The 144179-nt window shown below is 40.4% G+C and overlaps 1 protein-coding gene across 6 annotated transcripts; it reads right to left on the bottom strand.

Moving 5' to 3' along the window:
* Positions 1 to 32857: 32857 nt before the first annotated feature.
* htr1d (5-hydroxytryptamine (serotonin) receptor 1D, G protein-coupled) lies at positions 32858 to 96695 on the bottom strand. 6 transcript variants are annotated; one of them, XM_037541757.1, is made up of 4 exons: positions 96314 to 96695; positions 77427 to 77539; positions 35096 to 35188; positions 32858 to 34664 (listed from the first exon to the last, which is right to left on the bottom strand). In XM_037541757.1, the coding sequence occupies exon 4, from the start codon at positions 34507 to 34509 to the stop codon at positions 33370 to 33372; it is 1140 nt and encodes a 379-aa protein (XP_037397654.1). In that variant the 5' UTR covers positions 34510 to 34664; positions 35096 to 35188; positions 77427 to 77539; positions 96314 to 96695; the 3' UTR covers positions 32858 to 33369. The 6 variants fall into 6 exon arrangements, with proteins under 6 accessions (XP_037397654.1, XP_037397656.1, XP_017560411.1 ...); XM_037541759.1 differs by lacking the exon at positions 77427 to 77539 and adding an exon at positions 53093 to 53416; XM_017704922.2 differs by having other exon boundaries at positions 32858 to 35188.
* Positions 96696 to 144179: the final 47484 nt, after the last annotated feature.

Below are 144179 nucleotides of genomic sequence, written 5' to 3'. Positions count from 1 at the left end.
CAACCAAAAGGTACAACAAATATGGAAACCGTAAGCCTGTTTACAAGTACAATGTTAACTTCTACACCAAATCATCAACGGTTCATGAAAGTTCATTGTAACAAAACCTAGATACAGACTTCACTTGAGTTCCATTATTACCTCTTTCTGTTGGAACAGTGCAGGCCATCCTTCCTTGAAGTCTTTCGGTTCTTGGTTCACCACCTCCTGTCGTCTGTAGGCAAATTTGCGAGCCATTTTGTCTGTGATGGCCCATTCATTGTTCCTTATTCTGATCCATGTGAGAAGTCTCTCTTTCTCAAGGCTTTCCAGAGTCTCACCAGCAGGGAAGGATGGATAAAAGTTAACTTCAGCTCATACCCCATTTTTCACACTGAAATGGATTTTAAAGCTGATATGTTTGTGGCCAGTATGTTCTCGAGAAACAATTGCAAGGAACATGGATTTCAACATACATATGAAAAAATAGGAATATATCCTTCAAGAATAGAAAGCAGACAAACCATACAAGGACTGAACAGAACCAAGAGATTAGTAAAAAAGCTTCTAAAAAGAATTTGGATTTCAGGCCTCTGATGAGCTTTTCAAAACAGATTTGTCTGATTTACAGGCAGTTCATGCTGGCTTGGGTTACTTATTTGTGTGATTTGCATAAATTTGATTAATTTATGAATTAATACTACATTAACAAAACCTGTTAAAACTGAAGTTAAAGCAGCCATGCCATCACCTGCACTTCACCTTTACAACAACTGTTGAAAATACTTTTAGTTCTGTTAGTAAATCCAACCATTTTGTACATTTGATAACACATCGTCTTGTACATACAGCCATATTACAGCCTTGTAGCAGTGTAGTACTCTATTAAAAGTTAAGTGATACTTTTTTAATCCCACAAACGGGGAAATTCCACTTCCGCATTTAACCCATCCGTGAAGTGAAACAGCACATGGTTTTTCTGGGTGTAGAAGACAAGTTGTGACATAACTGCCCTGGTGGCAAGCTAACGTTAGCCTTAACCAGCTCAGTCATGCTATCAATGTGCTGATAAACAGTTACACTACTACAAAACACCAACACAACTTTCAGTTACGGCAATAAACGTACCTGCTTATCACCAACCTACCGTTAGCGAGCTAAATTACCAACTGGTCGTGATATAACTCACTAGCTAGTTCGTTCATGGGCCAATCTTCCTAGAAAAGAAACCCAGCTACGTTAGCATTGCCGCAGGACACTACAGCGATTTAAAAGCTACGTACCAGATAAAAAGTTACTTGGCTACTACTTTTACTAGGTCATACATCAGTAGACGGAAGATAAGATATGAGAAATAGTTTTCCACAAAACCAGCAAAATGGGTCAAAAAAGACTCGCTAGCTATGCTAATATAAAACTGGCTAACGCTAGTGTAACGATAGCTGGTTTAGTTGAGTTAGTTTTCAAAAACGTAAACAATACAATGTAAAAAAATCGGGTGTATCATTTTACATCTAATCTTATACATTATTAATGAAAAAAAAATTGCATTAAAATGACCTTCTTTCCAAGTCGCAGTACAAAAAATGGCACCTGAAAAAAACAGTGGGGGGGGGGGGGGGGGGGGGGGTCTGGAAATGACGTGGACGTCATGGCATTAACGTTATGATGTCAGACGCCCAAAAGAAACTTAATTGACGCGCTTTTACTGAAAAAAGAATCGCAGGCTGGGGTAACATGGTGTCATTTTTAAGTTGATACAATCCACAGAAGTAGACTACCATCACTAAAGCAGGAAGCTGAATAAGACTAACTCAAAAAATGACATTACTTCAACTACTGCAACTACACTTTTTACAGTGTAGCACAAGAAAAAGCAAAGGAGGGTGAATCCTCGTTGTCAAATACATGAAATCAGGACAAACACTGTAGGTTCTACTGCACGCTTGGAAAGGGAGGGGTGAGGGAGAAGGATTCAGTTGGTTACAACGTGCAACATCGCTGCTAGATGGCTAAATGACACTAAATCTTTAATACAGATTCAGCTTTCAGCTTTGTCTACACCTTTGTGTTCACATAGTCTTGACAATTTTTGACATTAAAAAGCTCAAATATGTCTATAATAGAATGTAAATTGGTGGTAAATGAAATGAGTTCTGTATTTAATCATGTAATTACATATAACAAGTGCCATGTGCCTCAAATGTAAGGCAAAATGACAATCAGACTTCTAAGGAAATGCCCATTAATGCTATAAGAGAGATGGATGGCAGAAAGAAAAGCAACGGAGTGAAAGAGTAAAAGTTTAATAGGTAAAGTTAAGCTTAATTAATGCTAATGGAAAAGGGATTTACACTCATGATGTGAAATTATGAATCCCCTTTCTGTTTTTATAGTTCACCTGTCAGAGTTAGTCCTGTTGGGAAGAGAGGAGGAAAATGAACAGGCTAATTAAACAAAAACAGTGCTGTCAGTATTGTCCTAATGACTAATCCCACCAGTGATTTTGCAGCTTAGTGGCAATTAATGGCATTTCAGAGCAATTACTTCCAATTATGCACACTCAATAAGTGGATTGTTTGTTTGGGGGGAGATTGAGATGCATTCATTGACATTAGAGGCCTATATAAACATTTAAGTGTTCATTTTTTTTCTGATTTATTTACATCTGCTGATCTTTATGCACTGCTTTAATAAAAAAATCCAAGAGGATTGATAAAGTACATTAAGGAGTTAGTCTGTCTATCTTCCTACACTGGAAAAAGTGTCAGATCAGAGGTGCACAAACTTCTTGTGGGCAGGTAATATGCTGAATTTCTTCCTTTCACCTGATGGTGGCAGCAGTGCTGTAAACCCACAGTGTAAAGCACTGCACTGTGGTAACTTATCGAAAGTTTCAGAGCCTTTCTTTTTTTTTTCTGACCAGACCTGCAGCTTCATTTACTGGCCCACATTTAATCCAGACTACAGCTTTAATTTTCAGCACTGGTGATTTTGCTGAGATGGAAATGTGAATATGCATCTGTAAAAAAACAGAAAAACTGTAAAATTACAGAAATTCATGTGCAGCAAATGCATGTGCCTTATATGTCAAAAGTCTCATGAATTTAACAACGACAGAGATTAAACAAAGCATAGATGTTACAATAAAACCAGAAAGGTCCAATTTTATGTGCTGATATTTTAAAAACGTACTATTTTGAATCATTCGTGATTAATATTTCTGCCCTGTGGTACAATCTGGCAGATTATCATCTATCAAATCTTCTCCGAAATGTTTTTCTTCAGTACAGTATTGACCTTAACTAGTCCTAATGAAAGGTGGTCCGCAGCTCTACAGTGAGCGCATTTACATTTTACAGTTATCTGGTTATTCATTATCATAGATCAGAGGAAGCTCTAGACATACATTCTAAAAAGGTCTAAAGATGAAAAAAATCTCAGCTTGGTTTTAGCTCAGGAATCAGATTTCTCAGCACACTCTTACTCTGATTTCTTACATCGTTATTGGATTATGTAAATGTGCTCGGTAATTAACTTCTGAAAATGGGGTGCATAAAATACAGGTATTTTAAACCACAGAGAAATATTTGTTGTTTGTAATATGTGTATTTTGAACCATTCCTGAATATTGCTGTTTAGGCTGAAGGCACTTATGTTGATACATTTTTAACATAATAGCTGATTGAATTTGCCAAATAGATTTAGTGCCCTTACCTTTAGGGGTAAATGAATTTTACTTAACAAACATACAGTAACTAAATAAAAATTCTACATCCATCGCAAGACATGCATGCAACCTGTTCATTGCATTTATCTATGTTATTTGGCATTGGTGACTCAAATTCTTCAACACTGGGGCCTATATCACCAAACCAAATGCAGCAATAACACATAGGAAACAAAAGCAAAGCCTTGGCAATTTCCTCTCTCTGAGGCTAGCCTGTGTAAGTGAGATATAACTAGCGTGTTTCATTCATGTGGCTGAAGATCAATGGGCTTTGAGCAAATTTGTTTTGAATCCCTACCATACATAGAGAGGGAGGGAGGGTGAGAGAGCTAGAGAGAGATAGAGGGAGAGAGAGGCCTACAGGGAAATAATACGTACTGGTCCTTTTCAATAGGGTTCTGTAAGGAAAAGCCTCGCTGTAATAGCTCGACTGGCCCTAAAGGCTCAGATGCAGTTCTGAAGGAGTGAAGTTCAGAATTCAGAAGGTGCATTTTTCCTCAAGATCACAGCTCAGTACAGGTTTGTCAGGTTTTGTCCTATTCCAACTCGCCTGGAGGGCTGTGGAGTTAGCAGGTGTTTTACTGTCCAACCATCCTGAATCACATTTGCTTTGACATAACCAGCTGCTGTTTAACCTCTTAAATTTCCAGCTGTGTAACATACTTATTATTACTCCGTAATTACATGGAAATCAATGCCAAATGGCTCACTTATTCTCAAATTAACGCAGTGCAGAATGGAAGCCTGGATCTGCCAGGCTACTTAAGGGGTTTATGCTGGTTGGGAATATAGGAATTGCCACCAGATGCATCCCCATGATTCTTACTGGATTAAACAATTGAGGTTCTTTTCAATGGTGTGAGTTTGTGCATCTTTGGGAAGACTTTACACTAGATGTTAAAACATTACTGTGAGGTCAGTTACTGATGTTGGAAGGTTAGTTCTGGATCACTCCAGCTTGTTCCAAAGGTATTGGAACTGGAGCTCCACCACTCCAGACTTTAATTCCCTCTAGCCCTCACTTGGCATTGGGCATGATGACTTCAGACCCATGTGTTTCTGCTCAAGAGCCTCCCCTTCTATTAGCCACTGTTTTCCTTTGGAGGCTTTTCAAGCTGCGAGAGCACAACTGGCTGGTTCAGCAATGGGTACACCTTAACGTACACTGTAAACAAAAAAGAGTAATCTGTAAAAAAACAGAAAGTACTGGCAGAGTCATGTCCAGCATTTTTTCTGTTTTTTTACAGAATATTCCTTCTTTGGTTTTCATGGATTTTGTCCATTAATTTATAAAATGGTCATATTAATCTACACACTAAATTCACAAATTAGGAGTGTCTGGATATCATTGGACATACAGTGTAACAGGAAGCTACATTTTCTTTATTTTCAACAAACTATTATGATTTATACTGCTACTACTCCTAGAACTTGGATTCTAGAATACATTCTAGAATCGTGATAGAACATTATTTTTGTCCCCATAGAAATGTTTAGTAAAATTAAATCTAACAGTCACATATTAGCAATCACATGAGACATCCTAGCCATAGCCTGGCAACATCTTGGCAAGCTCCTGGGAGACCATAGATGTGGCTTAACAACACCTTATCAACCATCTAGGAGAACAAAGCAACAACATAGCAACACCTCACCAGCCACACAGGATGCCATAGCAACAGCACAGAAAAACATTATCCACCCCTAAGACAACTCAGCAATGATCTTGCACCACTTTAGCAACCACTTGGAATAAAAAGGCCTAGCCACACATTAGCAACCACTTTCAAACAATATCAAGTACCTAGGAACCACTAGAGATAGTAAACACTTACCAGTACCCTAGCAACCCCTTGCAGTATCACACTTAGCAACCCCGTTGCAAACCATCTGAGACACCATAGCAACTGCATAGCAATACCAAACCATTATTAACTGATTACGCTGCCCAATCAAATTGTGGAAATGCAGTATTCTCATTATTAATTGAGTATTATAAGCTGGCTGACAATCATTCTCACACCAAACAGTGCAGTGTTGTTCTTTTCCCACTCATCAAGAGTTCCTTAGCCAATTAGAGTGAGCCAGAGTGTCCACTAATCACTAAACTGTGCATTACAGTAGCCATAAAAGTCTGGAATTGACCACTGCTGGTTTAGACACCAAGGACAAATCCCATTTCATCCCTCACCCCTACCACTTAGCCCTTAGCCCTCTGTTTTGCACTTTCACTAGGAGTAAGGTGTCCTGATTCTTGTTGAGATAGAGAGGTAGGGCGAAGTGTTAGGGCTACATCGCTACACCTAGACACGCTCTGAAGAAAAAAAAAAGAAAAACTGGCACGATGGCTGAGCAAGTGACCAAAGAGACCAAACCATCTGAGTATTTTCTTCGTAAAAATGACCACAATCACTGCATTATCTTAGTTTAATGATGTTTCAATGTATTACGGTCCTTTTCTTCATAACAAGCATAAAATTGCTAGTAGTGCTGATGTCTCGGTAGCTAACTAGCTAAATTCCCCCGTTCCACCTTTAATGCCTGACGTGCCAGGTTGTAACTGTTGCACAATTTAAGGTGGAAAATCCAAGTAATGCTTTTTATATTTGAGGGGTCCATTTCATAGAGGAACATTTCAGCTACTACCCTCTGTAACTCAGTTTGAACGGGCAAGGTGACACTTGAAAACAAAGGGTAGGGGTAAGAATAAGAAATGGGATTGGGCCTAACAATACTCAGCTCATCGTAGCTCACACAAGCTCACACAAGGTCACACAAGCTCACACAACTTAACACTTTCTAATAGGTATTATTCTTTTATGAACTCTGCTTGCTGTCGGTGTCTCTCAGACAGAGGCTGCTTAAAGTAAATGTGTTTTTCAGCTGAACCTGTTATCAGTAAGTTAGTGTGACCATAGTGGGGTAAGTGGCACTCTGAATGTCTCTCAAGTTTGCACGGTGTAGCTCACTGTGACAGGCATTTAAAACCATGGGAAAGTGTGTTATACTGAAACAGACATGAATCATGCAGCATTCTGAACGGGGGAAAAAGAGTGGAAACAAGAGGACTATCATATTTTCTTAACATAAAAATGCATTTATAACCCAAAATCAGAAAATATTAACATTAACATTTAGCACAGCAGCACCATGGAGTCAGCTCTTAGAAACGTAATATCATTACTGTCGCTTTGCTGCACGGATTAAAATGTAGTTGTGTGAAGTTTAGAATAAACACAATTTCTCCACTTCTTTCAGGAAGTTGCAAGTGTGAAATAATTGCTAAACTGTAAAATTACAGCAGGCTTTTGCCATCGCTAGACATGACTATGAATTCTACGGGTTAAACAGATTAATCCATAGTATTCTGATGATATCATGCAATTGCTGCTACCACTTGGCAACTTCAAGCTCACTCAGCAGCACAGTGGCAGTTTGTCATGAGATAACAAACAGATGCTGTGAAGGGAGTAAAACATGCTTTTTTTTTAGGAAAACCTCAGTCTAAAACGAATTTTTGAAGCATATTAATTGATACATTTCAGTTTAATTCAGTTTAATTAATATATTTTATTTGATTTGTTGCTGTAGTGCTGAAAAATGAAAGCTGAAATCTAAACAGGTGAGACCTGCTGCATTATTATTGCCACGTTCCTAACTGGACATAAGCACACTGAATAGTATGCAATGAATATTACATATACCTGTACAAATGCACTCATTAGTGTAGTAGGTGAAGTATAGAATATGTAAGTATATAAGGATGGCATGCCCACTCCAGGTAAGGGGAAAGGACTTGCCCCAGGTGGAGGAGTCTAAGTATCTCAGGGTCTTGATGGAAAGAAGGATCGTGAGATTGGCCGCAGGCTGGGACAGGCGGCAGCAATAACACGGTCACTGTACCAGATCTATAGTGGTGAAGAGGGATGAGCCATAAGGCGAAGCTCTCTGTTTACCAGTCAGTCTACATCCCGACCCTCACCTGTGGTCATGAGCTGTGGGTAATGACCATAAGAACAAGATCGCGAATACAAGCGGTTGAAATGAGCTTTCTTCGCAGGGTGGCGGGCTACACTCTTTTTGATAGAGTGATGAGCTCGGTCATCCAGGAGGAGCTCAGAGTAGAGCCGCTACTCCTCCGCATTGAGATGAACCAGCTGAAGTGGTTCGGGCATCTGATCCGGATGACCCCTGGACGCCTCCCGGTGTAGGTGTACCAGGCACGGCTACCGGGACAAAACCCTGGGGTTGTCCTAGGACCCGCTGGAGGGATTATATCTCCAAGTTGGCCTGGGAGTGGCTTGGGGTCCCCAGGAATGAGCTGGAGGAAGTTGCGGGAGATAAGGAACTAAGCTGGTTTTGGCTTCGCCAGCTTCTTTCTGAAATTCATTCTACGTTTAAGGAACTGTAGAACCATTTACGGTGGAAGCTATAATTCAAATGAAGCTGGTGAAGAGGAAACCAACTTTACTTATCCGTCCAAATATATATACATAGATGGTTTTATTACATGGTGAAATGGTTCTTCAGATTGATGGAGAACGTTTTGTATATGGTTCTATATAGAATCTTTTTGAAAACTGTCCTGCATAGCATCCAAAAGGGTCAAGCTTAAAACAGAAGAGCCTGTTTTTGACCTGCATAGAGCTATCTACAACACATTCTCTGTTAATCTAAAGAACACTACCACTATGTAAAGAACCATTTAAGCATGAAATGCTTCTTTGTAGAACTTATGGTTCTAAATGGAACCCCACTGGGCAGATTTGATTGCCATTTTTAGTTGTTTCTGTAAAATGTCAAGGAAAAGAAACCTCTGAACTCCAGTCCATCAATTGAGCTTCTGCTTGTAGAGCTTTCGGCATCTAAAGTCTCCACATATCTTCTCATGGATTTGGTGGTCATTCTGGTCTAATTTGCTTAGCCTTCATCCACTTGCAGGGTAGTAGCTCACCTACCAAAATGATGGCAGGGCATTCTTTATGACCTACCAAGAATAGTCCTTACAGTAAAACTGAGGAGGTTATAAGGCCATAAATCAAGGTGCCTGAATTCTCTTTCATGAAAGAACCCCCCCCCCCATGCTCTTTCTGTGGAAGACATGGATAATTAATCCTGCATTTTTTGGCCGTCAAAGCTGAAGAGAATATCGAAGAGCAGATAAATGTTTCAAATGCGGGTGTTAGTGACTGACTTTTACTTCAGAAATGTTGAATATACACTGGCAGTGAATAGGTTCTGTGCAGGTGCACTCTCAGAAATAAAGGTACCAGACTGTCACTGGGGCAGTACCCTTCTTTTCTCTGGGGTGGTCCCCTCAAGGGTACATCTCAGTACCTTTAGTCAGGGAACATAACTATATCGTAATCCACTGGAATGATATTATCTAAGTTGTTCTGACTCCACAGACCCCGTCTCGCCTCCAGGCTTTTACTTTATCACTTTATTTTATTTGTTTTAAAACATTCGGTCGTGAAAAGGTATAAATATGTACTTTTCACCTGGAAAAACGTATTTACATTACATAACTGGACCACAGTTGTACCTTTGAGGGAACATTTACATTGTTTGACCTTGATGAACAGAAAAGAACCTTTATTTCTAACTGCACATTTTACGCTAATAACATTACAAACAATGTAAGTTTACCCTCAAAAGTACAATAGTGGTTTTAAGGTCTGAAAGTCTTTCCCCAGGCAAAATGTACACAGTCATGTCTTTAAACAGACCAATCCAGTAAAAAGGCTGGAGAGAGGGTGTATCGAGTCAAAACACCTGAAAAAATAAAATTGCACTGGGTTATAGCGCAATAATGCTACCTAACTAAAGGTACTGAAGATGTACCACTGAGGGTACCACCCCAGTGACACTAGGGGTCCCACCATTGACAGTTCAGTACCTTCTCTTCTGAGAGGGAAGTAAAACTGACTTGCATGGAGGTAGATTTACCCTAGAGAGTTAGTGTAGATTGTTGGAGGTGTATCGTTCAATATGTTGCTGTGGAAAGGAACATTGATCACATTATTGATCAAGAGACATTGACTGTGGTAGAAACGTAATTAATTACAGTGTTTACAATGAAATGATAAAATGACTAAAGTCCTTAAAATCTGACCCTCCCCAAATGCTGCCAGTGACCCTATAAGACCTGAAGGAAGTAAGTGTGTAAGTCTGTAAAAGTTGCATCTAAAGAGTAACTGGAATTTTACCGCCCAGCCTTGGTGTTTGCAAGTTAGATACACACTATAAAGCACATTTTATGGCTTAGTTCATCCAGGATTGTGCAAAATTCATTTATTTAAGGGTCATTCTACAGAAACATCCATTTTTATGTCGCTACAGTTTATAGACATATTGTACACTTAAAAAATCATGTTAGGCTTACAATTTATTTCTATTTTAAAAACAAAACAACAAGTTATTTCAAGAATTAGACCTTCTTGAGCCCCAATTTAGCAATGCTGGCTTTTAAATCAATTATCTAGAATTCCAAGCACCACAGAAGTGCTTGTCCCCACAGCCATGCGTGAAAGGGTGAGGCCATATTTAAGAGAAAAAAACATGTTTTTCTGCAATTTTAACTACAATAATCTATACATGACTATGAAATGTATTAATTAAATGTCAAAGAAAATAAATGGCAAATAAATATGCTAAAATATATAATGAAAGTTGTTGTCCCCAGGAGTCGTGTCACTGGTGTTACCGCGTAAGAATCTCTTATTTTGAAATAAAAATCACACTGAAGACATCACTGGACTTCTTTTTACCTATTTTCTGAAGAACTATGAAGAAAAGTACATAATGAGTCCACTGTGTCTTTTAGTTATCAGAAATTTTCTTATTTAGCTTATGATCCCATATGAAGCTTTCAGTTGACGTCACTGGTGTGACCTACTTTATTCTTAGGTTACTGTGTAAAAATAGAATAGAAATGGATTAATTTTCATATTTTAGTGGACATTCCATGACTGACAACATGTGGTTTGATGCACTGTAGCAGCCGTTTTGTAAATGCATTTTTCATTAAAAATGTCTCTGGTGTTACCTTTCAGTACCTTACAGTAACACTATGGATGGATAGAAAAGTGGACATTACTGTAGAATCACCCTTCCATTTCCAGTGAAAATATTTATTAGGTAGAAGATGTTTATTTTCAGGGGATATTTCTGCCGAGATTAGATGTGAGATAATCCACTTGATGGAGGGAGAAAGTCAAATGAAAATAAATGAAACAAACAACAGGAGTTTCCAAAACTGGAGTACAAAATTGATTAAAAGTTACAGAGAAAATGGGGCTCCTAACAACCACCTGGAAGACCTGGTAGACACCAAAACTGCCCCATCAGAGAAACAGCACTTAAAGCGTTCATCTTTGAGAGAGAGGAGAAAATCCAGCTGCTTCAAATCTGAAAACACCCACAGGTGTTTCTGTCCATCCTTGCGCTGTGAGAAGACGACTCAGCATTATGGGTCTGAAAGGATGTGTAGCTGTCAAGAAGCCACAATGGACTGACCACCCCAGAGTCCGGAACTGAACATCACTGAAATGCAAACAACTTCTAAGATGGAACTTTGGAGGTGTGGAACAATATCCCTGTAGACTTCTTTGAAAAACTAAGGCCCAGTCCCATTTCTTCTTTTTACCCATACCCCTTGTTTTTGAGTGCCACCTTCCCCCTTGGAACTGAGCTACAAGGGGTAGTGGTGGGTTTCTTTGGTCGCCATCTTGCTGTTTTTTTTTTTTCCCTCATTAAGTTAAGATTAAGATTAAGTGATACTTTTTTGATCCCACAACCAGGGAAACTCCACCTCTGCATTTAACCCATCCGTGTAACCCACCACATACACACTAGTGAACACACACACACTAGGCGGCAGTGAGCACACTTGCCCGGAGCGGTGGGCAGCCCTATCCACGGCGCCCGGGGAGCAGTTGGGGGTTAGGTGTCTTGCTCAAGGACACCTCAGTCATGGACTGTCGGCCCTGGGGATCGAACTGGCAACCTTCCGGTCACAGAGCCAGCTCCCTAACCTCCAGCCCGTGACTGCCCCACTCATAACACTCAGTTTGGAGTGTTGCTTCTGAAAAACCTCCGTTTGGAGGGCAGTGTAGTCCTAACACTTTGCCCTACCTCTCCATCTCAACAAAAACACCTTTACACTAGACGTGAATACACAAAACAGAGGGTTAAGGGCTAAGTGGTAGGGGCAAGGGGTGAAATGGGATTGGGCCTAGGAGTGAATGTCCTTTATAGAATGGAAGCTGTAGCAGAGCAGACACACAAAATATTGAAAAAAACTGAATATCTGTTACATATTTGTTCTCCATTTCCTCCTGATGCTGAAAATGAATAACTTGTACTCTGTTTTACTTGGTGGTGTCTGACTTTTGCTCTGCACTGCAGGCAAATTTCATGCATTACTTGAACTCAGTAACATGTTTCTTTATGTTCAGTCCTCAAGTTTTTGGTTCTTTTCTAAATACAATGAAGCCTGTCTGCAACACTTGTTATTATATTAAACAGCACAGATATTACAAAAAACAGAGATTTACTTAAATGTATTGTAATGTAAAGTAGTTTTCCTGAAACAGCAAATAACCCAAATGTATTGCTTTTCTGGACAGTGGTGATGTGTAGAGGCTTCAAGCTTCACAGTAGGAAAATCAGTGTGTGTTAAATGGACTCACACTTCATTAAATGTGCACCCACTGAGTTCAGTTTGATTCATTTTAATAGCTGTTTCATATAATCCAGGTAATATTGCCATGTGCTGTGAGTGAGTGTGTAATTCTGTCTGCCTCACTGACTTTCATAATTAAGCAATAAGTGCAGGGCATCAAGTGTATTGGAGATGGTTTAGTTACTGTTGCAGTTTCTGGTACTTTTGGTCTGTGTCAGTTACTACTGCATTACTATTGGTCTGTGTCAGTTACTACTGCATTACTATTGGTCTGTGTCAGTTACTACTGCATTACTATTGGTCTGTGTCAGTTACTACTGCATTACTAACAGTCTGTGTCAGTTACTACTGCATTGCTATTGGTCTGTGTCAGTTACTACTGCATTACTATTGTTCTGTGTCAGTTACTACTGCATTACTATTGCTCTGTGTCAGTTACTACTGCATTACTATTGGTCTGTGTCAGTTACTACTGCATTACTAACAGTCTGTGTCAGTTACTACTGCATTACTATTGGTCTGTGTCAATTACTATTGCATTACTATTGATCTGTGTCAATTACTACTGCATTACTATTGGTCTGTGTCAGTTACTACTGCATTACTATTGGTCTGTGTCAGTTACTACTGCATTACCTTTGGTCTGTGTCACTTACTATTGCAATACTCTTGGTCTATGTCAGTTATTTTCACAATATTGTTCGTCTGTGTCAGTTACTACTGCATTACTATTGGGCTGTGTCAGTTACTACTGCATTACTATTGGTCTGTGTCAGTTACTATTGCATTACTATTGGGCTGTGTCAGTTACTACTGCATTACTATTGGTCTGTGTCAGTTACTACTGTATTACCTTTGGTCTGTGTCAGTTACTATTGCATTACCTTTGGTCTGTGTCAGTTACTATTGCAATACTCTTGGTCTATGTCAGTTATTCTCACAATATTATTTGTCTGTGGCAGTTACTACTGCATTACTTTGGGTCTGTGTCTGGTACTACCTTATAACTAGCTACTACTGCATTATTGTTGATTTGTGTCAATTACTACTGCATCATTCTGGTCTGTGTCAGTTACTATTGCATCAGTGTTGGACTATATCAATTCCTCCTGCATTACTGTTGGCCTGTGTCAGTTATTGCTACATTATTATTGGTCTGTGTCAGTTACTACTGCATTACTTTTGATCTGTGTCACTTACTGTTGACTTACTATTGATCTTTCAGTAACAACCACATCACTAATGGTATGTGTCAGTTCTTGCTGCATTACAATTGGTCTGGACCAGCTTCTGACACATAATTAATTGTTTGTGTCACTTACTGATGCATTACTATTTGTCTTTGTCACTTACTGGCAGGCTGCTATAGGTCTGTATGAGATGTGGGTGCATTACTATTGGCCTGTCTGAGTTACTTAGTCATTACTATTGATCTGTTCAGTTATTAATGCATTACTCTTAATCTGTCTCAGTTACATTGATCTGTGAGAACTATACTGAGATATTGAAGAAAATTCATGAGGGTCTTTGATTTGCTTCTGAGATGTAGATCAACCCCATATAATGCAGCCTTGAAACAAATCTGTTTAATGCCTTTTATGTTTAAGGTCATTAAGTAGTAGGAGGTATTATTGGGTACATGTACAGTGTTATCATGAATGTTTGATTACAGTCTCATGCATTTAACCCCTTAAATGGCCAGGACCTACAGGTCGAAACATCTATTAACCATGTTTTTAGCAAGATGTAATTCGTAATACATTTCGGGAATTTACGGGGTTAAATTTTACAAACATATTTCATCATTGGGTAAGTGCTACTACTGGTTAATGCTAGCATTAGCAGCCAGTAATGACTTTTACATTGATTTCTACTTTTGATCATTAGTCATAATTTTTAGGAAAGTGAAGTCATGGCCTGCTCATGAATATTTGACTCTACTGGCAGTGCTTGACTTAGGATGTAGAATTTCAGATGAAAAGAGAAACATCTTGAGCTCCAGTCTGGAGCCAATCTAACACTGCAGAGAGTGAAGCCATTATAAAGAGACGTGGTCGTGCTGCTATCACACGCTGAGAACTGTCATACTTTTCACTGCCTGGTTGACTGTAAGCGTGCGATGGAGTTTCTGAGTGATTTATAAAGTGTAAAACATTCATCACACATGCATTTATCATTTAGTTTCCAGTAACTGTGAGTCAAGGTTTCTCCTTCATATCTGGATCACACATACTTCAATTCCAAAAGACCTGGGGCCAGCCACCTTCTCTGATTATGCCGCTATGCTGATATGCCTTTGTCCCATCACCTAGAAGTCCATGACTCAGCCTCAAGTCTGACTCGAGTCAGAATTTGATGAGTAGATTCGACTCAAGAAAATCAAGGAAGACTTGGGACTTGACTTCAACACCAGTTTCTCAGACTCTGAATTATTCATTTGGTTGAACTTATTTTCGGAAGACAAGCGAAGCACTAGAGCTCATAAGCTAGACAGAAGTGAAGCATTCACCACAAGGCTGAGCTTCACTGTTTATTTGTCAGCTTCATTTTGAAATTTGCCGTTCCACCTTAAATGATGTAGCAGTTGGGCGCCAGAACATAACTATAATCCAATCCAAAATTCTGTGCATGCGCAGAGAACCACTTAGTGTAGACGTTACCATGACAACAAGCATCATGTGCATGTGTGAGATGAGCAGCAGTGAGCAGTGCTTGTGTTTTTAATTCCTTTAAAATTATGTCAGTCTCAGGGAAACATACTTCGCATGTATTTATTAAAGAAGGCCGAGAGGAAGACATTGTATTCTGAGACTGAGTCACGATTGGCCCCTCCCAGACTGCCATGTGCTTTTGTTTTGTTTTGGTCTTGTCCATGTATTGTCCTTGTTTTGATTCTTCCCTGTCCTGCCCCCTTGTTTTTTGACTCCGCCCTTGATTGTTCTCACCTGTGTTGTCCACTTGTGTATTGTTAATCCTCGTTGTTTCCCTGCATTTAAGCCCTGTGTTTTTCCCTGGTTGTCTGCTGGTCTTTGTAGTATATTGTTTGGTCTTTGTATGGTATTGTCTGGTATTTGTTCTTCTGGTCTCCATTATATTTCATAGTCTCTGTTATTGTGTTTAGTCTGTGTTTCTTTTGGTTAAGTCTGTCCCTCTATCTCTCTGTGTTGGCTCTTTGACCCTGGACTGTCTTGACCCTGATTAGGGATTTGCCCCTAATAAATCTCACTTCTCTTCGCATATGCGTCCGCCTCATCATCGCTCCACGGCATTACAGAGACACATAAGCTGGACATCTGTCCCATGAACGTCTTTTAAAGATCGGAGCATAAACTTTGTCTCCTCTGCAGAGTTTCTGCTCCGCCATGTTGACCATTATAAACTTTCACTCTGATGCGACGCACATGCAGAACATACTTAACCTTTCCGACAGGGAATGTAATCAGATACAGGCATTTGCACAGTTAGTACTCTTCTATTTAACGGATGATTTACAGGATTACCCACCTGCTTCAATCAGATATCGGATACAAATTGTATTCTGAATGGCCTCAATCGGACTAGGCTATACCAATTGAGATGTATACATAGATGCATTTTATTCCAATTGAGCTATTATGGATTATCAGGCTGCATGTAAACATGATTACTGTAACTGTAGAGTTTTAAGGGTTAATCAGATAGTTTTATATCAGATGACCAGTTCCTTTGCAACATTGACTCTGTGTTAGAAATTGAGGTGACAGAGTGAGCAGAGGTGAGGATTACAGTGGCAGTGGCACTGCAGGGTTCAGAGAAAGTTTACAGTGAGCTGCTGAGCTCACCTCACAGATGCTGGACATGCCTGACAGCATCTGTGGGAATCCCAGGGAAATTGGCTCTGACAGAGGAAGCTGCACATTCCTGGAAATAGCAGACACCGGGAGGTGTCCAGGGGGCATCCGGATCAGATGCCCGAACGACCTCAACTGTTTCCTCTCAATGTGGAGGAGTAGCGGCTCTACTCTGAGCTTCTCCCGGATGACCGAGCTCCTCACTCTATCAAATATGGTAAAATAAGAGGTATAGCTACAGGACATTTCAAATAAGTAAGCGTTATGCAGTGATATTATTGGGAAGATACATTCCATCCTGATCTAAACCAGTCTAAACTGGTTCATTCTGGTTTAGTACAGGTCTGGTTCAGCTGTAACTAGTTTAGCTGGTCATCCAGTATGATCAGGCTGGTTGTCAAGCATACCAACATCCGAAACACAAAATATTCTGGTTAAACTGGTGACCAGCATATCATCTTCCATTGCTACTGACCCGCATACCAACATACAGAACTGTGTGAAAGTCTTAGGCACTCAAGACACATTTACAAAATCTGTTTATTTGTGTAGTTTGTATTTATTTGCTGAGAAAACTGCTAATATTTCAACAAACAAAATGTATAGAATATTAATGAATAATGATATCTCTTCTTCTAGAATAGAGTTATCTAGAGATCTAGAGATACTTTTTTATTGTTTTTATGTTTATTTGAATTATGAATATGACTTTATTCTAAAGTATATTGTGATAAACTCGCTGCCGAGGTAAGCTGTTTAAAAATTTGCTTAGATGCCTAAAACCTTCGCACAGTACTGTATAAAACATAATGTACCCTCGTTTCGCTGGTGACCAGCCCAACCTGGTCTATGCTGTGTTTTTTTCTAGCCCTGCTCAACAAGGATCATTAGGAACCATCAGTATTAAACCTAATGGTTTTGCTTTTAAGTGGAAATTGGCTTAACGGTTTCCAATACCAACCACTAGTTTCCTGTAAAAGACCTTTGCATCCCATTAGGAAACCATCAGAAGGATTTATATCAGCCTTTTGTCACTTTTTAAACTATTGACATTCTTTACAAGTTCATCGGAGCTTTCTGATGCATATTTTGCACAAGTTTATCAATTAAAGACTCAAATCTGGAGAAACATGCCTGTGTTTTCGTGAGCAGAGTATTATCTAAGCTAATACTGTCCTTGTTGGCTTTAGAAGCTAGTATTAGCTCAGCAAGCAAGCTAAAATAGTTTCTAGCACCAAAACACAAGTTCGTTTCTTACTGATGCTTCATAATGCAAGTTTAGAGGACATAGACTAAAGAAATCTTAGTGGGCAAATCTGTATTTGTGTGTGGAGCTGTAAGCAATAGTCTTCTTCCACAGCTTCATTAGCATTCAGTTCGGAAATGTTAATGTTGAAGGAACGCAAAGGGCGGAACTTGGGAAGTGCAGCATCCAGACAGTCAGAGGCGGCACATAACAAAAACATTAAAGCCAGGTTAGGACAGGAGAGACAACCCAAATGTTAAGATGAGTCATTTTGTCCTTTCAACAAAAATCAAACCATCTTGGGAGCCACAACATTTTATATCTCAGTATATGTTAATGTTCCAGTATAGGCTAAAAATATAAACAAAACCACAGACGTACTTTGCTCTGTGTCACGATTGGCCCCTCCCAGTCCTGTCCATGTGTTCATGTTTTGGTTTAGCCCCCTCGTCTCATGACTCCACCCCTGATTGTCTCCACCTGTTTTCCACCTGTCCCTCATTTTCCATGTGTATTTAAGCCCTGTGTTTGCCCCTTGTGTTTGCTGGTCGTTGTTTGCTTGTATTGGTCTCTGTTGTTTGCTTGTCGTGTTTGTACTGTTTGTACCATTGGATCCTGTTTAGTGTTTATTACGTCATGTCTGTCCCCCGATCTCTTCGTGTTGGATCTATGACCTCGGACTGTTTTGACCACAACCCTGGATTTGCCCTGAATAAAAGTCGCTTATCTCAGCGCATGCATCCGCCTCCTCGCTCCCCGTTACACTCTGCTTTAAGCTTTAGCTCAGCTAAAGCCGCTTTCCCCCTGTCTCCGCCAGAAAATGTTTCCTCAAAAGTTGAAAAGTTTCTTGTAAAATGTTTCTCGAAGTTCGACTGTTACGAGGCTGAAGTCCCTGTTCATTCTCCAGCTTCTTGTTCGAATTTTCCCATCCCACCTTAAATTCTGACTGAGGAGACAAATGTAAAAGCGACACTATTTAAGGTGGAACGGGAAAATTCAAAAGAGAAGCGACTTTGTCTTCACAACTTTTTAGAGTTTGACAGTTTCTCGTGGCAGATTTAACCAACTGCGCTGCTTATAAACGCGAATAAGTCCATTTGTCTCCAAATGTTCGTCTGTCTTTCTCTTTTCTTTTTTCATTTGCTACTAGCCAGGCAACTTTGTTGCTGTCTGACCTGCAGTCTGTACGGCAGTTATCAGTTGTTGCAAACCAGGGCTTTCGCGCTATGTTGCACACGTCCCATTTCAAATATACTTAATTGACGCAGCGACCCCCCAACTCTCTATCATGATACCAAAACCGAAGTTAGAAAACCACTAAAGAAAACGAGCAGGGTGGCTGTAACATGTGCTGCGTGGATGTCCATTATCACTGGATCTTATGTCACCATAACAATGCATTTTATCACAGAGCATCTCATGTGCTCCAAACAAGAGCAGTGAATGAGAGTCTTCTAGTTCACTTGCCAAACCACTTCCATTTGTTTAATTAATAAAAGATATTGGAAGTAAATTCATTATAGATCATTACAAATACTTCGCTTTAAAACTACCAAGTCGTCACACAGTGAGAAGAAAAGAGATGCTCTATAGAATAATTGTTTCACTGTCGCATCACAGCCTCTGGATCGTAATCGAAGTGTGAGGTGCCAAGAGATTCCCACCCCTAGTAGGAAGAGTAGACTTTCTGCGGTTTTGTGTGTGGAGCCATTAGCGATAGTCTTCTTCCGCTACCTCATTAGCACCAGACTTAGCAAGCAGACTAAAACAGATGTAGTATGTTCTGGTGTGAAGAGCAGGTTTTACCTATAATAATTAGACAGTTTTCTTTCAAAACTATGACAAAAGCAAATGTGGAGTTTGCATGTTCTCCCCGTGTCTGCGTGGGTTTCCTCCGGGTTCTCCGGTTTCCTCCCAAAGTCCAAAGACATGCAGTCAGGCCAAGTGGACATGCTAAATTGCCCCTGGGTGTGAGTGACTGTCTGTGTCTGTCTGTCTGCCCTGCGATGGACTGGCGACCTGTCCAGCGTGTATCCTGCCTTTCGCACGAAGACTGCTGGGATAGGCTCCAGCACCCCCCCCGCGACCCTGACGGAGAAGTGGCTTAGAAAATGGATGGATGGATGGATTTGGTCAAAAGCTGGTTTAAACACCCAAAAGGGAATACGATGCATAGCCTTTGGCTTTTTTCCCAAGTAGCAAATGTTTTATGGCTTTCCTCTAAATGAACCTGCTTAATCTTTGATAAGTTTTTGAAGAAATCCATCATTTATATTATTTAACATATTAAAACATGCTAATAAAAGGACAATCTGGTGACAGGAAGCTTACTGCTATAGAACATGGCTGTGCTAATGTAGCTTACTTGTTTGAAATGTTTTTACTGTGCATAAAGCTGTTAGCTAAAATAGATAAGCGATACTGGTGTGTTGCAAGCAGACTAAAACAGATGTGGTGTGTTGTGGTGTGAAGAGCAGGTTTTTACCTTTGGTCCAAAGCTGGTTGGGACACCCGAAAGTTTTGAGTGCTGACATCACAACAATGGGATACGACGCACTGCCTTTGGCTTTTTTTCCCAAAGGAGCACTGTAGCACTGTTGCTAACACTTTCACAAATGTTTATTGCTTGACTGAAGAAATCATGATCATTTACATGAAAAACTTTGGCCCAATTTCTGAGAGCCATGCAGGAGTGCGCTCATGGAAAGCGTGTTGTTTCCCCAATCGTACTCTCCTCCAGTCGACACTCACAGAGAGGAACACAGTGTGGCTTGTCGAGGAGCGCGAGCATCGTGGGTGGGGGAGGGCATGAAAAATAGATGAAAGAAAAGCTGGCGGCCAAAAGACGAAAGGATGGATGACAAGCTACGCAGACAGGTGACTTGGAAAAGCAAACAGGGGAAAATACACAGTTACCATAGTGATCATATAGGGTGGAGGGTAAGTTGACTTTGGCCTCATGTGGTTCCTATAGTTTGGTTCCTCTTACCAAAAAATAGTCGATCATCCCAAACGATTGGTGCCTGTTCGCTTCATTAGTTTTATTCATTAGTTTCTATTAGCTAATGTAATCAACCAGCTTGACCAGCTGGTGGTTTTGGATAGTAAATAAAAATGCTATATTTGTGTGGTAGACATGATGACACCTGGTTCCTATCACCACCACTGCAAAGATCCATTGAATTCCCCTTTAAAAATCACTGCCTGTTTCATGCTGTAGGGTAGGCCCTACGTCCTGGGCAAATGAGTGTATTTTAGCACTGTGTGCATCTCTAGCTTTGGGCTACCTGCTGAGGGCCTGATTGTTGACTAATTAGCTTTCAACTTCAAGCTAAAATAAACTGTTGATTTTATGTGACTTTGTTTTCAACACTGATTTTATGTAGCAGCATTGATTTCATGTCACATTGAGTTATGCAGTTCCAGCTGAATCAGTGCACTGCATATGTTTAATCCCGATTTACCCTGAGGGAGATTTCCAGACTGTTCTGAACTGTCCTCTTGCTTTAGGCACTCTGTGTGATCATGCTGTCCTCTGCTCACCCTGCAGAGAAAACCAGCATAGACCACAATGGCTGGTCACCAGCAATACCAGTGTTTTGGATGCTGGTACACTCTCAGGGGTGGGTGGCCTCAATACTCAATAGGGAACATAACTATACCATATCCCATTGAAATTATATTTTCCAAGTTGTACTGACTCCACACTCCCCTGGAAAAACATATTTAAGGTGCACAACTGGATCTTAAAACCACTGTTGTACTTATACATAGCTTGTACCTTGATAATACCTTTAGGACAGTTGTGGGCTGAAGGTTAGGGAACTGGCCCTGTAACTAGAAGGTTGCCGGGTTTGATCCCCAGTGCCAACAGTCCATGACTGAGAAGACGACTCAGTGCTATGGGTCTGAAAGGATGTGTAGCTGTCAAGAAGAACCTCACTGAGAAAAAGAGACAGACACAAAAGAAGAACATTGCAGAACAACACCATGACTGGAGATCTGAGATGTGGAATAAGGTTTTATGGATTGATGAGTCTAAACATGTTATCGTGGTTACTCAGATTGTGAAAAGCAGAAAATGCAACCAACTTCTGAGCCTGAACTTTGGAGGTGTGGAAAAATACACTATATGTTCAAAAGTTTGTAGATACCAGCTCATCCAATGTTCAATAATAGGGAATTTGTCCCACTTTGCTGCAGTAGATGTGCCTATTCTCATTGTTCATTTTGTGAGCTACACTGACCGTATAGGAGCAGTTTGTACTTCTACAATCACAGACTGTAGTCCATCTGTTTCTCTGCATACCTTGCCTCTCCCTTCCTGCTCTGCTCTCTCAGACTTGTTCTGAGTGTACAGTGACAGCTCTTCTGCCCAGGAGGTTAAGTATACCCTGACCTTCATCTTTTCCAAACACACTTAACCTTCAAAACAATTAGGAACGTTCTCCTAACCAGAGATGACAGCTACTCTCCAGAATGTTTCCTCACTATTTACTTCTTGTTTTGCTCCAGGGATAGACCAAGATCAAAAAATTGCCAGATACCTACTGTCCTACTGTCCATCTTCAGGTTACCCTCAATGGTCAGCTTATTTGGACTGTAATTAATCGACTTGATCAATTAATAGCTTGACTGCAGGTTACTTTAGGAGGACAAATAGCCAGATTAGAGCTTAAGAAATGCAATTAGTTGCGATTAGCTACACAAACTACTGCGATTAATCACACAGAGCCGATTAATTGGCAGAGCCGGCAACTGACTCTTTCTATGTTTTGAAAGTTGTTCTATTATTATTGCTACTTATTGTTAGATTTCTCTCCCAATGTATGGGTTTTGTTGGTAGGGAGGAGCTTATAGCTTGGTCATGTGAGCAACAGTTGTTGGAAAGTTATATGACTTCACCATCAAAATAAAAGCCAGCATGTAAAGGTGAAATTCAATGTAAATTTATTTGGAAGGAAATTGATATTGAAATTGATTGAAACATAATCCGTATTCAATGTGGAAAACATTCATTATGACACCTTTACTGTTATTGCCAGTAATGTTATTGCTTAGCTTGATAATTTTGCTGCAAACTCGATATTTTAGGTATGAACCCCAAATTAGAATTATGTTGCGAGATAAAAGCAGTTTTTTGGTGCTGTTTTATTATGTCTAATTTCATAAAGCCTGCTGGGGAGACAATTTTTTCTTTAGACAAAAACAAAGGGTTTCTGACATTTTGGGATAAGGACTTATTCTTAAGCTAGTGCTGCTGGGAAATAGTTTTCAGCTGTCACATTATTAGAATAATTTTGCTCAAGAAACATGAAGAACGGTGGCATTTTGGGGTAAAATACTGACCTTTGGACCACTGGCATCTCATTTCGTACTCGGTCAGTAGACAAAATCAGTGAATTTTGGATATTTTGGCTGTAATGCCTATACTAAACCTCGTATTGCTGAAAAATACGGTTTTGCAATGGAACTTCGTTGATATAATGTTAATCAGGAAACCTGAAACTTTAAGAAAAATGGCATAATGAAAGAAAATATAGGTCATTTTGAATTACAACAGATAAAATCTGTAGATTTCAGGCATTTTTGCTATATTTTCTAAATTCAAACTGGTGTTGCTGAGAAATAGTGTTCTGCACTGCCAGTTAATAAAAGTAAAACTAGATTAATATAATGTAGTGTATATAACCCACTCACACCACATCTCTCTCTCTCTTTCTCCGTCTCTCTGCGGACTGGCAAGAATTCTCCCAATCGTCCCTCGTCTCTAAATTGGTTCAGAAAAGGGCTGCTTTGAACCTCGCAAAGCTCAAATCAATTACACTTGGCCTAATTGGGCCTTTTTAATGCTCCTCTGCCCACTGTGATTACTTTTCTTCTACTTAGCGCTGTCTGTCACTCTTCGGAAGATTAAAAAACAAACAGTTTCTTGCAAAAGTGCTACAAACATATTAGTTTTTTTGAGCCAGTACTGATTCTGATCCTTAAAACACAGCAGCCGTGTGTGTCTGACCGCTAATGAATATGCTAATCAATATGGAGAGGGTTGATTGGTTCTGGAGGGAAAAAGTCCTAGGGCAGTCCTTCTGAGACTTTGCTCTGATACACTCGTGTCTCAATTCGGCATCCGATATAAGGATGGAGCAAATGAGCTCAGGCAAAAACAGGCAGTGAATAATGTATTCAGTGTGGCTGCGCTTCTCTGTAGTTAATTGTTGTGAGTCTAGAGAAGCGGAACATCACTCACAAGAAGCATTAGATCAGCATTAACAATCAGACAGCATCATTATGCTAAGAGTAAGTGTAGATCATGTTCATTAGTAGACCCCAATCATTCATAAAGGCCTATTGTCCTGCTGCTTATACAGTACAAGTTAAAGGTTTGGACACACTTGATTAAATATGCACTATATAGCCAAAAGTATAGCCCCTCTTAATCATTGAGCTCAGGTGTTTTGGCTACATCCATTTCTAACAGGTGTATAAAATCAAGCACACAGGCATGCAATCTCGACAGACAAAGACTGGCAGTAGAGTGAGTCATACTGATGAGCTCAGTAACTTTAAACATGGCACTGTCATAGGATGTCACCACTGCAGAGTCGGTTCATGAAATTTCTGTCCTGTTAGATCAGCCCTAGACAACCGTAAGTGCTATTATTGTGTAATGGAAGTGTCTGGGAGCAACAACAGCTCAGTCATGAAGTGGTAAAGACGGAAAACTCACAGAGTGGAGACAACAAGTGCTGAAGTGCAGAAAGCTCCAACCCTCTGTTGCATAATTCACCACAAATTTCCAAACTGTTTCTAGAAGCAATATTAGCACAAGAGCTGTACATGAAATGCACAGAGCCCTGACATTAAGCACACTGAACACTTGATGAATTGTAACATCGACTGCAAGCCATACTTGTCCAACATCAGTCGTTGATCTCACTAAAAATGTTCTTTTGAAAGGACACAAATTTCCGGAGACACTTCAAAATCTTGTGACTTTCTGCACAGTGTGAAGCCCCTCGTATGGAAGTTAATTAAGAATTCATGGCCATGAAGGTGCACCTCTCGTCTCTCTGTAGAAGTTCTTCTGCTGCACGTTGGTACATACACTGATGTGACTATATTTGGTGAGAATTCAGCCACAGCAAACCGTAATTAAGTGTTTCTCAAAGTCAGTCTCGGGGGAGATCTACATTTTGCGGCGCTTTCTGCTCGAACACACCCGATTCTACACATTAGCTATTTATTAAGTGTGGTAGAGCGGTGAAAACACAGAGCAGTGGGCTCCCTCAGGACTGCCACTGAGAACCGCTGCCTTTATTGGTCCAGAGCAGTGGTTTTCAAACTGGGCCCCTACACTGGAGACTATATAGTCTATATGGTTATCTGGCCATAATTAATAGAATAAGGTAGGAGAGGGTGGAGTCTAGTTGGGGAAATGTTGACATGGGGTAAAACAAATGGCCCTGATTCATCAAATTGCATAGAAATTGATCATAAAATGTGCACACATGAATTTCTGAATTTCATTTAGTTGTGCATCAGTTTCATCTTTGGTATGTTTGTATGATCAAACTCACAGCTAGAAGGGGAGCATGTAAATTTGAGCATAGTAGTCTAACAACATGAAACAATGGTCAATTTGTGTTTATCTAAGCAATATTTTCATCAACATCACCCATAATATCAATAACAAGAATAAAAGTAGAAGGTAACAATAATACTACTGATGATCAATACAAAATATAGTTCAGACGCATCACATACACTGCAATAACAGCTGAAAAGTATGAAATTTTAGGAAAGTAGTTGCATTGCACAATTTTTACCACATAATGTTCGGGCAGTAAGGGGAACAGCACAGTCACTACTCCACCTCAAACTCCACCTATGAGCACAGCCAGTGGCTCACTAGCCACTAAATGTTATCATTTTATTGGCTCCCTACAGAAACAAGCATAATTTAGGGCACGCTACATGTAAATAAAGAAAGAATATAGTGGTGCTTGATTTCACGCACAGAAGCTGATTCACCATTTGTGTTCAAATCTCAGTTTGTTTCCACATCAGGTGAAGGTTTCATGAATCAGGTGTCATTAAAGGTGGTCAAATCTCAGATCTTTTGCACAACTTGAATAAAATTATATATATGATTATATATATGAATAAAACTGAATGTGTTTAGGACCGCCAGTACTTCATATTTAGGCATTTTTTGTCATATTACTTAAAATATCTGCATAATTGCATAGTTTGTAGTTGATTTCATCAAATTTGAATCATATTAAAATATTTCCTCCTCTACATACAAAAAAACAAATGTGGGATAGATTGAACATTTGGAATCTGCACTTGTCAAACAGTATTGCTGCTTGTTTCAATAAACTCAGAGTCAGAAATGAATCCCATAAAGCTGCAACATCCCAGACAGCGAGCATATATCGGTCTGCTGCCTTGATAAGGTCAGCACCCCGCTGACTGTTTGCCACTGCTGGTCCATCCTCTGACCACCCAGCCTTCTGTCCTGCTTACAGGCTCTAACTAGTTTCTAATCTCCTTAAATAGATCATAAATGCACAGAGACTTTTATTTACAAATTGATAAAGAAACAGACAACCCCTGCGATGGACTGGCGACCTGTTCAGGGTGTATCCTGCCTTCCGCCTGATGACAGCTGGGATAGGCTCCAGCACGGCCTGCGACCCTGAGGCCACTTCTAAGTGGCTTAGAAGATGTGTAGAAGATTACAAACAACTGAGAGAAAAATAATGACTAATTTTGTCTATTGCTCTGTTTAAACAACAGTGAGCCACAGAGAAAACACTGAAAGGTGTTAAAGGTTTCCAAATTCATGCAAACACAGCAAAAATTAGATTCACGACACTCACAAGTTTGTCAGCTTTTTACTTTGGAGAAGAAAGAATGTGAAAATTCAAGTTTTCACAAAATCTAGTTTTCAAAGGAAAGAACAAAAACACTATAAGTAAAAAAAAGAGGTTTTCCTTTGCTGTAAAGCTTCAGGCCAGCTTCATTGGAAGCTGCTTTTTTAAATAGTGGTATAAATAATCTCCAAAATATTTGCTACAAGGCATCAGGACCAATAGAGAAAGGTATGATATTGATTAAAAAAGAGATGTAAGATTGTGTGGATGAAAAAAGTCTATATAACAAACACGTCTAGCCTAAAACAGTGCAAAAGGAGAAGAATAGAATCTAACAAACATCCAATGCTGATGGGTGCTGGATGTTCTAAAAAGTCCCTGTGTGGTTCTATAGGGAACTCAGTAGGTGAGCTTCTGAATTTTATTATTCTTGCAATCCAGGTTTCCGACTATGGCCACAATGTCTTGAGGGTTTTGTTTGTCAATGGGCCGAAGAACCACTACATTATATGACCAACAGTGCATTGTCATTATATATTTGAACTGATTCTTGACAAAATATCTGCCTTTCCACTTTGGAAAACCTTCAGTCTGGATACACACGTGATTATAACTTCATTCTCAAACATCAAGAATCTTCTACAGTCCTGTTCATCATTCTGGACACATCTCCATAGTGTGCTAATAATTATAAAAGCTGTGAAGTTGAACAGGATGAGTATATTATCGTTTTATAAACCTGGCTTCAACTCAAATGTAGGCATTTTGTTGAAAATACTGCTTCCAAAGTTTCAAATGATAATGTCAATTGACTTTTATTAAGTATAGAATGAGCTTGATGTTTCAATGATAATTTTAAGGCTATAAGCTTTTCAAATCACCCCAGCACCAGTCGAGATATGCAACACCCCTTGTCAAATGACGTTTTGTGAATTTCTAAGTGAAAATAGATTTACACGTCTTCAACAAGGAACAAACTTATATACCATATGCCATTGCTATGCAAATTTTAATGCATCATTTTCTTTATTTGATGAGTTTAACATATTTGGAAACATTTAAGAGGAAATATAAAAGGTGCCATAACTTTTGCACAGGCCACATTGTTTAATTCAGCAAAAAAAACATTTAAATGTTCCAAAGTGTGTCCTCTGTAGAAAATATGTGCTAATTTTCACTTAAAAAATCATGTACTATCTGACCAGGGGTGCCCGAACGTTTGCAATAGAGCTGCACTCTGACAGTGATGGTCTTCATGGGGCTCATTTACAAGTTTGAGCTTCAATAAATTGAGATTATATTTCATTTTGACAAATTTTACTGTGTAGCTCAGAGCTTCATTGCAAGCATAGTTGCTTTACATATTGAACTGGGAGCTGTTCGAATAAAATGTAGGCAGGGTGAAGTCAGCAGGGACACATGAGAGGAGGAGACGAGAAACAGGAGGGTTACGTCTGGGTGAAAAGTGAAGACAACTTTGTCTTGTCTACTTTGACCCAACTTTGCTTGCTAGAAAGTGGGGTAGTTGTCCTGTGTGTGCAGTAAAGTGAATAGAACTCTGTAGAGAAATGAGGCAGAAAGAAAGAAAAGAGATCTGGAACACTCAGAAATGCACATATGCACATACCGTAGGGTGTTGGGTGCAAAGCTGCCATCTGTTGGGTTGTGGCTGATTGTGGTAGAATCCTGGCAGTCCGCAATGATACCACATTGACTGTGTTTGGTTTGTCTGCCATAGCCAGGGGACACTGCTGAATGATTCAATGATCGATCTACTTTATTTACACTATTCATTAATTTGCAGACTAAATGCACACTTTGGCCTGCCCCCACCACAAGTGGGCTGCTTTCCCGTTCGCCCCCATGCGCAACACTGGAAAAATTTGTCCGGCGCTGCAGGATAACTTGGCCATTGCTCCATCAGTTTATGGAGCCAAATGTGTTAAATCTCCACACGTTTTCTATGCAATCCTGTCCTATTTCAGACAGGACATATGGGAAGAATGCATTTGATTTCCACCTGAAATTGACTCAGAAGACTTATTACGTTGGACCTTAGATATCTTATGCCTTCTGATTGGTTTTTATACACACTACACTTGCACTACTCTACAACTGACGTAAAAAACAAGAAACGGGTAGTCACCGTTTTTGTGACTTTTGGGATCCATTCAGATTCTAGCAATGTGTAATGTCGGAAACATGTAGGTCTGTTTGTAGGTTTATTTGGGGCAGTCCACCACTCATAATCACAACCGGCAGGGGTCAAAACACAAGCAGGCAACATCACAGGAATTTCCATAGTCAAAACCCAATAACTCAACACACAGCCGTTAAAGTCTAAATAGCTGGCAACACAAGTGAGTGCACCTCACAGTGAACATGTCCAAATTGTGCTCAAAGTGTCAATGTTTTGTGTGACCACCATTATTATCTAGCACTGCCTGAACCCTCTTGGGCATGGAATTCACCAGAGCTGCACAGGCTGCTACTGGAATCCTCTTCCACTCCTCCATGAGGACATCACAGAGCTGGTGGATGTTAGACACCTTGCGCTTCTCCTCCTTCTGTTTGAGGATGCCGCACAGGTGCTCATTTGGCTTTAGGTCTGAAGATGTACAGTACTGTGCGAAAGTCTTAGGCACCCAAGACACATTTTCAAAATTTATTTCACTGAGCTCATGATGTAACTGATGATATTAACAAGTCTCTGTGAAGGTGTGAAGGAATGGACCCAAGAAATTCTTGTAACTATTTTATTTTTTTTATGTTTATTTGAATTATGAATATGACTTTATTCTAATGTATATTGTGATAAACTCACTGCTGAGGTAAATTGTTTAAAAATTTGCTTAGATGCCTAAAACTTTAGCACAGTACTGTACTTGGCCAGTCCATCACCTTTACCTTCAGCAAGGCAGTTGTCATGTTGGAGGTATGTTTGGAGTCGTTATCGTATTAGAAAACTACCATGCAGCACAGTTTTCGAAGGGAGGGGCTCATGCTCTGATTCAGAATGTCACAGTACATGTTGGAATTCATGTTTCCCCTCAATGAACCGCAGCTCCCCAGTGCTGGCAGCACTCATACAGCTCCAGACCATGATGCCACCACCATGCTTGACTGTAGGCAAGAGACAGTTGTCTTGGTGCATCTCACCAGGGCGCCACCACACATGCTGGACATCATCTGAGCCAAATATTATCAAGGTCTCATCAGACCACAGGACATAGTTCCAGTAATCCATGTTCTTGGACTGCTTGTCTTCAGCAAACTGTTTCCAGGCTTTCTTTTTCATCAGCTTCAGAAGAGGCTTCAATCTGGGTCGACAGCCAAGCAGAAAGAGTTGGTGCAATGTGTGGCATGTGGTCTGAGCACCGACAGGCTGACATCCCACTTCTTCAACCTCTGTAGCAATGCTGGCAGCACTCATGCATCTATTTTTGAAATCAACCTCTGGATATGATGCTGAACACATGGACTCAACTTTAGTCGACCCTGGTGAGGCCTGTTTTGAGTGGAACCTGTCCTGGAAAACCGCTGTATGACCCTGGCCACCGTGCTATAGCTCAGTTTCAGGGTGTTTGCAATCTTCCAATAGCCTAGGCCATCTATTTGGAGAGCAACAATTCTATTTGTCACATCCTCAGAGAGTTCTTTGCCATGAGGTGCCATGTTGAATATCCATTGGCCAGTATGAGGGAATTGTACCCAAAACACCAAATTTAACAGCCCTGCTCCCCATTTACACCTGGTACCTAACGAGTCACATGACACCAGGGAGGGACAAAGACACAGTTGAGCACAATTTGGACATGTTCACTGTGAGGTGGACTCGCTTGTGTTGCCAGCTATTTAGACATTAATGGCTGTGGGTTTTCAGAGGACAGTAAATCTGTACTGCTATACAAGCTGCACACTGACTAAGTTATATCCAAGTTCTATCTATTTCATTTCATTTTCCCATGAAAAGATATAATAAAAAAATATTTGCAAAACTTTCAAGGGTGTACTCACTTTTGTGAGATACCAAAACATTACTGCCTTGTCACTACTGCTGTAGAAGCCTGACAACAGTGACCACTAGCTAATTGACACTTACTTCTGCTTTGAGAATTAAGGTCCAATCCCATTTCACCCCTCACCCCTACCACTTAGCTGTACCCCTCTATGGGTAGGGTGTCCCAATTTTTGTTGAGATAGAGGGGTAGGATGACGTTATAGGGCTACATGGCCCTGAGATTTGTCAGGTGTACATTCCAAATGGAGTGAGAAAAAAAGCAAAACCGGCAAGATGGCTGTACAAGCCACCAAAGAAACCCACAAACATAAATATTTTCTCTATTAAAAGATTACAACAACCACTGTTTCATCTTTTTTCTTTCATCCATCTTTTTTTTATTTTATTAATTAGTTTAATGTAACTCACTTCCAAGGGGCAATTTGCCACTTGAAAACAAGGAGTAGGGGCAAAAGTATTAAATGGGAATGAGTCTAATAATTTCTCATCCTTAACCTCGCAAACAGCAGCCTTATTGACCCATCCACATTGAAAATACATATAGCATTTGTAAGCTTTCATCCTGGCAGCAGTGCACGGGGATCTCGACAAGGTATATGTAGACGTTGCCAAAGTTGAGCCATTGCATGGACTTTTGTGATGTTTTTTAGTGATTGAAATACCATGGCTGGTGCTATATAGGAATCACAACTGTCCAAAACATGCAGTTTGTTGTTATAACTTTGTTTTTCTTCTATTGATAGGTGTTCTAAATCTTCATAGTTTGGAGGAGATGGAAAAGAAACAGGCCTGTCCCTCAGTTCTTTGGTGTGTCCAGTGTTATTTACCTTGTTAGAAGGACTTTTTGCCCTCCAGGTCTCTGCAGCAGCCACTTGACTGAAAACTAGAAGTTGGGGAGGATAGATGAGGATAGATCAAAACTAATGAAAAGGCTTGCTTGTTCTCCAAAAAACTCTCAAAACTTTGCTCTGACACACCTGGCTAGGCTTGTTGGCTAATTATCAAGTCCTCGAAGAGATTAATCAGGTACATTAGAGCCGGAAACCTGTCAAACTTCAAAAGCTGGCCTTGATAAACATTGTTCAAAGAACTCTTCAAAAAGTTGTTCAGCACATTACATGGACCAGGTCCAGGATGTTATTGTTTATCACTTCAAAATCAAGTCCTATCCTCAGAGTCGTGGGTGGGTGCTGATATAAATAGAAAAGCTGACTGGTACATCAGTGCTGTGTGCTCTTTTACTCAAGAGGCTTTATTGGTTACAGACTCTGTTTAAGAGTGTGTGTAGGTGTCTGAGAGAGAGGAAGAGATCAGAGCCTGTAAATATGGACAATACACCGTAACTATTCAATGCCACCCTTCTCTTTGGAAAAGTGGCCTATGGACAGCACAGAAGCCTCGACATCTAATACCTAAAAAATGACTAGAAATTAAACTTATTAGAAATTCAAGGGAAGAGTGGTGCCTGATTTGTGTACTATAGACCTAAAACCCATCAGTAGTAATTCATAGTTTGCCATGAAAAGTTCTGCAGTGTCTTAAATCCTTGGCTACAGTGTTCAAGGTCTTGAAAGTTAGCTCATGATCGCCTCCAGTATTCATGCCATGCTGAAATGATTGCATATTAACATGGGTCAGATCAGATTAGCTTAGACGTGACAGCAGATTATGTCCAAAGTAAAGGTCAGATACCTATCTTACATGTGGGAAATTAATCGGACTTGAGTCCCTGCTGAAAGGATCTTTTGTATAGCACCATCTCGGACATCCAATTTTCCCAGAACCATTTCTTACCTTCTCATGTTAAAAAGACTCCACTCCATCAATGTCCACTACGTGGAATAATTCCCACATGTGAACATTCAGCTGTTCTAACATGCTGCTCTTCTTGGGTGGCACGTCTTACACTATGCTGGATGTTGAATAAGAGCTGCCGAATCCATCAAGGCCAAGAGATGTGGAAGAAGCAAACGTGATTAGCATGATCTGGGATGTTTTGCCCTGCACTGCCTGGTGAACACTGTTGGTCAGGTTATATTTATTGCTTATAACAGCAAAAACAGCAGTGCATTAACTCCCTTGGGTGGACTGGAGTAAAGTGAGCTCAGTAGAACTTAATTGAACATGGGTGATATTACCGTGAAATTACCCCATTTTTATAAAGCCATACATGGTCATGGGAAAACTTTCTTTCTGGATCCCTCAGATGCATCGTAAAATGATACTTATGCCTTTTTTATGAGGGTAAAGTAGTTATAACTTTATGAGCCGATCTCAAAGACCAGCACCAGATTTAGCCTGGGTTATAAAAGTTTTTCAGTGATGTATGACTATTGATATTTCAATATGGTCCAAGGTTAGGCTTAATCCATGCCTGTGAGTGGCTTGAATTGTTGCCAGAAAAAGCAATCAAAGCAGTCTCAAATGTCATGATCTAAATGATCCCACACACAAAAACAAAAGTATGTGATATGTATTTCATATACTTTGAAAAATGAAATCTTTATATATACACATCTTATCTTTGCAATACCATGTACAGGATATAGAACAACTTTTGTGAAAGCATTGCTTTTTCCCAGACCATTCCAGTTCAGTACCTTCCAACAGTCTAATTCCTTCTCTCTTTATGGTGTAGTCTTTTTTGGTTGGTAAGGCTCTTTGTAATTGCTTGTAGACACAGAACAAATGTTTTCTAAGGGAAGCCCCCCCTTAACTATGCATGCATACATAAATCTACTGGGTAACATTTACAGTTTGGCACATGGATTTTTATCTTTTCACAAGTTGTTTTATGGGGATTCAATTGTACAAAAATGTATGGCGACCAAACATTATGACCATGGGTTTTGTACTTGAAGACACCAAAGCAAACGCCACAGTAGATGTTCAAGATAGATAGATGTCTTATATCCCAGCATTTCTAGGATGAAGCTCTATAACAGTGCTGATAGCAACACACCAGGAGGTCAGAACTGTCCTTTGCAAGGTTCCTTCAATAGCATCTCTTGAACTTGATGAGTTTGTGGAAGGCCTGCTTGAACTCATCATTGAAGGCGGTGTAGATAACAGGGTTGATGAGTGAGTTGAGATAGCCGAGCCAGGTGAAGAAGTCGAACAGGACTGGGTGGAACCAGCAGTCTTTGCAGATAGCCATGACCAGGGTAACCACGAAGAAGGGCAGCCAGCAGACAATAAAGGCCCCCAGGATGATTCCAAGGGTCTTTGTTGCTTTCTTCTCTCTCGCAGCACACAAGCGTTTCCGCTCCAGGACGCTGTCCGCCAGCTTCACCTTGACACTGTTCATGAACAGTGGAGACCCTCCTCCACCTCCTGATCCCCTGGGATGAAGATGCCCCTCCTGGTTGGATGAGGAGTTGAGGGAACAGAGGGATGAGCCTGCCGACGTCTGGATCAATTGTGCTGTTGTGAAACGTTTCCCATAAGATGCCGGTGTCTTGAAGATCCTAGATCGGGCAGCCACATAAATGCGGCCATAGAGGATTACGAGGAGAACGGTAGGCACATAGAAGGCCCCAAAGGTTGAGTACAATGTGTAGGAGATCTGGTCTGTGTTCACTAGGCACTCGGTCAGCTCCTCATGGGCCTTGGCCTGCCTCCAGAAGAGTGGTGGTATGGAGATGGAGATGGCGATGACCCACACCACTCCGATCATTAGCGCTGCCCGCCGAGTGGTCCGTCTCTTGGAGTACTCTAGCGCATCCGTAATGGCCCAGTAGCGGTCCAGTGCAATCACGCACAGGTGCAGGATGGAAGCAGTGCAAAAGGTGATATCTGATGACAACCAGATGTCGCACATGATCTGGCCCAGCGTCCATGTCTTGCTCACCGTATAGACGATGCTAATGGGCATGACTAGAATGGACACCAGCAGGTCCGTCAAGGCCAAGGAACCGATGAGGAAGTTGGCAGGTGTGTGGAGCTTGCGTGTTAGGAAGATGGTGGCGATGACAAAGGCATTGGACAGCATGGTGGCCAGGGTTACTATGGCCAGAAGGGCCGAGAGTGAGATCTGGAGGCCAAGGAGTGTTCCTTTATCCAAAGCCTCCGATCCCTCTGAGTTCTCGGTGATGTTGGGTAAGAAAAGCTCACTAGTGCTGTTATATTGATCCATTACAACTTTTAACAGGTGTTCATAGCTAAGCTGGAGTACCCTCAACTGATCCCCTGTTTGCTTGATGATCAGTCAGATATTCCATTGTAAATTAAGGTTTGCAAATGAAATGTTCCTTCACATGAGGTTCCATTCATGTATCCAGTTTGTTTAACCTGCAACATCAAACAAATAAGAGAAACCACACAGAAGTCCACAGTGACTGAGCATTTCTCAGGTCTAGTCCAATGTTAGTTCCCTATATAGGTCTACAGCAGAACCTTTGACTGTAGTTTGATAATCTCTATGCATAGTTCTATCAGGTATTAAATGTTATCTATTGCCTTTTAACATGATATTGCCAAGTCCTTGAGCACTGGTACCAGTCTTTTGTCTGAATTTATCTCATTCTCTGCATGTGGAAAGAACAAGCAATCCCTCAATGTTTGAGATGAAAGCTGAAAGAGTTGCAGTGCTTTTTCAAGGTGAAGGCTATTGTTATTTCCCACGTTCTGCCAAGTAAAGCGTCCTAGGTAGGGAAGAAGTATCTTGGCACCGGGACTGATCTGTGGTGTTCACTGCATGTGTGCTGCTGCTGGTGACTAACCCTGATGGAAGGCGCCAAATGGCACATGTAGCCAGACCAGGATATGGCTTAGCTCAGAGGAAGGTTGGATTGGATCCACATCATAGCGGAGATCTAGACAAGAGAGAGAGAGAGAAAGGGAAACATAAGGGTTTGGTACAGGAACCGGAGGCATGCATGAATAAGCTCATGATAGCTTACATCTCCATGTAACTGATGTGCCTCTCTAGAGTGGCAACAGCCCATGAGGCACAAGCAAGCCACACAGGGAGCATTATAATGAGGGGCTTAACAAGGCAAACACTTTAATAAAATGCAAATTGCCTGCGTTATCGCTGTTCTCAGTCTTTGCCACCGCGAATTTGCACAGACGTGCATATCAAAACATGCTATTATTCATCTTCATCTGCCTCTCTACACTTTTTCGACATGGCACAAACACGCATTCATCCACACATGCAAGCACTACAAACCACCCACAATTAATTTCCATATCAGTCCGTAGCCATTCATCAATGCGTGAGTAGGCCTCAAATTGATACCTTTGTGTGTAACCACAGGCAAAATGTAAATGCAGCATAAATGTAACCTTGAATTTGTCCAGCGTCCCTGCAAAGTCAATTACTTTAAATACTGTCACTGGACTCAATTAGGCCTACTATAAGACTTTTTAGTTGTACTTTTTGTATAAAAAACTTTTTTGCCAAATTAAATCTGCCAAATGTAAACAACATCAATCAAAGTGGTTGATTCTAGAGAAACTGAGTCTAAATTGTCCACAGTAGTCTTAACGGGTAACCGGGGGCCGGATTCATGAAAGTGTCTTCTTAAATGTGTTTTCCCTTAACTTCATTCTTAAAAAAAACATTCTATTTTCAAATACCGTCTTAAGAACTCTCTTTTTTTTCTTAACTATTTCTTAAGAATAATTCTAATAACAAGCGGTGTTCTTGAAAGCACTGCTTTCAGGCTGTGAGAGTTGAGGGGGTAATCATCTAAATTGCCTCTTCTTTTTTGTCATCACTCCACAATTTTTCCTGTTGGCTGTTTCTTCCTCTGTCATCTCCAGCAAATTAAATAACAGAAATAACAGTTTATGCAAGTTCAAAATGTACTATGCAGCGTTTAGGGTATGTGGTAAAATGCTCCAGAGCATAAATTAGAAAACAACACTTTTTTAAGAACATCGTAAGAAACTAATTATTTATAGTGGAGTTTAAACATTGCATGTTGGCTTTTGAAACAATTACAGTGTCAGATCATCTGAAAGGAATTCTCTTCAAGAATAAATGTGCACTGAGCAAGAAGTGATAAGAATTCAAAGGAGAGCTCAAAATGTTTACATAAATCATTCTTTGAGATGTGAACGTTCTGAGTGGTTTGGTGTGAATTGTTGCTTGTAGAGACTCAACACTGTGAGTCATGCCCATTTCTTTACAGTGGTGTTGATAGGAACCAGGGGTCACCATGACTACAACATATACATATGACCATTTCATGAATGATATGTAATGATTTCCTGGGAAGAAGCTTTTGGGGACATTAAACACTTTGTGAGTTCAGATCATGCCTTCAACATGGTGGAGGTAGTATGAGGGAAGACTGATTGAGGGAGGAAGAAGAACTCTGGCTGGCATTCTGGGCAGCTTCTGCCTGTAGCTAGAAGGCAGGAGAATAAATCAAGAAAGGTGAATTGAATATATGAATATATTTTTAATTGCTTTCATAATGTGTGCAGTAGAGGGTTAAGACTAAGAAGTCTGTAAGAATGTTCTTAAATGTAATTCTTGAAAAAAAAATGTAAGAAGTTTTCAAATATTCTCCTAAGATAACCTTAATTACATTCACTCTGACTGGGGCCCACTGGCTCTGTCACCTACTACTTCTACCCTACACCTAAATCCACTCTATCCCCTTCTTTGGCTTATACAATCTTAAGAAAGGTGGTCCTTTAAAGGTTCTTTAGTAAAGAAAATGGTTCTATAGAGACCCATGAACATTCAAAGAACCCGTTGCATGATTAGAGGGTTCTTTGCATCATGAAAGGGTTCTTGAGACTGATGGAGAATGTGCTGTAGATGGTTCTTAATAGAACTCTTTTGAAAACCCTTTCTATATACCCTTTTTGGGTGCTATACAGAACCATCTACTGCACATTCTCCATCAATCTGAAGAACCCTTTCATGATGCAAAGAATGCCTTAATCCTGCAAAGGGTTCTTTGAGTGTTTCTGGTTCTAGGTAGGACCATTTTCTTTACTTAAGAACCCTTGAAGAACCATCTTTTTTTAAGTGTAGCAAATCAAGTGGCGGGTCATTGTTCTTAAGGCTATAAATGCCGTTCAAATGTGTAAGAGATGTGTGTTTAGGACACATTATAAGCATCACACTTAATTTAATGAACTATTAATTAACAATTTAATGACTTTAAGACTACTGTGGCATGATGAAGTGTTTTATTATTTTTCACCCATAGTTATCTGAAACACATGGAGAATTTGTGTGGAAAGTACAGATTCTAAACGTTTGATTCAAACCATATCTGTGTTTGTGAGTAGCAGAATTGAGATTTTTATTAAGAATGGAATTTGATGAGCAGTTATTGTTCTGTGTGCAGTATTTTTATTTTTTTCTTTGTAAAATAGATAAACCATCTGTCACATTTTGCCATCTGCCATGACTATTCATTTGCTGACATTGAAATAAAAGGAAAAAAGTCAGAAGTAGTTGTGGTTGTTATAGGAAAAACAGTTACAGCATGGTACAATTCAAATTTCTGGTCATTTAAGTGTAAACCAACGAGCCACCTCATCAATACCTCCTTGTTTCTACGCTCCTTGTCCATTTGATCAGCTCCATTGACCATATAGGAGCACTCTGTAGTTTTACAGTTACAGACTGTAGTCCATCTGTTTCTCTGCATACTTTGTTACCCTGTTCCTCAGTGGTCAGGACCCCCACAGGACCTCCACAAAGCAGGTATTAGGGTGGTGGATCATTCTCAGCACTGCAGTAACACTGATGTGGTGGTGGTGTGTTTGTGTGTGTTGTGCTGGTCTGAGTGGATCAGACACAGCAGTGATACTGGAGTTTTTAAACACCTCAGTGTCACTGCTGGACTGAGAATAGTCCACCAACCAAAAATATCCAGCCAACAGTGTCCTGTGGGCAGCGTCCTGTAACTACTGACCAACACAAACCAACAGAAACGACCAACACCAAGGTGGACCAACAAAGTAGGATTGCCTAATGGAGTGGACAGTGAGTGTTTAAGGCGGTGGTTTTAATTGTGCAAAATAATAAACAAAAGTAAACAATATGTAAATAAATGTTGTTTCACATCTTATTTTCTACAAGGTTGACGCTTCTTATTCACCAGCTTTTTGTTCAAGTTTTCTGTTCCACCTTAAATGGAGCGTTTGTCACATTCTGGCCACAGTATAGGCAGGTAACTACTGCACCATTTAAAATGAAGCTTGAGACCCCCGACTTAAAGGCGATAAGCACGTCACTCCCAAATCCCAGCAATCATACTCCCATAATCCCGCAGAGCACCATCCGCCCAAAGACTCTGCACTGAATAATCACCTGTGCAGCAGCTGTAATCGCCCCCGTCGGGACTGCGTTTGGTAAAGTGTGGGGAAACAGCTGTGTGTGGCTATCCGGAGCAAATAAACTCCACCTGAGGTGCTGACAGCTGGCAGGTGAGAAACAGGAGAAATACAGCACATTTCATCTGTCAGAACATGCAGCCAGCACCTGCTCTCCATCACACACTGCACCCCCTGGTGACAAGCGCAACACTGTATGTGGGCTGTCAAATTCAGAGAGAATTTGATGGTGATGTCTCTTTTTCTCCTCATACTGTACGAATAATGACCTAATGATGACATTGGCTTCATTTGCAGGTGAGAATAAATGAACACAAGCAACACCAGTCAAAAGTCTGGACACACCTGACGTTTGGATGATCTTAAAGCCCCTGACGACTCATTTATTTATTTATAGGTTTTGTGATATTTTACTACGAACTGGCAGAGACTAACTAGTAGCGATTGAGTCCCACTTAGTGCAGACGTTAGCATGACCATTCACATTCATTTGCTCATATGTTTGTCTGAACAGCTTGTTATTGCAAGCTTTACGGCTGTCCATCCTGGTGACTATGAGCGCATTTACATGCAGAAAATCAGATTTTGTCATAATCTGATCAACACGTTTACATGCGCTGGGGTAACCAGATAATAGGGAAACTTCAGGTCTACATGAGTCAGACAGTAATCAGATTTCTGCTTTGCAACCAGGCAATAAACTCACAGGAGAAGACGTGACGTAAAAGTAATGTAAAACTCAAAAATCCATCCATCCATCCATCCATTTTCTAAGCCGCTTCTCCGTCAGGGTCGCGGGGGGGTGCTGGAGCCTATCCCAGCAGTCTTCGGGCGGAAGGCAGAATACACCCTGGACAGGTCGCCAGTCCATCGCAGGGCAGACAGACAGACACAGACAGTCACTCACACCTAGGGGCAATTTAGCATGTCCAATCGGCCTGACTGCATGTCTTTGGATTGTGGGAGGAACCCGGAGGAAACCCACGCAGACACAGGGAGAACATGTAAACTCCACACAGAGAGGACCCTGGCCGCCCGGTCGGGGAATCGAACCCAGGCCCTCCTCACTGTGAGGCGATAGCGCTACCCACCACGCCACCGTGAAACTCAAAAATGCCACAGCTTTTTAAATTTTTTAAAGATTGCTCCACGTTACCCGACAATGTCAACAAACATCATCCAGAAGATGAAGAACATTCATATCCTTGAATAGCATGTATTTGGTTTGAGTGTCGCTCTAAAAGTATTTTGCTGCCATTTCTGGTACCGCTGTCTGTTTTCGCACATGCTCAGACTGAGAAATCTGAAAGAAATCAGAGTAAGAGTTCGCATGCACTGAGGAATCTGACTGCTGAGCTAAAATCCAGCCTCTTTATCAGAGTGTGCTGTTTACACGACCATTTGAATAAACAGGTAACTGCAGAAATGTAAACGCACTCATTGACAGAACGAGCCTTATGGATGCTTATTGATCAGGTGTTCCGGATCTTTGGCACATGAAAACAAACCGAGCAGCACTGGATGATCTTAAAGCTCGAGGTGGAACATCATCCATCAGCACTCAGAAATGTATGAAGATGCTAAACCAGAGAACCAGCAGTAACATTTTATAGTTGATTCTAAAGGAAACCTGCAGCCAGTGGAGTGAAGCTAAATCTGGTGTAATATGATCTTGTTTTCTAGTCTGTGTTAATATTCTTGCTGCTGCAGTTTAGTTTGTTGGTTAAACTTGCAGGATGTCCTATGAACAAAGCATTGCTGGAGTTAAGTCAACTAGTAAATACTAGATTAAGATAAAAAAAAAAAAATCTTATATGATTTATATGATATATGATTTCCTGCACATTGAAGTCCAAGAGAAACATGCACTGAATATGAATTTTCTGCTATTTTTCTCCTGGCATTGCACTGCGGTACTGTAACTATTCCATTGACGCCGCTGTCATAGCCATTGGGAGGCCATGGTGGCATTATTAGGACCACTGTGCGGGAGACGAGAACACAGCAGCAGGTTGTATACACCCTCTTTAATGAAGCCAAGCTGCTGTGAATACCGGGTCCATAGGTTAGCTAAATATTTCTTGTTTTTCTTTGGTTCTGCATAATTGGTTCTCTGGAAAAAAGATGGACAAAAAGGAGGTAGATTGAAAACTCTGGTCATTAAATTGGTGCAGCACAGCACGGAGTGAGAGAGAGAGAGAGAGAGAGAGAGAGAGAGAGAGAGAGAGAGAGAGAGAGAGAGGGGGCTCGTTCTCACTACAATTACTTGTCCAAACCATCGTGTTTTTCTTTCCACCTGCTGCATCCAGACAGCTCTGATTAATCAGTTACGCCTCGGGACAACTTGTGCTAAGCTTCTGCATTTTCAGAATTACAAAGTAGGTCACATTTCTGGTGCGTCAATTCCTCTTTTGACCTCCATTTAAAATTCTATACATAAGATATAGTAATATGTGCATTTCAGTGCTAGCAGGATCTCATGGCAACATGCTCAAGCCAAAGATGTTCAAAGCTTTATCTGGAGGCAAAGCTTTTCTTACGACTTTAACCCCTCAAACAGACACCTCTGTAACTAGAGCTCAACAAGCTTGCATTGCAGTCCATGTCGGCAGTGATTAGTAAGCCTCAGTGCATAATAAACCTGGCATTGTAAGAGGTTAAATGATATTCACTGTGGTTTAGAACAATTCTTAGAAATGCAAAAATCCATCTGCTGAGTACAGTAACATCTCCTGATTTGACTCTTTCTCTGAACTCTTTTAACTTTAAGTGCCTGTGTGTGTCTACACTTCAGTTTCTTTATCTCACAACTACAGAACCTCTAGTTTCATAGTAGATACTGAATCATTTATAATGTTTACTTAAAAATGTGGAGTAGGACTGAATAAATTGTAGTAAATAATAATAATAATATATAGTTGTTGCTGAATAAATTGTAGTAGTTGCTGAATAAGTCACAGTAGTTACCAAATAATGTATAGTAGACACTGAATAGGTGCTCGTAGTTACTGAATAATCCATATTAGGGACTGAATAATTAGTAGATGCTGAATAATTGATAGCAGATCCTAAATCATTCATAACTAATTCATATTAGTCACAAACTATTTATAGGAGTTACTGGATAATTAATAGCAGATACTGAACAATTTATAGTCAATACTTAACAATTTATTGTAGTGACTAAATTTTTTAGTAAATACTGAATAATTAATGGTAGATATTGAACAATATATAGTAGACACTGAATAATTTATAGTAGATACTGAATAATTTATAGTAGATACTGAATAATTCATAGTAGATACTTTAAAATTTATAGTACACACTTAATATTTCATAACAGTGACTGAATTTTTTTAGTAGATACTGAATAATTCATAAAGGAACTGAAAGAAATTTAGTAGATACCGAATAATTCATAGAAGTCACTGAATAATTCATAGTAGATACTGAATAATTTATAGCAGATACTAAATATTTCATTGTAGTCACTGATCAATTTATAATAGATACTGAATAATTGGTAATAGTCACTGAATTTATTTGTAGTAGTAATTAATAATTCATTGTAAATACTAAATAATAAGGAATAACATACTGAATAATTGATATAAGATACTGAACAATTGTCAATTCATAGAAGATACTGATTCACTGGTAGGAAATATAAAACAATTATGAATAATTCATAATAAATACTGAGCAATTCATATAGTAGTCACTAAATTCCTGGTATTTAATGAATATTTACTGAACAATTTATAGTGGTTAATTCATAGTCAGAATTGAATAATTGGTAGTAGATGCTGACACTTTGGGAACTTGTGGTTTATTTGTTTGAAACGTGTTCTGATTTGGTTTGGTGTGCTTCAGTTTGAAAATGCAAGTTGGCAGTGCATGAAGGTCTCACTGTATAATTCACTGTACCTCACTGTATAAATAATTCGACCTTTACTAATTCAGAGGTTTTTCACCAGATGCGACCAAAGTTCATGAAATTTTTAGCTGGCAAGTTATTTGTGTGCTTATAAAGGAGTCGAGATGAGGTCAGTCCTAAAGCTGCGGTAGGACCTTTATTGAAACTCCTCTCAGGTCTGTGTGGATATTCCACTGTTTCTGCTTCCTGTTTCTTTTTTATTATTTACAGTGCAGGAGTACTAAACAGGACTTTGGGGGCCTCCCATCTTGTTTATTGTTGTACTGTAAAATTAGAGGCTAACTAAGCACAAGCTATCTAAATTATATTAATTGATAACTGGCTATGTTGTGTGTTCCTGATGATTGGATGCTGGCTCTACCTAATAAGTGACATAAGCAGCTGCTTACAGCCCTGTGGCTGCCAGGGGCCCCCTAACAACTTCTGGGTTACTACTGTACCGTTATGTTGTCTAAGATGAATCATCTCTCATAAGAATGCATGCATTTAGAGCCGAAAAAGCAGAAAAGAATAAGAGAAGATGATGAGAAAAGGCTGGCTTTACTAGCAGTGCTGGCTCTACCTAATAAACAACATGAGCAGCAACTTAGAGCCATGTGGCTGCCAGGGAGTCCATGTATGTTAGGTTTCGTGAAGCTAAAGCTAAAAACCTTGATGACAGAGCCCAAATCCTCTACTTCTTGATGTCCAACTACTCGCTAAAACAAATGGCATAACAACAAAACCACAAAAAAACACACTTTTAAGCTTTTAAAGTTTTTCTCCTTTTCTGTTATTCAGTTTTTCAGCAATTAATGCATGCATTCTTTTATGGGATGGTTAACCAGCTGCTTTCCCTCTCACTCAAACATCTTAGGCAACATAATGACACAATAGTAACCCCAAAGTTGTTAGGGGTGCCCTGGCAGCCATGGGGTGGTTATGTCACTTATGTCAGCTGCTTATGTCGCTTATTAGGTAGAGCCAGCACTGCTATTGGGGGTGGCATGGTTTTACACATCTGGCGTGACAAAGAACTGCTGTACTAGTCATCTTGCTACACATTCAACTTAAGTTATGTAATCATACGTAATAATGTCATTACATAATTTTACATTTTGTATCGATAGGTTTGGGGGCGGCACGGTGGCGTAGTGGGTAGCGCTATCGCCTCACAGCGAGGAGGGCCTGGGTTCGATTCCCCGACCGGGCGGCCAGGGTCCTCTCTGTGTGGAGTTTGCATGTTCTCCCCGTGTCTGCGTGGGTTTCCTCCAGGTTCTCCGGTTTCCTCCCACAGTCCAAAGACATGCAGTCAGGCCAATTGGACATGCTAATTTGCCCCTAGGTGTGAGTGACTGTCTGTGTCTTTCTGTCTGCCCTGCGATGGACTGGCGACCTGTCCAGGGTGTATCCTGCCTTCCGCCCGAAGACTGCTGGGATAGGCTCCAGCATCCCCCCGCGACCCTGACGGAGAAGCGGCTTAGAAAATGGATGGATGGATGGATCGATAGGTTTGACTTTATCATTTGTTTTAAAATCAAGACAAGAAAATATCAAAAACATAAAGAGTAAACCATAGCTATTTGAGTAAACAATGACTCGTTTCAACAAGAATTGATTTTAGTTCAACTTACAACCTGTTTATTATGCCAGCAGCATACCTCTACATACTGACTTGACTTGTGAGACAGCATCAGATATCGATTTTATCATCACATATTCAGGAGAAATCCATTTGGAATTCACACATCCACCCAAGGACAAGTTGCCACTCCCTGCCAATCAAAATCTTCGTTTCTTGCCCATCGATCCCAGCAGCCTCGCAGCGTAGCTCCTTGCGCTGTACACTTACACTCTACATTTACACTCTGGATTTGCTGCTGCTCCAATTTATATGAATATGTATCGGTACCTGCATCCCCAAGGGCAACAGCAGACCGCAGAGAGAGGGCGAGGGGAGGTGGGGGTGGGGAAGGGGCGACCAAGGCAGATTAGAAGTCATCTAAACGATAAAAAATCATGCCTGTGCGTACTTTAATCAAGATTGAAGGGCGAACGTGCATTCTCCTTTTTCCAATTGCAGCAGCACAGCCAAGGAACAGAATGTGATTAGTGCTCTGGCAGATGGGAACCTGGACTGATTTGGCCAAAAGAGCTACAGGTAATGTGGAACAAGCCAGGCAGCAATGACGAAGGTATAACACGCAGCTCTGCAATGTACACTGCAAACCATTGAGGGACCCTCACAAAACCTAAAAACATGAAACCTAAATCATTTTTGCATATAAAAATATATTAAAATCAATGCTGAGGTGCCAGGTGCTCAGTGCTAAAGGCCTCGAGTGTATTTTTTTCTACTTGTTTCTAATGGTTTATTTTGTGTACTGCTTCTTGGGCTGCTTAAGCTGGCCTCTTGAGATGACTCGCAGGTATGAGGCTGGTTGGGTCAGCAGCTTGAGCCCCGCTATAGCGCTGCCTTGCTGGCCACTTGAACGACGCTACATCGCAGCTATGAGGCTGCCTGGGTCAACTGCTTTAATGATATTACACCGCAGCTACATGGATCCTCGGGCTGGCTGCTGAAGTGACACTACATGACAGCTACAAGGCCTCCCAGACTGGCCACTTGGACTACGTGGCAGCTTGAGTAATGGTTCATTGTAGCTACATGGCTGCTTGGGCACAGCTACATTGCAGCTACATGGCTTCCTGGTTGGGCCATCTCAGTGATGCTTAATCAATGCTACACTGCGACTGTGTGGCTGATTGAGTGACACTACATTACAGCTACAAGACTTCCTGCACCACAGCTGTGAGGCTGCCCAGGCTGAGCGCTTGGGAGTTATCCCCTGTGGCTTACGACTTTTTTACTGCTGTGCAAACCTCACCTGCATGCCACTGACCCTCCTGATGATGCGGCTGCAGGACAGACTCGACACATTTCATTATAGCCATTGCTTCATCCGTGTTTTCCCTTTTTTGTATTAATTAACATTTTATACTAATGTTAAAACCTTATTTTCTGCTCATATTGTTATTGCTTGCTATCCTGTGTATAGGATGGGCATCAAGAGGAGGATATGTTCCCCTTTTGAGTCTTAGTTCCAGTCAAGGTTTTTTCCTCTTGCTCTCAAGGATTTTTTGTCACTGTCGCCATCGGCGCCACTGGGGTCTCGGATGCTTGTTTTATAAAGCGCTATATAAATAAACTTTGGCTATGAGGCGTTCAGACTTCTCCCAGGCTGTGTGGTTGCGTGCCCTCCTGGGCTGAGGTGAGCTCCCCCTGTGGCTAAGGCCTTTACCTGGGCTGACCCAAGACTTTCTGGTCCATCTAAGTGACTCTTTGTCGTCCTCTGGGGATTTTTTCCCTCACCACTTGAGCAAATGTGTGTGTGAGTGTGTGTTTCGTGAGGGACAAACATGAAATCTTAATGATGACCATAAATAAGGTATATGCATTATGTATTCCTGTGCAGTTACTTACTTTTCTTAGTGACACATACAGTATTATGTTTAATTTTCATTTTTTTATAGTTTTTTTCTTACCTTTAGTCATCCTTTCTACATTTTTACATGAGTAGTAAAAGCCCGTTCTTTGAGGCAATTTATGCAGCTGCATCTTCATCAAGTTTGATTTTTAGTTTATTAGGCTTGATCTCATTTTAAGAAACAAAGTGTCAGTTTTCCAACACAAATCTAACATCAAGTCTCTGTTTAGGGATCTGTAACAAATAGGGCTCCTCAAAACATTATTTATTAGTGATTACTGCAATATCAGCCTTTGTAATATTGATACTGCAAATGAGCCATCTAACCAATCACAATGTTTTCTTCCTTTGTGCCTTGTCCAAACTGACCAATTACAGGTCCAGATTAGGGCATTTTGGGTGTTTTGATGAAGATGTTCATGTAGTCACAACAAAAGTCAGTTGGTCAAAATAATACAGGTCAATCTTAAACCACTTTTATACATTCTCCTTGAAATGCAAGTGACTTGCTTCAGATCTTTATCTAACTTTCTGATCTCAGTGAAAGCTGGATTCAGCTGGAGTTTGGAGGGCAGTCTTTAAAGTCACAAGGATTTGGTGAAGCCAATCTCAATTACATCAAATTCCTGCTATATTGCCTCTGATTCTTGAAGGTAACGCCTCTAAGAAAGTTCGTTTTACAAATACTGATGCTCTACCCAGCGTGGCTCTAAATAGCAGACGATTTGACTCCACTGTGTACAAATGGTCACAAATAAAGCCCAAACTTTTAAATATGCAACAGCTCCCAGCACTTGTGGGTCATCAGCATGTCCTACAGAAACTTTAAGACCACTAAAATAGTCTATCCCTAAAATAAGCCAACATAAAAAGAAGTGTTAGTGGCCTAGTTTGTTTAGCAGTCTCAACAATGCTGAGGTTTCTAATTGGACACATTTGTTGGAGTTGGAGTGATATCAAGAAAACCAACACATTTCCATATACCCACCTACCACCTTTAGCAGCTTAGCCCCGCCCATTTACACCAATGCTATAAGGAGTGTTTAAGCATGCTCTGCTTTTTGAAACAAAAGGCAGCCAATCAGAACAGAGCTCTTTTGCATATATTGGTCTAAAAGGCACAGTACGAAAAGCAGTTTAACAATAGGGGATAGAGGCTGGAAAATGGTCATATATGTGAATTTTGATTCTTTTTGATAGATAATTATAATAATAATAATAATAATAAGTTCAATTTATATAGTGCCTTTCACAAACCCAAGGACACTTTACATAGCATCATAAAAATAAATCAAATAAAATTGAGACTACAGAGAAGAAAAAGGAAGGTTAGCACAGATTTGAAGGATGACAGAGAAGAACAATTATGAAGAGTGGAAGGTAGAGAGTTCCAGAGTTTGGGGACAGCAGCACTCAAAGATCTGCCACCCATAGTAGAAAGTCTAGCTGATGGAACTGTAAGGAGTCCAGAATTAGAAGATCGGAGAACACGAGAGGGACAACGTAACGAAATGAGAGTAGAAAGGTATGTCAGAGCCAGACCATGTAAAGCCTTGAAGGTAAGAAGGAGGATTTTCTGCTCAATCCTAAAACTAATAGGAAGCCACTGCAACTGTAGAAGAACAGGAGTAATATGAGCTGTGCACTTGGTGGAGGTAAGAACCCTGTATGCTGAGTTTTGGACGTACCGAAGACGATTGATTGGTTTAGCTGGAAGGCCATAGAAAAGTGAGTTACAGTAATCGATGAGAGAGAAGATGAAGGCATTGATCAACACTTAGCGTCAGTGTCTCTCAGCGTAGGGCGTAAGCGTGCAATGTTAGACAGATTATGAAATGCGGTTTTGATGACCAGCTTAGTGTGAGGCTAAAAAGTGAGAGATGAATCAAGAAGACAGCCGAGGCTTTTAACAAACTGGGCTGGCTTAATATCAACACCATCAATGTTGACTGAAAAGTTCAATACCTGGGAAAGTGCAGTTTTACCTCATAAACATAAACCCCCTCAAACCTCAGTGGAGACAATGGATATAAGAAAAATGTATGGGCCCAAAAGTTGATCTTCTTTGAGCTGTCTCTGTTTTATTCAACCAAACCTTTGTTTTATTGCTCTTTGTTGCTGATCTCCAAACAAGGTGGGTTTCAAAGCTTGAAAAATCTATCAGGCGTAGACCATGCTGGGGCTGCATTACAACAACCTAGCTGTCCGCTGGGGAATCATTTAACAAGCACACAAATCCCTGGTCGAATCCCTGTCTTGGTTTTTGATCATAGCCATCAGTTACAGACCTGCAGGGCTGGAGTTCAGCACGCTTTGGTGATATAGTGCTCTACCATTGGATATGTATCTGGGCTCAGGACTGTCTTTTTCTCCAACTTATTGGTAACTAGCAAAGATACTTTCTCTAGATAGACAAAGCACTTCATCTAAGTCGCTCTGGATAAGAGCATCTGCTAAATGCTGTAAATGTAAATGTATCTACCATACATACCCAGAATTCATATCCAGAAGTGCATCAGTTGCATTTTTTCACATTCACTGCCCAGTTTAGTGTTTTTCATTGTCAGAAAAAGGTTATATGTCTGGTGAACTCATTCATCATCTAGGATCCTGAGATTCCACTTATGATATTCCACTTATGGAAATATGATATTGCTCGAGTGCAGTTTGTTGTGAAGGTGGTATACAGGGGTCACAGAAATGTCCATTGTTGTGTCCCTAGTTTTTGCAGATATATTACACTTGAACAACACGTTAGGGTTACAATTAATTTAGATTTAAAATTAAAGCAATACATCATTTTAACAGCTGCACCTTCTTCAGCCATAAATATAGCAATATAGTTTCTTAAATCAATCATATATAATTTCAAGCACCATGTTTTTCTGCAATTTTAACAGCAATAATCTATGTATGACTATAAAATATATACATTAAATGGCAAAGAAAAAAAGGGAAAGAACATATAAAATATATAATGAAAGTTGTGGTCCCCAGGAGTCGTGTCACTGGTGTTACTGCTTCATAAAAATCTCTTATTTTAAAATAATAATAATAATATCACCTTTCACAAACCCAAGATTGCTTCACATAGCATGGGGAAAAATACGCAGTGGAGGAGGAAGAAAAATGTGTATTAAAGAGAAAAGTCTTTAAGTCAGATTTAAAAGAGGAAAAGGAAGAGCCGTCCCTGAGGGTTTGAGGAAGAGTTTGGGGGCGATGGCACTGAAGGACCTGGAAAGTCTGGTGTGTGGAACAGCAAGTAAGTTATTGCAAGTAGACCTTAGGGAGCGAGAGGGAGTGTAAGAGGTCTGCAGTTCTCTGAGGTAGGGAGGAGCAAGATTATGCAGGGCTTTGAGTGAGTAGCAAAATTTTAAATGTTATACGGGACGGGACGGGACCGGCAGCCAGTGTAGCTGAGAGAGAACGGGGGTGATATGATCTGAACGCTTAGTATGGGTGAGCACTCTAGCCGCAGAGTTCTGAATGTACTGTAACTTTTGGATAGATTTTACAAGGAGACCAACAAAGAGGGAGTTACAGTGGTCAATACTGTAAAGGGACATAATGAAGGCATGAACCAGAGTTTTGGCCTCTTTATCGGCAGGCTTAACGAGCAGGCCATCAAAACTAACCGAAAAATTGGATGATGACTTTTATAGTACATGTTTAGGGCCAACCAGTAAGACTTCAGTTTCATCAGTGTTTAGCATGAGAAAGTTATTGTGCATCCAGAGCTTTAAATCAGAAATACAATCAATTAGTGTACTGGGAGGGGAATCTGAAGGTGATGTGTTAATCGGAATCTGAATGATCTGCCCAAGGGGTGAAATGTAAAATTAGAAATTTTGAAATAAAACTCACACTGATGACACCGCTTGACTTCCTTTTCACCTGTTTTCTGAACATCTATGAAAAAAGGCACATGGAAAGTCCACTGTGTCTTTACAGTTATCAGAACTTTTCTAATTTAGCTCATGATTTCATACGAAGCTTTTAGTTGACGTCACTTGTGTGACCGACGTTATTCTTAGGCAACTGTGATAAAAACAGAATACAAACAGATCAAATTCCATTTTTTAGTGGGCATTCCATGACTGACAACATGTGGTTTGATCCTCTGTAGCCGCAGTTTCGTAAAGCGCAATTTTCATGAAAAATGTCACTGGTGTCACCTTCCTTATGGACAACACACCAATGACGTTCAGTAACACCAGTGACTCCTATGGACAGATAAAACAGTTGATGTTTCTGTAGAATGACCCTAAGAGTTCATGGCCATCCAGCACAAAGAGGGAGAGGGGTTGTTTTTTTTGGATGAGAACGCAACAACGTACAATAAGATCTTTCCATGAATCACTGAAAATCTAAGTGGCAGCTGCAGAGTAGCTCACTAAAACACTGAACGAAAGGTCTGGGGACTTGTTTTAGGGGACATGGCAGCCTCAAATTGACAGAAGCACCCCTGTGGAGACAACTTGAAAGCAGCATCAGCTTTCCTTCTTGAGGGACAACAGCTATATTTTTTTGTGAACCACAGTCACATACAAAAATAAAGGTGCCGGAAAAAGGTTCTTTGGAGTGAAGCCAAACGACTACGTCTCATCCACAAAGGGCCGGCGTGGCTGCAGGTTTTCATTCCAACCAAGCCGGAGATCACCTTATATAACTAATCAGCTGTTGAGGAGACTAATTGATAAAATGGGAGGAATCGGGAATCTTCTGCTTGTTTGGAATGCAGACCTGCGGCCAGGCCCTTTGCAGGTAAGATTGCAGCCCTGGCAGATAAGAACCACTTTTGGTCGGCCTTTCATTTGATTACCCTTTACAGACTCAGAGAAAGCTTTAATGGCTCAAATGTTGCTCTGTTATGGCTGTTGTTCTCGTAAAAAACCTTAAGAGACATTAGATACAGGAGAGATTAAGGAGGGATTGGAGATGAATGTTATTATTTCAATGAATCTGTGCTTAGAGCTTTATTGAGCATCTCTTGCTAGTTTGCGATTCATTGTCACAAGGCACAGATTGTAAGTGCATCAGTCAGAAAATGGTGATAAAAGTAACAAACTACTTGTCAACAAAACTCCTCATTTCTGCAGGTTTATCGTTATTCGATATGCAGCTTCTAACTCTCTTGCAGTAAACAAGCCTTAGGTATTGCTGTGCTAATGTTGTGTACCTGTGTAGTGACCTTATGCACCACACTCCTGTGCTAAATCCTCGGAGAGTGTGAAGGCAGAGTGGTACCGGAAAGCTGGACGTTACGCGAATGATAAAGTAGTTCCAATTTTAGCCAAGTGATCAAATTATGTGGCTGGTTCAAGACATCACAGAAAAACAGTAAAGCATTTGCGCCACTTTCCATCAAAAGTGCTGGCTTGAAATGCTATGCCAGTGTTTATCTGACGTTGAAACGTCCAAGTAAGAATGGAGATTTGATATAAAAATCACATTTATGCATGCATAAAAGTATGCAAAATGGAATGGAGCTGGCATTTATTATTTATCTTAATATCTTCATTTTTTGCCATAAAAAAAAAACATCTGAATCTTTTTTTAAATCCAATTTTATGTGTTTAGTGTGGTTTTTGGGTCCAATTTTAATGTGGTTTCTAAAGGTAAAATCAAAACGTGTTCAAAAGCAGCTACAACAGGCTAAGACTCACAAGGGCTAGAAGTGTAAATACTGTACACGTAATGTAAATCATGCTCATGTGAATGATTGTAGATATAGAGAATCATGTAAATTAGACTAAATTATTCCTTTGACATGAACCCAATGAGTCACCAGAGTTTTCTATCACTGTATAAAAGATGCACATGGCTCCCTTTCGTGTTTAACAGTATAATCAGTAAATATTGATTGTTGATGATATTCTAGTCCTATTCATGCGTTTACTTGTTCACAAAGGTAGTTTGTGTCACAAACGAATTAAAATCCATCCATTTTCTAAGCCGCTTCTCTGTCAGGGTCGTGGGGGGTGCTGGAGCCTATCCCAGCAGTCATCGGGCGGAAGGCAGGATACACCCTGGACAGGTCGCCAGTCCATCGCAGGGCAGACAGACAGACAGACACAGACAGTCACTCACACACTCACTTACATCTAGGGGCCAATCGACCTGACTGCATGTCTTTGGACTGTGGGAGGAAACCGGAGAACCCGGAGGAAACCCACGCAGACACGGGGAAAACATGCAAACTCCACACACAGAGGACCCTGATCACCTGGCTGGGGAATCGAACCCAGGCCCTCCTCGCTGTGAGGCGACAGCGCTACCCACCCCGCCACCCCCCCGAATCAGATAATGGGGAAACTCCAGGTCTATCAGATTTCTACCTTGAACCCACCCAGTAAAGTTGAAGAAAAGACGTGACTTAAACTTAACGTAAAACTCAAACTTCAGGCCATGTTTTCTTTTTTTTTTTTTAACATCACCCCACTTTTTACCGGGAAATATGAACATGCATCATCTAAAAATGATGAATATTTAAATCCTTCATTTCGTCAAGTATGCGGTAGGTTTCAGCGCCGCTCCAAATGTGTTTTGCTGTGTCTCGCGGCAACACTGCTTGTTTATTTCCGGTACCGGTGTCTGTTCTCGCACACGTGCAGACTGAGAAATCTGAAAGACATCAGAGTAAGAGCTCACATACACTGAGGAATCTGATTACTGAACTAAAATCTAGCTCTTTAATCAGATTTCTTATTTGGATTTCTGGACCTTACTCCAGTTTGAGAGTGTGCTGTTTACACGGCCATGTGATTAATCAGATAACTGCAGAAATCACTGACTGCTCCATCTCTACCTAATACTGAGAACTTTGGTACTTGTGATGTTAAATTGAGTCAGCAAATCGTGGTCACTTAGCAGAAAGGAGTCGTACTTGTTACGGCTTTAAATTTGCTCAGGATGTCCACCGCTCTTGCGTACCTCTCCATGCGTTAGTCATTTTATACATCATTTCATACCTCAAGCGTAGGAGAAAGATCAAGACTTACCACGACAATCCTCCCACGGTCACCATTATGTGTGATTCATCGGGTCACCCAGGAAACCTTCTAGCATGACTTTCTAACATCTGTGGCCTTCTCCTCTCAAAGCCACAGGGATTGTGGGAGTTTTTCTGATAGAAAATGGAATCCTTTGATCTGGTACGAGGAACATTGTGGGTTCCAGAAGCCCTGAATGAAAAAGGCACAGAGCCTTTGTGTCCCACTCTCTTGGCTCAGAGAGGTCTTCGATGCTCTTTATGACATAGCCGGGGTGACGACTGCAGCCTTTGGTCATCTCTAAAGGGCTTGGAGAGGAACATCGATCTGATCCTGGGGGATGAAGCATATGAGTCATGCTGAAACTCTGGCAGGTGTCGGGTCTGAGTTTTGCTCTGATGGCTTGGCTTCTCGATGCGTTCCTCTGAGAACGGGAAAGAGTTTCTGTAATTATCATATGGACTATATGTAGTCCATAAGTGGCTGGACATCTTTTATGTTTTCTGATATGTATGAAGTACTGTTACCTATAAAATGGACTAGAGACAAAATTTGGGCTTCTAGGTGACAACTACTACGGTTGTATTACAGTTTTGGTTGTACTGCATTTAGGCATTTGAGCAATGCAAATTAGTAATCGGCAATAATACTTATCCACCTCTTGTGAGCCACATTAGCCACCTCAAGGACTCAAAATATAGGTGGTAAAATGTTCTTTGAAGCAATTCCATTGATCCACATCTGTGTCACCAAAGAATCTCTCAATGAATTGCGCATTAGAGACATATTGTGACCAGCAACTAGAACTGAATGTTTTTGTTGCATCCCTCAGCCTCATCAGTTTGACAGAATTCACACCTTTACATCCTTTTTTTGTGTTTTATCCATCAATGTTCTCACACATGAAAGACCCAGTGATGACCCATCCTCAGCTTTTGGGCAGAGGCCACCAGATTTTCAGTGAAAAAGTCCTGGTATTAAAGAGTTCATGATGCCATGCACCCTAACAAGGTTACCGGGGCCTTTGGATATGAAACAGGCCCACAGCATCACCGATCCGCCCCCACACTTCACACTTCACGGGCATGAGGTGCTTTTCCGCATACTCATCTTTTATGTTACGCTAGACCCACTTAGAGTGTTTGTTGCCAAAAAGCTCTATCTTGGTCTCATCTGACCAAAGCACACGGTCCCAGTTGAAGTCCCAGTACCGCTAAGCGAACTCCAGATGTTTACGTTTATGCAAACAGCTTGTTGGCATGTTGATAGTGCCTGATGGTTGTTATGGAGACTTTGTGGCCTCAAGATGCTACACTTTGGAGAACTTCTTCTTTGGAGGACGAGATAAACTCACGTCCTCGTCCAGGCTTGTTTGCCACTGTTTCAGTTGTTTTAAGCTTCTTGATGATTCCTCTGACTGTATGAGCAGGTGTAGGTGAGTGGCTATTTTCTTGTAGCCACAGCCTGACTTATGAAGGTCGACACACATCTGCTTTACTTGGACGGTGTGTTCTCTTGTCTTTCCCATGTTGAAGAGTGGATAAGAGCAATAGGCCTCTGTGTTGTGTCACGTCATATTTATACCCCAGGGAAACAGGAAGTGATGAATTACTAATTAAAGGTTCCTAGATACTCTGATCAACTTTATAAACTACAGTAGAAATGACAGAAATGCTTCAATTACATTCATTATGAATATCAATAATTGTGGAACAGGTGATTTTATGAAAAATTTCTTAGTCAGGGATTTTTTATTTATTTTGAAATTCACTTGAGTTAGGGGTTACATTTTTCTACAATGTTCAGTGTGAGATTATGCTTCTGAAATAAAAACTGAATTTATTTTAAGGCTTTTACCACATCTTAACGAGGGGTGCCAATAATTGTGGAGGGCGCTGTATATAATTGTTTACTGTAAAATGTAACGTATGGCAAAATGACATTATTATTATTATTATGTCTAAATGTCAAATCCTGTATGAGTAAATTAAGCATGACTGGTCACTTTATGGCCTTCCAGACCAAAGTGCTGTAGAGACTAGCCTTTACCCTCATCCAACGCTCTGAATTCAGTTCATGAAGGCGTTGCTAATTAGCTGATGAGCTAAATCAGGTGTGTTTAATGAGACACTGCGCTGAAGTCTACGATGTTTTGGCCCATGAGGACTGGAGCCTGACGCGTGTGCTTCATTGTGTGGGCACTGTTATTCTTCTTCTTCTGTCTTTGAGACTGGAAGTCGATAAAGATAACTGAATCTCATAAGCTACATTCAAGTCAGTTTCATGGCTATAGAACAGAATAGAATAGTGGTTCTCCATGTTCTCCTCTGTGTTCCAAATTGTGGTAAAAGGCATGAAAGGCATCAGGATACTCAAACAGGTGCTAGTGTAATAAATAATGCATCACAGTCCAGTTTGATGAATTCTCACAGAGACAAATGAATCAGAAGGGTGAATAGCGCGAGTTGCGGGAATCGGCCTGTTGAGTTGATAGTGCCTGACAGTTTGTCAAGCTGTGAGAGCTGAGCTTGACCTTTCTGGAAAATGAAGACAGGAGGATGGGCCTGGCTCGAGGGCAGAGAGATGCTGGGAGAAGGTCATGAGTTTCGATGAGGTAAGGAGAAGTTTGAAGGAAAGCCCTGCCAAAACCGCCGACGGATGAAAGAAGTTGTCAGAGACGTTCAGGACCCAAAACTCACCCCCAGCCAGGAACCTAAACAATCAAATTACCCCCAATCGCCGTTGATCAGTCAAGGTACTTTTGGTGTCGGAAGCTTGCTTATTTAGTTTTGCACTGGAGCTATGAGGCTAATGTAGCTAACAACCTTGCTAGAAAAACTAGGATAGACCAGCATATTTTGTGTTCTGGAGACTGGTGTGAATGAGCACCAGACCAGCATAAACCAGCATAAACTGTGCTGTGTTGTTTTTTTTTCCAGCAGGGAAGTAGTTCAGGTGCTGCTAGATAAATTAGCATTGTGCTAACTGCAGCTTAAAATCATCATACACAAGTTGTTAGGTAACCTCTAATAGACTTTCTTACATACTTTTAGACACTGTTGTCTATTAAAATGGACAAAAGTCCCTCACGTAGCCAAAAACAGTCCTTGCATTTCAGTCACATCATTTTTAAAATAATTGAAATAATTTAAAACATTTAAATAATGAATGCATGCTTCTCTTGCAGAAAATTATACTGTATATTCTGCAAACTCAAGTGGGTACTATGTTTGCAGAAGTATTCTGTGGAATTGTAACGGGAGCGAGGACGTGGACGCATATGTGGAGATAAGCGACGTTTATTAAGGTCAAATCCAAAATCAGGGTCGAGACAGTCTAGGGTCATACAGCCAACGCATAGAGGTCACAGGACAGACATGACAATAAAGAGCACTGAACCAAACACCACAAGAACACAATACAACCAACAGTTCAGACAACAGTACAGATAACAAAGACCAGCCAAAACAAGGGGCAAACACAGGGCTTAAATAATAACAGGGTAAACGAGGGACAGGCGGGAAACAGGTGGAGATGATCAGGGGTGGAGTCATGAAACAAAGGGGCTGGACCAAAACAAACACACATGGGCTAAACCAAAACAACAGAAGCACATGGACAGGACTGGGAGGGGCCAATTGTGACAGGAATGGCATATGGCACTTTCCCCTAGTGTGGAATAAAAAGATATAGGCTGGTAAAACTGATGGACTCATTTTAGATAGTTTAAAAAAAAAACAAATTTGTTTAGAACCAAATTTACAACAAAATAAAATGAAGAAATCTAATTGTGGTCAGTCAGACGGTGCAGACCCTTTTGGAATTAACTATGGCTCATTCTGAATGCATTTTGAAGTTGCATACCTGACAGAGAGAGCAAATTAATTCATGGGAAACTATAAATCTTTGCTTACTTTATGGTATATAGCAACCAGAAGTGGCGCAAACTGAAAAGCACCTTTGTCCCCTATTCGGACCATCAAGTCTGAAATTTGTCCATGTTTGTCCATGATAGATAATCTATTACACATTACATAACTACTCGGCACGGTTCGAGAAAAGTCAGTGATGACTTAGAGATGTTAGCACTATGCTAATTAGTCTAGCATCAGCTCCCCTTATGTTGTTTAAAAAGATCAAATTTGGTTAGGTTAGTTTACAGCTAAAGAAAACGAAGGAAGCTTATTGTGGGCAGCCAAATTGTTCAGACCAATTTGAATTCATCAAGAAAGTTCTAAACCTTTGCTAATTTTATGGTTATTGCAACCAGAAGTGCCACAAACCAGAAGGCATCTTGTTAGCTTAGCACACTTAGTCCCCTATTCAGTCCATCTTGACGTTCATCCGTACTTTGGGCATGTTAGAAAATCTATTACAGATTACTTAACAATGCAGCACAGTCAAGTAGCTGCATTAGTCTCATAGCTCCAGTGTAAAACTAAAACAAGCTTCCCACACCAAACATGGCCTGGTTGACTGACTATACTGAGGGAAAACTGTTTAAATTTCACATTTCGCTGAACTATCGACTTAACCGTTCCTATGTTGTCATACAACTCAGCTCATGTGAAGATTCTACTGGGAGAAAAGAAATCAGGCCTTTGTTGTTCACAGTGCTGAGAGCTCCAGAGGCTTTACACATCCAGTGCCCCGAGTCCTCCCCATCACCTGACATGACACAATCCCCCGAACAGAAAGACCCCACTGTATTTGCCACGGTCGCACATAATCCATGTTCAACAGAGCATCAGCTTGGCCAGCTCAGACATGTCATCCATATGTCTGGAGGGGTCTAAAGAGAAAAATCTAGTTTTTGACATAGCAACACTGACAACATGGCTGAGATGTGGTTTTATTTGACAATTGCCTTTGGACAGTTATTTTAATCCATGATTAGTTTCAAAAGAACAAAATTCAAACAGAAGATCAACTAATTGACTACCTATACACATACTTGTAACAGCACTTAGAATTCTTTGTGAGACTGGAAATCTATGTTATAATATTTCTAAGAAATATTCAAATGAAACAAAGAAATGATGCATCAAATCTATTTCCCAATCAAGAGACAGGAATAAAAGAGATTAAAATAGATGAGCATATTCACAAGAAACGTGCCAATGCACCGATTTGGAAACTTACAGTTGACCGGGGCAGATCTAGCAGGGCAGAAATTTTATAAAATATCTTGTGGCAAAGGTGGCATCCTATGACAATGCAATGTTTAAAGATTTTTAAACACCTCAGTGTTGCTGCTGGACTGAGAATAGTCCACCAACCAAAAATATCCAGCCAACGGTGTCCTGTGGACAGCATCCTGTGGCCACTGATGAAGGAGTAGAGGATGACCAACACAAACTGTGCAGCAGCAGATGAGCTATCGTCTCTGACTTTACATCTACAAGGTGGACTGACAAGATAGGAGTCTCTAATAGAGCGGACAGTGAGTGGACACTGCTGTGTGATCCACTCATACCAGCAGAACACACACTAACACACCACCACCACATCGGTGTTACTGCAGTGCTGAGAATGATCCACCACCCAAACGGTACCTTCTCTGTGAGGGTCCATGGGGGTCCTACCCACTGAAGAACAGGGTAAAAGGGGGCTAACAAAGTATAAGAGAAACAGATGGACTACAGTCGGTAATTGTAGAACTACAAAGTGCAGCTAGAGAGTAATTGGAGCTGAAAAAATGGACAATGAGCGTAGAAACAAGGTGGTGGTCATAATGTTATGCCTGACTGCTGTAAAAATGTTTCCCATTACTTAGTATTTTGAAGTGAGCTCTAAGTTTACATTATCGATCAAGTTTAATCAACAATATGACATGGCTAAGGACTGACTTTATTAATGACATTATTTTGACCAAAACTGGACTACATGAACATTGTGACATATGAAAATATCCACAGAAACGTACTTGGAACTGTGCCAGTTTGCATATTGTTCTGCTGTATCAGTATTGCAAAAGCTAACATCATGATAAAGCTATACAAACAATATATTGCACAACTCTATAACTTACTAAAGCACCTCCGCAGTCCGAAACCTGGAAAAACATCCAAGTGAGAGGGGCTAGTGAGACATGGTCCATCATGAGCACATATTCTCTGCTTTCTCACGATAATAATAAACCTTTGTAAGCTAAAGAGGCTGTGTTTAAGTCCTACGGGCCGACACGATTAGTCACTGACACAAAAAGTCTTTTTGACCTACATTCATTAGAACCTCTCTGAGGCACAAACCATACCCAGCAGTCGCCTACTGTTCAGGAACAGGTCAAGCTATCCGACAACATGAATATGCATTAAGTCAAAACTCAAATCATCAGAGCGAAGCCGAAAGGGACACCGCTGTTTAAAATGGAGCTGTAAACACGCGCTAGCCTCACATTGGAGTCCTCAGGACAACAGCTTCTCTAATTAAGCCATAAAAGATGGGCCAAGCGCTAATAAAGCATTCAAAGCTGTTCTGCTGTCACACATAATTAATATCATTAGCTTAGAACATGAGAAGATAATGAAAATGAAGAAGGCGGTGGGGCAGTGTGTGCTTTTGACTGTATGAACTGAAAACCAAACACTTACATACTGACCAATTATGTTTTGCCTATATCATGTAATACTGAAGGAGAATTCCACCAATATTTCATAATTTCCACGCAATCCAGACTCGCAGAGATTGGTTTGATCTCTTTATAGAGAAACTTACAGACTCAGGTTTTTTTACACTGGTGGTGATGGGAACCAGGGGTAACCATGTCGACAAAACAAATATAGCCATTTTATTTACTGTCCAAAACCACCAGTGAAAAAACCCACACGTGTCTTTTGAGTTTTTCTATGGAACGTTAATGAAGGTAAAAAAGTAAAATGTAAACAAAAATGTCTTCTTTGGGGCTATTTTGCCTTACAATGCTCTGCATGTATCCGTACCCCATAAAAAATACATTAATTATGTCAAAAAACTTCAAATTAGGTCAAAATCCTATCTCAAAGCTACCAGAACTATCAGAATCAGGCAGGGTATATGTAACCATTCTCTGTAATAACATTCTGTGAGGAGCTTTTAGAGATGGATGTCTGGTTCCTATCACCAGCACTGTGAACAAGCTTCTCTAGAATTAGCATTTCACATTAGACCACTCTGAATGACTTTGTTTACATCTTAATCATTTTCATCTTTCTTTAGATTTTTTGTCATTTTTTACATTTAGCTCTGTGAGAGTAGCCCTAATCTTGAATGTACTGCATATTTGTGACTTTTTGATTGACGACCTGCGTCCAAACGTAAACGTGAGTGCAGTTCAGTGTTGTTTTCCCATAGATTTTTGTTGGATTTAACAGAAGAAAAAGTGATTTGGTGGGTGGACATGACTTGGGTGTGTATTTAAAAAGGGATATAATATTGATAAACTGCACCGCTTAATCTCAAGAGACTTCATTTCTCGCCACGTCCACTCAGTCATCAAAAATTTAATTGACAGATATTACTTTGTCCAGAGGAGGCCGCTGCCACACCCACTGGCATCGTTTGGTATAAAACTGCATGGCTAGCATATCTTCATGACTATATGATAAAAATAAAAACAATTTCTTACTGGAATATCACACACACACACATTATCTATGCTGCTTATTGTCCTGGGTCACAGGGGCAGCCTATCCCAGTAGTGATTAGGCAGAAAGCTTACTGGAATATGCCATGTGTTTATATCAGGTCAGGTTGTGCTAGTTCAGGGGTCGATAACATGCTGCACTGGAGCTCTTTTACTGCCCTGTAGCAGCTCCAGAGTAGAATTAGATTTGTAGGTAAAAATAAAATAATCCTCTTCGGCCGATCGTTCAAACACAGTGTTGGCCAAAAATGGTCTTAAACTCTGGAGTTAATATTTAGCTGCGAATTCACCCTTTAACCCTGAAGACTGCCGCAGACTACTGGCCACCATAGCAACACAGACAACAATCTCACCTGGCTAGTAGCTAACGACAAGACAAAGAGAGAGATTTAAGACAAACGTTGATAATTGGGAGACAAATGGATTTACGACACATATAATCTGCAACAAGAAACTGTCAAACGCTTAAAGTCGTGAGGCTGAAGTCAGCTTCACATTGGCCAGCTTCTTGTCAAATTTTCCCATTCTGATTTAAATGGTGCAGCAGCTATGTTCTCGCACCTCAGGCTGAGATTTAAGGTGGAATGGAAAATTCTAACAAGAAGCAGGTGAATAAGAAGAGATTTCAGTCAAAGAGTTGAACATTGAAAGACATTTTACAGGAAATTGTTCTACTTTTGAGGGAAAGTTTCCTGCCAGAGATGTGAGAAAAGCAGCTACAGCTGAGCCAAAGGATGAAGCAGAGCAAAGTAAGTGTGTTTTTGTTTATATTTTTTGCCTATACTAGGACATTAACACATACTGAGACATATTTACAGCCAATATGGTAAAATGGACCTAAAATGTTGTGGCTCTTGAGGTGGTTTGATTTTTGTTGAAAGGATAAAATGGCTCTTCTTAACATTTACGTTGTAGATGGAGATGAAGAAGTAAAAGTACTGTGCTGGCCCTTTAAGGCAGTTTCTCACATCTGACACTTGGCTGAAAATCTAATTTGGTTTTAAGCACCCAAACCTTTTTTCCCAGTTGAACCAACTATCAGGGCAATGTATAACTCCTGAAATACCATTGGGGGGCAAAATGGTTAGCAGTAAGCTGATAAGGGCTTGTGTGGGCTTAGAAATGAAACCATTTATCAATAGCTGCACCATCACAGTTTAACTCTGTAGACTGCAGCACCTCTCCCAATCACTGGACTCTCAGATGCACCAAAGGTCTGGGTGTCTGTCCACTCAGCAGCAATCCTGGCCAACCCCCCCTGCACTGTTATCTCCAGTCGAATAAGAGCAGGCTCTTATCTACTCGAATGCAGAGACTTAACCCAGTTGTGGAAAGTAAGACAGTCGGTCATCATCAGTAAAACATCAGTGATGCTTATGGTGAAAATCAAGGTGGTTACCAATCCTGGCCACCCCAGTCACAGCCTGACCAATGGTTTATAACACAAACTAACAGCGTGAGAGAACAGCGGCGTTTCCTCTATGGCTGTGTCTATGGCGTCTCCTCTAATGATGTTTGCAGCATGAGTAATAAGTTCTGATACAGTAAGATGTTGCAGTAATCACAACAGCATGTTGTAATTATGTCTCACTCACTGCACTGAAACCCGTCTTGCAGATGAAACTGAGAGATTATACTGCTACACCCAAAGCAAACAAAGTTCACTCACAAAACAGTAAAATAGTACACACTCATAAAAGTAAGAAAAGAGGATACGTTTGAAAAATAGATAAAATAATCTACTCGCACAAAGCAATAATATCGTAGTCACAAAATAGTGTATGTAAAGCAATAAAATAGTAAACTCACCCTATTTATTTATTTATTTTTATTGCACATTTGTAGCATACTTTGTGTATTTGAGTCACTGCTTGAATATTTTCCGCGCTGGAAGAAGCCAATGTCTGTTGCCACGGTGATGCTACACCCCCGCCCCTCCCCCAGCAAGGAGAACGTCGCCACCATCAGAACCATGCGCTGAGCCAGGCTACTAGCTATTCAACCGCCAAAACATCGCAGCGTCAGGGAAATGTACAGCCAAACGAAAATATGAAGATGAACACAGAACCTTCTTACCAGAGTGGGAGGATTTTTTTATTGAGTGGAAAGGGAAGCCGTTCTGTTTGATATGCCAATCTTCAGTGCCACTTTACCTCACCGCACGCCAACGTGGACCAGGAGTTTCCCAAAGGTCCCGGACTGCGCGAGCACAAGCTGAACGCTTTGAAACGCCAGTCAGACAAACAGACTCAGTTGTTTCAGAAGTTAACAAAACAGTCAGAAATTGTCACGCTTGCATCCTATCAACTGGCATGGAATATCGCTCGTGCTAAAAAGCCATACAGTGAGGGGGAATTTTTGAAAAGCTGTCTCAGCAATGCCATTTCAATCTTATCTCCAGAAAATGAACATTTGAAACGAATAGTATCAGAGCTGCAGTCGTCCCGACATACAGTCGAACACAGAATATCAGACCCTTCATCACAAACAGTTCAGAAATCCCATTGCAGACCTTGATGAAAACCTTCCCAGTGATTTGCCACTTCACTGCAACGTAAGGTGGCTTTTAAGTGGTAAGGTGATATCTCCATTTTTTTTAACTCTTGAACCAAGTGAAGTTGTTCCTGGAAGAAAAACACATAGACTATCCTGAGCTTTCTGATCCCCAGTGGATTTTAGATCTGGCTTTTCTGGTGGACATGCTGCACCACTTGGACAGACTGAACATTGATCTCCAGGGGAAATTAAAGATGCTACCTGATCTAGTGCAGTCAGTATTTGCATTTGTTAACAAACTCATGCTGTTTAAAACTCATCTTAAAAAAGGAGAACTAACACATTTCCAGTCTGTGTCAAATGTAAGTGCCCAAGCGGCTCAGGTCCTAAAAGGTAGAACTGCACACTATGCACCATTCTTGAAAGTCTGCAACAGAACTTTGAGGACAGATTCCATGATCTACATCTGAAAAGGCCAGAAATTACATTCCTTGTTAACCCTTTTGCTGCTGATTCAGACTGTTTGAAAGCCCCATTGGTGACAGATGATTGAACTTTTTGAAGATGTCAGACTCAGGTCTGTTCTGAGTGAGGGAACCCTGGAATTTTGGAAAATCGTGCCTGTGGAGAAGTATCCCAATGTAAAACAAGCTGCACTGAAGCTCCTGTCAATGTTCGGCTCAACCTATGTTTGTGAATCAGTATTTTCAACCCTGAAACACATGAAATCAAAGCATCGCTCTGTTCTTACTGATACACATGAAAGAGCTGCTTCGAGTAGCAACAACTGAATACAAGCCAGATTTGAAACGGATTGTGGAAAACAAAAAATGCCAGAAGTCCCACTAAACTCATCTACATGACAGGTAGGAAAATGGGTTTAAAAACTATAAATGTTTGTGTAAATATAGCCTGTGGCTCCTAGTAGTAATGAGCATTTTTCTCTGGCTCTTGGTGTCTGAAATGTTGGCCACCCCTGTACTAGGAGCAATAATGTAGCATATAAGAGAACTAAAATAGTACATTACACTTTGAGCAATAAAAGAGTACATTAAATGCAATGAAATAGTACACTAAGATCAATAAAATAGTACACTACACTTAGAGCAATAAAAGAGTATTCTAAGAACAATAAAATAGTATACAAACTGCTAAAATAGTACACTACACTTAGAGCAATAAAATAGTACACTAAGAACAATAAAATAGTACACTAAGAACAATAAAATAGTATACTACACTTAGAGCAATAAAATAGTACACTACACTTAGAGCAATAAAAGAGTATTCTAAGAACAATAAAATAGTATACAAACTGCTAAAATAGTACACTACACTTAGAGCAATAAAATAGTACACTAAGAACAATAAAATAGTACACTACACTTAGAGCAATAAAATAGTACACTAAGAACAATAAAATAGTACACTACACTTAGAGCAATAAAATAGTACACTAAGAACAATAAAATAGTACACTAAGAACAATAAAATAGTACACTACACTTAGAGCAATAAAATAGTACACTACACTTAGAGCAATAAAATAGTACACTAAGAACAATAAAATAGTATACTACACTAAGAACAATAAAATAGTACACTAAGAACAATAAAATAGTATACTAAGAACAATAAAATAGTATACTAAGAACAATAAAATAGTATACTACACTTAGAGCAATAAAATAGTACACTAAGAACAATAAAATAGTACACTAAGAACAATAAAATAGTACACTACACTTAGAGCAATAAAATAGTACACTAAGAACAATAAAAAAGTATACTAAGAACAAAAAATAGTATACTAAGTGCAATAAAAGAGTATAACAAGAAGAATAAAATAGTATACTAAGAGCAATAAGAGTATACTAAGAACAAAAATAGTATACTAAGAGCAGTAAAATAGTATACTAAGAACAATAGTATACTAAGTGCAATAAGAGTATATCAAGAAGAATAAAATAGTATACTAAGAACAATAAAACAGTATACTAAGAAGAATAGTGTAATACACTTACAATAATATTGTATACTTAAAGCAACAAAAGAGTGTACTAAGAGCAACAAAACAGTACATGTAACAAAACCATTAAATAGTATTCAAGACAATAATAAAGCAATAAAACAGTATACTCAAAGGAAAAATAGTAAGCTCACAAAGTAATAACATGAAAAAAGCAAGAAAAGATTTCACTTACACAGTCTGTGAGTGTCGTCTCTTGGAGAAAGCACTTACAGAGCTGTGCTCACGTTTTTAACATCTCACACACATGCACACACACACACACACACTCACTGCATGTTACTGCCGGTGGAGCAGAGCCTTCCTGACCACGGCGCATGCTTTCTTCTAATTCGATCAGATAACAAACAGCAAAATGTTTCATGATCATTTTTACAGATATGTTGCCACAACTTTCTGTCTACAGTAAAAAACTAACCAAAAAAACAATCTGCAGCTTTGAGGCCAAAGTTTCTGCTTCAGCTTTTGTAAACAAATGACAGAAATGACTGAAGTACATGTTCCAAGTACTTTGCTAATAAGTTTCTGACAAATTTCTTTGTCAATCGTTCAGCACATCACTGGAAAATACTACACTACAGCTCATTGTAGGAAAATTAATATGACTATAAATTGAGGCTGTATTTCAATTAGTCCATGACATTTATCATTGATGGGCATCTTTTAACTTTGCTCAGCCGTGCTCACAGAAATCTAGGCAAAGCTATTCAGCGTGAGTGTTTTCTTTCTGGAGGGACAGCAGCTGCATACCAAAGCGTTCCTTTGGTCAGTGAAGCGAAGTCGATCTCCTTTGCAAGTCACTGACGGCATAACTTGAAGCAAGAGTTGGGTGAAAAAAAATTACATTTACACAGTTCCCTTAGTCCAGCTGTAGTCGATCAGCCAAGGAAAGTTTAGAAAAGCGTGTGAAGTTTGCTTGTTTGGCAAATTGGGAGCTCCAAGGCTAATGTAGCAAGCAAGTAAAGGAGGCTTATACCACACCAATTAGCAATCTGTCTAAATTATCACACACCTGCCTCAAATGACTTTGGATTGTTATGTAATCTCAAACAGACTGGCTTATATGGTTTCTGACACTGTATAACAATGTTATCTATGAAAAATGGACAGAAGTACAGACAAAATACAGGCCTTCAGATACTGCTACCTACTGTTTTTAGCTGTAAAGATCCGCTTTGTTTTCAGCTTTAGCTACATAAAAGCTAAAACATACATCTTACTCTGTGCTTTTGTCCATCTTTGTATATAACAGTATGCCATACAGTGTCAGAAACCACATACACTAGATTTCCATATTCGCTCGTCTGCCTTCACACACATATGAACTTGAGTGACATCCCATTCTTAATCCATAGGGTTTAATATGATGTCGGCCCACCCTTTGCAGCTATAACAGCTTCAGCTCTTCTGGGAAGGCTTTCCACAAGGTTTAGGAGTGTGTTTATGAGAATTTTTGTCCGTTCTTCCAGAAGCGCATTTGTGATGTCAGACACTGATGTTGGACAAGAAGGCCTGGCTCACAGTATCCACCCTAATTCATCCTAAAGGTGTTTTGTCGAGTTGAGGTCAGGACTCTGTGCAGGCCAGTCAAGTTCTTCCACACCAAACTCGCTCATCCATGTCTTTATGGACCTGCTTTGTGCACTGGTGCGCAGTCATGTTGGAACAGGAAGGGGCCGTCCCCAAACTGTTCCCACAAAGTTGGGAGCCTGAAATTGTCCAAAATCTCTTGGTGCTGAAGCATTAAGAGTTCCTTTCACTGGAACTAAGGGGCCGAGCCCAACTCCTGAAAAACAACCCTACACCATAATCCCCCGTCCACAGTCTGACAAGTACCGTTCTCCTGGCAACCACCAAACCCAGACTTGTCCATCCGATTGCCAGACAGAGACTGCTTTAAAGTCCAGTGGTGGCGCTTTACACCACTGCATTCAACGCTTTGCATTGTGCTTTGTGATAGAAGGCTTGGATGCAGCTTCTCGGCCATGGAAACTCATTCCATGAAGCTCTCTACGCTGTTCTTGAGCTAATCTGAAGGCCACATAAAGTTTGGAGGTCTGTAGCGATTGACTGCAGAAAGTTGGGGACCTCTGCACCAGAGCAGCCGCTGAACTCACTCTGTAGTCTGACTGAAATTTGGAGATATATATATATATATATATATATATATATATATATATATATATATATGTGTAAATAATAATGGGAGATATTAATTGACATATTAAGATCTGGGATGAAGTAAAATGATTTGTAAAAAATGTATCCTCCTGAATTCCCACTCCAAATGGAGAAAGACCCAATCACATAACGTCGTATGTGGTAGCATTAGCTGTTAGCTTAGTAGCTCCAGTGCTAAGACTGCAAATATTTCTAGGCGGACTGAAATTTGGGTTAAGGGGTCAAACTGTGTAAATTTCCTAATGTGTACAAAACCAGCCCTTCAAGCTAAGACTGAGTAGGAAAGCTGAGACATAAAGCCCCTAAACTCAGCCGTGGGAAAGTTCTACCATGCTTCTCAGCTATGGTTAGGTTTGGTTTTCAGCATGAGAAACCACATAAGGAAGTTGGTTAGAGATTACTTCACAAATTTTTAATGATGCATCAGTTTGCATTACTAGCTTGCCTCAGAGCTCCAGTGCTTAACTAAAGAAGCAAAATTCAGACACCAAATATTTCTATGCTGGTAACTATGGAAACTGTATAAATTAGTTAGCATCTTACAGATCTAGTGCTTTAAGCCAAGACCCAATCAGAAAACTGATTCAGTTTTTTAATTGAGCTAATTTGCAAAGTTTTTACAAATTTAGCAAAGAAGCAAACTTTAGACACCAAATGTTAGGCTGACTGAAATTTGGGGATGGGGGGATGGGTGATTGTGTAAATATGCTCATTTTTACAGATCTGGTGCTTCAAGCTTAGACTGAATTACCTCATGACTCATAACCTACACTCAGCCATGTGAACGTCCACTCACAGGTAATAAGTTTTTAGCCATGCTCATGGGGTTTGCTGTTCGTGGTTAATCTTAGTTAGTCATTCAGTCTTCAGTAGACCACTGACCTAATAGCTGAATGGTCTTTGGTACAGTGAACCACTCATGTGGAATTTTGCTAATGTTTTTAGCTGTAAACAGCTTCTACTATTGTTTTTAGCTGCAGCTAAAAAGTTAAAACAGCAGTCATCTTTGTACTTTTGTCTGACCCTATAGATAAAAGTGTATCACATTTTAAGCTAAGACTGAATCAGAAAGCTGACCTATAAAGCAAAACTCGGCCATGTGAACATCCACTCACAGGTTTTACCTTAGCTCCTCAGCTGTGGTTAGAGGTTTGCTGTGGCTGATCTTGTCTAGCTGTTCAGCCTATAGAGGTGTAGACCACTGCTCTGATAGCTGAAAGGCCACTTTGACTGTGAACCACAAACATGTAGTTTGGCTGAGGATTCTCAACAGAAGGAAACATATCATTGGGGTCATCAGCATCCTCAAATCTAAAATCTGTCTCAAGGTGATTCTAGCAATTTTTCTTTTTCTTTTCTGTGTCATTCGGCTCCTTATTCGGGTCAGCCTGTAATGTTCCCTCAAGGTCAGCCACATCTCTTTATTTCTTCTGCTAAAACGAGTCATTGCTGTCACCTAGCTGACACAAATGGGGCAAGAAAAAAATCCTTTTCTCAGACACTTGCACACAGCGGTGAAGCTAAAATCCTACCAGACTCCTCTACATTTGTTGCCTGCCACTTCATATGAGCGTTACGTTTGGTCATCAGAAACGCTATGGTCAAAAGAAGCATCCCGTTAGTGAAGTGAGCCGCCAGGCTTGGCTTGTCACATTGACATCGTTTGACCTCTTTGCTCTGCCCTCTCATCCTTCTCTCCTCCACATCTCCAACACTTTGGTGTGTCTGGCGGTGCAGATGTTCGCAAAGTAGGACATTAGAGACACAGATGGGAAGGAGAAAGACATAGCATGTGTGTGTGTGTGTGTGTGTGTGTGTGTGTGTGTGTGTGTGTGTGTGTGTATATATATTTCTATCCATTAAAACCAAATGACCCAACACCTTAGGGTGTTGTGCTTACACTCAATACCCATGGGCTCACACAAACAGCTGACTGAGGATCTGAAACTAAATATAATAGCCTCTTTTGAAAGATACCTAAACATTTTCTGCTTTGTTTCACTGTCTGAAATGCCATTAAGAAATAACCCTTAAGGAAAACTCTGAAAGATCTGGAAAACTAAGAAAGATCTCAGGGAAAACTGCTCAAATACAGATATGCAAAGCAAAACTCCCACATCACTGCCAAGAAACTACAAGGATGTGGGAGAGATAGATTTTGACATTGTGTTTTTGGGTGGAGGTGGGGTCGGGGTATGGGGGTTGAGGGCGGGGAGCAGTTAACAGAATTTTTCAGTGGTCAGGGGTCCACCCATGTCTTTGTGCAGACTTGTGTGTATGGAAGAAGACCTATGAATATTTCTGAACTGAAGTGTTCTACAAGGAACAGTGGAAAAAATCTTGTTAAATTAGGCAAATATATAATTATGTATTAAATTTTGCAGAAATGTGTACAATTTAAGTTAGTTTCTTTGGAAATCATAATCCATCCAGCAATAAAAAGGAGCCTTGTGCATTTTTTATACAGTGATAGAAAATATGGTAGCAAAAAGAAAGTAGCAATTCTACATGCTAATCTTTAATGGCCATGTGGCCATGGCCATGTGGACGTACATGCACTGTAATCCCTCTGGTAGCATTTTTAAATGAGTTTAACCTCTTAAATGGCCAAAGCCGGTGACCAGGCTCAACATTTTTAGCACTGAAGTCCCTGTAGTTACTAAATAACAAGCCTTAGCATGTAATAAGCCTGGTATTTTAAGGGGTTGAGGGGCCGTCACAAAATTCTAAGAAGGGATTATTGGAAAGATGATTGCTTCAAGGAGGTTAATGTAGTGCGCATGGTATGAGAGATGCTACTCGTATATGTATTTTAAACAGTACATATTATTATTGTTTTCATGAAGAGAAATCATTTTAACCCAGATAAGATGCAGCATGGCTTGAATTAGAGACATTCTCTCTGGCTCTCTCACTTCCTCTCTATTTCTATCTCTCTCAGACACTCGAACTGCAGTGTTCTGCTGCTCTGCATGTTAGTCCTGTTGGTCTGTGCCGTCATGGAACCGGTCAAATTGATTTAGCGGGAGCAGAATGGGGCTAAAACAGGCTTACAGATCCTGCAAAATAAGGGTAATCATATAGACCCACAGGCCAGCAACACTCTAATGGTCAACCCTGTAGTTCAGTTTCATCACAGGTGTCCAGGGAGTTTTTCAATGATAGTAACCACTGACCATACTGCAGCTCTAACCTGATTTAAACACTGAACAATGTCATTTCAAACAACATTGTGTAGTTAGCTAGCTTGTTAGATTACTGGTAGCAAGACAACAGTTTTCTATCGTCGCTTTGTTGCTAAGTGTAAGATACATAGATTGTTTATAGACAAACAAGCACTGGTTGTTCTAACTATAAGATAAAGTATATACACTAATAACTAGCTAGATAGCAAGCACACACTAGCTAAACTGTTGCTCTAGATTTGGACTCTTACACACCTGTAAGAAGCTACTGGGCATTGTAGCCCCTCTTAATATGTCAAACAAGCAGTAATTACAAGTTGTCTATGTCCCTCATGGAAAGCAAGAAAAAGCACAGCAGGCATTTTTACTGTTTATCTACTGTCGCTCTAACTGTTTGAAAATGCCTGTGCATGAAAGCCATTAGAAGAAAGCCATTAAAATGATTTGTAAAGGGTTAGATTCTGACACCATGTTGTTCTATTAATCTAATAGTTTTGACCATTTTTGGCTTAAAATTAAATGCATCCTTAGTAGATAACTTCACTTTGTTGCTGACTTTAAGATAATGTAATACTTAATGCCTAAAACAGTCGCTGCTGGTTATGACTGCTTTCCAAGATAAAGAACATACACTGAATTTCCTGTAACATTTTGTCACAGATCTATTTCTTAGCACTGTGCGGTTATGGACACTGATAACTGATAAAATTGATAAAAGTACGTGTAAAACTTGATTTAACTTGTGTTCTAGCAGTTCTTTACACCGACATCCTATTTTTAGCTTTAAATTGAATGTTGGGGAAGGATGGGCTCTACTACACTCCACGTATTACTGAGTTACAGTAAAACGGTTGCCCTGGAAGAAAAAGGATTAAAATGTGGTATATAAGAACTAATAAGAAACTAGCACTTCTCACATGGCCTCAGTGCCAATGTAGTTACTTGATCAGCATGTTTGCTGAAGCTGTAACCCACTGTAAGTGCCCTGTATTGTGTCTCAGGTCTTTGAACTCGGCAATAGCTGAACTAGGCAGATACGCTTGTGAGCTGCCTGAAGAGCACCGCTGGTCTTGTCACCTCGCGTCTGAATGCGCTGCGTGGTCACGGCTCAGCACAGCTCTGTACAACAGCTCTGTGGGATGAAAGCCAACGGAGCTTGGAGCGTATGGATCACAGGTGGAGGTGGAAGGCTTGCTGCTCTGACATATTAAATAATAATGAAGACCCACTAGAGTGACTGACTTGAGTGAATATATAGGCCTTGCTGCAGGCTGTGAAGACATCAAGCGCTGGGACGCATGTTTGAATTCCACAAGCTTTACTTGAACAGCAGCAATGCAGGGTTGAACGACATAAATAAGATGGTTTATACACACAACATTTTCCAAAACCAGCAATTTATAAGCAGTTTTAAATGATAGAGCGGGCCTCATTCATTGCCACCATTCAACTGTAATAGAGGGCTTGGAAATTGACATCATGATGCACTGCATTATGGGATCTTTCCAGCAGGGTTTGTTCTTTTTTTTTAAAATGCTACAAATACTCACATGCAGCACAAGAGCTTGTTTTTTTTCAGACAAAGGGATGAGTTTGTTAGCCAGCTCCAGAGGAATGCTAAAAATGATTTATTGATCAAATTAGCCTTATTGACTCTGTGGCTCTATACAAACTCTTGAACCAAGTGGAGAGGTGATCTGAATATGCTAACACTATGTCCTCTTTCATTCCCAGACTTTGTGTCTAGCTATTGTGCTCAAGTGCTTGTTCTTTTGAGTAATTTTGAATTTTTAAGTGACACAAAGCCTATGTACATTTTTCAATCAGTTATCTCCCTCAGCCACCAGCAGATTTAACTCTAAAATTACATATTTCACTCAGCCACTGGCATGTTTTGTTTCGTTAATGCTAGATTTCACTTTGTGTTGGTGTATTTCACTCAGTTATTGGCAGATTTTGCTCAGTCATTCGCAGATTTTGGTCAGTTACTGGCATATTTCACTCGGTTATTGGCAAATTTCACAAAATCATTATCAGATTTCATTCAATTATTGGAATATTTTACTCGGTTTTTGGGATATTTTTCTTTGTTATTAGCAAATTTCACTCAATTAATGGCATATTCCACAGTAAGTAGCATTTTGAGCATGAGCTTGATGTTACCACTGTCTCTGCGATGTTTCCTATGCGCTGTTTGAGATTTTCCACATGCTGGTCAGCTCTGCAAATGTGTCCAGTGAGTCTTTGGACTACACATCAGCCAAAATCAAGGATGCAGGAAAGGAAGACTCACTGAGTTATTCAGAAGACACTGCATCATGACATCACATTCCTAAGCACTATAGGAAGCTGTCACTACAGCCAAGACTGCATTAGGCCTACTAGACTTCTTCAGTAACTCCAAATTGATATATATGCAATGGCATTGTGTTGGTGTGGTCTTTTATATGGTTAGCAAAACAGTTAATGTCAGTGTTAGATAATCCGTGTGACCAGTATGCTAAGTGTTGCGCTGTTGGCTATCTGATTCCTCGCTTAGCGCTTAAACCTCTTGGCCTTGAATTTACACTGATGACAAAGCTCTCAGCTCCAGCTTCCCCTAATCACCTCAAAGAAGTTTCAGAACTGCCAAGATAGCGCTTCTAAAATCATGAAAGATTAGTGATTGGCGCTGATTAGCCTGTGGCTATGTACCATGCTAATCGCCAGGCAGGCGTACGAATAAAAACGAGCAATGCGGCTGTTCACACTAATGGGCTCCATTGGGCTAGCTGCCTTAAAAGAGTGCAGGGAGATGGGATAAGGATTTAAGAAAGGGTCCAATGTTGATTTCCCTTCTTGTTCTGGAACAGTAGGAGGTTCTGTCACAGATGGTGCTGTGACAGAAAAGTAATCTGGTACCACAGACACAGAAATCTGGAAAAATCTGGTGAAGATAATCTCTTCTCAGAGTTCTAAGAGGATATTGAGGAGAGAGAGAATGAAATTTACAGGGTGAAGATAACTGCCGCTCTCAGACTGCCAGGCTGTTTGTAGTAGGGCTACACAACATATAGTGTTTGCTAAGTGGTATCACAATATCGGCCTTTGCAATACTGATACTGCAGATGGCTGCAATATGCGAAGGAGCCTCTGAACTCACTAGAACTACATTTACGTTACAAGGTTATCCAATTGTTTGACCCAAATGACCCAAATCTGAAGTTTGCAGGACTTTGTGAACGCAAAGACCCAGTCCCATTCCTTATTTATACCCATACCCCTTGATTTCAAGTGTCACCTTGTCAGTTGGAGCTGAGTTGCAACAGGTAGTGGTTAAAATCTTCCCTATGAAATGGGACCCTCAAATAAAAAAGAACATTCCTTCATTAACAGGCTACCCGCGCTGCTCTGTAGGCGACCCTGCCAGATTGCAGTGACAGGAGAGGAGGGTAAAATTCAGCTCCTGAATGCTGGGCTTTAGCTACATTTAGGGAATCCTATGCCTTCAAAGAGTGGGGTGTGAGGCAATTATTTATTATCACCCGCCCGTAATTCTTCAGTGATGTACAGCTGAAGTCAGCTATTCGCCAGCTTGTTCAAAATTTCCCATTCCACCTTAAATGGAAGAGCAGTTCTGACACCTGAGGCTCCAGAATGTAACTGCTGCAACATTTAAGGTGGAACAGTACATTTAGCTAGCTAGCTACAGAGACCGCATCATACCACTAGCAATTTTTTACGCTGGTTATGAGGAAAAGGACCACATTTTAACACAATGGTTAGCATAACTTTTTAATGGAGAAAACATTTACATGTGTGGATCTCTTTGGATGCTTGTGCAGCCATTTTGCCAGTTTTTCTTTTTTTCTCATAACACTCGGTTTGTAGTGCCTCTGAAAAACCTGCTGTAGCACCGCATGTGCTACCCTGGGCTCAAGGTTTCCAGCAACCATTTTTCTTTATTCACCCGCTCTGTTCCCTCTCAGCTCTTTTTAAAAGGCGCTCATGCTGGCTCTCATTAAGGGCAGCATGAGCGCCTGAGCCGAGAGGGAACGAGAGCTCGCTGCTCCGCCTCCTCATTACTGCCCCCAGCTGGCAGCTCGGCCACCTGGGTCGAATGTGAGGTGTAGTGAAGCAGCCTCGCTGCGTAACCAGGGGCAGGGCCCAGGCCGTGGAGCTCGAGACTCGCTCCTTGCTCCTCGTCATGATCTTTGTCTCATTTGTAATGTAACACAAGCTTTTTTTCCAACCATGAGAATAACGGTACGAATTACTGACAGAGTAAATGAGGCTAGAATGGAGTGCATTTCCACCTGACTCATCGATCTCTAAACTGATCTCTGGCTCTTGCCGTGTTATCAAGACCACATGTTTTGAATTGTGATGTCTCCATGGAGAGCGGCGAGGCTTTGAAGATAAGGACCCACACATTTGCTAGCGTTTGCTCATTCAGCGCTTATGTTGCAAATGAGATCATCATAACTGCTGTGGATAATGGATCAACTCATTTCAAGCATTCTATCGCTGTATTGCATCAAGGTACTGTTGGACGATTTGAAAAATAGTTTACAAACAAACAACTGAACATGTGTCAAAAGTGTGTCAGTATCAGTTCAGTGATCTAGACAAGGTTAAATCAGATCTGAGCAACTATCATACATGGTTCTGTACCACACAAGCGTCTGAATCAGCATATTGCTATCATAATTTAAAATTATGTTTACTTTAAAGTTAAAAGTTTACTGTGGGAGTTTGGATGAATCGAGGCATTCACATAATCCAACAAATGAAAATCATTGTAATCCTACACAAGTTACACTTGTAGTGTCTAGTCTACTTCTTCACCCCATAATCCTTAAGTTTAAGCAAGTTAAACAAATTATTTCTAGAAATAAGAAAAATATCTGAAGTGAATTATTTTCTTATCTGAATGTATCATCGAATACAGTGGTAAGCAAAAGTTTAGGCACTCCTGGTCAAATGTTTTGTGAAAATAAGAACCCACCCTGTACAGAACACTCGTTCTGCACATTTTAAAACACAATTAATGCTTATTTGCTGAATTTAACATAACTGGACGAAAATAAAACATAAAATGTGACCTGTGCAAAAGTTACAACACATTTTAGATTTGTGTTTTTCATATTGGTTGAATATTATTTTTGCAAATAAATAGAAATTCTCCACTAAAATAAACAAGAAAATTCTAATTTTAGGTTAGTTTCAAGTTGAGGATGTGTTACCTTATTTTGACTCCGAAAAATCAAGATTTAGTTTTAAAAAAATACAGCTTGTTTTGGGTTTTTGTAAAAAAAATTTACAGTGCATTTCCTAATAATAAATTATAAATTAATTACATAATAATATTATGAACCTCCAATGGAAACTTATACTGATGCAAACTCTCCCCCATGTGAAACCACATTTTTATCACTGTAGCAACACAATTACAATACGTTATTTTGTCCAGCAGCACTACAATGCAAGTTCTTCCCAGCTTCCCACTGATGCTCACTTTCTGGAAAACCAGAATTCTATTGACATTTTAAAAGCAACACTGGTCCACGAACAAATCACATGCTAACTTCAGCTTGACTGCTCATGGGCAAGCTATACTTGTCGCACAGCAGTGTGATCTATTTATTATTTTATTTCCTCTCTCATTAACTCCTGCTATGTTCATATTCTTATGCTGCTTGATGCCTGGAGGAGCGTTCCGAAAGCTTCTCGGGTGTTGAGGGTGAGTAAGTCACTCACTCACTGCAGGGCTTTCGCTCTGAGCTTGGAGAGACAGCTGAGCACAGAGCAGTCATGAAGCAGATGAAACTTGTGAAATATTAACACCACAGTGCAGCGCAGGGTAGTCATGATATAGACTGACTAACTGCACCAGCTTTACAATAGCGGTCAATGACTCACTTTAGGCTGAAAGACCATTAAAGTCAAACAGTGCATTCTAATGCTGTTTCTCCAATTCAGCACATAGTTCGGTGTAATAGCCCTAACAAATTAGCTAACATTCACAGTTAACATGATGTAATGCTAGCTTGCAACATAAGTTACTATATTGAGTTATATTAGCAGCAGCATTTGAATGGTTATGAATGACTAGCCACAGGCCTCTGCTTAGAGCTTTTCACTAATATTCTTGTCCACCACATGAAATCTTTTTCATTAAGTTGGTTGCGCTACATTTGATAGTACCAGGGCTGCCACCTGGTACGCATTGTCCTTGACACTCACACATTGAGGTCTAATCTCATGCTCTCACGTCACACTTCACATGCATTTATTATGTCTGACTTAAAACAACCTACCGATGAACATGAACAAGGTGCAGAATATGGGGGTCCTGGGGGGTCTGGAACCCCACTAAGTAATCTCTTTGGACCCCCTGAAAGTCTCCAAAAAAAAACTTATAATGAAGGTATGAGGTTTGTTAGAGAAAAACAGACCCAAAAATAAATCAATGGAAAGCAGAAAGACAGAAAGAAAGAAAGATTTTAAGAAAACCCTCCCAATTCCATACAGCTCACCCACCATAGCCACCCCTGCAATTCAGACCTAGCCCAGCCCTCTTGGACCATAAAAAGCAACACAGGAACTTTAGAGAGCACCTCAGATGGCAAGAAAAACAGATATTATGGAATCATGACTGAATCAAACCTCACCTCTTACACGAAGTCCAGCAGTCAGTTGCACCAGCTGGACATAAGTTCAATCGTAGCCTAGTTTAAACGTAAACTGTCACTATATTCAAATTTATGAGTTACTCGTATTGAACTGGTTGCACCAAGTAATGTCGTTCAACGCTGCTTTAAGTTATAACTTAAAATTTACACATACCCTATAGTCGGTGTAAGTTCTGCCAGGTAATCAGTTAAAATGGCTGGTTGATTTGATTGATGGGAAAACTTGCAAGAAACCGGATATGTCTCAGTTTGCCTTGGCGACTCTTTCTGCAGGATAGATCAGACAGAAAAGATCACAGACATCCTTTTACTAACATAGAAACAAAGCTCTGAGTCCTACTTTGTGTCTGGTACTGAGGTATTTTTCTATAGGCACGTTCTAAAGCAGGTGAGCGACTCTGTTCAATTACACAAGTCAGCTGTGCGCAGAGAAATAACTGCACCAGTCCACAGGTTGTGTGACGCTGACCTTTTTAAAATATAACAATCATGGCTAACATTAGCTTTTTGCCATTCATCAGAGCCAAATAACGATTAGTTTTGGTCACAGCTTTCCTAACATTACTGACTGTTTACTGATGAAGTGCCATTAAAATATTATTCAGTTTGAACATCAAAAAGATTCCCAGCTACAGAACAGATGTACACACATACAAGAGATGGACGTTTTGAGGACACCACTTTACTGTAAATCACATGCTCTTTCTGAATTGTAGCTAATACAACTGACACACTTTAAGCGAAGTCAATCTAGCACAGAAAGAGAGAAACATGAAGGATTAACTGTTTGGCTGCAGAGTGAAAACATCTTTCTGTGTGACAGTGTTTTGCTCTCTGATCACTTCACGCACTTCTAGTTAAGATGTACTTCAAGTGTTTGTGGTGCAACAGAAATTCTATGGGTTGCTACTGCAAAACTAACTACTCTCAATAGAAGGTTTAGGATGGCCAACTTATGATCGAACTTATGTTCAGCTGATGCTGCTGATAAACATTGTTCTGAGAAGAACTTGTTCAATGGAAATCAAACTAGTTGGATATTGGATGTTTGGGGCAGTTGACAGTAACAAACGGAAGGGGATGACCACAAGATGGGTGGAGACAATCAGAGCACTCATGAACCACCCATTCAGAGGCCTTAAGACCCAAACAGAAGATGGAACATTCTGAAAAAGCACTACCCATATGGTTGGCGGGAATCCACTTGACAGGACTTGATAATAATAAGAAACTGTTTCACCCCATTGCAATTATAAAAGTAATACTGCTTATTGTTATTTTGCAATCTTCTACCTTGAAGAAAGGTAGATCCTGCTATTGGAGGATCATATATAGGGATACATCCTGAGCAAACTGTGCAGACATGTCAGTGCAAAAGGCTGATCTGCTAGAGTTAACGCTGCTATACCCTGCTGAACAAAATTACCTGTCATGTCAGCATCTACACCTCTGCCTATTATGCTCATTTCACAGGCCCGGTAGTGGATATAGGCTCGACTGTCTCACTGCATGTTCAGTGACTCAGGATTGATGAAGCCTCCCTTTAAGCATGCCAACTTCCCCCAAAGCTGTAATCCTGAAGCTGCGGTGTTTTCCAGATACACGGTCCTCTGCCACTAAAATATGCTGTATCCTCTTCTAATGTTTGGTGCTGCTCTTCCATTGAATGAACTTGGTGGCTCATTCTCAGCACTGCAGTAACACTAATGTGGTGGTGTGTTAGTGTGTTAGTGTGTGTTGTGCTGGTACGACTGGATCAGACACAGCAGTGCTACTGGAGTTATTAAACACCTCAGTGTCACTGCTGGACTAAGAATAGTCCACCAACCAAAAATATCCAGCCAACCGTGTCCTGTGGATAGCATTCTATGACCACTGATGAAGGACTAGAGGATGACCAACCCAAACTATGAGCTATCGTGGAGGTATTTTGGAGGTATGTCTGCAGATTTCTTTAAGAAACTGAAAGTGGGTCTCTTGAAAGGAATGGAAGATGGAATAAAGGTAAAGAGTGACCCACTAAACACTCCAACATCTGATATTAGATTTAGTTGTTGAGGCTTCTGTGTAGTTTTCTTGTAACTTGTGCTTATGGCCATTTTGACTGGATTTATAAATGAAGGGTGGCCTCTGACTTTTGCACAGCGCTGTATGTGTGTTAGTATGTGGGGGTGTACGTTCATGTGTGAAGAGGTTGTCTGTGACTCTGGGGAAGGGTACGCATGACAGACACTCGACTGAAGGACATTAAAACTGAATGTTCCCAATGCCACCTGAGACTTTCCGACATGTTGCACAACCTAAGGCACCCACCGTCCTGAGCACACATGCCTGTTTTGCTCTTTTTCTTTGGGCACTTTTGCTCTGTTGAAGGATGTGGCTTGACACTAATATAGTTGGGGTTAGGAAGAACGCTCAGTTGCAGGTGTACAGGCTGTATTCGTCTACGGTTTAGAAGGCTGTCTCCAGTACAGCTTCAAACAGACCTGAAATTTTGTGTATAGCCTTAACCTGACCTGAAACCTCCCACAGAGCCATGTTTTGAAACCCTTAATAAAAGTCAACTTTCACAATGACAGTGCCAGTTAAGTGTTTATTAAGGTCACTGGTAAACTCTGAAGCCCTGCTGGTGACATCCCGTATAAATGAAAATAATGCATGGCCACACCGTATTAACAAGTGGGAATAAGATTCCAATGCGTGGCCATGACTTAGTAAGGCATGGGAATGAGATAATTAAGTCATGGCCACAACTTAGTAAGATGTGGGAACAAGATCATGCCTTACTAAATCATGGCCAATCATTAGGATCACGTTCCCACGCCTTACTAAGTCATGGCCGTGCATTAGAATCTCATTCCCATGCCTCATAAGTTGTGGTCATGACTTAATTATCTTGTTCCCATGCCGTAATAAGTTGTGGCCACACATTAGGATCTCATTCCCATGCCTTATAAGTTGTGGTCTTGACTTAATTATCTTGTTCCCATGCCTTACTAAGTTGTAGCCATGCCTTAAGACCCCATTCTCACACCTTACTAAGTCATAGCCATGCATTAGAATCTCATTCCCATGCCTTACTAAGTCGTGGTCATGATTTAATTATCTTGTTCCCATGCCTTACCAATAATCGAGACACTTTAGATTCTCGTACCCATACCTTACTGTCATGGCCATGCATTAGGATCTCTTTCCCACACCTTACTAAATTGTAGTCACAACTTCATTATCTTGTTCCCATGGCTGATATTATAGAATTAGCAGTTAGTGTTCTCCTCCAAGCACGTTGATTCATCCAATGAGCAGCAGTTTGAGAAGATGTGGTGCTTTATGTGTCTCGGAGGAGGTACATGCTAGTCTTCACTCTCAGCTTGGTAGCATCATGAGATCTGGGAGATCCAGGTGCCAAGAATAAATAAATAAAGGGATTTTGCTGCAGCATTAATTGGCCAAATTGTGATGAATTATCCATGAAAAGAAAATGGAAATATCAGATTGGATCAACATTACTATTGACCCCTACTTAGTATTAAAGTACTCAGACTGGATCAGGGGACAAACAAACAGGATGGGGACAGGCCTAGAGAATGTTTACGAGATACTATTAATTTACTTATGCCTTGGTTAATTTGAGTGTATTTCATTTGAACCATAAGGGCCAAACACATTTTAGGTAACAGACCACATTACGCTCAGTACCAAGTGGCCAAGTGGCTTGGACAAAAAAAATCAAGTAATCAGCCAACAATGCATCAACTACTCCTGATAAATGTGTTATTTTATTTATCTGAATGGTACTAAATGAACAAAGTGGTATTAAACAAACATACTTCTTCTTCTTTCGGCTGCTCCCTTTAGGGGTCGCCACAGCGGATCATCTGCCTCCATCTTACCCTATCCACTGCCTCCTCTACTTTTACACCAACCATCTCCATGTCCACCTTCACTACATCCATAAACCTTCTCTGAGGTCTACCTCCTCTCCTTCTACCCGGCAGCTCCATCTCCAACATTCCAACATCCAACATTAAACAAACAAACAGTACTGTTTAATCTGACCACAATTTCAGAAGCTCACTGATCTTAACAGCTAACAGATCTTACAGTTACCTAGAATAAGGCCTACCTTAGAGGCCATCAGTAGTTTTCACATTGAGCTGTTTGGTCTCCCGTTTTTTTAGCATTAAGAATTTAATAAAACAGCCTCACCCTCCAGATGATAAGGATAGCATGAGTCAGGCACTACACATTCTTCAGAAACACCTTTACACCATTTCTTAGGCTTATCATTCTAATTCTAATTTACTGCCGTCGCCGTTCTCACTGCAGGTTTATTGTACAAAATTTTTGCAAGTGTTTCCTTTGCTTGAAAGCTGCTTTGAAGTGCAAGTGGGCCAACTGTTTTCTCTGTGGAGATACTCATTCAACCACCGTGTGTGTTCATGTGGTTTATGTGAGATGTAAATAGAACACTGGGGTTGTGAAATAGGGATTGTAGCCTATTAGCTAGCTGTTATCTAGCAGTTTGGGCCTATTTTACTGGTGTTTTGAACTGATATGTACCAACTGGGTTAATGGTGAATGTTTAATATTTACTTTACCATTACCATTTATTATATTTGTACAGTTGATCTGATTGCATTCCATTGTTCAACCATTCATTTCTACCCTCCACCATGATGAAAACAGTGCTGACATCACAACTCGGCCAATTTGTCCTGCATTAAAAATTCAGATGTATCTGGATTCATCATCCAATTCAACGGCCATTCATGTGGTGCCTCCTGGGTGGAAACCAAGACCACTTGAAAGCAGAAAAGTTGCACAAGAGAATGTTGCCAAGCAGTGATTGATTGAGCATGGGGTCAATCATTACTTGCAAATGGTCAATTACAGTCCATGAAAGTTCAACCTTTATTGCGCCACATGTTTGCCACCCCTGGTCTAAGACAATTGAATGGGCATAGATATATTTTTTTGAAATATGATATTAATGGAAAAGCCTGTTCTCCAAAAAAAATCCAGTTTGACCCCTGCTTCAAAAGCAAATCAGAAAACAGCAGCAACTTCTAGTCAGGCTTCAAAACTGCTATGGAAACAAGAAACAGCAGGACCACCAGAGTACCTCCACTGAAATGTTCAATAACTACTTATAATGTGTGCTGTCCACAAACCTGACGCAGCTTAACTGCTGATTCAGCACTTCTTGACTGAGCCTTTAATGGACTTTTATCTGGCTGAAGTAGTTTGTCAATGCACAGCATAATGAAGACAAATGGAGATACTGGGGTAATTCAAAATGGATACAGAGTAACTGAACCAGTTTGCTCCCAGTTTAAAAAGCCACCACTGCTCAATTCAGGGTGACTGACTGACATACTGAGTGAGTGATTGAGTTGGACGAGCTGTTTATTGCACAAGCTGACCACCTGCAATACTTCACCAGGAATATACATGTCATGACATGCAAACTAAAGGATATGATGGGAGACATAGTTTGTCTTATATTAGTACGGTCATTAGTGATGATATTAGGAATTGACTGAACTAGTTAAGGTTTTGACAATTGATTATTAGTTTTTAATATCAGTATTTCTATAAAAATTAACATAACTGTAACCCCTTAAAATTTCAAGCTTACATACTACTGCTTATTATTAAGTAACTACAGAAACTGCAGTGCTAATTGGTTGAGCTATTCATAAGTAATAGAAGTGTGTCATAAAACTTTGGGAGTTATCAAAATATATAGATAATTTCATAAACTCTTAAGTACAAGAAATCAAGAAGGTAAATTTCAATCTATATCTGTCAAGTAAATGCATTATTAATAGCATTAGTTTGTGTAGGTTTGTGTATTTTTTTTTTATTTACAACACATTGGCCTCTATTGTAACTGTGGACAAAGTAAGTGAATAAATTAGTTTGACCAGAATGTATTTATTACTTTCAATAATTCAATAACGTTATTTTCACTGTATGAATACAGGGCTCTTGATGGGAACTGGAGTCTTTCACTTGGCTGTTGCTTTTGTTAGTTTGCTGCTTGTTGATCATCATGACTTTTCATATAGTGCCTTTCACATGCTTAAGGACACTTTACAAATCAGCAAATGATCAAAATATCAAAATATCTAATCCAACAATACATGCCATAGAACAGCTAGTGGGGGGGATTTCACTGACCACAGTACAGACTCACGTATCTAGCCTGAAAAGAGTCCTTAGCTGTGGGAAAAGTCTCACACCTCAACTACAACACATTATACAGGAGACCGGCCCAGGAAGCCTTGAAAAAAAAAGTCCTTAGCCAGGAAGGGTAGCATTTCCTGCAGCCGAACATCACCAGTCCAGGTACCCTCATAGCTGCAATGCAGCAACACCCAAGTGACCTGCTCAGGCAGCAACATTGCTGTGATGTAGCATCGCTTAGGCAGTCAGCCCGAGAGGCCTCACAGTTGCAGCGTAGCACTGCTCATGTAGCTGAACACTACCAATCCAGGCAGCCCCACAGCTGCAGTGCAGTGTCAACCAAGCAGTCAGCCCCAGTCCAGAGAGCTTTGTAGCCGTGATACATCTGAAGATGCTAAATCATACCATGCTGCAGCTGGGCTTTAACCTGTATGTTACGATGTCAACACAGATCACAGATCTGCGACTCTCGCAGAGAAAAAAGACAAGGCTAAAGTTTACTTGAGGTTTTGGTGAAGGCACAGAGGGCGTAGTCAGAACAGGCAAGGGTCAGAACCACAGAGCAAGAGAACCAAAACACATGGGACCTCCAGAGAGTAGCCAAAAACCAGTCCAAGTTCAAGAACCAAAATCACAGACAACATCCAGGAAACAAACCAAAAAGGGCGGGTCAGAAATACAGAAATAGGTCATACACCGAAGAACTTACACAAACAAAGAACACTCAATACACCACAAAGGGTGTTGGCAGTACTTCACAAATTACAAAGCTGAAGCCTGGGCTTCATTTACTAACTGACTAATGGAGTTTAATGAACAACCAGTGCGACAGCTTAGAATTCCGGTGAGGAGTAACACTGAAACGAATGCTCACTGGTTGATGGCAAAGGGATAAGAGTCACGTGGTCTCCAACTGATTCATGGGAGTTGGAGTCCTCTGGACTGTTCAAGGACTCATGTGATCTCATGAGGAAAAAGGAACAGGTGGAGGAGGTGTCCTCGGCAGGAGGCGTTTGCACTGTACGTGCAAACAAATAACCAACTTCAATCAATTAATTGTGACAGCCCTAGCTTATTTAGGCCTATCTAATGTAATGAAGAGAAAGAGGGAAGAGTGATTTTACTGCAGGATTTGGCTAAAGCTAGAGCCGTTTTATCCATGATAGTGGAGCCTTTTATGCATGGAAGAGCGAGAGAGTGAGAGATGCATAGGGTGAGACAAGAGAGAAAAATAGTGAAAGACTGATGAAACAGAAGGAGTGAAGCAGAGAGGGTGAGGGGAAGACAGCAGGTTTAGTGTAATTTAAATGCGTCAAAGAGAGAATTAATCAGCAGTGGAGGGACAGGATTAGTTCATTGTAGCAGACTGTCTCACTGTCACTGTGTTTTTCTCCCTCTGTTACCACATCAAAATCAGAGAACTCAGATTAAACATCAATGGGATTATTGATGCCAGGGACGCGGGAAGTAGTGAAGGGGCCATGGTGGTGCGAGCACCCCCAGATTTCAGGGTAGTGGTTACTTGCTACTGATAAACATAATAATAACAAAAAAAATCTGAATATTAAACTAATCTGAATGTGTGTTGAGTGGAGTTTGTATGTTTTATTTACATAACTTCAAAGCCTGCTTTATTTACATTCATGTATTTGGTATGTGACTGTATGTAAAGTAGAAGAACGTGGTTTTGGAATTTATTTATTCGTGTACGTTTAGCAGTCTGAAGAAATAGCCATGAACTCACCATGAACTCACACCAGCAGGAGTTACTTTAGGTATAAATTCATTGAAGATTTTTTTCAAAAATCAGAGGCCTATTTTTCATTCCAGTTGGCTCAGACTTTGAATTTGCAATGAATCTGCAATGGTGAGTCTGTTTAGAAGCTTTATCTGTGTCTTCCTGCTCATTTCCAGTAGAATGAAAAACCCCCTCGGGACTCAAGCAGGGCATTAGAGTCAGAGCAGAGTTATTAACTATCTGCTCCATCTTTCCCAGTTTTATCTGAAGAAAGTTCTGCTTGTATCTGAGAGACAATACATGTCTTCGTCTTTTTCGCATGGCTTATCTCTCCTACAATATTCTCCAAGACCTTCTTAACAATCCTTGCACAGACATTTGTTTCATTTATGCGAGACTGCCAGAGTTCTTCTGAAGCATTAGCTCTTTGAAGAGTTCTGACACAGCCTGCTTAAAAAGCAATCCTGAATTCTCAGAGGTTTCACTTCCATTTTTTGTCCATGGAAAAAATTAGCATTAGCCTAATAGCAGGCCATTTCTCCAAGTGACTTTTCAGGACTTGACCAATCAGAGCTCATACAGGCAGTTTGTGAAGATATTTGAAGTAAAGGGGGCAGAAATTGAAAAAGAAACCATAAGCTTTCCAGATCAGCACTGACACTGTTTTATTAGAAGTGGAAGGTGCCAGTGAATAAAAAAATCAGCAAATGCTTTGAAGATTTTTGGCCAGGGGGGTGGGGGGTTAAGACTAAAGCTTGTGAAGTTCAGGATAGTTTCTCTTCTAAAGCCTTGGGTAAACTACCCAACTTTTGGAGCCTTAACAGACTGTACATCTCACACTATCCAACTGGTTTATTTTGCAGGTTTTTTTGAACAACTAAAATATTGGGCATCTCACACTAAACGATTAGGGACCACATGCTACTCAAATTTTAAGCTGTTGCTGAATCGAACGGAACTCATTGAACTCGCAAACTCAGGTAAACTCTTGTTCTCATGCTACTAGGAGACGCAAATAAACAAAGGTGGAGCTGCTCTTGCTGTTTTCTCTGCCGATTGCACTGACACAGTAAAGACGCCACAGGTAAACATGTTTAAGTGAGACTAATGGATTTCAAAATGTGATCATTGTCGTATGTTTTTAGAGTTTTCAATATATATAAACTGGAAACTCAGCTCAATAAAAAGCTTCGCTCCACATGAAAGACTTTCCGACATTTTCTTTGTTTACTTGCTGTATTTTCTTCGTTCACGCTCTGAGTTTTCATTGGCTGTTGCAGAAATCCATTCAGATTGAGTCCTTGACCAGTTTACACTATTAGATTACACTCAGAGTCGGGTCAAAAAAAAAGTCAAACATTTGCTAAACTCCAACTGGTCTGAAAGGTAATTGGGAGGCCAAAAAACGGAGCATGCACCCCTCACACACTACTCGACTCTCTCTCCAACTGTCCACTTCGACTGACCCAAAAATCTGCAGGCCAGAGCCGACAAGGACAGACTCAGCCAGACTGAGAATTGGGGCTGAAATCGGGGTAAAAGTCATATAATCTAACCCCGACTTTAGAATGTCCCAATCCGCCCCAGTTCGCCTGATTCACATCCGATTCTTCGATATTTAATCCCATTGTATTCACCACCGTCGCATATGTGCCAAAAATTTTCCACAGCTTTTGCCACTGAGGTGTGTTTTGTTAAGCTTACATGCTGTAAATGCCTGGAGTGTAAAACTGTTTCAAGGCAGCAGCAATGGCAGCATCTGCTGAAGAACATTTTCAAATGTCAGTAGAAGTTTCCTCTAAAAAGCAGAAAGGCAGAAAAAAAATAGAGAGGTTAGTTGAACATCCCATTCCAAAATCATGGACTCTCCACCTCCTTTGAGGCTGTACCCACCTCCACTCTTCTGGGAAGGCTTTCCACAAGATGTTGGAATGTGTCTATGGAAATTTACGCCCATTCATCCAGTAGGGCATTTGAGAGGTCAGATATTGATGTTGGATGAGATGGCCTTGCCCGCAGTCGATGATATTCAGTGAGCTTGAGGTCAGGGATCTGTGTGAATCACTGAAGTTCCTCCATACTAAACTTGTTTTGTACAGATAATTTTGTTTAATAAATAAGAACATTTAAAGGAATTATTTGCCTGAATTAGACTGGTTTTATTAACTAAAATAGGGGGCCTATTTTCAGTGTTTATCTTTTTTTCAGTGTTTACACAATATTTTTCTTTATTGGCACTCTATCTCAATTGCTTTGTTAGAGCTCTTGTGTCTTTTAGCCTCACCCTTACAGCCCAGCAATGCTCTGATTGATCAGCTTGCCCACTCTGCTCGGACTCGTAAACCACCAGAGCAGTTCCACCCACCCCTACATGTTCCGCCCCTGTCCTACAGTCTGCAGACAGACCATTCTCTTCTGTGTAGCTATAAACTCCACTGCGGCTATTTTTCCAGCGGCATTAGTTCTGCTGTATCAGTTTGAGCCAGAGTCAATCCTGAAAGTCAGGTCAGTGTCTTCTACACGTGGCTACAAAACTCTTCCCGGCCTCCAACAGCTGTTGTGTGAGGACATGCCAAACTTGCTGGCAGGCAAGCAATAAGGACCGTGTTACAAGTCCTTTTGTGGTCAGGGTAAAGAGCTGGAAATTCCAACAAGGCAGCTGAGAAAAGAAGTTTCTCCCTCTGCTGTACACTTTGAGCTTTGTGATTTTTCAGACCATTTATGTGCACAAAAAGCTACAGAACACGTTAAAATGGCAAAAACAGAAAAGTCAAGTCATGAGGCTTTTACTGTCATTCCGTCTATGTACAAGTACACAGTGGAGTGAAATTTCGTTCCTGCAGGAACAACACGGAGCACCAAGGAACAAAAAGTACAAAGTGCAATCATGCAGACAAAAAAATTAAGCCAGAAACAATATAATAAATACGATAAGTTAAACAGACATTAGACAGGACAGACAGAACAGTGCAGCACCGACACAGCACCCATTCCTGGACATGAGGTAGTGAGAATAAGGTGCAGAAATAATTAACACACTGTGATCTGTGAGCCATGCCGTCAGATGGCATACACAAACACAGCAGTTACTGAGGTAGTAAAACTTGAGTAAACAGTGTAAACACAGTGTTAGCAGCAATGTTCCAGAAAAGCATAATGGGCCCCCTTTAAAACACTCGGCTTGGGATCTGAGCAAAAATTGTACATCCCTATTTTCAACAGGTTTGTTTGGATGACACTTTGTTGCGAATTCTACAAACCCCCTCACTCCTGAAGAGTTCAAGTGTGTAATTACTCTGACAGTGCAGCACAGTGATCTGACGATAAGTCGTGTGCCTCATTCAGTGAGACTATGTCTCCATCTGCACCGCTTCTCACTGTTAAAACTGCCAGCAGCTGTTTGTGTTGTCACAGTCTTTTGTAGGTACAGATCAATAGGAAAATGTAGTGGCTAGAACCAATACTGTAAACAACTCGGCTGCGGCTGCAGTGGTGATCAACGCCGCTAATCGGTGTGTGGCTCAGCCCTGCACGTTTTCATCGGATGAGTGCTGACAAACAGGTGAGAGAATAAACAAAGAAACGAAAGATGACAGTTATGTGAGGCTGAAGGTAAAGTGTATGTGTTGACATTGGACAATTGGATCTTATCTGGTCAAACTGGGGACACATATTAAATGGACAAAGCTTATCCAGATATGGTCCAGACACAAAACACACATTTATGCAAGGTGTAAACAGGCTCAGTTATAAACAGGACAGTTGTAATTAATACATACTGCTGAACTGGGGACTAAAGGTTGCACAGTCTAGCTGACTAGTCAACTTGTAGACTTGCTCATTGATGATGCTGTAAGCTTGATGTTGACTAGTCGCTGATCCAGTGGCTGCCTCAGAGAAGACAACAGGTGAGGACCTTGGTGATCTCAGGGTCTTTATTTCTGGTTTCCTGAACGCTAACAGTGCAATGCAGTTTCCTCGTTGGAAAGTGAATGTTATGGTCTACTGACCTGTGGAGTTTGTCTTCATTCTAATATTTATCCACTGATATACGATACTTCACAGATCAGATATTGAACATCATTATCTCCGGTTTCCTACAATAAGAAGTCATGTGTCGTTGGTGAGGGAGCATAACAGCCTATAACCCTGTAAAGTCTGAAGTCGGTTACTGGTGTTACTGGTGCCAAGTTCCAGAGCTCTAAATCCGCCTAGATTGCGCCTAAGTTGGATACAAATTTGTGAGATTCCAGGGTCCATATCCCCAGTTCCCTGAAGGCTATCAAGACAGAAAAGGGTGTGGGTAGAACTGAACCAGAGAGTCAATGCGGAGCTGTACAGTAGAACAGGTGTGTTGTGTGTTGGGCGCTTGGCTTAGATAGTTTGGTTAAGTATCCACCGTCAAGCAGAATTGTATGGCAGTTGATGACCTCCCTACTGTTGTTATTTGCCTTTTCTTCTGGTGTTTCAATAAAAGTACACTTTGCACAGCTGTATCACAGCCTCCCCTGTGTCTTACTCTACACTGACACAACAGTATTAATTATGTATTTGAATTCACTGGCATATCGCTGTCCTCAGGACAATACTTTGTATTTTCAAAGATGGAAAAAAACTATTTACTTTTGATGCAAGTCAAACGAACCAGAATTTTAACAAGTCATTGTGAATCATTCCTTTTGGTCCATTTGTCATAAATTTAGACACAATTTGAAAGAATCTTTATGTTATGTAAAAAATCTGAAAAAATAACAAAAATGGAGATACGAGTTTTTGTTCCAACAGCACTTGTCATTGAGATTTGCAAAAAAACTCACAACAAAGTGACGATGAGTAGCTTAGATTCCTCTGTAGCTTGGTGAGTAGATTGCTTGAATGTAGAAATACGACGTGACTCTTTACTGGTTGTGGTGTTGAGGCGCTAACTAAGGTTTGCTAATGTTTATGTGAGCTAGTATTAAACCTGGCGAAAGTCAGGTAAGTACTAATATCTTTAGATGTGTGATGAAGAATCGAGCCTATAACACCACCCAGGAACATCTGCTCTGCTCCTTCTCTGCTTTGCAAAACTTGTCACAAATTTTTAGCAGACTTTGCTGTCTGGATGCAGCGTAATTCTGAGAGGTGAAGAGGGAGAGAGGGAGAGAGCGTCTGAAGAAGAAAGAGTAACGGTGACTGACAGTATGTGGGTGAGTGTTGTATTAAAGCTCCTCAGTGTTTCAGTAAAGGACAGTTACTGGACCAGCTGTGCAGCAGTACAGAGTGATAAGAGCTGCCCTTTAATTACACAGTTATCACACACACACACACACACACACACACACACACACACACACACACACACACACACACAACAAAAACACACACATGCATGTACAGCTGAGGTCACCCCTGTGTGAAAAATCACCACCAGTTAAATAAAAAATACACAGAGAAAGAATATATATATATATATATATATATATAGAGAGAGAGAGAGAGAGAGAGAGACATAAAGAAAGACAAATGAAGAAACAGAAAGAGGAGAGACAGAGACAGATACAAAGACAAAGAGAGAGAGAAAAGAAGCAGTAGTAGAAGAGAGAGAGACAGAGAGCGAGCGAGAGAGGGACTGTATGTGTGATTGAAATCCAGTGAGAATGAATTGGAATCTCAGTGGTGCATCAGTGTTGATTAACTGTGTTTGCCCTGTGTGAAGTGCACTGATGCTTGTGTGTGTGTGTGTGTGTGTGTGTGTGTGTGTGTGTGTGTGTGTGTGTGTGTGTGCGTGCGCGCATCTCCTGCTGCTCCTTCATGTGTTTTCGACTCATGCTACTTAGAGTCACTCAAGCATATGTAAACATGGCATTAACATGTAAAGTGAATATTGTTTTGCCGACACCTACAGAGCTTCATTACAACGTGCACTGTTGCATTAACTGTGTCTGTGGGGGGTGAATATTAATGACGATGTTTATCGTTATCACCGTACATCACCTAAGGAATACCGAACGAGTGCCTATTTTTTTAATGAATTGTTTAAATCAGCAGAGCGTGTGAAACCTGGTACTTGATGGAACTATTAAAATATTGTACCGCAGTTTCTTTTATTGTCTGTAGTAAATCTCAGAGATCAGGGATGGGGGAGCAGCTAAGTAGCTAGTAGTTAGCCACAATTTTTGGTAGCTAGTAGCTGTAGCCACTACAGTTTTATGAAATGTAGCTAGTAGCTGTAGCGCCTACAAATTTTGTGTAGCAAAGCAACAAAAAAGACTACAGGTACTACAGACTACTTCAGGTAGTCTGCACAAAATGAACCGCAGAACGCCTTCGTTCACTGGGCTGGTGGTGACTGCAGTCCTGGCTGAGCCGCGGACAGCTCGAGCACAAGGGCACACGCTGGCCCCACGAGCTGATCACGCCTAACTAGCACGGTTAGCTCAGGGGACGCAACTGAAATGTTAAAAAGAGCCGTTTAGTCCTTTCAGCAAAAATCAAACCACCTTGGGAGCCACGATGTTTTATGTCCGTTTGAACATCTTGGCTGTGAGCATGTCTCAGTGTCTGCTGATGTGCTGAAAATCTAAAGGCGAACCCAGACTTACTTTACTCTGCTTTAAGCTTTAGCTTAGCTGTAGCCGCTTTTCTTGCATGGAAGCTTCTCCACGAGTTTCTTGTAAAATGTCTCTCAGTGTTCGACTTTTTATGAGGTTGAAGTCGCTTCTCATCCTCCAGCTTCTTTTTCAAATTGTCCAGTTCCACCTTAAAAGGTGCCTGAGGTGCCAGATTGTCCTGCTGCGCCATTTAAGGTGGAGTGGGAGAATTCGAACGAGAAGCAGGAGAAAGAGATGTGATGCAAGTTTAGCGAGTTGCTGCAGATTAAACATATCAGCAAACCAGAGTGATTATAAATGTGAATAAGTCCATTCATCTCCAAATTATCGATGTTCGTCTTCTTTCTCTTTGCCATTTTGTTCTCTGCAGTGCTGTGTGTCCAGCAGTCTGCGCGTCAGTCTTTGGTGTTAAAGGTTGGTGAATTAGCTGTTCTACATTAACTCCAGCATTTAAGACCATTTATTGTTAAACTGTGTTAGAACTGTGTGTGAGTCAGAGTCAATGATGAGGCTGAAGTGTTGCTGAAGTTTAATAAAGACTGTGAATGTCGTGTCTGATGTATGTACAGACATTCATGATGACCACCTCCTTGTTTCTACGCTCATTGACCATTTTATCAGCTCCACTTACTATATATATTGCGCTGGTGATTGTGCTGTGTTTTATTCAGCTTCTCAAAGCTAATCTATTCATCATAGATTTTTTTTTTCACTGTATAGCTGTTGCATTAAGCTGTATGCTAATTATTCTATATTTGTTCAGTCTTGGAGGAAACTGTCGGACATGCCTGCTGGTAGCTGTGGCAACCCAGTCATCCTCAGTCACTGAGACTATAAGCTGCTTGCAATTTGCTGCCCAAGCCATGAGTGTACCTTCACGGTCAATACACACCTCACAGATGTGCTATACAACTGCACAGGTAACCACATATAGCTGCACAGATATACTACATACCTGTACAGGTAAACATATACACCTGTATGTTCATGGCCATTACTCACAGATCTACACACCTGCACAGGTAAACATACACCAATCAGGCATAACATTATGAGCACCTCTTTGTTTCTATGCTCATTGTCCAATTTATCAGCTCCACTTACTATATAGGTGCACTTTGTAGTTCTACAGTTACAGACTGTAGTCCATCTGTTTCTCTGATAGTTTGTTAATCCCCTTTTACCCTGTTCTTCAGTGGTCAGGACCCCTATGGACCCTCACAGAGCAGGTACTATTTGGGTGGTGGGTCATTCTCAGCACTGCAGTATCACTGACATGGTGGTGGCGTGTTAGTGTGTGTTTTGCTGGTACAAGTGGATCAGACACAGGGCTAAATAAACCTGTAATGGGGTTAATAAAACATGAGCTGCATAATATGGGCATAGAATTAATCGTATAGTCAGAATATTAAATAGAATCTTATATAGAACCATAATATTATATAGAACATTTTTACTATATGATCAAGATCATGAACAACACTCAGTTTGGTTAGAGGGGTAACTGCACGATTGGAGTGACATTAATAAAGGTTCTTTAATAAAGGCTAGAGTTCTATATGGACCATTTGGATACTTGAACGGTTATTTGCATGGTTGAATGGTTCTATAGATTGATGGAGACGGTGTTGTCATCATTCTGAAAATGGTTCTATACAGCATCAAAAAGGTTTACAACACAGGGTTCTTTTGTAAAGACAATGGTTCTGTAATGAACCATGAACCCTCTCGAAGAACCCATTGCATGATTAAATGGTTCTTTGCATGGTGGAGTAGTTCTTCATATTGATGGTTCTATGAACAACATTTTTGAAAATGGTTCTATATAGCACCGTAAAGAGTTCTGCTATTGTGACAAGCTTGACATTGTAACATAGCAGAACCCTTTGGGTGTCACACTGAACTCTTTTCATAAAGGTTCTATGTAGAACCATCTACAGCACACTCTGTTCATTTTTGTTGCAGAACCATTTTCTTTGCTAAAGAGCCTTTGAGGAACTGTCTGTTTTACAACCCTTTCTTGGGTTCTATATAGCATATAGCAGAACCCTTTGCGTGCTGTATAAAACCGTTTTCTGAAAGGTTCTATACAGAACCATCTACAGGTCACTTTTCATTAATGTGAAGAACAATTTACCCACACAAAGAACAAATTAATCATGCAAAGCATTCTTAGAGTGTTCAAAGTTCTTCATAGAACCATTTCCTTTGCTCCCCGGGCGCCGTGGATAGGGTTGCCCACCGCTCCGGGCAAGTGTGCTCACTGCCCCCTAGTGTGTGTGCTCACTAGTGTGTGTATGTGGTGTTTCACTTCATGGATGGGTTAAATGCGGAGGAGGAATTTCCCCGTTGGTGGGATTAAAAAGTGTATCTTAATATTAATCTTAATTTTTCTAAAGAACCCTTGAAGAACCATCTTTTTAAGAGCACTGTAACCCTTTTTGGTGCTACATTATAGAACCAATGTACCGCACATTCTCCGTCAATCTGAGGAAACGCTTCACCAGGCAAAGCATCACTTAAGCATGCAGATGGTTTTGTTCAGAAATCAGGGTTCTATACAGAACCATTCCCTTTACTAAAGAATCCTTGCAGAACCATTTTAAGAGTGTAGTGCTGCATTACCACCTACCATATTTATGTAAGTTCAGCTGGACTAAAATGAATCCTGTAGGTGTTCCATCAACAACAGAAACACGTATTACGCACTGCTGGTGTCAACATAGTATATGGCCTGTTTCCCAGACCAGGATTAAGCCTAAGCCTAGACTAAACAGGAATTTTAGGGCTGGTTTCCCAGACATGGATTACACCAAGTCTTGGACCAAAACGCAGTGCATCACAGGAGTTTCAGCCTAGGCTTATGCTTAATCCAGGTCTCAGTGCACTGGCAGTGAGCAGCTTTGATCCACATCCAAGAAACCAGCCTATAAATATGATTACAGCATTAAATTCATACATACAGCGATAGTTCAACACTGTGCCACGCTCTAAGACTCCATTAATCTCTATGCAACACTATTGTAAGTCTTGTCTCCCTCTGGGTTACACACTGAACGCTCTTAAACAGATGGTTCTCCAAGGGTTTCTCATTAAAGAAACCATGAACACTTTGCAGGATTAAAGGATTCTTTGCATTTTAAAGGGGTTCTTCAGACTGATGGAGAATGTGCTGTGTATGGTTCTACATAGAACCTGTTTGAAAAGCGTTCTATACAGTACCTAAAAGGGTTCTGCTACTGTTATGATGCCAAGCTTGTCCCAGTAGAAGAACTCTTTTCGCTGCCATAGAGAACCCATTTCAAAAAGGGTTCTCTGCACTAACATTACTGGGAATTGTAGAAGTTGATGCACCATTTATAAACTCTTAAAGGTGAATTTTTCAAAAGATTCTCAGGAATTAAGTATAAAGATGTGAATTGAGACATTCTGAGTGGTTTGGTGTGAGATGCTCTGTTCTAGACACACTCACAGAGTCAAAATTGTTCACAGTGGTGGTGATAGGAACCAGACGTCCGCCTCTGAAATCTCCCTGATTGGTCATGAATACACAGCCTGATGTCAGAGACAGTGCTTTGTGATTAAGTTTTGGTTAACATGTATTTTAATCTGGATTACATTTAGAGTGTTTTGGGGGAAAATAGTCCAACTTATTATTATTATTATTATTTTCTTACATTTCCACTAGTCTGCCCTCACCAACATATAAAACCTCAGAAGATACACGCAGGTTCACTGGTGGCTCTAGATAGTAAATAAAAAGGCTATATTTGTGTTGTAGACATTCATATCAGCAGCATTGCAAAGCACTCTCTAAAATGAACCATTTAACATCAAACCTGTTTGAATGACCATATCTCAAGGACTGAGATACCTTTGGAAAGAATTGGTTGCTCTTTGCATTATTAGAGCATTTGTAAAATTGGTGAAATTCCCTTTGCGATTATCAGAAAGTTTATACAATAGGTGGATTTTCCCTTTACATCTTGAGAAATGTTATAAAATTGGTTGAATTCATCTTTAAATTATTATGAAATCTGAAAAATTGGTGGGATTCCCCTTTACATGTTTGGAAAATTGGAAAAATTGGTGGAATTCCCCTTTACATGTTTGGAAAATTGGAAAAATTGGTGGATTTCCCCTTTACATTTTCAGAAACGGTAAAAAAAATGGGTGGAATTCCCCTTTACATGTTTGGAAAAAAAATTGGGGAAAAATGGTGGACTTCCCCTTTACATATTTGGAAAATTGGAAAAAAACTGGTGGAATTCCCATTTACGTTTTCAGAAACTGTACAAAATTGGTGGAATTCTCCTTTACACCTTCATGAATGTTGAAATATTGGTGGAATTCCCTTTTACATGTTTGGAAATTTTGAATAATATTATAATAGAGTTCCCCAGCAATGCCTTAAACGTCTATTTAAAACGCCGTCTGTCCGCTTCCCACGCCTCTGTCTCTGGACTAAAGTCCCCAGAAAGTCGTGTTTTCTACAGAGTCTGAAGTGCTGAAACTTACCGAGAGCAGGAAGAAGCACAGCCCCGTCCTCCGCTCGCTCACTCGCCCCACCAGCGTCCACTGCAACACAGCACTGTCCTCACCACACTGCGGTCAGAGCTGGGTGCAACAGCGAGTCCGTTTCAAATACACATCCACAAGTGACCGCGGACGAGCGCGCAGTGTCCACAGCGCAAGTAGTAACGCACAAAGTCCGCTGAAAAGTGGCTTTTGCGACTATCTGGACATCTTCAGTCCAGCAGCTGAAGAGCTCCAGCAGGGAGAGCAACACCTGCAACGCAGCGCAAACCGACTTAAAGTAGCAGAAACAACGCAAAGCGCGCGCTTGCGAAACAGACCAAAGAGATGCGCTGTTTTAAAGCGCTTTTAAATGAGCGTCCCGTCTCGCGCGCTTCTGCAGCTGTTTGGCAGCGCGCGAGAGGAGCTTGCAGAGCCCCGCGCTCCAACTCCCTCCCTGCCTCCCTCCCTCCCTCACACACACACACACACACACACACACACACACACACACACTTACACTCAGCATGAACACACGTTATTGTTTTGTCCCCGCCCGTTTGTCCACAAGCCCCGCCCTCTTGTCCTGCTGAAAATAATCACACCATTGAAAGTGGCTGTGGGTTAAAAGTAGTAACTAAGGTATTTTGTGTTTTCCTGATGTGTTGATATCAACGCGTAAAGGGCTCTAATGGTTTAACGTGCTTCTGCTGATTTTCTAATAGGATCTAAAGATGGAACCTGGTGGTCTCTAATAGTAAGCAGTTCCCATTAGAATATGTGTCAGGCTCCAGTCCTTGTGGGCCAAAACACTGCAGACCTCAGCTTCATTTAACACACCTGATTCTGCTCATCAGCTAATCAGCAAGGCCTTCATGAACTGAATTCAGAGCGTTAGATGAGGTCCTACAGGAATCTAGTGGTCTCTAATCAGAGGCGTCTCTACATTAGCTAAGCCCCACTAGATGTCACTGGGGAGCGGTGCACACATGCCAGTAGGATACCTATTTCTCCTAGCATTTCTCAACACTCGTCTGACCAAGCAAGCAGTTAAAAGCATGCTGAAGCATGTTCAATACGCTTTCAATAGCCAGCTGTGCGGCTCAACCAAGTTGGCCCCATACTGAGAGTAGCCAATAAAAAATAATGTTGTTACGGTGTGGTCACTGTTCCTCTTCAGTTGTGGTAGCCACCCCTAATAACAAGGAAATATAATGAGACAAAATAAAAATGTTATAAAATTTAATTTGATACCAGCCATTACAGCAGAAATTTGAGATTAAACGTTTGGGACCACAGCAGCCAGAGGATTTCAACATCATTCAGTCTGGAAAGGACAAAAACTGCTCCTTCAGTCTAAAGAGGTTCAAGAGAAAAACTGTGAGTGTAGCGAAAAAAAAACTCCTTTTTCCTTTTCTTGCCTGCACTTACTGGTGAGCTGTTTTGCATTATTACAATGCATGTTATTCCTAATGCCTGGAAAGCATGTTTCCCGGCTATGAAATGTTGCTTTAGATGTGTACAGGGAGATTCAGTCGAAAAAGGTCCCGAATATTCTGTAATAACTCTGGCTAAGACGAAGCAATCTGAACGAAAACAACGTGCAACGTGCTCCTCAGTATATAAAGCTTTGGACAAGCTAGAATGCCCCTGCGTTGGAGCGATGAGGTAGGAGCCAGACAGCTGTTGCGACTTTTAACCTGGTTCAGATGGCTTCATCCTAATGGGAGTTACAACAGAATACTCAGGGACTCGTTCGAGTGAATCTCCCTGTAGTTGCAGACCACAATGAATGTATACTGCTAACTTTGGATAACGATGCTTTATAACGAGGTTTTGTGAGATCTAATGTCGTTATCATATCATTCATATTCCTGTCTCCGTTTCCACAAGCTCCTGCACTGTTATGCTAATGTGTGGATTTGTGATTTCATTGATGGAGTGTGTTTGTGTTTGGATCAGGTCTGTGTGTAGTTTCATTAAGGAATCGGCTGCTTCCCCTACCATTTTTTGCGCATGGTCATACTGCACATATACTGATTGTGCCCACCAAAAGTGGTATGCATTATGTGATCAACATTCCTCCAGTATGCTCAGGAAAACCTGATGATGTACCACCCTGGACCAATATTCCAGTACACAGGCAGAGCTCTCTTTATGATATACTGCCTGCGAAATGCAATGCAGTAAATGCAGGAGGATGTGACTGCCTGGACTGCCTCAATAGCCCTGGTGAACCCAGGAGAACTATGTTAGAGCTAGGTCATCAATTCGGGCCATAGATGTCGAAACTTGATCAAAACATGAGGACAAACCCACCTCAATGGGGGGTTCTAGTAGTTTGTTAGAGATGTGGGCATCATGATATTTGACCAGTAATAGTTAACTTTACATTAGCAAAGCCGCTCAAAAAGTTGACCAAGGCTCTCTAAAGTGTGACCTGCCAGAAAGTTATCCCCCACCCTCCCAATACCCAATAAGGGGATAAACATATTTTACATTATGTATAACTTATCAAATTCTTCTTTTCCTTTTACATTCACATTTTGTCTCTTTGGTCCTCAGCCCGGTACAAACATTGCTCCCCAAGTTAAAAAATGAGCACCATTACATTAAATCTACATAAAACTGCCAACCCTTAAAATTGTGCTGCAAATGTGACCAGAACAATAGTCAGATTTCTGGAAAGTAAATTTACTTTTCATTAACATTTTATACATTTTCCACTGTTCATTCGACACCATATCTAAATCAACCCCTTAATAAAACTGGTCCTCTTACTCTTCTCATTGACAAGATAACTGTGTCCCCTTCCCCTGTTTTTCGAAATCTCTCGACTCTCCTCATGTTAGATCTGTTGATGACCCTCTTTTTTCCGCCTATGCAACATCACCAAAATCAGACCTTGCCCTGTTTCAATCTGCTGCTGAAACTCTTATTCATGCCTTCATCTCCAGCAGCCTGGACTACTGCAACTCTCTTGTCACTAGCCCTGGCTCTTCTTCTCTTCACAAGCTCCAGAACGCTGCTGCCTTTCCTTCCACTGACACCCGGTCACATCATTGCATCACACCTGTTCTCCAAAATCTCAACTGGCTTCCCATGAAGTGCCATATATGTTTCAAAATGCTGCTAATCACACACAAAGCTCTTAACAACCTCACAGCTTCATATCTCTCTGAGCTTCTTCCCTACAAACTAGGTCCTCTTCAGCTGGGCTCCTCACCATTCCTTCATCAAACCTCCATCTCAAGGACTCTTAAGATTTGCTCCTTGTTTCTGGATCTCTCTCCCTCCGCATGTCCCACAGTCTGATTCTCTCCCCGAATCCAATCTTAAAACACAACCTTATCCAAATCTAAATTACTCTTCCATCCAGGTTTTCTCCATACAGTAATCGTCAGTATACTGGCTCATGCAGTACACCAGTTGAAATTCTTCTTAAGGTGTTAGTAGAGTTGCAGCCAGAGGAAAGTTAATCAAGTCTGTGGTCAAAGTTGATAATAAGTTGGGACAGAAAGCCAGTCTCTTGGGGTTAGTCATTAGCCGTTAGCCTTGCATGGAGGCTAGCCAGTTTCTGCAGTGCTCATCACTCAGCCGGTTGCTTCAGGCAAGACTGCGGTCTCAGCCTACAAGTTGAGATGCTCCACAGCTTCTCAGTTAAAACTGATATTGTAAGTGGCTTGTAATATTTACCAAATTCCAGCAGCATCTGATGCTCATAGATTAAAGTTTTTCAATTTGCATTGAAGTCTCTGTAGTTATTGAATAATAAGCCTTAGTATATAATAAACTTGGGATTTTAAAGTGAATTTTTGGCGAGCTAGAAGTACAAAGGAGGTGAGTACATTTTTGTTTGGGTTGTTTATGCTGGACAGTGATATTTTTTCAGGCTGGATGACTGGGACACAGATATTTCATGAAATAGATCGATGTTCTTCTTGGTATGCTACAAGTTTGTAAACTACCAAAAATAATGTTAAACCTTAAAAAAACACACAATTGTGTGAAAGCAGTGCTGTCATCTTGCACCACACAGCACTACAAGTAAGAGGAGGCCACATCAGTCACACATGTGTAAAAAAGAAAACGATTAGCCTTTATAATTAATCAATTAAACAGTCTCGGTGAGTGGCATGGTCAGACTCCGACTGCAGCTATAGAGCAGCTTAATCCTACAGTAGCACTGCAGCGTTTACACAAATATCCACTCCCCCCCTGCGGCGGGCTGTTGTTTGTGTGCTGGGAAACTAATAGCACTACAGATAAGGCTTCGGTGGAGACAATGAGCTGGTTTTACCGGGGTGTCATGCTCCTGCCAGGATTCATTACGGCTCCCAGGACGAGATTAAAACACAGCGCCACCCTGTTTCTTGCCGCTCTGTTCAAACGTCTCTCCCTCGCCATGTTTGTAATGAGATCATAACTGCGTGAAATAGAAATACAAATGGGGGGAAGAAGTCGGTGTATGTGTTTGTGACCATGTGTTTAACTCTTTGTGGGGACCAAGTGACCACAAGGTGATGTGGTGACAATTGACTGTTACCTATAAAGAGATTGTTTATTTTATTTACTTATTTATTTATGCATTTATTTACAAAGAAGTGTAAACTGTCTAGAAATTTGCCTTTGTATTCTTTGGTTGAGCACAGAAGCAGTTTGCTACACTCATACAAAAGGCAACTGAAAGACAGAAACACTGGTGAGTGTGTGTGTGTGTGTGTGTGTGTGTGTGTGTGTGTGTGTGTGTGTGTGTGTGTATATATACGCGTGAATTACTACTTTGTGAGGACAAAACATGAAAAAAACTACTTGACTTATGAGGACCTTTATCTTGGACTTTCTAAATTTAAATGGGGAATTCTACATTTCTATATATTTAAGGCCTTGTCCACACGTGAATGGGTTTTGTTTAAAATGTAGCTTTGTCTGCCTGTTTTGGCCTTTTATTCACACATAAACTGCGTTTTTGGTTATGTTTGTAATGAGATCATAACTGCGTGAAATAGAAATACAAATGGGGGGAAGAAGTCGGTGTATGTGTTTGTGACCATGTGTTTAACTCTTTGTGGGGACCAAGTGACCACAAGGTGATGTGGTGACAATTGACTGTTACCTATAAAGAGATTGTTTATTTATTTATGCATTTATTTACAAAGAAGTGTAAACTGTCTAGAAATTTGCCTTTGTATTCTTTGGTTGAGCACAGAAGCAGTTTGCTACACTCATACAAAAGGCAACTGAAAGACAGAAACACTGGTGAGTGTGTGTGTGTGTGTACTTTGTGAGGACAAAACATGAAAAAAACTACTTGGCTTATGAGGACCTTTATCTTGGACCTTGTAAATTTAAATGGGGAATTCCACTGATTTTTCGACATTTCTATATATTTAAGGCCTTGTCCACATGTGCATGGGTTTTGTTTAAAATGTAGCTTTGTCTGCATGTTTTGGCCTTTTATTCACACATAAACTGCGTTTTTGGTCACAGTGTGTTTGGTCACTTGTGCAAAACTCCTTCCTTTGTTTACCTGAGGTGATTTTGCACAATGGCTGACGTAGCCAAACAGCGCTGCTTTTAAATTTTATTTACAAAAAGTGTAAGCAGCCTAGAAATTTGCCTTTGGTTTCTTTGGTTTAGCACAGAAGCAGTTTGCTACACACATACAAAAGGCAACTAAAATACAGAAACACTGGCGTGTGTGTGTGTGTGTGCGTGCTTGAATTTCTGCATTGTGAGGACAAAACATGATAAACCTACCTGACTCATGACAACCTTCGCCCTGGCCCTTATAAATTTAAATGGGGAACTCCACAGATATTTAAGGCCTTGTCCACATGTGCATGGGTTTGTTTAAAACATAGCTTTTGCTGCATGTTTTGGACTTTTGTTCACACATAAATTCACAAAACTCCTTCAGGATAAATATTTTCAGAAACTCGGAAAACATTTCAAGGAAAAACGGCAAGAGTATTTTCGTTAGTTGAGGACATCTCTGTTGTCATTGAGTGAGCTGCTGAGTGCGTTATCATGTGGACAGAAATATTTTTTAAATGATTGCTTGTGTGTACAGGACCCTTGTTTTAAAATTACACGTGTGTGGTCTAGACCTTAATAATGAAAAAAGATCTCATTCCAAGTGGTTTGGGGTGAAATGCTCCCTAGAGAAAGTGAGTCGTTCACAGTGGTGGTGAGAGGGACATGTGAAGAGTTTAATGCCTCTAAAAGATCCGTCATAGATTACAAATATGCTGCCTGATGCTGGAGATATTATTTCAAAAGTTTTTTAAAAGGTTTTTGGCCCCAAAAAAATCAGTTTTAGTGCAAAAAGTTACCCTAACTTTTTTTAAGTTACCCTAGCCCCCTGACTCAAAGAGATAAGAAAAATATTTTCTACACACACACACACACACACACACACACACACACACACACACACACACACACACACACACACACACACACACAACTCAATCAAAATTGCATATAAATTCACTAGTGGTCTTTAATGGTAAATAACATGGCTAAATTTGTGTTGTAGACTTCCTGACCCCTGGTTCCCATCACCACCACTGCACTGAATTCATGAATACATTTCTCTATATGAACTATTTCTCATCAATTTCCCTTTATTAAAGCACTTTTCTCCAAAATAAATCAAGAAATAACAGAGCAAAACCATCTTTAATACAGTTCCATTGACTTCGAAGTAGAGGAACACATCATTTTTGTGTTTGCATCTGAAACCTTTTTCATTCATGAACCAGAGCCACAACCGTGAAAATCATATAATACACAGATCAATATGTCAAATTGTGCGCTCTGAGTGAATGCCACAATGAAACGGCCGAATGATATTTTGTCATTACGTGATTAAATGTGTGTGTTTGTGCATGCTCTCTCTCTTATTTATCATTTCGCTGTGCCCTGTCTGTATGTATGAATACAATGCAGTACCGTCAAGTGCTATTACTTGCGGTTTAGGCTTTAAGGAAAAGATGTTGAAATAGTGAAACAATTCAGTGCGATTGCTGGTCTGAACACATCAGGTGAGAAGGACCAACGTCATATTTCAAGACAATTTGTCATTATTATGACAAAGTAAGTTGATATTTTGGAGGAAATCGTCTTGAATAAAAAACAATTTCCTTATTTAAACATAGCAAGTCAATTTTTTGAGTACTTAAGTCACTGATCTGAGATACAACATCAATGTTTCATTGTCAATATTGAGACAATAAGTCATTAGTTTGACATAGTAAGTCAGTATTTCGAGAAAGTAAGCCAATGTTTTAAGAACAAAAATCTACATAGAGAATAATTTTCATCTAATTGTTAAATATTGCATTAAGCCGAAGACGAATCAAAACTTATGTTACTTTACAGTATATTCACTGAGCGTCGTTTATTCACTGAGTGTGGTTTATTAGGTTGCTCTTGTGTCAGATATACACACACATGCACTCATTCATCCATATTACCCAGCAGTGCAGTTAAGCTTTCTGTGCACTTTTTTCTTTTTCACTCGTTATGTCTGTTGCTCAGCCTTTTTTCCCAGTAATTGAACAACACCAAAGACTCTCTCTCTCTCACCCACACACATAGACCCCAGAGAGAACTCAGTTACTGAGGCTTGTATCTCCTTCCTCTCCATTCTAATGAACAGACACCTCAGTTCTTCTCTGTGCTGGAAACAGGAAATAGGGGGCATTTTTTTTAACAAGACCTTCCTTCATGTTTAAGCTGGATGGTATCCATACACCAAGACCATGTTACAGTAGCACAGAGAGAATAATTTGGCTGTAAGGTCTTAGCAAGCAACAATTTACACATAATTTGTCAGAGAGGGGCTGGGAGTGAGAAACCAGTCAACCACTCTTTAACATTAAACAAATGTTTATTAAGGGGAAGAGCAATGTCATTTTACCCATTACAGCACTGCTCTGTGGTTCAAAGGCGCACCGTGTGACTTGAATCCATGTTTGAGTACTATTTGAAAAAGGACTTATTGGTGAGCCCTGTGGGACTCCACTGTGTGGAAAGGATAAATTATACCTTGAAAGTAACGTGATTAACTGGATGCAGTTTCAAAAGGGAGTCATTCGTAGTGAAATTCAAATTGGACTTTACTTCTAACGCTACATATAAGAGCAGAAGAGCTAAAACAATCAAGTGCAATACTCATGAGGCAAATCTAACAAGGTCAGAATGGCAAAAACATGTAGTGACTCCAATTCCTTAGAGAAAACTATAGAATGTGTGTCATCCATCTTTAATGGGGTCTTTGATGGCATAACAAGAAATTCCGGTTGTCCTTGGTTGCTTGACAAGGGAATCATCCACCAAGCAATATATGAGTTTATGAGTCCACTTATCCAATGGAAATCAATCATTACAAATATACCATGAGGCAGATTTGCTAAAAGAGGCACTACCTACCAGCAGTCTACCAACATTTTGGTATTTTCCCCGCCTTCTCCATTAGTATATTCACCTGTCTGTAGTCTGTCTCCTCCCTCTCCCAGGTGTTCCCCATTTGTTGTAACCTTTATCTAGCCCTTTGTTTTAGTCAGTGGTTGTCTGGTTTACTTGTCACTCGTGACTTTGTCTCATGAAATTGTTATTTCCCTGTGAAAGGACCGGCCGTTTTTGGTCCGTTCATGAAGAGGAACCAGAGAGTGGATCACCTGTCCTGTGGAAAGCCTCAGTTGCAGCGGGAGCGCTCGGTGCAGGAAGACAGAACGACTCTCTTAATCAATCAAAGAGTTTATTAAGTCTTCTGCACAAAGAAAGAAGGGCACTCCTTCTTTTATACAAACACGTCCTGCCCTGTTGCGTACAAGCAAACAGGGTGGACCCAAATAAGTTGTCTAACAGTCATGAAATGCTAAGCTGACACTCACGGACCACCGGAACTGCCCAAAGGAGGGGGGCTTCTGCTCTGTGTACGATAATCTTACCTACGAAAGAGAACAAATGGTTCTGGACAGAATGTTGTCCCGATAAGAGGAGCAAGTTGTTTGTGCAAAACTGCCAAGGACAGTAGCTATGCTTGCTGCAAAGTCTGCTTAGAGCAGAGTTAGAGCAGAGTTAACCCTTTCATTCCCCTCTTTTATGCCTCACCAACTGGTAAGGCATAACAGGGCGAGTCACAGTGGTGCGTGAGAACACACATACATATGGTTGGTGCTGGAGATGAGAGGCTGGTATACGGGCCGCGGGGGTCGCATCGCAGAGGCCAGCGCGTAGACCCTTTCCATGAGGCATCTGGAAAAACAAGGACCCAAACACAACAACAGCAAAACCATACAGATAATGGGGACAGCCATGGCAAAATAAGGAGTAAGTAGTTAATAAGGAGTTAGTAAGGAGTTAGTAAGGACATATTTAAGAATGTACTGCAAACATGTAGCAAGATCTGTAGTGTTGCGAGTTTTAGAACAAAAATCCTGTGATAAAGAAAGAGAATAATTAATGTGAGGGTAATCATAATGAGTAACATTCAAACAGTCAGGAGACAGACAGGTGTGTGCTACAGCCTGCAGAGTAGCAGAGAGATCCTGAGGGGCCGTGACCATGGAGTGCTTGTTCACACTGGAGGGCATCAGGTGACACACGTAGCAGGAGTCATTGGTGTACTGCTTGGCAGTCCAGTTAGCATACTGCCAGAAAACGTTATCCATGGGGGATCCGCCAGCACGTTCCACCAGGCACAATATTAATATTAGCTGCAACATACTTCTGTAACACAGGACAGGTTAGAGATAGGAAACAAAAATAGTTAGACGTCTAACATGTATATACATCACTGCGGGGCTGACTGACATCTGGAGGCATGAATCCACTGTGGAAAAAGATCAGTTAATACCCCCGTGCATGTGACAGCGAGTACAGTAGTGGGTTCAGAGAAAGGGGAGTCTGAAAAACCCTTTCTCTCAAATTTCTTGACCAATACCTGATCGCCCGGCTTAAAAGCATGGGTTGGGACCTTGGGAGGGTTTGTGATAGTTTGGTTGACCCTCTCCCAGTATTCATTCAGAACAGTTAACAACCCTGCGGTGTACTCGCTGCGACGCACATCCAAGTCCGCCGTTCCCCCCAGAGCCGATTTCTGACGCCATGGGAGGGGGAACGGACGTCCCATGACAATTTCATACGGCGACAGACCACCCAGAGTGTCTGTGCGCGCCATCCGCAGTTTGGCCAAAACTACAGGTAAAACCTTCACCCAATTAGTAGTGTTCTGCGTCTGCATGGCCTTTCATAACCGCCCTTTTATAGTCCGATTAACCCTTTCGACCATACCTGAGGATTGAGGGTGATAGGGGATGTGGAAAGCCCAGTCTATGCTCAGGTGCTTCGCGAGCATCTGTGTGACTTTGGAGGTGAACGGTGTGCCTTTGTCAGAGTCTATTCCTAAGGGGACACCGTAACGCGGTATGATTTCTTGGCATAGTTTTGTCACAACTGTATTTGCATTTTCTTTATTGCATGGGAACGCCTCTGTCCAACCAAAAATGTATCTACTAAGACCAGTAAATATTTGTACGGCCCTACAGTCGTCATGTGTGTGAAATCGATTTGCCATTCTTGGAAAGGTGTTTCCGGTTTAGGAAGAACTTGGTGCGGTCCGGCCGGTTTTGGGTTATTCTGTGCACATGTAAGACAACGGTCTAATATGCGATCAACGGCAGAGTTCAAATTGTGAATGCAAAACAATTCGGACATGTCACGCTTTACCCCTCTTCGTTCCCGATGCGAAATACCATGAAAATCGGGAACGAGGAACGGAACACACGGAACACAATGTGCGGGCGTCGCGCAGCGGTTTGCCGGCTGGATCGTAGCCCGATGACAGCCAATGCTTGATATCAGAGTCCGAGGCGGTGGCCTGAATACAGTCAAGATCACGACCAGGAAGTAAGTCAACCGTGAGTGCAGCACAGGAGAAGGAAGCCGAATTCATAAAAGGGCAAGTGGGGCCATGAAGAGCTCCGCGTTTTGCGGCAGAGTCGGCGGTATTGTTACCAACAGAGTCAGGGTCGCTACTACGCTGGTGAGCGCGAACTTTAACAACGGCCAGTCGGGAGGGCAGGAAGCTCGCCCTGATCAGGTCCTCGATAAGCGACGCATGGGAAATGGGTTTGTTATCAGTAGTAACGAAACCGCGTTGATGCCAGATTCCCCCAAAATCATGAACTACGGCGAAAGCGTAACGGCTGTCCGTGTATATAGTGACATCTTGGTCTTGAGCCATCCGATGATGGCTCGGAACATGATCCATCAACATAAAATGCTAGGCCAGAAGGCAACGGGGTGGAAGACACGTCAGGGCGAATAGAAGTTTCACCGGCCAGACGGGTCTCGCAGTCATGCACGTCTAGAGTGGGACTGGAGGCGTCGTGTGGTAACAGAAGTAAACGCATTAAAGTGGAAGAGACAGTATCTAGTGAGGAGTGCGGACGCACAGTGAGGTTTTCGGTGTTCAACAAAATGTTTTCATAGCCTGCACGCCGCTGAGCAGACAAGTGCTGTGTAGAACAGTTATTTAGGAGCTGACAGACCTGATGAGAGGTGTGTAAGGTCAAGTCATGACCTAGAACGATTTTTTCAGCATCCTGTACCATTAGTGCGCACGCCGCGACCGCTCGGAGACAGGATGGAAGGCCTCGGGCCGTAACCTCCAATGTTTTAGAATAATATGCGCAAGGGCGCAAACCTCCCCCGTGGGGCTGAGCCAGAACCGCAGCAGCAGTGCCCCCCGACTCCGACACCCACAGGTGAAATGGCAGAGCGTAGTTGGGCAGGCCCAAGGCTGGTGCAGACTGCAGTGAGGACAGTAGAGCAGAATATACACAGTTCATGGCTGTAGTCCATGTGAGGTGATGAGTCATGGCCTGTTCGTGAGTGAAGGAGGCACGCAGTGTTTTGTCATGCGCGGAGCAGTCAGGAATCCACTGTCTGCAGTAATTGATGAGGCCGAGGAAAGACATCATAGCCTGCTTGGTGGCGGGCTTGGGAAGCTGCGTGATGCATGACACTCGGTCAGCGGAGAGGAGGCGTTGACCTTGAGATAGTTCATGACCCAGATATTGGACCCGGGGTAGGCAGAACTGCAGTTTCTTTAGTGAAACCTTGAAGCCCAGGGTAGCCAAGCGTATGAGGACCAGTTTAGATGCCTCAGTGCACGTGGAGCTGTCAGGGGCCGAAATCAGAAGGTCATCTGCATACTGCAGGAGCACAGCACCCCCGGGGAGGGAAAGGTCAGAAATGAGGTCTCGGAGCGACGCGGCGAACGCCGCAGGCGAGTCGCAGAAACCTTGCGGCAAACGAGACCACGTGTATTGGCGTTGGCGATGAGTAAAACCGAAAAAATCGGCTGGGTGTCAGGTTCAACAGGAATGCTGAAAAAAGCAGAACTAACGTCTAAAACAGTAAAAAATGCGTGTTGACACGGAATGGAGGTCAATATCGAAGAGACATCAGGCACAATTGGGGCGATAGGCACGATGGCGTCATTAAGGCGTCGAAAATCTTGAGTGAATCGCCAAGAACCGTCCGGCTTGGGGACTGGGTTAATCGGTGTGTTATACGCACTTTGACATGGGACGACCACACCTAAAGAGAGAAGTTTCTGTAGAATAGAGTCTATACCACACAGTTTGTGCTCGGGCAAAGGGTATTGTTTAACAAAAACAGGAGTGGGGCTTTTTAGAGTAGCCTCATATGGTTTACAGTCAACCCTGCCAACATCATCCTTATGTGCAGCCCAAACAGTGTGTGGTATGGAACGCAGAGGCTCAGGAACCTCTGTGGCGTGTGAGACAGACAGCAGAGCAGACACAGGTGATTTAAAGGATTTATTGGCGATGTTGAGATTGCGATTGAAATCTCCCGTGGACACGGTCATGCGCGAACCAGAAAAGGACAGGGATAGACCAAGTTTACTCATTAAATCCCGCCCCATAAGGTTAAAGGGACAATCTGGCATGAACACGAAAGAATGAGTAAATCGCACTGCGTCGCATACAACCTGAAGTGGGGGCGTATACGGAGATGAGAAGGGCTGTCCTGTAATACCCACAGAGCTAGTGATTCTAGATGATAAAGGCCCCTCATAGCGAAGAGAGCGTGGCGCCGGTATCAATGAGAAAATTATAATCAACACCAGATACATTGAGAGACACAACAGGAAGGTCATGATTCAGATGGTTGGCAAGGGGAAAAGCACATTTTGGTAACAAAAAGTGCAGCTGTCCTGTTATTTATCTGTCTTTTCTTAAACCTAACTTGCCTGGCACTGCTGTGGATTGAAGTCCACATTTCAAAAAATACACAGTAGTGATCAGACAATGCAACATCCTTAATAGAGGCTGAAATGTTAAGACCCTTTGAGATAACCACATCCAAAGTGTGACCATGGCAATGTGTGCTTCCAGTCACATGCTGAGAAAGTTCAAATGATTCAAGTACATCATAGAGTTCTTTGGCGTAATTATCCTTGTGATTATCAATATGAATGTTAAAATCACCAGCAATAACAAAATGATCAAATTCAGTAGAAATAAAAGATAACATATCTGTGAAGTCATCGATAAAATTAGCATTGTACCTTGGAGGTCTGTAGACAGTTACTAATAATATTCTTTGTGCCCCTTTTAAAATCGCACCTAAATATTCAAAAGATGTGAAATCACCAAGTGGTATCTGCTTGCATTGGAAAGTATCATTAAATAGCATTGCTACACTTCCGCCTTTCTTGCCGGTGCGTGAAACATTTAAAAAGTTAAAGTTTGGTGGAGCCGTCTCAGTTAACACAATATCAGCACTATATGAGTTTAATGTCTCTGTTAAAAGCATGAAATCAAGCCTGTGAGTTGTAATTAAATCATTAATTATATAAGACTTATTTGTAAGAGATCTGATATTCAGTAGAACTAACTTAATAACCTGTGCATTTTGTTTCAAAGACTGTGAGTTACCTCCAACATACTGCAGGTTGGATGTATTCACAGTATCTGACCTAAACTCCTTGTTCTTTCTGCTTCTGATACGAACTGGAATGGGAAAGATAATTTGGACACAGGGTCCATGCTTGTTTTGAAAACATGTACCGCTGATATCATCACTGTAGCAGCACAGACCCAAAAGAGAGAATGCAGAAAGGCTGAGCGCAGATGGCGTAAAACCAAACTTCACACACATAAAGAGAGTTTATTCGGTTCACCCCACACCTTTTTCACGTCATACCACGATTTATAGCTTTCATTCATGTAAGATAGGTCTCATCCGGGATCCCCTATGCCCTCATTAATCATGCGATGTGCGGAACCCAAATAGCCCACATCGAAAGTGCCCTCCCTGGGGTATGCGGGTATTTGCGGATTACCTTCGGTCCAACCAGCTAGGTTGGACAAACCCAAATTACATCTACGCATCCATGCAGCCGGTGTCTCTTCCGGCTCTGGTTGGAACGACGTGCCCAGTATGGAAAAATACAGTGAGAGCTGTACTGAGAGTTTCCACTATAGGACGTTCCCTGTCTCCCACTAAGCGCTTAGGTTTAAATGTACCATACCCTCTCTACTCTCACTCTCGTACTCCCGCCCACCCGACAGGGCTGGGTCGGTTCGCTCTGAACACCCAGGTGATCTCGACAACCAGGTAGAGGTCCAAAAACGATTAATTGGACTTACCTGGGTGAAGAGAACACGTCGGAGGTCACCATTTGAAAGGACCGGCCGTTTTTGGTCCGTTCATGAAGAGGAACCAGAGAGTGGATCACCTGTCCTGTGGAAAGCCTCAGTTGCAGCGGGAGCGCTCGGTGCAGGAAGACAGAACGACTCTCTTAATCAATCAAAGAGTTTATTAAGTCTTCTGCACAAAGAAAGAAGGGCACTCCTTCTTTTATACAAACACGTCCTGCCCTGTTGCGTACAAGCAAACAGGGTGGACCCAAATAAGTTGTCTAACAGTCATGAAATGCTAAGCTGACACTCACGGACCACCGGAACTGCCCAAAGGAGGGGGGCTTCTGCTCTGTGTACGATAATCTTACCTACGAAAGAGAACAAATGGTTCTGGACAGAATGTTGTCCCGATAAGAGGAGCAAGTTGTTTGTGCAAAACTGCCAAGGACAGTAGCTATGCTTGCTGCAAAGTCTGCTTAGAGCAGAGTTAGAGCAGAGTTAACCCTTTCACCCTGCCTTGCGTTTTGTTTGTGCTTTGTGTTTCTTTGTTTAAGCCCTGTAGTTTGTTGCTTTGCACTTTGCTAGTTTGTTTTCGTTATTAAAGTCTGCTTGCACTTAAAACCAGCTTCCCTGCGCATACCATACATGACAGATGGGATGCTCACTATGCCCATGGATGGAGCTCCATCCAATGCATTTGGAATGAGTTGCAGTGATCCAGAACTGATCATCCACCATCAGTACCTGACCTCACTAATGCTCAATCAAATTCTCACAGCAATGTTCAAAGCCTTCCCAGAAGAGCAGAAGCTGTTAGTGCAGCGAAGGAGGACAAACTCACTATTAATACCCTTCATTTTAGAAGAAATGCTGGTGTGGGGTGCCTGAATTACTGGGGATCACAGACTACTCAACTTTTAAGATGTTGCTGAACCACATGGAGCTCTCTGAACTCACTGCAAATTCAGGCAAACTCTCACAAACTCTCACGTTTCCCTGTCACTAGGAGAAGCAAACAAACAAACGTGAAGCATTAAATTTGCATAAACTCGATTGTGCCTTAAACTCAGCCCATTATAAAGCTTCGCTCCACAGATGAGTGACTTTTCACCATTTTTCTTTGTTTACTTGCTGTATTTTCTTCTTTTGCGCTCTCAGATTTCATTGCCTGTTGCAGGAATCCGTTCAGATTGAGTCATTGACCAGTTTAAAATAGATTACACTCAGAGCTACTGTAGGTCTGAAAAAAATCAAACATGTTTAATAACCTCTGACTGGTCTGAAATGCGATCAGGAGGCCAAAAAATGAGGCAGCTCTCTCCTACTACTTCGACTCTCTCCAACTATCGACTCAACTGACCCAAAAATCTCAGCCAGACTGAGAATCAGGGCTGAAATTGGAGTGAAAGTTGTGTAGAGTAACCCCAACTTTATTGATTGTAGTTTTATTTGTATGGAAGCCAAGCTTTTAGATGTTATAATTCTTACAATTTCTTAGAAGTAGTTGTCAAATCCAATTTGCCTATGGGAGCATGGGCAGAGTGTTTGCTTGCCAGGAGGAAGCTCTCGAGCACAACACTTACACATGCCCACACATTCATACATATATTAATAGGGTACATGGAGACATATATGCATGCATGTTCTGTGAACTCTTAAGAAACAATGGACTATTTGATGTCATGTCTCAAGTGATGCAATAACATTGTTGGGTTTTAATGCCTGTAGATGTTTTTCTCCTCTACCTGTGACCTTTAAAATACATCCAAGGGATTCAGCTTGTCAGAAAAGAACTATGATCATCATTGGGATTCTCCAACAGGCAGAGAGTAGTAATTGACACATGCTGGCTAAGGGCATGTATGTCAGTCCTAAAATGCTTTCTGAAATCATTTTTTTGCTCAGAAGAGGACTTTATCCCTTGTTTTGACGAACTGAATGCCGAGGAGATTACACAACGGTATTTTGGAGGAGGTTCCTGTAATTACTCACTGTATTATTGTCCTTGATTATCATGTGGTTCCCCAGCTGGCTGATCCATTCAAATCCAGTTCATTTGAGTTCACTGGGCTTTATTGGCATGAATGCTTCAATGTTGCAGTTTCACCAAATTTCACCATTAATTTCACCAAGTGCTCAGGACCCCCACAGTATGGGGGGATCGTGACCATTGAAGAATAGGCTAACAAAGTATGCAGAGAAACAGATGGACTACAGTCTCTAACTGTAGGATTATGAAGTGCTCCTGTATGGTCAGTAGAGCTGATAAAATGGACAAATATTCTTATATACTCAGAGGTGACCAGTTGGTGAATATACATATAAGCTATTTTTGTGTTTACACTGGAACATTTCAAATATGGTCTGTGCAAAATGTATGACGCTATGTATATTTTTGTTTTATTGCTTTGCAAAATGTAAAACTCAGCAAAGAAATTGAGCATTAAAATTTGCAGAAAGTGTGACATTATGTTTGTTCACAGTAGATGATGTTTTCATTTCTTTTAGGAAAATCCAAAAATAGAGCTTAAAAAAGGTTTAAGTTTAAACTTTTGCATATGACTCAATGTACACTCTAATATATTAGAGGTGTAACAGACCAAAGCATTCATTATTTTACTTGAGGGTGTTAATTCAACACACGATGTGCCTTATAGTTAATATGATTCCATTTTGAGTTATTGCATCATTCAACATTATAAAAGTACAAAATTTGAAACAAAAGCTGTGCTTTACAGTGTTTGAATTTAATGCTAAGCAAAGCTAATATGTTAGCTGCAAGCCTTGATAGGAAAATTGTTACATAATACATACACAACCACACACACACACACACATATATATATATATATATATATACATATATATATATATATATATATATATATATATATATATATATATATAAGGGTATATATAGAGTACTTCAAAAAAGTGAGTACACCCCTCACATTTCTGCAGCTTGTATAGCAGTACAGATTTACTGTAACACACAGTGATTAATATCTAAATAGCTGGCAACACAAGTGAGTCCACCTCACAGTGAACATGTCCAAATTGTGCTCAAAGTGTCAATATTTTGTGTGACCACCATTATTATCTAGCACTGCCTGAACCCTCTTGGGCATGGAATTCACCAGAGCTGCACAGGTTGCTACTGGAATCCTCTTCCACTCCTCCATGATGACATCACAGAGCTGGTGGATATTAGACACCTTCCGCTTGAGGATGCCCCACAGATGTTCAGTTGGGTTTAGGTTTGGAGACATACTTGGCCAGTCCCTTACCTTACCTTCAGCAAGGCAGTTGTCATTTTGGAGGTGTGTTTGGGGTTGTTATGGTATTGGAAAACTGCCATGTGGCACAGTTTCCGAAGGGAGGGGATCGTGCTCTGATTCAGAATGTCACAGTACATGTTGGGATTCATGTTTCCCTCAATGAACCACAGCTCCCCAGTGCTGGCAGCACTCATGCAGCTCCAGACCATGATGCTACCACCACCATGCTTGCCTGTAGGCAAGAGAGAGTTGTCTTGGTGCTCCTCACCAGGGCGCCACCACACATGCTGGACACCATCTGAGCCAAACAGGTTTATCTTGGTCTCATGAGACCACAGGACATAGTTCCAGTAATCCATGTTATTGGACTGCTCATCTTCAGCAAACTGTTTCCAGGCTTTCCTGTGCATCAGCTTCAGAAGAGGCTTCATTCTGGGACAACGGCCATGCAGACCGAGTTGATACATTGTGCGGCGTGTGGTCTGAGCACTGACAGGCTGACCTCCCACTTCTTCAACCTCTGCAGCAATGCTGGCAGCACTCATGCATGTATTTTTTTAAAGCAACCTCTACGTATGACACTGAACACATGACACTCAACGTGGACTCGACCCTAGCGAGTCTCATTCTGAGTGGAACCTGCCCTGGAAAACCGCTGTATGACCTTGGCCGCCATGCTATTGCTCAGTTTCAGGGTGTTAGCAATCTTCTTATAGCCTAGGCCATCTATGTGGAGAGCAACAATTCTATTTCTCATATCCTCAGAGAGTTCTTTGCCATGAGGTTTCATGTTGAATATCCATTGGCCAGTATGAGCGAATTGTACCTAAAACACCAAATTTAACAGCCCTGCTCCCCCTTCACACCTGGAACCTTGTATCTCTAACCAGTCACATGACACCAGGGAGGGACAATGACACAATTCGGCACAATTTGGATGTTCACCGTGATGTGTACTCATTTCTGTTGCCAGCTATTTAGACGTTAATGCCTGTGTGTTGTTATTTTCAGAGGACAGTAAATCTGTACTGCTATACAAGCTGCACACTGACTACTTTAAGTTATATCCAGGTTTCATTTCTGTATATATTAACCGCAAGCTAACAAGCTTGTCATGATACAGCATTATGATATGACATGAAAATAATATACAATTGTTACAAATTCATTTGTAAAAATTACTTAAAACATTTTTACATTGACTTACATTTAAAGTTAAGAACTTTTTTTTTTCCTGTGACAGCAATGATACTTTTACCATTTGTAGTAAAAGATGTATAAGTACACAACATACACTACATATACGTTGAACAAACCATGTCAGTTAGCATGCTTTGCTGGTTGCTTGCAAATTGCACAAATTCGCACTAATACCAGTGCTTACACACCAACAAATAAACAAATAAGCACTGAGCTCATCCACTCTAAGCCCAGAATCACCTGACGCTCAGCATACACTTCAACCAGCAGAAGCACCCAGCAAATGTAAGCACTCATCGGGAAGTGGCGAATCCAGGCACGTCCGGCCGCAGTGGCTAGATTGAAATGGGCAGGTGTAGACACATGGCGCCTTGACCAGATTGTGAACCAATCACTGAGAGCTGACCACAGAATACAAATGCTATTGCAAGGTGTGGACAGAGCAGTGTCCTGCAAATATGTGCCTGCAACATATGCTGATCATGCCCATTGAATATAGTCAAAAATGTATTTATAATAATTACACTTTTCTAAAATTGACAAATATTCAGTTAATGTTTTAAAAAATTATGGGATAATTGGATTTTCTTTGACTAGGCAGCACATTAATTTACATACAGTGTTCCTGACAAAGAAAGGTAGAGTAACCTAACCCCACACTCTAGTAAAAGTACTGTTACTTAATTAAAATAATGATTAAATGTAACAGAGCAAAAACAAATACTCTGCTATGCACAAACCACCCAAAACTGGAATGAGAGAAATGGAGATGAAGAAGGAAAGTCGGACTCCTAACAAAACCTGGTAAACCAGCAAACTGCTTCCATCAGATAAACAGCACTTCATCTGTGAGAGAGAGGAGAAATTCAAGCTGCTTCAGATCTGAAAACATCCACAGGTGTTTCTGTCCATCTTTCTACTGTGAGAAGACCACTCAGTGCTGTGGATCTGAAAGGATGTGTAGCTGTCAAGAAAAGAAGACACATCAAAATAGAGAAGCTGAACAATGGACTGACCACCCCAGAGTCCAGACCTCAACACCTCTGAATGTGTTTGACTACTTCAGAAAATGATCAACCAGCTTCTAAGACTGAACTTTGGAAACTGAAACTGAAAGTGAGTCTCCTGAAAAGAATGGAAGCTGGAATAAAGGTGAAGAGTGGCTCACTAAACACTGAAACGTCTGATATTAGATTTTGTTATTGGGGCTACTTTGTAATTTTCTGTTAAATATGTTTTCTGTTTTTTTTTTTTCTGAAAAATTAATAACTTGGAGTTCATTTACACGGGAGTATAAAAGAAATAAATTAAAGGTGACCTTTCCACAGTACTGTATTCATTGGAGGTGCTGTATGAAGATGGTGGTATCATTGATCTCAATGGTGATTACATGGCTTTTGCTGCCCGGGTCCAGTGATAGTGGATCATGATAAAGCACATGGAACATTCTCCTTTTCCTTTACTTCACACCTGCTGACCGAGCTCTGCTGTGGAGACCAGCTGTGCACACAAAACACACAATGCTACAGTATCCAGCCTTAGACTGAAAATACTCACTTACCTCTCTCCCTGTCACACACACAAACACACAAGGGGGCGTGTAAGCGTCAGCCTTAAGTAAATATTAGGTAATTGTTATATCTCAATTACTGTATCCATCTTTCCAGTGGAAAAACAAATATTCAGCAAAGCTGATCACCTCAGATTCTTCTTTTATTCACTTACTTTTACTGTATGTGCATTTGTGAAGGGAGGCTTTTTACAACATTTTGGCAATGGTTCATATGCTTTTTCAGTGAAAAGTGAAAAATCCTCTACAGAGAACCCACTTAAATATGTTCTGCTAATTTTACAGCACAATTTCTATATATATTATACGGCTGTTGTCGGAACAAAACCTTGTACCTCCAAAAACTGCAACTTTACAGAAGAAGGAAACCAATACTTTACTTTTAATGGAAGTCAATGGAAAGTCATTTTGAGCCATTTCTTTTGGTTCGCTCATCAAAATTGCACACAATACAAGAAGCAGCAGGTACTTTCAAATTATGTCAAAAACTGTTTTATGTTTTATTTTTTAAAAACAGCAATAAAATAAGTAAATAAACAGTAATTATCCTCTAAAATGCGCAGAACTGTGTGATCTTTGTATGTGTCTATGTGTTAAATTATTTTCACTTAAACGTGTCATTTGACCAGGTGCACCCAAACTTTTGCATAGGACTGTATACTCTGTATTTTGGATGTAAGGAAATATATTTAGAATTTTACTGACAAGCCATCGCAAATATTGATGTACATCGCACATGTATTTTGAATACAGCAGGTAGTGCTGTCCCCTCATAGCAAGGAGGGTGTGGGTTCGATTCCCCAGCCGGGTAACCAGGTTCCTTTCTGTGTGGAGTTTGCATGTTATCCCCATGTCTGCGTGGGTTTCCACCCACAGTCCAAAGACATGCACATGTGAATTTGAGACATTAAATTGCCCCCAGGTGTGAATGTGTATGTCTGACTGGCGACCTGTCCAGGGCCTATCCTGCCTTCTGCCCAATGACTGCCAGGATAGACTCCAGCAACCCAGAAGGAAAAGCATTTTAGAAAGTGTGTTTGTGTGTGTGTGTGTGTGTGTGTGTCTAAAGCAAAACACATATCTCTAAATGAGTAACTTTACAGGAGAAGGCAAAACCTTTCCTAAGTTTTTTTCACATTTTGGAGCATTTCTATTGGTCCGTGACTGAGGTGTCCTTGAGCAAGACACCTAACCCCCAACTGCTCCCCGGGCGCCGTGGATAGGGCTGCCCACCACTCCGGGCAAGTGTGCTCACTGCCCCCTAGTGTGTGTATGTTCACTAGTGTGTATGTGGTGTTTCACTTCATGGATGGGTTAAATGCGGAGGTGGAATTTCCCCGTTTGTGGGATCAAAAAAGTATCACTTAACTTAACTTAACTTAACTTATTCATCGTAGAACTTCACAAAATGTTCAGATGAAGCAAAAAAATAAAAATCGAGATACATGGGGGAGGGGGGGGTGTTGGACAGCAATGGTATGCACATTCATATTTCTTTCATAAGGGTTCATATTAGGAATTATATTAAAATATGCAGTTCAAACTCCTTCTAAGGAAACACTGTATCTGAACACACAAACAATATGTGTGGAATTTTACTTATCCATGCAATAATCCATGTGAAAATCTAACACTTCAAATGTTTTTAAATTGAATGCTTGCAACACATTATAAACATTTGGACAGGAGCATGTTTACCAATGTGTTACATCACCTTTCCTTTTAACAGCACTTTTACATATTTGAGAATTGGAGACATGAAGTGATTAAGTTTTGAATTGATCAAACTGTCAGGCCAGTTTAGCACCCACACAAAGTATCTTTCTGTTTTCATGGTAAATTGAGCATGGAAGTCCCTGGCTGATTCGTACAGGATAAAGGATCTCTGAAATTTCCCCAGATGAGACTATATAACCCAGATTGAAACATCATTGTGCAGACATTTACATCAGCGTCCTGAGACAGGCACCACACTCTCGAACAACAACAATGCAATATGTGGCTAAATGACATATAGATTAGGGATGGGTAAAAAATATCACCAAACAAGGCAGAAAACGCACTGCCCTGTGAGGGGAACTTTCGAGATATTTTATTTTCCTTCTCCTTCTAAGTTGGTCATCACCAAAAATATGGATTTCGGCAGTTTTGTCATGAACCCGAGGATTAAGGGTCAAATTGAGCTTCATCTGATGGTCTTCACAAAAAAGAAAATAAAGGGAAGCACCATTTTATACGAAGCCGAATTCAGCTTCTTTTTCGCCAGCTTAAGTGGTACAGCAGTTACTCAATTCGAACAAGAAGCTAGCAAATAAGAAATGGGTGTGAATAGGAAAGTTTAAGATGGAATGGGAAAATTCTAACAATAATTTGGTGAATAAGAAGCCAACTTTAGCTTTGTCCATTTCCTATTACCCGGATTTCTTATTACGTTACTGAAATGTGGATTTAAGCAGTACAAATACTGTTAATACTGCCTACTCTAAGCAGCAATTAGCTCTGAATTTGGCAAATTATGACCTATAATCCATTCTGGATTCATTACTTATCAAACTTATAAAACCAAAAGACATGGCAGATTTGTACTGGCTTAAAATCATGGAGCTTGTGGGATAGTCACTGAAATTATGTCATGTCCTCATGTAATACTAATCCAGCTCAAATAGAGCTTTGAAATTGCTTCTGTCTGTAATGTTTTGAAATGTGTTCAATTTCAGAATCAGTGTATGTTTATTTAAACAGTGAAGGTAAAATATGAATTATCTTGTGTTTTCATTTGAATACACATTAAAATGGTTATACAAATCATTTCTTTCTGTTTGTATCTGCATTTCACATACTGTCCCAACTTCGTTGGAATTGGATTTGTATATGAAGAACGAGCAATTACTATGAATGGGACTACCTACAATCAAATCAACTGTTCAATTAATCACCCCGGGTGAACAAATTAATTTGTTTGAATGAAACGCATTCACTTTGAAGTTGCTTTTAAATATTGGTTTTAATGGTTCAGATCATTGACATTAGTTAAACCAACTGACTAAGATGCACATTGGTGCATGCAGAAAAAAAGTCTTGCCGTAGGGTCTTTCAACTTCAGTCTAAAATCATAAATCTCTAAATCATGATTTTAAGATGTTAACAAATCAGAAGTGTCACTGGCTATATTTCTAACAAAATTACTCTGCGTGGGATTAACAGCCTACAGAAAAGTCATGAAATTTCTGCATAGCTGAAATAGGATCTAACTGTATGTCTTGTCTTCATTTACCAAAAAAAAAAAATCCATCCATCCATTTTCTAAGCCGCTTCTCCGTCAGGGCCGCGGGGGGGGGGGGTGTGTGGCTGGAGCCTATCCCAGCAGTCATCGGGCGGAAGGCAGGATACACCCTGGACAGGTCGCCAGTCCATCGCAGGGCAGACAGACAAACACAGACAGTCACTCACACATTCACACCTAGGGGCAATTTAGCACATCCAATTGGCCTGACTGCATGTCTTTGGACTGTGGGAGGAAACTGGAGAACCCGGAGAGGACCCCAGAACGGACCCTGATCACCCGGCCGGGGAATCGAACCCAGTCCCTCCTTGCTGTGAGGCGCCCAAATACACACACACACACATTTTCTAAGCTGCTTCATCCTCAGGGTTGCAGGGTGTAAATCATACAGTGAGATTTAAAGCGCAAATTTTGAATGATCCTTTTCCCCTGTATTTTAAAAGATGCCTGCAAATCAGTCATTCATGTGCAGTTAATGCTGTCCTTTTTTTTTTTATCACACAAAGCCTCACCTTTGATAACAATTTTTCCTGAGGCGAATACAAAAAGTGTGGTTCCAGCTACGGTCGTATCGTAGACTAACCCAGGATCATTTTCTGGTCCACATCTGCAACAAAAACACGAAGATCATTTTCATGCTCAGGCCTTTAACGTCTAGGCCAATTTGATTATATCCAGTGTTTTATTTAAACTATTAAACAAAATGATGTAAAATATAGTATCGTTAGTGTGGTGATGATAAGTACATCTATTTAATTTGATGATGAGTATCTATTTAAAGGCAAACCTGCAGTAGGGGTTATAGTTGGGTTCAAGGTTTCCAAAGTGGAGGGGGAATGGGAGCCCATACAACTCACAAAAAAAAGTTTCATGAAGGTTGACTCCGACACAAAATCCCAGGCGATGTATTTCCCGCATGCATTCCATGGCTGCCAGGCAGGCATTGCACTCACTACAGGAATGAAAACACAAAGGATGCAAATTTTTTATTGGTGGTTATTGGCTTTTTTGTTTGTTTGTGTTTGTACAAAGCCCCATAGCTAACAAAAACTCTTCCTGTATGCCTGAAACATGTTCCAAAAAGTTGGGAAAGGGGCAATTAAATACCAGGAAAAAAACTACTTAAACAACTAATGCAATCAGGTTTTGGTTTAAGAGAAGCATCCAGGAAAGGCTGCATCCTCGATGAGCAAGGATAGCAAGAAGTTCACTGTAAAAAAATCATTCATGTGTGTAAAGGGCAAGTTGTGAAAACCACAACTGAATGCCTGTGACCTTTGACCCCTCAGATGGCACTGCATTAAAAACTGGCATGTTTCCGAGATGGATATCACTGCATGGGTTTGAGAATACTTTGAAAAACCATTGTCAAAGAACGTCATTGTCACTGTATACTCATATGTTAGTAAGCACTGTACTATGCACAGGAGAAGCCACATATCAGCAATGTCTAGAAACACTGCCGACTTCTCTGGGTTCAAGCTCATGTCAAATGAACTGATGCTCAGTGAAAAGGTGTATTGTGGTGTGATGTCTCAACCTTTCAGATTGTTTATGGAAATAATGGCCGTTGTTAAAGGATAAGTGATGTAACACAGTGATAAACATGCTCCCGTCCCAACTTTTTTGGAATGTTTTGCAGACATCATATGTGAACCAAGCATATATTTAAAAAAACAAACAAACAATAAAGTTTATAAAGTAAAACATCAAATGTCTTGTTTTTGCTAATTTTTTTTAGTTTTTTCAAATTAAAACAGGTCAAACTACTTTGGAATTGTGTTTTGCCTTTGTTAGCTTATATCTCAGAAGCTAAGCTTGTAATCTATATTAATTGTCACCCCAGGGATTTGCAAAAGATTATGTGATGTATTAGTGTAATGCCTGCTGGAACACATTGTGAGAGAACATTTATGAAGAAAAACGATGTAAAATCATGAATTCTGTCAAACATTGAGTTCTTCTTTACCACAATCACCTTTGGCTTATTTGTGGGGGTGGAGAGTTAGTTCAAACTGAGCTGAACAGAAAAGGGCTTCTTTCATACTTTTTGTAGAGAGAAGCATTGTTACCTTCCGGCCCCTTCGCACAACAATATCCATGATTCAAAAATCCAAGCAGTCACTCCAGATCGTTCTAGGCTAATTTTGACTGCAGGGCAATTCTGAAAACAATAACAGCAAATATATAAAGTTATTTGCCAAGAAAGTATGTAGCTAGAACCATGAACACTCAAAGAACAATGAAACGCAATGGGTGGGTATGTGCCGTTTAATTTATGACATTTAAATTAAAAGAGAGATTGGGTGGCATTAGCCACATGGTAAAGGATATTAATGTAAATTAAATTAACTTGGTCTTGTCTTGGTCTGGACTTCATTTGGTCTCTGTCTCTTATCTGTCTTGACATCATTTAGCCTTGGTTTTTTCTCGGTCTCAACATCATTTGGAATCTGTCTTGTCTTGGTCTCCACATTATTTGGCTTGAGTCTTCTTTCAGTCTTGACATCATTTGGCCTAAGTCTTGTCTCGGTACGGGACATCATTTGGCCTGTGCCTTCTCTTGGTCTCAACATTATTTGGACTCTGTCTTGCCTCAGTCTCAACATCATTTGGCCTCAGTCTTGTCTTGGTCGGGACATCATCTGGCTGCATTCTTGTCTCAGTCTCTGCATCGTTTGGCTCCATCCTCTCCATTTGTACTCAGCCTTATCTTGGTCTGGACATCATTTGGCCTAAGTCTTGTCTCAGTCTCAACATCATTTCACCTCAGTCTTTTCTCAGTCTAGACATCATCTGGCTTCAGTCTTGTCTCTGTCTTGACACCATTTGCCCTCAGTCTTGGATCAGTCTCAACAACATTTGGACTCGATCTTGTCTTAGTCTGGACATTATTTGGTCTCTGTCTCCTCTTGGTCTCCAAGTCATTTAGCCTCAATCTTGTCTCAGTCTGGCTTAAGCCTTATCTCTGTCTTGACATCATTTGGCTTCAGTCTTTTCTCAGTCTTGACATCATTTGGACTTAGTCTTGCCTCATTCTTGGCATCATTTGGCTTCAGTCTTCTCTCAGCCTTGATATCATTTGCACTCAGTCTTGTCTCAATGTGGACGTCATTTGTCTTCAGCCTTTTCTTCATCTTGACATCATTTGACCTCAGTCTTCTCTCAGTCTTCACATTGCTTGACCTTAGTCTTCTCTCAGTCTCCACATCATTTGGACTCGGTCTTCTCTCAGTCTCCACATCATTTGGACTTGGTCTTCTCTCAGTCTCCACATCATTTGACGTTAGTCTTCTCTCAGTCTCCACATCATTTGGACTCGGTCTTCTCTCGGTCTCCATATAATTTGACGTGAGTCTTCTCTCAGTTTCCATATCATTTGGATTCAGTCTTCTCTCAGTCTCCATATAATTTGGACTCAGTCTTCTCTCAGTCTCCATATAATTTGGACTCAGTCTTCTCTCAGTCTCCACATCATTTGGAAAACCCTCATTCCCTCATTTTAAGGCTAGTTTTGAGAACAGTTTAGAGGGTAACTGAAATATATAAAAATTGCGGTGTCTTTAAATATAATTTTTAGTGCCTACGATTTTATTACTTTGAACTGATCAGTACATGATAAAATGAAAAATGCAACAATAAGAGAAACAAAGTTTAAAATGAATCATATACGTGCAGGTCATGTACTTCTATTGTGATAAAATCATATGTTGGAAAGATCCCTTTTGTCTTAAATGCAAAATTTGTAGCATTAAAATTATCCACTAGTGTACAAGTCTTAAGTCAGGATCATACGTGCTGTTTGTTTTTGTTGCTATTGTATCCAGGTCAAGCCCATGTGCCGTTTCCAGCTTCAACACAGCACTTTAGAGTGAGCCAAACACAACTTTGTATTGATCATCTTTAAACAACAGCTCACAAAAATAAACAAAACCTAGTACAGAATACTATTCTGTTACAAGTCACATGATCAACAATAGAGAAGACAGGTGAATTCATAATATCGGTGGGACAGCAATTACTGCAGGAGAGACCAAGGATTGAGGAGAGGTGTTGAGGGCAACATCCAGTTCTGATGTTTTTTTTTTTGCTAAATCAACACTTCAAAATGTTAAAGAAATTAACACAACTACCAACTAAAAAAGAGAGAAACTGGCAAAATGTAAAACAAATTAAACTAGTATAAATAATAAAGCAGGGCAGTTTTTAAATGAACTATCATCAACTAATCAAATTGTCTTTAAACCTAACAATAAAACATACAAAAACAACCTCACATTATTTTTACATGTTCCAGTTATACTTTGAGTTCTAGCATGGCACTAAAACATTTGATTGATTTTCAATATATTTCTTACTGAATATCTCTTCTGCCTTTTCCACAATTTTAATTGTAGTTGCGCTCAAAAAGATTACACAAATACACTAAACGGACCATGGAAAATGGATGTTGTTATTACATAGCAAACTGGAGCATTTTAATTTTCATTAGCATAATGTCTTACATTTTTCAACCACAGCTGCAAAAGATAGAGAAGTAAAATACCTGCCTAACAAAGTCTGTCACTGAATGAGATTATTTACTGAATGACATTTTAAAAATGGGCTAAGCTGCATTTATATTTATAATGAGTTATTTGAAATATGCCTGAATTTCAAGTAGACAAAACTTTATTAAAGTCTTATTACTCATTCATATTTACTCCCAAACCAATCATATTTATTCAGTTGGTTAATTGTTTGCCTTAAATAAGCTTTAAAAAAACTTGTGTCCAGTCAAAAGCTATGCATCCTTGAACTGATGCAAATCCTCTTTATATATATATATATATATATATATATATATATATATATATATATATATATATATATATATATACACACACACACATATATATATATATATATATATATATATATATATATATATATATATATATATATATATAGCCCTGTGATGGACTGGCGACCTGTCCAGGGTGTATCCTGCCTTCTGCCCGATGACCGCTGAAAAAAGAAGACGTTTTCATTATTTAACATTTACAGGCCACCAGGGCCCTACTCTGAATTTATAAAAGAATTTAGTGACTTCGCTGCAAACCTGGCTGTGTGCAATGATAAAGTAATAATTGTAGGAGATTTTAATATTCACTTTGAGAGGGTAGATGACCCATTAAAAAGGGCATTTACCTCAATCCTAGACTCTGTTGGTTTTACCCAAAATGTAACAGGGCCGACACACTACTGTAGTCATACGTTAGATTTAGTTTTGACACTAGGTCTTAACATAGATAAGCTTAATATTCTACCACAAACCACAGCGATCTCCGACCATTACCTAATTTCATATGAGCTACGACTTAGCCATAATATATATACGTCCCCTCGTTATTCAACAAAGCGCTCAATAAAACCTTCTACTGCCCTACAATTTATAGAAAATCTCCCAGAGTTATCAACCCCAGTCTCCACTGCATCAGACCCAATGGAACTAGATTTACTAACCGATTTTTTAGAAAAGACTTTACGATCCACTTTAGAAAATGTGGCCCCACTTAAAATAAAAAGAATAAGGCAGAAAAAGCTCGCCCTGTGCTGCCGTGTCTGTGTGTCCTTCTGGTTCTCTCCTTTTAGCTAAGCAGTCATAGTCAGATCTGCCGGAGTCATTAGTCACACTCTGTTTACGTACAAACGGACAGAATAAAACTAATTCCATCTCCCTGCTTCCTTTCCAAGTATACAATCACCCACATGTCAGGCTGGACACTGAAGGACGACCAACTGCTGAGCCCTCCTGCTACCCACTTCAGACCAGCTGCCCACACCCCAGCTGCCACCACCTGCCTTGGACTAGCTGCCCACCCTACACTGATGTTCTCATAGACTCCCAGCTAATCCTACTACCAGTATCACTGCTATTAATATTAGTAGTATAATCACTTGTAGGTAGTTTGACCAGAGGAGGATGGGTCCCCCCTGGTGAGCCTGGTTCCTCCCAAGGTTTCTTCCTCAGTTCTGAGGGAGTTTTTCCTTGCCACTGTTGCCCCTGGCTTGCCCACCGGGGGGGTTTTGTACATTTTTACACTGCTGATTTGATTTGAATTGATTTGATACTCCCAATACTTGTATTCTGATACATTCTAACCATGAACACTGGCCTACTGACATGTTCAATATATATATACAAATATTTTACAATAAACAACATTTTACACGGACATCCATCTAATATCAATACCCATTGTTACTGATATGCCATCTCTACTAGCATCACATAAAAGCTGCAGAAGGAAGTAATACGAGCAGCACTGTTCCTGTTCTGCAGGTTTGGCAAATATATGTTTATATACACTTATTAATATTAATTATTGTTTATTAATTATTATTGATTAATATTAAGCATGTCTGGCTCTTGCTGTAATGAGACAGAACTTGTCAAATGTGTGCGGACAAAAACAACAAGTAAGCTTTACTGATGTCAGAGTTATGCAAAGACATGGTCAAAAAACAGGCAAAGAGTGGAAGCAGAATAAAATGAAAATAGACAAACATAACAAATGGAAAATTCCAAGGTAAACACAGTCCAAGAGAAAGGAGACAAAAAGGAAAAGTTGAAAAATATTGGTAAAGGTTAGACGCACAGGATATACTCAGAAAAAAACACAGTAGAAAGTTTCAAAACAGAATCGAAAACTTTGCAGTGACACAATAGGAGTTACAGTACGCAGGTGAAGCTAAACTGACGACTGTGTTGTCAGAGTCTCATGATCTCCCAGGGTGTTCTGGGAAACTTCTGTGTTAGCTCAGCCAGCTTGTAAACCATTCTACACAGAGGTTTAGCATAAGCAGCACACTGAGGGCCTAAAAGTAAAAAGACCTCCCCAGGATTTTATTCCAGATGCCTAGACAGCTCTACCATTTGTTTGAGATCATAAGAGAGTTCCAGGCAGTTGGAGCAAAATTTTTAGATTCTGGTCTTGAGTAAAGTTGCTTACTTTAAACATTTGTATGATTTGTCCTATTAGGTTTATCTCATTATAAGTAATGAATATAAAATACTCTAAGAATTTAAACCGTCTTACATCTGCCTTAAAAGGACACTTCAGTTAAAACCACCTTCTGATAGTGTGACTTTTCAAAACCTGCTTTGGGATAGATTTTTGGGAGTGGGCTATCTGGAATATGTTTTTTATTTATCTCTTTTATTGTTTGGGTTGACCAACTTGATTGCATTTTGTAAATGTGAACAAATATATATATATATATATATATATATATATATATATATATATATATATATATATATATATGCCTACAACACACTCAAAAAGGTTGGGACAGAGGCAAATATAAGAGTAAAAAGTTTATAGAACATTCAAGTTACACCATTTTGAAACATTATACTAATGACTGGGTATAAAAAGAGCATTCACCAAAGGCTCAGTGGCTTTACCACTTTGTGCCAAACTTCATGAGAGAATTGTCAAACCGTTTAAAAACTACATTTCTCAATGCAAGTTTGCAAAGAATTGAGGTCTTTTCTCATCTACCACACATGATATTGTGAAATGATTCAGGGAATCCTGAGAAGACTCTTGTCCTGCATAGGGCAAGGCCGGATATGTCTTTCAAGCCTTCGGACGGCATTGCATGAGAAATCGTCATGCTACTGTGTTAAATATAACCACAAGGGCTCATGAATTCTTTGGAAAACTGTTGTCATTTAACACCGTCTGCTACTGCATCAAGAAATGCAACTTAAACTCTAAGTCTGGTTGCCTTGACTTACATTAAAAGTTAAGTAGGCTTCTTCCTTTTGCTGTAAAGTTACCATTTTGGACATATGAGGTTTTTTCCGACAGCAGCCATGTATAGTGTGGTTTTGCTTTCACTACTGAGAGTTAGCCATGGGATGTTTAGACATCATTCATTGTAAAAATACATGATATGTGATTACTAGTTAGAAACTACACTAAATATTTAAGCTATAATAAATAATACACTTGCATTTTTGACAATTACACATACTTCTGTTTAATTAAGCTTGAGTGTGTTAAGAAATATATGCATTCAAGGTTTATTTAATACAGTATTATTTCAATTATCTTACTTTAAAAATGTTACTTTCAATGACAGAGATGTATTTCCGTTTTTTAGCAGACATGTATATCACTGTTGTTGGAACAAAGCCTTGTTTTTGTGGTTTTTCAGTTGTTATCATAATTTGAAAATGCCTGTTGCCCTTTACATTGTGTGTAATTTTCATGATGAATGAACCAAAAGAAACAGCACAAAATGACTTGTAAAAAACTCTGGTTCCATTGACTTACATTCAAAGTAAGGTAGGTTTTTTACCTCTCCTGTAAAGTTATCATTTTGGAGATGCAAGGTTTTTTACAATATGTTGCTTGTTAAAATGTTTTAACATGTTTATTCCAACTTTTTTTGATTATTTCACATAAAAACAAAATGTATTGAGCCTTGCTCTCCCCTATCCAGGGTATGGTTACAGTTGCTAGGCTATGAAGAAACAGCTGGATAAACCCATCTGTAACAGGGCCACCCTGAGGCAGACCAGTGCTCCTGTTAAGAGATAAGACTACCAAAGACAGAAGTCCACTGTTTTTTGGGTGAAACCGACTGAACGCTGGTATTTCTCTGAATTAGCGTTTGAGTGAAACAGTGAGCGTTTTCAATACTGTAATCTAAATTAGTATCCAGTGGTTTTGTTTACTGTTCAAGTTTGCCCTCTAATGTCCATTCTGGTCATTCCCCAAAGTGCTGACCAGGTCATAAATTCTTCAAATTTTGTATCGAATGCATAAATGCCGCTAGTCAAACTAAGGGAATATCTGCTAGCCTTGCTGGAGGATAGCTAGCCCAGTTTTCTTAGATTCTCTCACTCTCAGTACCAATCAATCAACTTCAGGTGTATTTTACAAGCGAATAAATCAAATCCTTTTTTTTTTCTGGCAGATGCTCAAAAAAAATGCTTTACATCAGTTTTCATGTATGCCACAAATTCCCAAATGTCCAATAATGTATTCATAAAGGTGACAAAGAATAATATTGGGCAGTTACGGTCATTATTCCGATGTCTTAGTTAATAGCCACAAGGCAAGTTTCCATGTGAGGGGTTTTTTGAAAAAGTGACTTAGTTGATGGACATTTTATTTCATTTAAATCATTTCCATATTTATAACTTTTAAATTTACCTTGTTGAATGACAAGAGCTGCTGTTTCTGTCGCTTAGACTGTCAGACATTTCCAAGCGAATGAAAAAAGCGAAGGACCTCCCTACTTTTGGGAGTCATATGCAATGAGCTGAATTACAGAGTAATGCAAGGTAACACTGCTTGTGTATAAATCCTCAAACTATTTATCAAATTATGTTCTGATAATATTGCAAGCCCATAAAGTGCAAGTCATAAAATCTTATTTTATTCTGTGCTGATCACAAAATGACAGGTAACTGCAAAAATGCTAGTAAAGAGTGAGTCAAACTGAATGCACATGAGGGACAGAAGTGGCACGTTCCACTGTAAGAGATGTAAATCTTTCTGTACACTGTAATGAGTCTTCTGAGAATGTTATAATGGAATGAGCCTAAAGGAAGAAGTAAGAAAAGAACATTTAATTTAATTCTGCACTGTGTCGAGCGGAGAGAGTGACAGTTTGCAGCAGGGATGCTTTGCACATTCAAAATCAGCTTATATATATATATATATATATATATATATATATATATATATATATATATATATACAGTACTGTGCGAAAGTCTTAGGCACCTAAGACACATTTTCAAAATCTATTTATTTGTGTAGTATGTGTTTATTTGCTTAGAAAAGTGTTCATATAGAATATAGAATAATTAATTAATAATGATTATATTTATTTATATATATATATATATATATATATATATATATATATATATATAATAAATAGTGATTTTATGGATGTTAGTGTGTTTGTTTAACCATTTCCAGGCCTCTCCTCGAGGAAGCCCAGTATTATATGTAGTTAAAAAGCAGCTCCTGGTTTGACCAATCAGTGCTCATTAAATTGTGCTCATGACGTAATTGATGATATTAACGAGTCTCTGTGGCGGCTGTGAAGGTGTCAAGGAAAAATATAGACCCAAGAAATTCTTGTTACTTTTCATTGTTTTTATGTATGTTTTATATTTGAATTATGAATGTGACTTTATTCTAATGTATATTGTGATAAACTCACCACTGAAGGTCAATTGTTTAAAAATTTGCTTAGATGCCTAAAACTTTTGCATAGTCCTGTATATATATATATATATATATATATATATATATATATATATATATATATATATATATATACCCTTCTCTCAGAGCGCTATTGCACCTCTAATATGATTTTGTCACATGTTTTGTCTTCATTTATACTGTTGGTTTCCTCATTTTCTGCCTCCTGTGCCACACCTCTAGCCTTTAGCTTTAGCATTTAGCCATTAGCCATTGCCTATAGCTTTTGCTCTAGCCTTCAGATTTAACCTTTAGCCATTAGCCTTTTGAAATAGCTTTTGCCCTAGTCTTTAGCTTTGGCCTTTACACAATAGGTTTTGAATATAACTTTCAGTCTAGCCTTTAGCTTTAGCCTTCTGACATTAGCATTAAAAAACAGTTTCTGCATTAGCATTTAACTTTAGCCTTTAGACATTAGCAATTGCCTATAGCTTTTCCTCTAGCAATTTACCTTTCACCATTAGAATTGAATTTAGCTTTTGCCCTAACCTTTAGCTTTAGCCTTTGGACATTCACCTTTAAAAATAGCTTTTGCCCTATCCATTAGCCATTAGCTATTGCCGACAGTTGTTGCCCTAGCCATTAGCTTTTAGATTAGCTGTTAGCCTTTAGCCTGGCATTGTCCTTCAATTGTGCTCCCTTGTTCAGTGTACCCACTATTGTAATCTATTGCTTCTATCTCGTGATCCTTACATTATTCCTAGAGCATTCTGTCTTCTTATTGTGTTAGATATGATGTAAACTAGTTAAGTGCAGGACCCTGGATGTCAACCCAATGTTCAAGTATATTATCGTGCATAAATGGAGCAAACTTGTTGACCATAGGCTTAGATGGACTGTACACATAGATATTAAAATGATCTCAAATTAAAATTATGTCAGATAATATGTCAGATGCTATTCTTAGGTTATAGAAGTGTGTAGGAAAATTTTTGCCCACCATTGGGCTCTGGCCTTTTAAGAGGCCTCATTCAACTGAAAAAGTTACAGAGAAAAGGAGAGAAAGTTCCAAAAAGTGGCTTGACTCACTGACACTGAGCCATGTTTGAGTCCAGACTGTGTTATAAAAAAGTCATTTAGTATAAAAGTTTTATTTGAGCGTGATCTTATATTGACCAGGGCCATCCTCACAGAAGGAAAAAGCAGTGTCCAGAGGGGAAGAGTGTTCCAGTTTTCAGAGATTTCCATGGTCCACTCTTCCTCTGAAGGTGCAAGGTCTTGCTGGGAAATACTGGCAGGGGCATAACGGTGTTTGGTCCAGGAAAACAGACTGCAGTGAAGCATAGCTCGGCTCTACTATGTGCTTTTCGTCAGGGACCAACAAACAACAAACACAGAGTTCGAAAGCCAGGTTGTTTCAGAGGCATTGCCCAGACGTCTTCCAGTCCTCACCAAGATGCTCCTCTCTTGTCCTAGTTTCTGTAGCTTTACATTATGTGCAAAGGTCAGCAAAGTAAACAAATGTCTGTGGGTATCAGCGAGAGTGAAAAACGTTTGTCCCTCCAGGGTACCAATTATGTAAGTCCACAACAGTGGCTGTTAGATTCAGGCTACTCTGCAACTGTAGACCAGGACGTAGTAGACTCTGGATGAAGACACAGACACAAAAGACTACTCATGGCACAGCTAGAATGAAAAAGGAGTGGTGGCTTGCTGACAAACACTCTGGCTCCAGTTATGACAACTGACAGTTTCAAACACTAGAATGCAAAGGCGTATATGTAGAAAAGAATTTGAATGAACACATGCAAGGGCTTATACTTATGTCAAAGCTCACATATAAGGTAAGCCAAGATGCAGTGCATGCCTGTTCAAGTCCGAGGGATGTCCTGCATAAGTGGGAGTGCCACCTTGCATCATTCACTTCATCCATCCCCTTTCTCCCAGGGCAAAAACAGCAGGGTGTGGAGCAAGTCCGTGGAGAAAAAGAGGCTAAAATATGGTGTGTGTCACTGCTATACACCCTGTGAAGCCTGAAACAATGATTTAAAAGTCAGAGGAGTCAGGGAGTAAGTTTTTCAGACCATGTTGTACATCTTAATGTACACTGTATTGCCAAAAGAAATCATTGAATTCAGATGTTCCAGTCACTTCCATGGCCACAGATGTATAAAACCAAGCACCTAGGCCTGCAGATTGCTTCTACAAACATTACTGAAAGAATAGGTCACTTTCAGGAGCTCAGTGACTTCCAGCGTGGTACCTTGATAGGATGCCACCTGTGCAACAAATCTAGTCATGAAATTTCCTCACTACTAAATATTCCACAGTCAACTGTCAGTGGTATTATAACAAAGTGGAAGCGATTGGGAATGACAGCAACTCACAAAGTGGTAGGCCACATGAAATTACGGGGTCAGCAGATGCAGAGTGTGCAGAGGTCGCCAACTTTCTGCAGAGTCAACCACTGGACTCTAGAGCAGTGGAGACTTGTTCTCTGGAGTGACGAATCACACTTCTCCATTTGGCAATCCGATGGACGAGTCTGGGTTTGATGGTTGCCAGGAGAACGGAACTTGTCTGACTGCATTGTGCCAAGTGTAAAGTTTGGTTGAGGGGGGATTATGGTGTGGAGTTGTTTTCCAGGAGTTGAGCTTTCCTCCTGTAATGAAGAGCTAATCACATCAGACCTGTGTCTGAAGAGCAAAGTGCTTTTGAAATTGTAATTTGGAGGCAGATGAGGGTGAAAGTAAGAAAAGCATGGACTCTCTGAAACAAGGCTATGAAAAACACTGCAAAAGACAAACCACAGTGGTGTTGCCATGGTGCGGGTAATCCAGATGGACTCTAATGCCCAGAGTTAGAAACCATAACCAGCTGGGAGTCCACTGCAGACTAAAATTTTTCGTCAAAAGAAAAAAAAAGTTAACCCTTTGATGTTTCCTTGTTGTTTTGCTATTTGATTTACCTTTCATATTTATTAACATGTTATAACACAGTTACACAGTTAAGTACATTTACACTTAAAGTACATGCTGTATCAATAAAGAAAAATCTCAAAAAAAGGCAAGTACATTTTAAAAGATGTGTTTCTCAAAAACAAGAATGCAGTCGCAATCAATATCTTTTCATTAGACTGAAATACAAACAAATAAACACAAATAAACATAAATGTAGGATGGATTGCAACATTTGACTGTTTATTAGTCTGAATCAGAGAACTAAATCAATGAATGAGTGCAGGTTTATTTATTTATTTATTTACTACTTGTTCACATACTGGCTTAAAGATGTATGTGCCCTAGGCTAAATCTATGTTTTATGAGTGCGTGTTTGTTGAATTTAACACACTTGAAGAAAAAAAAATGCATTAGCATGTTCTTAAGTTTAGACACATAATAATTTCAGTGCTTCAGCCCTACATTACACTTCATCACAAAGATGACAGCATGTAATCTGCCTGCTTTAAGATAAAATACAGTATAAATAGAGCTCTTCCAGCCTCAGTAGGATTTCCATTCACTCTCACTCTGAGCACAACCTTACTTTCTCAAATAGTCCATTTCCAACGACTTAGATTGTTTTAAATCAGCTACAAAGCAATCACACTCAAACTTCACTTGCATTGATTGCCACACTCAAAGTCATCGGCCAGGATCCTTCACCTCATTACACCCCTTAATTGATCTCGTCTCTGTCTAATCAACTCGGAGGCATATTAACTGCTCTTTTTTTGAATATGTTTCCCAGATGATTCTGAAGGCTCACGCTTGCTTCTAAGTCTCATCAGTATTTATTGACTGTTTTGATACTCCATGCTCATCCGGTGCGTGAAGTTTATTCCAATTTCTGCTCTTTCTGGGGAATCCATTCCAGAATATTCCTTTTACTTCACTTTTTTCTGCCATGGCCCTGAAGCCTTTGTTGCGTTTAAAAAGCATCATTCAGCATTGGTGGACAATAAATATTTCACTGTTGTCTCATACAGTGCATGCAAGATGAATTTTCAGTTTGCCTTGTGGCGCCGCAGCAGTTCTGACTGAAAGACGACAGTATAGAGAAGAAAAGGTTAAACATGAATTTTATATACAGTAGGTGGGCGTCTGCAGTGTTGAATCAGCATGAGAAAGCATGTGCACAAGATAATATCATGCACTATATGGACAAAAGTATTGGGACAACTACACATAACACCTACAGGAGCTTTTAAGATGCCCCATTCTTCCATCAGACTGCTGATTCTCCACAGAATACATTTCCACTTTTCCAGAGAGCAGTGGTGGTGTGCTTTACTCCACTCCATCCAATGCTTGGTATTGTGCATTTTTTTCTTAGGCTTGTGTGTAGCTGCTCAGCCATGGAAATCACTTTCATGAAGCTCCTGATTGCATTCAGAGGCAATTTGAACTCTTTAGTGGGTGTGTGTGGTCTACTGCTTCATGGTTAAGACATTGTTCCTCAAAGGTGCTTCCATTTCACAATAACAGCACTTACGGTTGTCTGGGGCAGAGCTAGCAGGACAGGAATTTGCCAAACTTACTTTTGGCAGTGGTGGCACCCTGTGACAGTGTCATGTTTAAAGCCAGTGAGCATTTCAGTACAATCCATTCTGTTATCAGAGTTCGTCCATCTCAAATGTGTGCTCGATTATATCCACCTGTTAGCAATGAGAGTGGCTGAAACACCTGAACTCAATAATTAGGAGAGGTGTCACAATACTTCTGTCCTAGCTTTTTTCTGAATTTTTGGGGTAAAAATCAAGCATTAGAAACAGAAGCTACAGTTGTCGTGAAACAAGGCCAAACTCAGTTAAGTATGGCAGCTTCTACAAAGGGGAATTCCAGGGTATTTTAAAAAAATTTACATTATTAAATTGTTTGATTGGCCATCCCAAATGCCACCTCAGAATTTCTGCTATATCATTGGCTCCTGCCTCACTGTGGGGCAGGTGTTGTGCCTCTAAGAGGAGAGTTGTTTCAGTATCAGCGATCAGAAGAACAACTGTCCAGCTTCTCTCCAACGCTCTCCAAAATGATCATAAAATGATGTCTCAGGCATCAGGCAGTGCATTCATAACCACTTCTTGCATTTCCTTTCTGTGAGGGAGGCTCCTATCACCACCACTGTAAAGAAATCTTAGTTTCTCTAGAACAGAGCATTTCAGACTAAACCACTCTGAATGACATTGTTTACATCTCAACCACTGAATACCTGGAATTTTTGAAAAGATGATGGAATTTCCTTCGGGATCAATAAAGTATCTATCTATCTATCTATCTATCTATCTATCTATCTATCTATCTATCTATCTATCTATCTATCTATCTATCTATCTAAAAACTCAAAAATTAAAATAAAGCTCAAAAGCATCAGTATTGGCAGGAAAAAACACAATTTTCTTTATTAAAGATTAAGGCTTATCAGCAAACAAGTGTTAATCTGAGTTGGCCAAGGCAACAATTGACTAACTAAAAAACATAATTTTGTACTTTCCTGGGCAAGGAGGGGTCATCACCTGGCTTCTCCTCGCCTCTCCCACATTTTCAATATCTTTTCATTTTTAAAGCCTTATTTCCAAACTGTAGATTGATTTTTTGATCATCTTTCACGTCATTATTCACGTCATTAATAACAGCATCACTTTTTTCTCATCATGGATTCTCCCATTATTTTCAATCCAAAAGGTAACATATTAAAGACAAAATCACAGGCCAAGGCCACAATCAGGCCTAGGCCTTTAAACTTTATTCACTTCATGTATTACTTTGATTTAATATGGTCACAACTAAGTCTCACTACATATGTCATTATCATCATGGTCATCATCATCATTTTCATTTATATAGCTCCTTTCCCATGCTCAAGAATGCTTTACAGTCAGAAAGAATCAAAATACATAATCAACAATACATACCACAGAACACACACACACACACACACACACACACACACACACACACGGTTCCTACAGCTAGTGGATGGGATTTCACTGATCACAATATAGAGCCACTTAGCCTGGAAAGAGTCCCTAGCCATGAGGGAAAGTCTCACATCTCAACTGTGTTTTCCTGCAGCCGAACACCACCAGTCCACGCGGCCCATAGATGCAATGCAGTGTCACCAAAGTGGCTGCCCCAAGCAGTCTCTTAGGCTGGCAGCCTGAGAGACCTTGTAGCTGCAGCGCAGCATCAACGAAGCAGCCAGGCTGGATTGCAGTGTCAGGTCCCCAATCCAGAGAGCCTCATAGCTGAGATACAGCACCACCCAGTCAGCCCAAGGAGCCTCTGAGCCACGCTTGGAAAATCGCTCTCTCTCGTTATCTCAGTGGATATGACGGCAAACTCCTCAGCCAACAGGGCAACATCAAAACATTCACATATACAAAACGAAACAAATGAAAAACTGATGTAAAGCAGCACACACACCACACACGCCAGCACACACACATATGTGCTTTTCTCCTTCAAAAACATTGTTATACTTATACAGAACAAACAGGTTCTTCTCTGTGTGTATGCCTCTCCTAGGTGAGCACACACCACTGCAATTTACAACATCCTCAGGGTCACCAACAGACACACACACACACACACACACACACACAGGGTGAAAGCTGCACATGCACAGCGAGAGAGCCCTACAGTGTGATGTAATGTGATTAGTTATGATTGAAATCATTTATTACTTTTAATTAACCTGAAGAATCTTCCATGTTATCTCATATTTGACCCCATTACCCTTTAAGAATGGCTAATGAAAGACACTTCCTAACACGGATAGCTAATTTGAAGTGCTTGTGAGATTTAGATTGCACTAAGATTTTGCTCCATTTGATTTAAACCAAAGAAAATGTTTATCTCAAATAAAACAGAAGAAACTGTGTATTTGATATGGTCTCTGTTCCCCTCGCAGTGTAGTGTTACACTAAGACAGCTGAATTGAAATAAATAAACAAACAGATGCAGCCAATGAAAGAAAAGCAGTAATTATAAGCAACATTTCTCTGCTCTCTTCTCGCTCTTTAACACGGTTCTGATCTGACAGCCTGTTGGAAAGCAAAGCCGGCTATAAAAATATCCGACGTAGGCTTTCTCCAAACGGTGTCATGCCCCAGTGACGGCACCCTGCCAGAACGTGCTGCGGGGTGTTTCTGCAATTTGAATATTTCCACAGAAAAGCTGCTGAAAACATAAGCAATTTATTTTTAACTCTGTCCTTCAACACCGTCTATCAAAGATCTTTTTGGTCTAAACAGAAGCCTTGGTTTAAATACAAGAGCTCCAGAGATCAGGAAAGGTTGAAGGGGAATTCCACTGACCCCACTTCAGACGTCGACCCCACTGTGAACAATTTGGACTCTGTAAACTGCAACTTCATTTAGGTACATTTGTGTTCATTAAAGTACAAACTATAAATGTACCCTTACAGGCACAGCAGTAGTTTTCAGGTCCAACTGTGTACCTTAGGTTATCCCAGGGGAAAGGGGTGTATTTGTTCCTTTTCATAACCTTTTCCTAATGTCTTCAAGCAGAACAATTCAAATGAAAAGGCTGGAAAGAACAAAGAGTGTTTGGCGTCAATACAACTTAAAAATATATAACTGCATTGAATTATGGTACAATTGTGTTCCCGGACTAAAGGTATTGAGATGTACCCTTGAGGGTACCACCCTGGTGACAAAAGGCGTACCACCCCAGTAACAGTTTAGCACCTTTTTTCCCCAAGAGTGTAAGTTTTTCTAGTATGAAGCATTTCACACCAAACCACTCTGAATGACTATGCAGAAATACTGAACAGTTGGCAGAATTCCATTTTAAGATGCATCTGCCTTGCAGAAAAGAAGTCTGTTAGAGCTCAAAGGTTTCCAATTAGAGAAGACTAGTGTCCTGTACGACCTTAAAAAACTCTTGAAAACTCTTTAGTAAAGGCAATGGTTCTATTTAGAACTATGGATTCTGTAAAATCTATTTCATGCTTAAATGGTTCTTTGTATGGTGAAATGGTTCACATTGATGGAGAATGTGTTGTATATGGTTCAATATAGAGCCTTTTTTAAAAGGGTTTTTGGTGCAATATAGACCTATGTAAGCATTAAATGGTTCTATATACAACTAATAGTTCTGAATAGAAATTGCCTTTACTACAGAACACTTGAAGAACCATGTTTTTAAGTGTTTAGGCAGGTTTTCTTTGAAGCATTTAGAGACTATTATTATTAAGTGATGTCAAGTCATTTCCACCTCCTGCTGACTGTAAGGATAGTGTTTGTCTAGAATGTTCTGTCATCTCTTTGGGTCTTCAGGCTTCCGAATCTCTGGTTCCTCTGATTGCATACATCCATCTTGTAACTGGTTATCCTCTGCCTATTTTATCTTCAGCTGTTCTAAGCAAAATGGTCTTTTTCAATAAAATAATGAGCTGCTTGATATACTAAGATCCAAACTAAGATATACAGTTTGGTTATCTGGGTTTCACTGAGATGTGAGGCTTGATTTGATGCTCTGTTTGATTGTCATCCAAGGAAAACTCAAAAGTCCTTGCCAACACCAAACTGCAAAAGGCAAAAATTTTCACACCCATAAAGAACCACAGAGATGACCATAGCCTGGACAATTCTGATCTTTCTTTGTAGAGATGAATCACTGAATTTGAAGGTCTTTTCAATCTCTGTTATGAAGACAGATCAGTCTAATCAGGAATGGGGGCACCAACGAATGCCCTCAGGGGCATTCTAGGGCCGGAATGATCCTTGGTAATCCTGGGATGGGGAGCACAGCAAGATCTGTAATGAAAGAAACCTTATTAAATATTGTTTGATCACTGTAGGAATTCACTTTCCTGTAATTGTAGCTAAAAGAAAGTGATACTGTCAGAAACAGATGTCTAGAAGTGTCTTTCAACATTTTGTAAAAGAGCTTTAGTGACAGATAATGGTATGATCTAGACCCTAATTCAGGGCGGGGGTCTTGGTTTTAAAGCTATGGGATTGTGGTGGGAGTTTTTTTTGTTTGTTTGTTTGTTTAGTTTGTGGTCTGTTTGGTGCATGTACCTAAGTTGATTTGAAGCTGTTATTGGTCTGGGACTGCTGTAGGTAAGTCATGGTATTTACAGAGTCACTGTAGAAAACTTATTTTCCCCAGGATCGAAATAGAAAATTTTTCTTTGGATGCTGGTCACATTAATAAAGAGAGCACTGGAGCTTACCTGGAGAAACTTGTGCTGTCCACTCACAGCAAACCTACTCCAAGCCACTCAAGTGTCACACAACATCACAAGCTCCTTCATGCTTGTTCTGCCAAGTGCCAATCTGTGTTGTGTTCCTTGAGTGCTGGATCCTCTGTTGTTAATAATTGATCCAAGATGGCAAAAGCCTTAGTTTTCTTTCTGTTGAGCTGAAGTCCCAACTTTTCACTCTGCTCCTTAACCTTCCTTATAAAGGCCTTCAGATCTTCTAGATTTTCCACTTAGTGTTATATCATCCATGTATTGAAGGTTGTTGATGTTTATTCCACCAATCTTGAATCCTCAATCATCTTCCTCCAGTCCTGCTTCTCTCATTATATATTCTGCATGCAGTTTGAACAGGTATGGGGATAGTGGACAACCTTGCTTAACCCCTTTTCTGATGTGGAGCCAGTCTGTTTGTCCATTTTCTGTCCTTACTTTTGTTGTTGATTAGTGTAGAGATTCCTCATTAAAACAATGCTATGCTCCTGATGACATTCTGTTATTTTACAGCATCCACAGAGTCGAAGGCTTTGCTGTAGTGAATGAAACACATGCTGACTTCTTTGTTGAACTCCTTGGCTTTTTCACTAGTCCAGACCAAGAAGCCAGATATCCTTGCATGTTTTCAACTTTGTTTCCCACAGGCATGTTTTGCTGAATCCTGGTTTTAAAGTCACAATGTAAAATATGAAAATGAATGTTACTTTAAACCGCCAGCGATATTCGAATATAAAAATGAACAGAAATATAATAAAACATGGCTTAAAAACTGCTCACAGAACTATCTGAGAACTGTCTGGACGTGGCCGAATATTCTGGGCATGACAGCCCTAAGTCCAACACTACTAGTTGCAGTACTTAAGCAGAACTAAGCACAACAATTCAAGCAGGTAGAAGTGAGTTAATTGGGCTCTACATGTGTAGATTGCATTACAAGCTATCCTCACAGCGTCCACTCACTGCAAACATCAAGCTTTTATATGCTGATGTCTTTAACAGGGTTCTTATTCCCTTTACTGAAATGGCTAGGTTACATTTACAGCATTTAGCAGACGCTCTTATCCAGAGCGACTTACAAGAAGTGCTTTGTCTGTCTAGATAAAGTATCTTTGCTAGTTACCAATAGGTTAGGGAAAAAGACCGTCCTGAGCTCAAATACTGCTAGAAACAAAAGCCACTGTAGATACCCAGAAAAAAGGAACAGAGTTGAACACAGAATGCTGTGCCATACAATACAATACAATACAATACAGTAAACTACAATACACAGTGCATTCAACAATAAAGTAAACTACAATACACAGTGCAATACAATAAAATATAAGATCACCAAACGATTGCTCAATCATGCTTTCTAAGTGAGCTTTCGCTTTGTGGTTAGCTTTCTATCATTTCTCTGATTTTAACAGAGAGGAGGTCATAGAGGGACACAGTTTTGTTTGTTTATGTGAGGGCGAGACCAAACATATTAGTCTTGTGATGAGGATACAGTTTACATATGCACTACCCAAGATTAGGTTTGCCCATTTCATGTTGAAAGAAGAGAATGTTGGGCAAATACATCAGACATTTATTGGCCATTGGAAAACGGTTTACAATATGCTTAATTTATAATATGCTTTTGTAGTATAATGTACTGTGTACATTATACACCTACACGTCACACAAAAGCAACAGTCAGTTAAACGGCCCCTTCCTGTCAATGTATGTGGTTCCTGGCCATGCCGAGAAACAAAACACACCAGACTCTCTGACAATAGACAGATGTCTGGATTACATGTGACCACACTGTACAAAAGCATAGTCAGAACTCAGGTTAGAGATTAAGCACAGGACATAGTGTCCAGTACACAGTTTGAGGAAAAAAATCATTTCATTCTAGGGAATAGTGGGATTCAAAGGTCGTTATATAAGCGCATGTGCTATCGGCAGCTGTTAATCCGTTCCACCTCTGAGTCCACCTGGCCTGCAGGACTTTTCTTTCCACCTGTATGACAGCATTCACTCAATATTCCTACTCTCTCTCTCTCTCTCTCTCTCTCTCTCTCTTTCTCTCTCTCTCTCTTTCTTTCTCTCCATTCTCTGCAGTGGAACTGATAGAATCAGCACACCTCAGTACTCTCCTGCTCTCTTGGCCAGCTGTGTGACGGAGACAAATCGAGTGAAGTTCCTAGTCTTCTGCGGTGCCTGGAGGTTTGCCAGATCAAACCCTGCAAACCCCCCTCTCTCTCCCACACTCCCACACTCCATCACCTTTAAGTCATCAAAGGAGCAACGAGTCATTGTCTGAATACTCAAAGCAACAGACACGTCAGATATTTTGCTCTGGTTAACTGTTAGAAATCCAGAGTTGTTAGTTTGCTACACATTCAGTTCACATATCACTGCTCTAAAATGGTCATTTTACCTGAGAAGAAAAAAACGTACTTTAGTGTTAATGTAAGTCAATGGAACCAGACTTTTTTCCAAGTAAGTTTGGGCCATTTCTTTTGGTCCATTCATCAAGAAATTTACAGAAAATGTAAAGAACAGCAGGTAGAAATTATGTCAAAAACTGAAAAACTCAAAAATTTCTTGAAAGCACAAGGTAAGGTTTTCCTTTAAAATGGACAGTGAGTGGTCACCTACTCCATTAACCCCTTTTCATCAGGCTGTCCTTCTACTTATGTTTGCTGACAGGCGCAACTCTGTCAGTTTACTAATAAAACACATTTTAATACATCTTCATCAGATATATGCTGATGAATATGTATTAGAAATTAGCATACGCTAATTAAACAGGGTTGCAGTCACGCTGTCGCAAATCCTTGAACATCTGTGTACTTTAAAAAAGAGCAACCGGCATCACTCATGCATATGAGTACACCATAAGGCCAAAAGTATGTGGACACCTGACCATCATATCTATATGAGCTTGTTGGACATGTCTTTCCAAAACCATGAGCATTAACATGGAGTTTAAGGCTATAACAGACCCCACTGTTCTAAGAAGGCTTTCCATGAGATTTTATCGTGCGTCTGTGGGAATTTGTGCCCATTCGGTCAAAAGAACATGCATGAGGTCAGGCACTGATGTTGGACAAGAGGGCCTGGCTCGCAATTGGAATTCTAATTCATCCCAAAGGTGTTAAGTGGGGTTGAGGTCAGGGCTCCGTGCAGGCCACTGAAGTTACACCAACCTCATCAACCTGTTCAGGGGTATAATCATGCTGGAACAGGAAAGGGTCTTCCTCAAACTACTGACACAAAGCTGAAGGCAGAGAATTGTCTAAAATGCCTGCTATAACATTAACATCACCCTTCACTGGAGCTAAGGGGCCCAAACCCTGAAAAACGGCAACAGCTCAGTATCCCTCCTCCACCAAACTTTACTGCAGGCACTATCTAGTGGGTAGCATTCTCCTGACATAGAAATTGATAGATGAAGTGTAGTACTGCAGTATTTTCATCTACTTTTTGTTGAATGTAATTTTTTACATGTAATGATTTTTTTTGGCATAGAATGGATCCCAGTTGGGATAATGTGTGGCCATGTCTTAGTAAAGCGAATTTTGATGCAGCATGACTCATCTGAACATGTTTTCACTGCTCCAGAGTCCAGGGGCAGTGTGCTTTACACCGCTCCAGCCAACACTTGGCATTGCACATAGCAATCGTAGGCCTGTGTGCAGCTGCTCAGACATGAGCTTGATTTTATACACCTGTTAGCAATGGGTATGGCTAAAAACGCCTGAGCTCAGCACATAGGAGGCTTGTCCTCATACTTTTGGCCATATAATGTAACTGTGCTGTATTTGCATCTAATGTTTGTTTAATACAATGAGTTTGGACACATCAATGTTTCTGGAGAATTATTTTGGCATAGGATTTAAAACAATTTCTGATGCAGCTTCAGTTTTACATAAAGGCATCACAAAAGCTTGGCCTGGTTGTGATTCTGCACTTAGTCGACCTGACCACTTTGACCTTTTCCCACACAACGGTGTACCTCCATTCAGAATGCATTAGACACCCACTCCTAAAGTAAAGTCAGTTTGTCAGAAACTTCAGAAATTATGTTCACAAAGAGAGTTTAAATATATAAAAGAGTAAAAACATCATACTTATGGGGTGATAAGTGCAGGCTTTTTGTCCTGTGAAACTACCCTTTTTAATCCCTTTAAACGCTTTGGAATATTTTAATTGTATTGTTGTACACTGCACTCCACCCCCAACTCGCACACCACACACTAAATCCAGAATGGCCTGCATACAAGCAAACAGCAGCATTAACAACTTTAAATAGTTAGCTTGTGTCTGTTTGGCTTCCCTTTCGTCCAAAGCATCTGGAATAATCCGAATGAGATGAAACACAAAATGCTAATAAGCGCCGACACCCCGCTTAATGAGATCTCACA

The sequence above is a fragment of the Pygocentrus nattereri genome, chromosome 10, assembly GCF_015220715.1.
Source record: "Pygocentrus nattereri isolate fPygNat1 chromosome 10, fPygNat1.pri, whole genome shotgun sequence".
Taxonomy (NCBI): domain Eukaryota; kingdom Metazoa; phylum Chordata; class Actinopteri; order Characiformes; family Serrasalmidae; genus Pygocentrus; species Pygocentrus nattereri.
The sequence above is the reverse complement of the archived record's forward strand: the minus strand, read 5'-3'. Positions and strand labels throughout refer to the sequence as shown.

Coding starts and splice junctions, on each gene's coding strand:
- htr1d (XM_017704922.2), bottom strand. CDS start 34,509: ATGGATCAATATAACAGCACTAGTGAGCTTTTCTTACCCAACATCACC.